The following is a 144,179-nucleotide window of genomic DNA, read 5'->3' as shown; positions in this document are numbered from 1 at the left end:
GATATGATCAGTACCAATTGGCTGTAACGTGTCAGAAACCCTGGAACAGATACCCACAGAAACTGTACACAGATTCTTAAAACTGTGACATATGGATACCGATGCTTCAAGCCACTAAGGTGTAAGGTGGTTTTTACACGGTAATATCTAGGTAAAACAATTTGTTAAGCAAGTGTGGCTTACCTATCAAAACATAAAAGTTCTAAAAGCCAGTGAAGGGTCTTAGCTGTTTGGACATGGAGCCTATCAAATGTCCTACTCATTATATATATGAAAAAGTATTTGTTAATGACTAGATGGACAAATAATTGACAAAACAAAGAGATACATACCACAGCAACAGAGACGATGGCTTTGGGGCTATTGTTTCCCAGTTTTTAGTTAGAGGAAAGTTACATAACTAGTAGTGTTTCTAATAAGTAAATGATGATATATGAACATTTATATCATGTACCAGTAGCATCCATATTAAAGGGGATATAATTAAATGATTTATTGTTAATAATTAATAACTAATACAAAAGTTGAGACTGAAAATTACCCAAACCCTAACAAAGATGTCCCCCTTTGGGACAAAAGGGTGGACTATGTGACACACTGAGGCCCCCAATGCCGCCAGGATGAATGAAGAGGCGATGGGGAAGAGGGGAAGAAAGAGAAGTGAAGAGGTTTTTGTTGCTGTTTTTTGTTTTGTTTTGGGTTTTTTGGAGGCTGGGGTGGTTCTTGTTGTTGTTTGCCTGCTTGCTTGCTTGCTTACATGGTTCTGTTTTCTTTTGTGGGGGTGCTGCAGGGGTGAGGGGAGGATATGGGGGGGACTTGGAGGTAAGCAGAATTGGGGTTCATGATGTGAAACTCCCAAAGAATCAATAAAGAAGTTAAATTTGGGGGCTGGAGAGATGGCTCAGCAGTTAAGAGCATTGGCTAGTCTTCCAGAGGTCCTGAGTTCAATTCCCAGCACCCACATGGTGGATCTCAACCACATGGTGGCTCACAACCATCTGTAAGGAGATCTGGTACCCTCTTCTGGCCTGCAGGGACACATGCAGGCTGAACACTGTATGCATGATAAGTAAATAAATCTTAAAAAAAAAAAAAAAAAAAAAAAAAAGTTAAATTTTTAAAAAGGCCACTGGGCTGGGGAGATGTCTGTAGGGGAGCAACTGCCACTCAAGGGTGAGGAATCTAGTTCAATCTCCAGAACCCAAATTACAAATGAATAAATAAATAAAACAGAAAAAAATTCTCCCCCTTTGGTTTGCACATTGTTCAATAGAATTCACAGAAACAAATATAGTCAGGATTTTAACTGCAAATAATAACATTTATGCTTTTCACACTCTGGAAAGGGCATAATCACACATAATTACAAACACAAGAGTGTGAGGAAAGACACAGACAAGCAGTAGAGAAGTGACATGATTTTTCTGCCAACCTGGGCCTGCTCTGTAGACACGTGACTTGGAGTGGCACACCTTATCCTGCGGCTTTGATATTGGAGTGGTCTATGCTGTCCATGGCAGCTCGTGGCCCAGGATGGAGTGGTCTATGCTGCCTATGGCAGGTCGTGGCCCAGAAAGTAGAGTTAGCAAATAAAAACACAGAATGATGACATTCTAAATTTCACATTAACAAGAAATAGTTTTGATATGTGTCCCCAAAAACCACTTGTCATTTATCTGAAATTCAAACCAAAATGATGTTATGGGATGTCTCTATCCCTAAGTTCATAGGTTGAATTCCCCACCACTGTCCTGACTGTATGTGAAGAAGGGCTTTTAAGTACACTTAAGTGAGATCATGAAAGTGGAATTCTAATCTAACAGGATGAGTGGACTCATCAGAAGAGGGAGAAATGCAGAGACCTGTCCGTGTGTGCACATCAAGGAGAGGCCACAAAAACACTGTGACAAGGTGGCCACTGGAAGAGATCTCCCACCAGGAACCAAACCAGCCTTGGTTATAACAGTCTTCAGAAATGTGCAAGAACAAATTCCTACCTAGTCTGTGGATTTCCACGCATTCTGTATTTTACTTGTCAACTCTATCAATGAGGCCAGATAGGAGTGAAAAGGGAAAGAGAAGGAAAGACCCGTTCTCTGATGTCTCTACTGACCTTCCTCTATCTAAAACCATGGTGCAGAACTAGGCATCAACTTTCAACGCACACCATGCCTCAAGCTGCACTTTTGAGGGCTCTTGATATGTATCTTGATACCACCCTCGTGAGCATGTGCATGTGAGTGTGTATGTGAGTATGGGTGAGTGTGTATGTGTGAGTGTGTGCTGTGTGTGCACTCACAAGCTCGCATATACACATATGTGTGTCATTAGGAAGAAGAATAATCACATTAATCACATTGGCTTTTCACTCATCGAAAGAGAGACTGTATCAAATCAGAGCAGTCTCACCGTGATATGTCCAAACGTTTGTCCTATTGATTTTTCTTCCTTGGTAAAATATGTATGAAAGATACTTTGGGGAAATCTTTGAACTGGATTCTTGTTGTGTTGTGGGGGCGGGGAGGGGGAGCAATCCTACACAGTGCATAATGCTTAGAGTGTTGTCGCTTTTTACTCTCCAAGTGGCAAGCACTACACACACTGCCAAATATCACTCGTGTGGCAACACTGTCACCTCTTGGATACCTTTAAATTAATCTGTATGGTGAGCTATTTGAGGGAGGCTTGACACTAAAACAGTAATTCCTGAATTTATGTTGTAAGGCCCGTATTCAGGACTAACAAGAGGTCACAAGTGTGGAATCACCTAGAACATGTGATTCAAATGAAGCCAACCCAGACAGAAAGAATGTTCCCTAAATATCATTATGCTAAGCACGTGCACGAGTGTGTGTGTGTGTGTGTGTGTGTGTGTGTGTGTGTGTGTGTGTGTAAGGAATAAGGTCAACTCAGAGAAATATAGTCAGTCCTCAAGTGTCTATTTTCACTGCTATCCTAGAGAAAAATTTTTGTCATGACACACTTGTCATAATTAAGGAGTCATAATTTGGATATGGGGTCAACCCTCAACTCCAACCTCCCGCTCATTATCTACCTCAACCCTCAACTCCAAGGCCCAAACTTGTAAGATCAGGAAACTCCTCCATCATCAGAATCAGCAGATATTTAGTAGAAAAAAAAAAAAAAAAAAAAACACAGCCACCGGCATTTCCTTCCAGCTAAATCCGAGGTGGCAAATTTTCCAGACATACATAGGGACTGAGGCTGGGACAACCGTCACCTGCCATAGAAGTTTCAATGCACACCTTAGTGGTTGCGCTCACAGTGGAGACCTAGTAAAAGTATGCTGCTTACTGCATGAAGCGAATGTGACACCTTTGAGGAAATGGTAGCTAGGCTTAGGCACCTCCTAGGAAATGGAGTCCAGCCCTATGCCTGAAAAGATTTCAATGATAAGACTACTTCCTAATCTCTTCCATGTATGGGAGAACTAAGGAAGTCAATAAGAGACTATTACCAACAGGAAACTATCACCACCCATAAACCCAATAGAGCAAGAGAAGAAGGAAAGAGTCCTTCCTAAATGCAAGGAGAGCTGGTGCGCAGTTATGCATCCTTCCCAAGAGAAGGTGTAGTCATGGGCAAAGGCAGCCTGCTGTGGGATGTCTTTCTGTATGCTGTGAATATGTGTTGTCTGATTGGCTGATAAATAAAGCTGCATTGGCCTATGGCAAGGCAGCTTAGAGGCAAGTAGGAAATCCAGGAGAGAGACCGGAAGAAGAAAGGCAGAGGTGAGAGAGACACCAGCACCTCCAGAAGCAAGATATAAATACTGGTAAGCCATGGCCACGTGGCAACTTATAGATTAATAGAAATGGGTTAAGTTATAAGAGCTGGCTAGTAAGAAGCCTACCATAGACCATACAGTTTGTAAATAATATTAAGCCTCTGAGTGATTGTTTTATAAGCAGCTGTGGGATTGTAGGTAAGAGAGATTTGACCTGGCCATGGGTCAGGTGGGACACAGGAACATTTCCGACTACAGGAGCAGCTGAAGAAATCAGGCTTAAGTAGGAACAGAGTGAAGATTAGATGTCCTTTCTCTCCAGTGGTCTCTGCCATTCACCACAATCTATCATCAAAAGAGCCCATGTGATATGGTACAGAAGCTCAATGCCCCCAGTGCATGACCAGGACAGGGACCTGCAGAGGTCTAACTGGTCCCAGAAATGAAAAAAACCAAAAACTCACCCAGGACACTTCATTTCTGAGTTGCACAGCATTGCTCTTTGAAATAGCAGAAACCTATCTTCTGTTAAATAATTTCATAAACATCCATCAGAGTTCAATGAGTCTGCAAAATCAAGTGCATTATAGTGGTGTTTTTACTTATTAAATACTTGGGCATAAAGCTCTTTGCCAGAATCTAGGATGACAGGCTAACAATGACAATAGCTAACATTGGTAGCTATTTGCAGCCCACTTGCCACATTCCATATCCAGCTAAGTGCTATGTGGGCATCGTTTTACTATATTTGTGTGCCAACTTCATGGCTGTATGAGTTGGGTTCAGTTTCCTTAGTATTACTGACATCTGACTCGTAATGTGTATGGGTTAGTTGCTGTCTTAGTTAGGGTTTCCATTGCTATAAAGTGACACCATGGCCACAGCAATGCTTATAAAGGAAAATATTTAATTGGGGCTGACATACAGGTCAGAGGTTTAGTGTAGCTAGAGTTTTCCTGCCTTGCCCACAGTTAGGACAAATCTTTGTCACCTGCCAGTCCCACAGCCACTCAGACCCAACCAAGTAAACACAGAGACTTATGTTGCTTACAAACTGTATGGCCATGGCAAGCTTCTTGCTAACTTTTCTTATAGCTTAAATTAATCTGTTTCCATAAATCTATACCTTGCCACGTGGCTCATGACTTACCGGCATTTTCACATGCTGCTTGTCCTGGCGGGCAGCTGGCAGTGACTCCTTCTGCCTTCCTGTTCTTTTATTTCTCCTCTCTGTTAGTCCTGCCTATTCTTCCTGCCTAGCCACTGGCCAATCAGGTTTTATTTACTGACCAATCAGAGCAACTTGACACACAGACCATCCCCCAGCACAGCCAAGTGCAGATCATCTCAGACACCTGCACTCAGGCTGGTGGTCCTAATCATCCTCTATTCGGACCTGCTGGGTAAAGCCATGAGGAACCCAAGAATGGGCTCCCACAGGACATACAGAACATCCCACAGCAGTTTAGTCCATTATTGTCATGGTGGGAAGCATGGTGGTACGCAGGCAGACATGGTGCTAGAGAGGTAGCTGAGAGTTCCACATCTGGATCGGAAGGCAGCAGGAAGTGACTAAGACACACTTCCTCCAACAAGGCCACACCTACTCCAACAAGGTCACACCTCCTAGTAGTGCCACTCACTATGGGCCATTTATATTCAAACTACCACAGTTGCTTAATGTCAACTGTCCAGATTGAAATTCACATTAATCTAACTGCAAATCTTGGTCCCTGACTTTAGGGAGCACATAGTCCAGTGGTGACTGGTTACTGAGAGAGGACTAGGTAGATAAATAGATAATAGATAGACAGATAATAGATACATTAGGCAGGCAAGCAGGCAGGCAGACAGACAGACAGACAGACAGACAGATGATGGGACAGAGTGAAGAAAGTCCTTTCCACACAGTGACCTTCTAGAAAGAATTGCATGAACTATAATAAGTGAATGCACTTAAAACCAGGCCATGAATGTCCACATTATCTCTGTGAGAAATGTATAGGTTCATGCCCCTACCTTAGTGGCCCTCAATTCTGGCTGTACTATTAGTATCCTTTTCAAAACTGCCCTGAAATCCTTCTTAAGCCATTTACACTGCAATTCTTAGGACTGAAATAGTGGTTTTAACTCCTCCTTGAGAAACTATTACATTTAGCCACAGGTGAGAACAAATGAATTACTCTAAAATTTCTTGTAAATAGGAACAATGTCTTATATTGTAGCTTACAACTGTCTTACATATAGTTCAACATTAAATCAAGGAAACTTAAATAAAATGATTAATGGAGGTAATTCATGAGTGAGGATTTCCAAAAATAACATTTTAGTTATATTGCTTGGGAGGACTCCAATGAAAAAAAATAAAATTTCTTAATTACTTTTTTCTTCAATTTCTAAAGGACCAGGACCCTTGTAGTTTTCCTAATGAGTTATCAGCACACTCTGTTTCCTCAAGAGGCATGTGTTCATTCAAGAGTCAGGAAGTTAACTGAGCTATTTCCATCTACATCCTACAAGTAGCATGTGAATTGGAGGAAAGAAAACCACAAGGAAGTCATAATGGGGTTGGTGACCTGGTGGGGATGTCCTGGAGCTTTATAATTGTAGGGTAGCGGGGAGGCAAGGAGAGGGGGTGGGGGTGAGAGACACTGCATAGAACACCCGGAATGAAAACACTCCCACAGGACTGGAGTCAAACAGGAAGGCAAGAGGGCTCTGTGATACTTGCCCAGCGTCCCAGGAAAGACGAACCTATGATCTGGATCTGGCTAAGGTAAGAGAGTTAACGAAGCAGTGCAGTTTGTAAGCCTATAACATTTATTTTCAATCATTGATGTGAATAGCGAGAGGGAGGGAGTGGGAAAACCTGCAGAGGAAACCATTGGCTTAGGTGCATTAAAAGAGAGGGAGAGAGGGTACTAGGAGGGACTGCATCTGTAGCAGGTGGATAAGCATTTCAAACCACCAGGAAGTAGTGCAAAGGCAAGGACCAGATGGACTTGATTATCGCCGCTGCCGTGAGAAAAAGGTTCTCGTGTTTCGGAAACCTGGGAGCAGCCCCGCTGTTTGTTTACTGCTCTTCAATTTCATGCGGGTAGAGGGAAGCTTGAGACAGCTTCGGGATGCCTAGTTACATTTTCCAAAAAGTAAAATAAGTGTTGCATAATATTATTTTAGCTAGGCAAAGATGTGTTACATTTGTTCACGCTTCGGAATATGACTTTAATTGTGTAAAGGTGTGCTGCATTTGTTTATGCTGCATTTGTTTACTTATGTAAAGCTGTGTTGCGTTTGTTTCACCTTGCCTGCCTAAGGCACCTGATTGGTCTAATGATAAGTCGAATGGCCAATAGCTAGGCAGGAGAGGGATAGGTGGGGCTGACAGGCAGAGAGAATAAATAGGGGGAGAACTCGAGCCTTGGAAGAGGAAAGAGAGAAGGAGGAGGAGAGAACGAGGAAGACGCCAGGGGCCAGAAGCCAGGCAGACAGACAGACATGAGAAGCAGTAAAAGTAAGATCTACAGAAAAAATAAAAAGCCCGGAGGAAAAGGTAGATAAAGAGTAACAGGTTAATTTAAGGTTAAAAAAAAAGTTAGCCAGAAACAAGGTTAAGCTAGGCCAAGCATTCATAACTAATAAGAAGTTTCCGTGCCACGATTTGGGAGCTGGTTGGTGGCCCAAAAGGAAAAACCTGGTACAGTGAAGAGGAAATGATGACAAGTGAAAAACACAGTAAGAGGAAAGAGTTTATAGTTGCTCAATAGACATGGAAGTCCTGTTTTGGTTCTGATCACCCCAGAGGTAAATACAGAGGGACAAACAGCCTGTGGCATGAAGATTCAGTGTCAGTAGGAGAAATATCACAGGGTAACTGAGAAGCACAGTGAACTCTGGTCCTTTTTTCTAGTTTTCCTTAGGTCTGACTGAGGAATTGTAGTACATGATGTTTGATTCATGTTCACATTCAGAAATAATTCACACAATTAAGTTAATATCCACTACTTCATTACCTGCCAATTTTATGTTTTGTGGTAGAAACATGAGAGCCTCTCTCTTAGCAAATAATAAATATACAATAAATTACTAACCATTGTCATTACCTTTAGGATAGGCCTAGAGAGGCCCTTCCTCAGCTTTTGCCTGAGAAAGTCCTTATCATTCAGGTGTGAAGGACAGTTTTGCAAGGAAAAAAAAAAACTTCCAATAGACAGTTGCTTTCTTTCAGTAACTTTAAATATCTCATCTCATGCTCTCTCTGACTACAAGGTTTGTGCTGAGAAGTCTTTTGATTGCCAAATAGAAGCTTCCTTGGTGTTTTTTTTGTTTTTCTTTTTTTTTTTTTTTTTTTTTTTTTTTTTTTTTGTTTTTTCGAGACAGGGTTTCTCTGTGTAGCTTTGTGCCTTTCCTGGAACTCGTTTTGGAGACCAGGCTGGCTTCGAACTCACAGAGATCTGCCTGCCTCTGCCTCCCGAGTGCTGGGATTAAAGGCGTGCGCCACCACCGCCCGGCTGTGTTTTTGTTTTTATTTTTGCTTTTTGTTGCTCTCAAGGAAGAAGGAACTCTTCTGTCCTAAATGTTTTATAGTTTGACTGTAATATAGCTCAGTGAAATCTTCTTTGGGGACTTTGAGCTCTGTCTGGCTAAATGTCCATGTATTTTCCCAAGCTTGGAAAGTCCTGGAGCATTATGAGCTTGGTTGTCTGTTTGATTTGTTTGCTCTTCTTCTTTCCATCTTCTGTTCTGTTCTGAAGATCCTACAATGAAAATGTTAGCTCTCTAAATGAAGCACCGAAAATGTCAAATGTCCCCACACCCATCAGCATGTGGCCAGTACAAACTGTATTTGGTGGGCTATTGAAAAAAGAAAAAAAGGATAAGAAGTTGTGAAGGATAGGATGTGGGGGGTGAATCTGGGAGATGTTACAGGGAAGAATGGGTGAATAGTGAATATAATCAAAATACATTGTGCACATATATTAAATCCTCAAATAATAAAAATGTTAAACTTCACAAAAAACTTCAAATTTTTCTTCTGTTTTTTATTCTTTTACTTTTTAATTTTATTTACTCTTTAGATTTTCCATAGATAGATAGATAGATAGATAGATAGATAGATAGATAGATAGATAGATAGATCAAATCTACCTGCATTGACCCCTCCAACTCCCTTTGGGATTCCCCAACATGTCCCTCTCCCAACTTCATGTTCTCTCCCACTAGGTCTAATTAGTGCCACCCATATGCACGTGGGTGTGGAGAATGTGCAACCTACCAGTGACCACATCCCCAAAGAATAATGACTCTTTTTCTTCCAACAGCCATCAGTTCCCAATAGCTTCTCAGCTAAGGGTCTGACCTCATGAACATCTTCCCCATTTGTACTGAAATTTTGACAAAGAGACCTATGTCCTGAGAGCTTGCTGGACTTTTTTTTTTTATTATTTCAGGGCTGAAGACTGAACCCAGGACCTTGTGCTTGCTAGGCAAGCACTCTACCACTGAGCTAAATCCCCAACCCCTCTGGATTCCTTTATAAAATTTTTTTTTTTTTTTTTTACTTTGTCAGGGATTTTGTGAAGTGCCATCTATCTTGGTTAGGGTTTTATTGCTGTGAAGAGACACCATGACCACAGCAACTCCTATAAAGGAAAACATTTAACTGGGGCTGGCATACAGTTTCATAGTTTTAGTCCAAGCATGGTGGCATGTAGGCAGACATGGTGCTAGAGAAGGAACTGAGAGCTCTATATCTGAATCCCCAGGCAGCAGGAAGAGAAGGAATTTTACTAGGCCTGGCTTGAGCTTCTGAGACCTCAAAGCCTGCCCCCAACAAGACCACAGCTACTTCCACAAGGCCACACCTCCTAATAGTGGCACTCCCCAGGAGCCTGCGGGGGGCATCCATTTTCATTCAAACCACCACTCCATCTCTTTGGGGTTATAGGCTGGGTTTATTGTGTCACTTTGGCAGAATCATGCTTCTCCAATTCTCTGTGGTCCTTGTAGACTTGCATAGGTCTGTGCATATTTAAAGAAACCTTCCATACTTTGTGGACTGGCATTAGTCTCGGTAAGTCTAGGGGACAGAGCTACATCAACTCCAGGTGCCCGGTCCATGACACTAACAACTACGTCACTTTCAGTGGTGAGAACATCAAGGACTCCACATTGAGAACAAAAACCAATGCAAGCAGCAAAGGACAAGAGCTGATAGTGGACATGAGGGCCAGCAATGCATATGCACTTGGTAATAGAACCAACATGTGGTACTTACATGGCAACACAGGTTGGGTCTGAGCAGCATATATGACCCCAGCTACCGTAAGCAGTTACAGTATGAACGGTGTAGGAAGACGGCAAGAGGAGTCAGTGTATGCTGGGGCTGGCAGCATATTTACATTCTAGAGACCAGCTATAGATGTCTACATCATGCCAGTAAGGCTGGGGTCAGTTGTTTTGTGCACAGTAGCCATGATCACCCCAAGAGCTGAAGGACCCACCATGGTAGCAGCTAGAAAGCTCGGAGGAGGAGAGAGGCAAGAGGGTGGTAGCTCTGGGAATTCAGCGTGGAAAAGGGCCCCACCCAGTACCTGGAGGCCTTGACAGGCAGGCGCCACTACAATAATGGGTATGTGGTGGAGAAATGGGAGAGATAGAGGAGTGGTTCCCGTGCTGTGGAGAGAGACGGAGCTGAAGACGCCACAGCAGTGAGGAACAGGCTGGTATGGGTGGCCTAAGCTCCAAAGGAAACTCCGTTCTCAAAGCACTAAGGAGGCAGTGCAGAAGAGCAGGCAGATTCGTCAAAAGCCATTTAAATTCAGTATCACTGGGGGAAAGTCAACATTAATATTCTCTGTGCAGAAACTAACATATTGAAGACTTGCTATTTTCAGTCAGATAAAAATCATTAGAACATGAATTTGCCGTCATCGGAGCCTAATGTGCTTAGTAAGTGCCTCACTGAAATCGGAACCTACTGCTGCAACTCTCTGAGAAAGGGAACTGATCAAACAAGCCAGGGAAAGCAACCCGATTGCGGCACAGAAACGGCCCTTATTTTGTCTAACTTAAAAAACAGTCCTTTTGTACAGTTCCTAACGTGAGAACAGATGGGAGACCAAAAAAATAAAAAAGACAAATCGGAAAATGCGAGTGCCCTGATTGGCTGGAGGCAAGGTTCCCAAGAAAAGGTGAAACTGCTTCCACCCCAGACAAAGAAAGATACACCACGAGGGTGTAGAAAGGGCTTCGAGTGGACGGCAGAGGGCTTATACAAACATGGCTGCCGCGGGCTACGAACACACACAAGAAGGGAGCTCTGCTGGGCAACACAAGCTCGTTGCTCTCTGATATCGATAAGAGAATGCTTTCTGTATTTTTGTCACTCTTCGATTTTCCTTCCCCCTGTGTTTATATCTTAACTTGAACCAAGTGATTCTCGACCGTCGCGACTCTCACAATTATCTGTGTAGACTTTTAAAGGTCACGCATAATAAATTCACTTGCTGTGGTTGCCATTGTATCAGAATTTTGACAGATTTGGGAACGGTGAGATGGCTCGGGATACAAATGCTTACGGTATAGACAGAAGACCTGAGCTCAAGCCTCAGACTCCATTTAAAACGGACGGATTGCGCATGCTTTAATCCACACTCGGAGCAGAGCAGCGATTCTGTGAGTTTGAGCCAGCCTGGCTACAAGTGATCCAGGAAAGGCAAAGCACACAGAGAAACCTGTCTTGAAAAAAAAAAAAAAAAAAAAAAATAAATAAAAAATAAATAAATAAATAAAAAATAAATAAATAAATAAATAAATAAAATAAAACGGACGGAATTGACTCCTGAGAAATTGTCCTCTGCCTCTGTGTATCTACATATGCATGCATGTGCATGCCACACACACACACACACACACACACACACACACACACAACTATTATTCATTTATTACATTTTGACATGTTTTCTCTGGAGGCCTCTTGGACTGGCATGTGGCTGCCTTCTCTGTGACCTCTTAGGGTCATGACTCTGCAAGTGTATCCTGAGGTCTATACGTCAGAATCCCCACAGAAATACCAGTCAAATGCAATTAGGGTCCAGCCTAACGACCTCATTTTCTTTTGTTCTTGTTTTTTTTTTTTTTTTTTTTTTTTTTAAGATTTGTTTATTTATTATACATATAGTGCTCTGCCTGCATGTATCCCTGCAGGGCAGAAGAGGGCACCAGATCTCATTACAGATGGTTGTGAACCACCATGTGGTTGCTGGGAATTGAACTCAGGACCTCTGGAAGATCAGCCAGTGCTCTTAACCTCTGAGCTATCACTCCAGCCCTGTTGGTTTACTTTTGAGATTGTATTTTAATTACATTTCTCCATTCCTTTTCCTCCCTCCAAGCCCTCCCATGTATCACTCTCCACTCTCCTCCAAATTCATGGCCTCTCTCTTCATCAATTGTTATTGCATGCATTTATCTAATTGTATATATATATATGTATATACATACATATATATGTATACATGTATATTTGTACTTATACATATGTATATGTACATTCCCAAATATACTCTGTTAAGTCCATATAATGCTGTCTATGTATGTGTTCAGGGCTGACCATTTGGCATTGGACAACTAATTAGTGCTCCTTCCCTATAGAGGGCCTGATCTCCTGCTCCCAGCTTGCTCAGTTGTCTGTGTTTCTCTGTGTGGTGTTGAGTCTCCTAAGCTTTCCCCTGTCCACTTTGGAATGCTTGCTTCCGTTCTTGCTCAGCTCACATTTGGAAGGTCATGTTGGTGAGACTTTACAGGCATAGCTTCTGATGTTCTTACGAGGCACAAACTCACAGCCAAGTCCCCAGCCTCCGGCTCTTAGCGCCTTTCCACCGTCTCTTGTGCAACATTCCCTGAGCCTTAGGTGTGGGAGTGTTTTGTGGGGGTATTTATTGGGACAGGTTCCACAAGTCTGCATTCTGATTGGTTGTGGTTCTCTGTAGTAGTCTTTGTTGCAAAATGAAGTTTCCTTGATGAGGAATGAAGACTACATTTATCTTTGGCTATAAGTACAGATTTCTACAGATCATTGTTAGGGATTGTGCTGGTTTAGTTAATTTAGTGGTTGTAGATTCTCCTCCAATAACCATGATTTCACTCGTGTTAGGTCTCAAACCTGAGTGGAAAAAGTGGCTGAGGTGCCCATTAACAAAAACATATCAACGCTGACACTGGCCACGAGGCCCTCCTAACATCCCTCAGTCCCTACCTGTTACAGGGTCCTACTAGCTGGCTTACCCACCGCCTACCCTAAACTTCAGCCCAGAGTCTGGCTGAGCTAACCCCTGAGCTACCCTACCCCCAGCTGCTCTTCCCTATATAGAAGCCATTTGGGCTACAAGGTCCTTTGGGGGCCTTTTGGTCCCTGGCTGCCACTCCAGGTTCCTCCCCCTTCCTCTCTCTTCTCACCTCCCCTCTCTCCTCACATGGCCCAGTTCCTTTTGCTGGTCATGTTCAGTCTGGACTCTCTTCCCAGTGCTCTCCTCATATCTACAATAACCCTTCTCCTCCACCATACTGAGGAGCAGTATGGTCCTCCTTTTCTTTCTTTTCTTCCTTTTTTTTTCTTTCATTCAGCTAGCTCTGATGAGTTAGCTAGATTTTCAGTACCAGGTATTCCTCTCGTTGAAGAGTTAAGTCCAGCTAGAGAACTGTTGGGTACCAGCACTACGCACTAACTGTGGAGTTACTGTGCCGTGCTGATGGTTGATGGGGTTCATAGGTGTCATAGCTGGGGGAAACTGTTGGTTGTCTCTCTCCTTTGGAAGCTCTCAAGGCACCTTTTGTTACCATGTTCCAAAGGAGGAGACTTGTTTCTGAAGTGCATGGAGTCTCCAGCAATAGGGACCTAGCTTCTGTGGTGCTGCTTTGTGTAAGCTCTAACAAATAAAGCTTGCCTGAAAATCAGAGGGCAAAGCCAGCCACCAGTTAGCATCGAGGCCAGGCATTGGTGGCATATGCCTTTAATCCCAGCACTTGGGATCTCAAACCTTGGCTCCCAGTACTTAAGGCGGCACTTACGCCTTTAATCCCAGAACTAGGGAGGTTGAGACAGGAAGTGATATGGCTGGACAGAGAAAGGAATATAAGGCGGGAGGAGAGAGGAGCTTAGGCTCTTTCTGGCTGAGGATTTGGTAGAGGTAAGAACTCGAGTGGATGGCTGTCCTGCTTCTCTGATCTTTCAGCTTTCACCCTAATATCTGACTCCAGGTTTTTACTATAAGACCAATTAGGGTTTGTGCTACAAGCTTCTCCCTCTGGAGTGTACCTAAGAGCAGCAGCAACGGGCTGGGAGTTTGGGGGGTCTCGTAGACTGGCCAACAACTCCAAAGAGGGCTTCTTATGTCTGGCAGTATTATTTTTGTTGTCATTTTAAGTTTGAGAAAAAAAATGTCTCTCTATAGCCCTGGCTGTCCTGGAACTATGTAAACCAGGATGGCCTCGAACTTACAGAGATCTGCCTGCCTCTGTCTCCCGGGTGCTGGGATTAAAGGCATGCGCCACTATGCCCAACTTGGTATTAGCAATTTTGTTAGATGGCTCTTAGAGGGAGCATCATCAGCCCCAAAGATAAAAGTTAATTTAATTAATGTATATATGTGTATATAGTAATATGTATTAATACACACACTGAGTTACATGTTGTAGGGTGGTTCTTGTTTGTTTTTTAGGTAAGTAGTTAATAGTATGATTCCTTGTTGCTTTTTCAGCCATCCAAACTGTTGACTTCATTTTAACCTAATCACCTCTTTGAAGAGCCTGTTTCCAAATACAGTCACATATGGAGTTTCATAGGGGTTATTCCTTCAGTACATGAACTGATAGTGGGTGGATCAAAATTCAGCTCACAAAGTCTGCCAAAATCTCATTCACAGTGTTCAGTGGATCTGGGAAACTTACCTGGGAATCTCTACACTTAGAACTACCACAGAGAACCTAAAATGCACAGAATTATACTCTATGGACATTATAGTTTCTGATAGAAGTATTTCTAGTAGAAACAGCCTGGAAATATTTGCTACATAAAGTCAGAAATTGATTTGTGCATCTGTGCAATTCCATTTGTTTTACCGTGGCTACCACAAGTGTTTAGGGAACAGAATCTTGTTTTCCATTAGTCATTGCTATGCCCTTCCTGGCTTTTCCCTTCTAGTTAGTCTCAATATTCAATCCACTGTTGTGTTCTGTGGGACCATTATCCCCTCATCTCTGACTTCGATGAGGATTCACCTTGCATCTGCCCCTATATTTCTCCATTCTCCACCTCTATTCTCCCACAAGGCTCAAGGATCTAGACCTCCATTGAGAGAAATTTCTAGAATAACCCACATTTCAAGTAAGCTAAATTCAGGGACACCTGCTACTTGTCATATCATCCTTGTATCTCCGGGTTGGCAACGTGGCTCCTGCCTTGGTATCAGTGTCTATATCTGTGTGCCATGCACCTCGTCCTGTCCAGCTCATTGGCTGCTGTCTAATTCTCTACCTCAGCAGCTTGTCCATTGCTCTTCGCCCCATAGTAGGCATCTTCCCATCACTGGAAGAAATCTCATAGCTTGGAAGGCAGCAAAGGTTTTTCTGTTAAGAAATGAGAAGTAAATTAAGGATGGTATCACACACATGTAAATTCAGAAGCTAAGACAGGAAGATTGCCACAGTGTGATGTAAACGGAGGCTTTTCTCTGTTCCAGTCTGTCCTGCAGTGGTTTCCAAATAATCACTCAGAGGCTTATATTAATTATAAATGTTTGGCTGATGGCTCAGGCTTGTTATTAACTAGCTCTTACACTTAAATTAACCCATAATTCTTTTTTTTATTTTTTTTAGTATTTATTTATTTATTAGGTATACAGTGTTCTGCCTGCATGTGTGCCTGCAGGACAGAAGAAGGTGCCAGATCTCATTACAGATGGCTGTGAGCCACCATGTGGTTGCTAGGAATTGAACTCAGGACCTTTATAAGAGCAGTCAGTGCCCTTAACCGCTGAGCCATATCTCCAGCCCAACCCATAATTCTTATCTATGTTTAGCCACATGGCTTGTGGCTTGTGACCTCATTTTCTATACATCTTGCTTCCTTGGCAACTGACAGGAGTCTCCCAGACTCTGTCCCTCTTCATCTCCCCGTATCTCCATTTGGCTTTCCTGCCCAGCTTTATTCTGCCTGACTATAGGCCAAAACAACTTTATTATCAACCAATGAGAAAAACGCATATTCACAACATGCAGAAGGATCCTCCCATAGCAGTGTGACACCGGCCTGGGCTCCATAGTGATTTCAAGGGGGAAAAAACAAGGCATCTCAAAAGACAAAATTAGGGAGTATTTGTATATAAAAACAAATGTGTGTGGCTATTTTCTAATAAAACTTTATGCACAGCCGGGCAGTGGTGGTGCACACCTATAATCTCAGCACTTGGGAGGCAGAGGCAGGCGGATCTCTGGGAGTTTGAGGCTAGCCTGAGCTACAGAGTGAGTTCCAGGAAAGGTGCCAACACTACATAGAGAAACCCTGTCTCCAAAAACAAAACGAAACCTTTATGCACAAAGACACAGAGCAGGCAACTGTGAGTTGAGGACTGCAATCTGCAACTCTGAGCTAATCTACAAGAGAGGGGGTTTTAATCAGAGAAGTTTCTCTTGTGCTTGGAGCTCTGTCCTAGTCCACTTAAGCTGCTATAGCAGAATAAATGTATTTCTTGTTGTTCTGGAAGTTAGTATATTAGAGTTCTCCAGAGAAGCAGAACTCATAAAATGACACAACCTAGCTATTCCAAAAATGGCTGTGTGCATGTTGGCGAGGCTGAGAACCCAGCAGCTACTCAGTTTACAAGGCTAGGTGTCTCAGAAGTCCTAATCTGGTACTGGACACCTAGAGGATTCCTGAAGAGCTATTGGTCTTTGCTCCATGTTCAAAGGCTGGAGAAACTAGGCTCTGCTCAGCAGAGGATGGCAGCAGCAGTAGCAACAGAGGAGATGCACTCACCAGCAAGGGGTGAAAGGAGGCAGGCAAAAGCAACACTGCTTTCCCCTCAGACCTCTGGTATCTTGGCTGCCAGAAGGTGCTGCCCGTGGTGGGGAAGGTTCTTCCTGACTTAGTTAACTCTTGCAGGAAGTAATCTCACAGACCAAGCCAGAACTGTGTATGGTGAGTTGAACAGGTATGGCCCCCATAGATTCATGTGTTTAAATGCTTGGCCCCAAAGTGCCACTGCACTCTTAGGAGGTGTGGCCTTGTTGGAGAAAGTGTGTCACTGTAGGGGCAGGCTTTGAAGTCTTATTATGCTCAAGCTATGCCCAGTGTGGCACACAGTCTCCTTTTGCTGCCTGTGGATCCAGATGTTGAACTCTCAGCTCCTTCTCCAGCACCATGTCCACCTGCATGCCGCCTTGCTTCTCGATATGATAATGGACTGAACTTCTGAAACTGTAAGCCCCAATTAAATGTTTTCTAAGACTTGCTGTGGTCATGGTGTCTTTTCACAGCAATAAAACCCTAACTAAGACACCATGTCCCTTAGTTGATTCTAGATTCCATCAAACTGACAACCAAGATTAACCATCACAAATGAGAAGTTCAAGACTAAGGTATTTGAAGGTATAGTATCTGGTAAAACTTACTTCCTGACTTACAGATGGCCTCACAAGGGGGGAGAGAATAACCATGGTCTCTTCAGTCCTTTATAAAGACACTAATTCAATTCATTCATGACAATCGCCCACCAAGGGCTCCACTTCTTAATCCCATCACATTGGAGATTAGATTTCAACACCAGTGTTGAGGATAAATTTAGACCATATCAAACTGTAAATGTTTTTGTTGTTGTTGTTTATGAAAAGGGAGTCTATAGCTTTAAAACAACAAATTCAAATACTGTTAGTATAGAGCCCTCATAACAAATAGGAAAACTTAGATCTGAAAAAAAAAATGAAATGTTTTGTCCTCAGTTGCAGAACTAAAGGAGTCAAATAATGGCTTCTGGGTCCTTGTATGAGGCTTTGATACTAAATGAAATGATAGCTCCAAGGTATGGTTGAAGGGAAAGATTTTACTGTAAATATGAGGGAGAGTACAGCCAGAGGCATCTGGAAGAGTCCAGACTGGGTTGGACCATGAGAGGAGACAGAGGTGGAGAACACAAGAGAGGGAAAGAAAAGAGAGAGGATAGAGAGAAGAAGAGAAGAGATAGAGAAGAGAGGGCAAGCAGACCAAGAGAGGAGCCAAGAACCAAGAGAACCAAACACGTACAAAAAGAGCACATGGCCAAATGGGCAGGGTTATACAGGAAAGAGAAGTTGGGGGGAAGCAAAGCCAAGCCCCTGGGCTGGAGAGGTTTAGGGTAGGGTATGTGGTGAGAAGAGCTGAGAGGAGGCAGAACTCTGTAACAGGTAACTGATGCTTAGAGAGCCTAGAGGCCAGCATGGGCTTGGGCATAGTAATGGGTGCCAGAGTCAGCCACTGGTTCCTGGTTTCTTTGGGACCTGAGAGATGCCACACTCCAGTCAGTCTTACACAGACACAGTGCTGCCAAGTGCAGGTATATTAAGAGGTGCTCTGAGGGATGAACAGGAACCACTTGCCCTTTTAGATTCTACAGGGGGCAATATTCCCCACTAAAAATGGCTTCATGCATGGCTAATGCTGTCAACACCTGCAAACTCTTAATAGTTTTTTAGCAGGAAGCCCTGAATTTTCATTTTGCACTGAGCCCTGCAAATCATACAGCTGACCCTGCTCTTCACCATCATATGCTTATGCATTCTCTTTTTGGAGTAAGACCCCACAAATATCCAGAGAGGCAGGATTTCCCAGATGACTTAATTATCGTAAGAAAAGCTTGCAGGTCTGACCTCAGCTGCTAACTGCGCTCAAGTGTCCAGGGATGCTGCTTTATTTATGAGCTAAACAAACAATAGAGTGTGATGACCTAAGGCAAAAATCTGCAGCCAGCCAAGCTGGCCTTTGAAGTTTGCCCTTCTTCCTCTAGGAATAGCTTCCAGACTTGATCTTTATCTGAATCCTTTCTGATCCTGTCCCTACCAGGCACACTGTCTCTCCTACCTAGTGCTGAGATACGAGTATTCTACCATAGCATGGCCTAGATAGTCATTTTTTTAAACACACACACACACACACACACACACACACACACACACACACAAATAGGCTTTGGTTCACCACTGCTCACTCTCTGCTCCGTTTTTCTGCTATTTAATTCCCCTGACCAGCACATAATTCCTTGTGTACTGTTTCAGTGCCAGATTTATAACTATTTCTTATTGTTGCTGTTTGTTTTTACTCTTTGGGGGGGCCTGCCACCCAGATCCCAAATAAATCACACATGGAGGTTTATTCTTAATTATGAATGCTCGGCCTTAGCTTGGCTTGTTTCTTGCCAATTTTCCTTAACTTTAAATTATCCCATCTATCTTTGGCCTCTGGGGTTTTCCCTTTTTCTATTTCTGTATACCTTTCTTTCTTACTCTGTTGCTGGATGTGTAACTGGGTGGCTAGCCCCTGGAGTCCTCCTTCTCTTGCTCTTTCCCCCTCTCCCAGATTTCTCCTTCTATATATTCTCTCTGCCTGCCAGCCCTGCCAATCCTTTCTCCTCCTGCCTTGCTATTGGCTGTTCAGTTCTTTATTAGACCATCAGGTGTTTTAGATACACAAAGTAAAACAGCTTCACAGAGTTAAACAAATGTAACATAAACAAAAGAACACACCTTAAAATAATATTCTACAACATCTTGTTTTCTATGATTATTGAAAATAAACCCATTTGAATGAATGGAGTTTAGCAGACATTTTTGTTTTCCACTTCTGTTCCTAACAATTGAGCCCTGGTTTTGTTCGGACATCATTCACCTTTAACACATGGGTATAAACATGGAGGAGACTGGCTTTATCTCCGAGCCCACAGCTGGGCTTCATCTGTACAAGCAAGCCTTTCCAGGGCCAGCGCTTAGAAGATCCATGGCACAGTCTAATCCAGAGAATGGGAATGAGGTGCAGATGGGCAGGGGTAGAAAGGAATTCTGACCCTGGTGCCCTGCTCTGGGGTGTAGTAAGTATCACCCTTGTTTTTCCTCAATGTGTCTAATGCTGTTCCTTAAAAACTAAAAGGCTCTAGCACTTTTAATTGGCACCTACTCAGGGCTTACTCAAGGGAAGCCTGTTTTTTTAATGGTTTAAAATGAAGAACTAAGCCATGTAAGGTAGCATGCACTTGCACCCCAGCACTAAGGAAGCCGAGTCTAGAGAATTAAAAGTTTAGACCAGCCTGGCCTATATAATGAAACTGTCTCCAAAGATATTTAAAAATAAATAAATAAATAAATAAATAAATAAATAAATAAATAAATAAATAAATAAATAAATAAATCAACTATCTATAAAGATAACTTTTCTGAAAAAAAAAACTTGTCAAATTTTTCAGAACTGTAAGGGCTTTATAAATAAATTACACAAATTGCTTCAACTTAAACCAAGCCTCTCTCCAGACTCATGGGAAATATGAATAAACCTGATGAGTGTTGTGATAAACGGGTACAAATGACTTTCAAGAACAGTAACGGAAGAGGCTGATGGGGACTTAGAGGAAAAGGGAGAGAAATTTGAGAACTAAGATTTGAGTGGCTTTAATGGAGGGGTAATTAAATAGAGAGGAACTGGGTTAAGGAGAACAGAACTGCCAAACCAAATAATAAGCAAATGTAGGCAGGAGAGTCATGAACAGACCCAATGCAAAGGAGGGTGTGTGTGTGTGTGTGTGTGTGTGTGTGTGTGTCTGTCTGTCTGTCTGTCTGTCTGTGTGTCTGTGTGTTGGTTAGAGGCTGACAAAACTCAGGTCATGAACTGATACAATGCAAAGGCCCAGGAGCTAAGGAGGGCGTGTGTGTGTGTGTGTGTGTGTGTGTGTGTGTGTGTGTGTGTGTGTGTGTTAGTCAGAAGCCAACATTTGAGAGTCCGCTCTCTCCTTACATCATTGAGTCCTGACAATCAAACTTAGATCATCAGGCTTGATGGCAAATTCCTTTACTCATGAAGCCACCTCACGAAACTTAAAGTGTTGGGACTAAGGTTCAGAAAGCTCAGCCACCAGGAAAGGCAAAGGCACTAACTAACTAAACCTACGACCCCAGCAGAAAAGAAGCCTCCACTGTAGACACTACCTAGTGGAGGCACCTGACAGGGATGTGAGGAAACATGAAGACATCGCACCCTGGGCAGACAAGACATGAAGCAGAGGTGGATCAGCTTTCCTCGTCCCTGTCTGAATTCCTAATCCACAGAATAGTGAAAAGTTTTTTTTGTTTTTGTTTTTGTTTTTGTTTTTTTCCCCGAGACAGGGTTTCCCTGTGTAGCTTTGCGCCTTTCCTGGAACTCACTTGGTAGCCCAGGCTGGCCTTGAACTCACAGAGATCTGCCTGGCTCTGCCTGCCGAGGGCTAGGATTAAAGGCGTGCGCCACCACCGCCCAGCATGAAAGAATTATTATTAATTTAATTATTATTAAAGAATTTTAAGCCGGTAAATTTGGGGTGCTTTCTTCTGTAGCACTGGAACGCTGAAATAAATACGTGTCCTGAGTTAAGCAGGAGAGGGAAAGCTAGGGCCAGAAAGAGGGAACAGAGGCAACATGACAACGAACAGAAAATTACAGAGCAGAGGAAACTAAGGCAAAATAATGAAGATTTCAGAAATCTTAGATCTGTGCTGGAGACTATCCATTCCTTCTATGTGGCACATTTAACCACCACACTAAAAAAGGGAGAAAAAAAAAAAAACACTGGGCTGAAGAACGGGGCAAAGGCAGCAGCCTAAGCAGATGTCAATTCATTCACAAAGCCTAAGGCGCACACCTTTATTTTTATTCTGTACCTCTCTATGAAGATTCTCCTTGTTTCCGGCTGGGCTGTGATGTTGAGAATGCCTTAAGAAACCCCAAATGATTTTTCTAAATGAAGGCGTTCCTTTAAAAAGTATACACTAGGGCCAGTGAGATGGCTCAGCGGGTAAAGGCGCCTGCCACCGAGCCCAGTGACCTGAGTTTGATCCCTTGGACCCCCACATGATAGGAGAGAACAGACTTAGGAGAGAATGGATTTCTGCACACTGTTCTCTAACCTCTATACACTCGCTGCCCTTACTCCTCCTTACATGCAAAATAAACAGCGCTTACTTCTTACAAAGTAGGGCACTATTACCAGTAAATTAGCAAATAAGAATAAGTTAAACTACAGATACATCTGAGCAAGTCTACAGAGGGCTTCAGTCTGCGTGTGCTGATCAGCGGCACCATCATGCTCTTCTGAGTCACACAGCAAAGGGCTCTGGGGGTGAGGTGGGGTGGACCTGGCTTTGCTGAAGAAGCCATAAGCTCACAGAACTGGCTCATACGATACCTAGCACTCTCCCGGCTTGATGTGGAGCAACCACCAGGTCTCGGTAACAGCTGAGGGTGTAAGCAATGGGGAGAAATAAGACATCAGCTACCTGTCCTTTGCTTTCGCTGATGCCTCTGCTCATCGGATAAGTGAAGTTTAGCTGGTATCTTCTCATAGATGATGAACACACAGTGCCATCCCCTGCATTGTGTCTTCCCCCGTGAATCCTGTTCCAGACTTGATGAAAATGCTGTTGGATCATCTGAATTTATCTAATAAAATATATATAATATTCCTGCTCAACCCTTATCTTTCCATTCACTTTTAGGTATTTTTTTTTTTTTTGAGGTAGTGTCTCACTATGTAGCCTCAGCTGATATGGAATTCTCTACGTAGACCAGGCAAATGTCAAACACAGAGATCTGCTGTTGTTTGCCTCCTGAATGCTGGTTATTAAAAGCACACACCACCGTGCCAAGAAATGTTAGATAAATTTGAAACATTCAGATTGTGGATTTAAAGTAGTCATATTCTTTTTTGACAAAGCTGCCAAATAGTCTTACTTATGAAAATGAAGTAAACAGAGACAAGATCATTGCCATGAACTGTTCACAAAGTCTTTGGCACAGTGCTGTCGACCCCAAGGTGGCTCTAATAATGCATTTGCAAGTCAGGCTCATTCTTCTGAAGACAGTCAATAGTAAGCTGCATCGATATATGCAAATGAGCCTAACTCATTTGCCTTGTTCAGGAAGAAGGCTAAAAATAGGAGGATAGGCAAAAGAGGCTGAGCAGTTGCAAAAGTGAAGCAGACTAAGAGCTTGAGAATTCACACAGGAGAACTCAGGCCCCAAAGCATCACAAGAAATAAACACACTTTACAGTGAATGGCCAAACTCCATAGCAAAAATGCAGCAGTTCAGAATATCTCAGTATACAATATGTATACCTCCCTCATGACATGAGCACGGTAGAATCAACAGAAACATACTAGTAATATGTCAATCCAAAAGAAATCAAGCAAATATACACATGAATGTATATAAGTGGCCTAATGAAATAGTTAATAAGGTACATATATCTCCAAAATTGTGCCCTGACATCACAGAATCTTTTCTTCTCAAACAATGTTAAGTAAATTCAAAGAAGTTGACATATCACAAAGAAAGCCTCAGAAAGTTGGAGAAGCTAGAAAGAGAGACAATAATATTCTCTGATCACAAATTGTGCTAACCACTTAAGTAAAAAATGTAGCTAAAGAGATGGAACCGTGTTAAGAGGCCACCCTGCTCTTACAGAGGGCCCGCGTTCAGTTGCTGGCACCCACGTCAGTTGGCTGCCAACCGGCCTGTAGCTCCAGCTCCAGGGGTTCTGACACCTTTGATACCTTCTTCTGGTGCCTACCAGCCCAGTGCAAACATGACATTCACTCACACAGAAACACAGACATGCACACAAATAAAAACAAGCAAAAAACTAGAAACAGATGCTGGAGAGATGGTACAGCTGCTGTGAGCACTTGCTATGCTTAGAAAAGACCCAGATTCCGCTCCCAACACCCACATGGTCTGTAACTCCAGTCACAGGGGATCTGACACCCTCTTCTGACCTTCACAGGCACCAAGCCTGCACACATATACAATAAAATACACAAATCAAAAGAAATTAAAATCTAGAAACAGATATGATCCACACATATATTCTAGTACTTGAGAGGCTGGCAGAGGAGGATACAGAGTCTAAGCAAGCCTGGGCTACACAGCAGAACCCTGTCTCAAAACAAACAAAAGAACTAACATATAACTCAGGCAAGTTGGAGGAAAATATAAACCAAGATTGACAAATGCATACAAAAAGTCCAATAAAATTAGATATTAAAATATATAACATGAGGGGTTGGGGATTTAGCTCAGTGGTAGAGCGCTTGCCTAATAAGCACAAGGCCCTGGGTTCAGTCCTCAGCTCTGAATATATATACATATATTCTGTATATATATATATATATATATACAGAATATATGTATATATATAATGAAAATAAAGCAGTAATGATTAAAACTTTACAGCCTATATACTTCTTCAATAAAAATGAATATATGTCTTATTTTAAAAGCTGTCAAATAGCAATAAAGACAGGTAGAAGAAAATGCAATAAGCAAAAGATACAAATTATTTAGGAACAAAATAACAAAACAAAAATCTAACTCATAAACATTAAGCAACAAAAGAAATGATTCACCAATCAGCTCAATGGGGGGTGGGGTGGGGAGTGGAGGATGAGACTGAGGACAAAGACACAGAACAGGAAATGAGAGGGAAAACAATTTGGATGCCAATAATATGCACTTAAAAATCATGAAAAAGAGCGGGGCGGTGGTGGTGCACGCCTATAATTCCAGCACTCAGGAGGCAGAGGCAGGCGGATTTCTGTGAGTTCGAGGCCAGCCTGGTCTACAAAGTGAGTTCCAGGAAAGGCACAAAGCTACACAGAGAAACCCTGTCTCGAAAAAAAAAAAAAATCATGAAAAAGCTGATTACTTAAGTTGTCTCTTTGCAAACAAATTTTAAGTTAAATTAAAAAGTCATTACCATAAAAAATACATCTTACCAAATTTGACACGGGACAAATTATAATTGCAATTTTGAAACTCATCAAAGGCCTAAAGTAAATAAGCACAGGACTACATGGTTCCACCAAATCTTCCAGGACCAAATCATGCCAGGCTACTTAAACAGTTGTACAAGAAGAAAAACTTTCCCTTACTGTTATGACAAAAACATAACATCAATCCAAACACTTGAATTATCTTTCAAAGGGCAGGAAACTTCAAACTTGACTCATTTAAGACTATCAATGTAAAATTCTAAAACAATTAAAATGTCAAACAGAAGCTAGTGGCATATCACAAATAAATAACAATAATATACATGCTGTCTGTGAATTACTACAGAAATATAAAAATGATTTTATACTGGGCTGGAGAGATGGCTCAGTGGTTAAGAGCACTGGTTGCTCTTCCAGAGGACCAGGGTTCAGTTCCCGGCACCCACATGGTGGCTCACAACATCTGTAACTCCAGTTCCAGTGACTCTGACACCTTAGTCTGATCTTTGCAGACACCAGGCACACACACAATGGTGCATATATATGCATGCAAACAAAACATTCATACACGTTGAATAAATAAATCTTAAAAAATAATAAAGAAATCTATTAATTCATCACATTAAAAGATCTGCAAAAAAAATCATACATTCGCCACTGCAGTCTGTGTGTGTGTATGCACGTGTGTGCACATGTATGTGCAGGTGAATGCAGAGACCAAAGGTCAACATCTCCTCAATCATGTTCCACTTAAATAAAAATTTTCTCATAGAACATATTTCTGTTTCCCCTCCTCTAACCCTCTCAGATCCTCTCCCACCCACCCAACTACATGTTCTCTTTCTCAAAAAAAAAAAAAGCCAAAATGAAACAAAAAGCCACCCTTACACACACACAAAACAAAACATGGAGTACACTTTGTGTTGGCCAATTACTCCTGGACATGGGGCTTACTGTGGAGTGTGGATGGTACACCCCAGTGACACCCCATTGGAGAAAACTGACTTTCCCTCTGCCAGGTATCAGTTGCAAATAGCTTCTTGGTTCGGGGTGGGAATCCGTGTCTTCCCCCTGTAAGTGCTGGGACCCCATCTGGCCTGAAGCTGTAAGAAGTTTTGTGTGTGCTACCACAGTTTCTGTGGGCTCATCTGTACATTAGTCCTGTTGTAGTCTGGAAGACACCTTTTCCACGGAGTCTTCCATCACCGCAGGCTCTTACAATCTTTCCATTTCCTCTCCTGCATAGAGTCCTGAACCCTGATGGAAAAGATTTGATGAAGAGGTCCCATTTAGGACTGAGGGCTCAAAGTCTCTCTCTCCACACATGGGTTGTGGGTTTCTGTGTTAATTCCCATCTACTGCAAGAAGTTTCTCTGATCACGGTTTAACAATGCACTGACTTATAGATAAAGCAATATGCCATTAGGAGTCACTTTATGGCTATGTTCTTTAGCAGAATAATAGCAGGTTTTACCCTAGGCCCATGAACTGCCTTAGCAGTGTCAGGTATGGGTTCCATCTCCTGAGGTAGGCCTTAAAGCCAATCAAAATATGGTTGGTTGTTACCATAACATCTGGACCACTACTGTACCACTGTATCTGGTAAGAGGTAGCTCTTGTAGGTCAGAGAGTTCATAGGGTGAGACTAATGATTACTTTTCTCCTCATACAGCATGTAGAGTATCCTCTAGGAAATTGAATGCTCATCAACAGGTATAAAAGTTTTCAGTTGGGCACCATCTTGATTTTTCCATGTTTGACCACATACGTTAAGTGTTGTCTTCAGCAATAGGACGCTATCATCAGGTTGTGGAGAGCAACCAATGGCAACCTTGGCAACACTCTGTGATGTTGGGGGCTAGGAGTGGGTCCATGGAACTCTTTGGCCAATGACTCAACAAGACGTAACTCCTTCCTGGCACTGAAGGTTTTACTTGGTGGCATGAAATGTCTAGCTGGACTATGGTCTCCCTCATTATATGATGACTCCATTTAAAATCTTTTTATATATGTATATATTTTAGGGAGCTTTTACAGTGTTTCCATATGGCTTTCAAAGGGCCTTTAGTGTGAGTCCCTCCACACAGTCCATCCTTTACCCTGCCCTCTCATCCCCCGGTCCATTTAATCCTCTTAGTCTACTCTCCCCTTTATCTCTTTATAACACTATATTCTATTCCCCTCTCTTCCAGAGAGCTCCTCTCCCACGGGTCTCCTCCTACATACCTAACATCTGTGGTTATTCACACTTATTGAATCTACATATAGGAGAAAACATACAGTATTTGTCTTTTGGGGGTCTGGGTTACCTCACTTAGGGTGATTGTTTTTAGCTCCTCCCATTTATCTGTAATTTTCTTAATTTTAGTTTTCTTCACAGCTGAATAGTATTCCATTGTGTAAATCCCCACCATATGTTTTTATGTAGGATCTCTCACTGAACCTGATTCGGTTAGACGGGCTGGCCAGCAAGCCCCCAAGATCCTGACCCTGCCTCCCCAGTACCAGGATTGTAGGCATACACTGTGTGGGAAATGGGGATCGAACACAGATCTTCATGTTTTATTGAGTAAGCCATCTCACCAATCCTACATTTGAATATTCTAAAGTAGCTTCAACAAAATTTAATGTTCATTAGTGACAATACCTATGTAATAAATGAGAACCATATCCACATGTGTATACAGAAGTATATAATTATATATATTTACAAATTTTGCTGGGCGATGGTGGTCCATGCCTTAAATCACAGCACCCAGGAGGTAGAGGCAGGTGACCTGTGTGAGTTCAGCCTGGTCTACAGCAAAATTCCAGGACAGCCAGGGATACCCAGAAAAACCTTGTCTCAAAAAAATAAATAAAAAAAAAGATAAAGATATAAAGGCACATTTAGACCCAAAACAGTACCACACTGATGAAGAAACACTAGAAGCATTTCCATTTAACTCTAATATGAGGCATGGATGGGCCATTAGTCTCCTACACTCTACATTTGAAGTATTAGCTAACATGAATTTAAAAAGAAAAAAAAAAAGACAAGACTTGTAAAGAGTTAAAGTTATATGTTTGCTGACTGTAGGACCTAATACCTGGAAAACAAGAAAAATAACAAAACTGAAAGGAAAAAAAAGCTCTGTAAGAATTTACATACAATTAAATCAATACTGCTGTCCCAGTTTTCTTCCTGTGCCTCTGATGGAATATTGACCAAGAACAACCTGGGGAGGAAGAAGTTTATGTCATCTTCCACTGTATAATCCATCATCAAGGTAGTCAGGCAGGAGGCCGGGCAAGCAGGAAGCTGGAGGTGAGAGCTGAAGCAGAGGTAACTCTGCTCAGATAGCCCCGTTATATAACCTAGGGCTATGTGCTCAGGCATGGCACTGCCCACAGTGGGTGAGGCTCTCAACTAGCATTCAAGAAAACGCTCCACAGACATGTCTATAGGCCAATCTGATGGAGGCGATTCCTTAGTTCATGTTTCCTCATTCCAGGTGGTCAAGGCATTAACAAGGACTGTCAACATCCAGAGCAGTCTCTTGTTCTCAAGGGTGCTCTCCCTCCCTCCCACTTCCCTTAAATAAGCCAGGTTAGTGTGCTGGACTTAAGCAATGGGACCTTGACTGTACAGTTTATGAATTTGCCTCAATATAATGGATTAAAGGAAATACTCAGTAGGAAATTGACATGGAAGGACTGTTTTACAGAGCATTACATAACAGACAAGCAGGGATTCCTGGTGGAACCGATTTGATTTAAACGTATTCCCCACACAGTGTTAAATATTGTAGGAGTTAGAAACACCAAATTTCATATATATGTATGTATATGTGTGTATATGTGTATATATATATATATCCATAATTCATTAAAATATTCATTGAGAGACTATTGCATGTCAGCCATGGGAAGTCTGTCCAATCAGAAAAGGGACATTTCTGTGTGCTACTAGATTATTTTTAAGGAAACTGGAAACCTGCTGGATGTGGAGGCTACGATCATATATAGGGCTCTTTAACTGCAGTACAGAGGCTGAACCTACAACACAGGGAATGGGAAACTTGACGTCATTAGAAATGAAGAGGGTAAAGCTGTGCTGTGGGGAATTCATCTGCAATGGTTTGTAAAGTATACAGAAGAGAGGTAAGGTAGTATGGTGGCTTGAATGATAATGCCCCTTACAGACTTATGTATCTGAATGTTTGGTTCCCAGTTAATGGATAGTTTAGGAAGAATTGGGTGTGGTCTTGGAGGAGGTGTGCCACTGAGAGTGTGCTTTGGAGTTTCAAAAGCCCATCATTCCCAGTCTCTCCCTTTCTGCCTCCAACTTGTCAATAAGATGTAAGCTTTCAGCTACTGCTCCAACACCATGCCTGCCTGCCTGCATGCCTCCCTGCCTGCTACCATACTCCCCACCATGAAAGTCATGAATTCACCCTCTCAAACTGTAAGCAAGTCCCCAACTAAATGGTTTCTTCTATAAGCTTCCTTGGTCATGGTAACTCTTTACAGCAATAGGACAGTAAGATAGGTGAGGTAAAAGTTGAGAGGTGTATTAGTCTCCTTGGACTACCAAACACACACACACACACACACACACACACACACACACACACACACACACACACACACGAAAAAAGAAAAAAAGAAAAAGAACAAACTATACATTAAGTGTATAAAATAAAACTCAAGTTTTCTTTTCTGGGTACCAGAGCTATCTGATCAAATTGCTATCTGGCTGAGGGCTCTCTCCTTGCTTGCATCAGATGGCTACCATCTTCAGCTCTGGTATACCTTTCTCATTTTTAAAGGATACCGAACCTGTTGGATTCAGACCCCACCCTATGACTTATTTAATCTTAATTACCTCCCCTACAGGCTCTATTTCCACATAACACTACATGAGGGAGATGGGGTGGAGGAATTGTTTCAGTATATGAATTGAAAGAGAACTATGGTACAATTTCCCCATAACAGGAGGCTACTGTGAAAGATCAGTAAAACATTACAATGACCTAGTTTGGTACTGAACATAGCAAGTAGAAAAGGCCAGCTTTGGAAATGAGAAATTTATTACAATTCAGCAACAAGGTATATCTGGGGGCCACGATGTACTTCTAATAAAACTGAGGTTTTAAAGGCAGAATGACTCAAGATTTAAAAAAACATTGCAGAAAATCTCTCTTTTGAAAATGGTGATTTTATTTTTGGCTAGGTAAGTGTGCTGGCTAGTTTTTATGTCAACTCTACATAAGTGAGAGTCATTTGAGAACCTCAATTGAGAAAATGCTTCCATAAAAATCAGTCTATAGGCAAGCCTGTAGAGCATTTTCTTAATTAGTGTTTGGTGTAGAAGGGCCCAGACCATTGTGGGTATTGCCACCCTGGGGCTGGTGGTCCTGAGTTCTATGGGCTGAGCAAGCCAGGAGGAGCAGGCCAGTAAGAACACTCCTCCATGGCCTCTGTATCAGCTCCTGCCTTCAGGTTCCTGCCCTGACTAATTGTGATGATGAACTGTGATATATAGAAGTGTAAACAAAATAAACCCTTTTCTAATTCAGCCACAGCACAAAAAAGTTAAAGACGTAATCGTAGTGCTTCTCTGGGGCTCATCTTCTAGGAAAACAATAATAAATTCCAATAAACATAAGTAATATTTAAGAAACTAAGAAATGGGGCTGGAGAGATGGCTCAGAGGTTAAGAGCACTGGCTGCTCTTCCAGAGGTCCTGAGTTCAGTTCCCAGCAACCACATGGTGGCTCCCAACCATCTGTAATGAGATCTGGTGCCCTCTTCTGGCCTGCAGGCAAACATGCAGGCAGAACACTATATACAACACAAATGAAACAAAAAAAAAGAAAGAAAAAACTAAGAAATATTTAAAAACTTGCAGGCAGAGAGAAGTGTGAATTGGAACTAGGAGTTGATAAGAGACAGGTGTTGTGTCCATGCTTTTAATCCCAGCCCCTGGGAGGTAGAGACAATCGGATCTCTGTGAGTTAGATGGTCAGCCAGCCAGTGATCCATAATGAGACCGTCTCAAAAAGAAAAACAACAAAAAATACAGTTTTGGCTTTAGTAACATGCAGGCTAACAGTGCAAGTTGGCAAATTAGATTACAATGAGTCTCTAGATTTTCACCAATTAAACAAAATGATACCTAAACAAGACAAGTCCCTGTCCTGTGTACATAGAGGTCAGCATAAAAGCATTAACAGTGTTTCTGTACACTAACAATTAGCTGTTTGAAAAAATCTAGAAAACAATCCCACTTCAAAAACTACAAAAAATAAATCCTTGGGGAAAACGTTCAATCAAGGAGATAAAAGACATGTACACTGGAATCTACAAAACATTTATAAAAAAAGAAAAAGGATACAAATAAATGGCAAGACACCAAGGTTCGCAGACTGTAGTGATTAACATTGCTAAAATGTCCACATTCCTGGAAGGAATAGGCAAACTCAATGCATCTGTATCAAAATTCCACTGACACTTTTCACAGGCACAGAGAAAAAAAAAACCTAAAATATATAGGAACTACCAAGAAAACAGCCAAAGCAATCAATCATAAGCAAAAGGAAAATACCTATAGGCAACACAGTCATTTCAAAACATATTAAAAAGCTATAGGAATCAAAAAGAGTGTAGTGGTGGCAAAAAATATATAAATGAATAAAAACAGAACAGACGGAGCAATGGAACAAAATATACAATAAAAAATAAATCCACAAACTTATGGGCAGTTGGTTTTCAATGATGGAGCCCAAGAATACACAGTGGGTGAAAGAATGGTATCTTGAATAAATGGTACTGTGAAAACTGGATATCCACATACAAAAGAATGAAATTAGGCACTACTTCATACCATATGCAAAACTCAACTCGAAATGGATTCAACTTAACCGTAACACTTGAAACTGCAAAATAACTAGAAAAAAATATAAGAGCTCCTATGACACTGAACAAGGTTTGTTATATGTAAGATCCCAAAGCACTGCCAAGAAAAGCAAAACCACTGGGTTACATCAAACAAAAAACATGTCTGCACAGTTAAAGGAAACAATCAACAGAGATACAAGAGAAAATGGAACTGGAAGACGGCTCAGTGGGTAGAACTTGCAACAGAACCTCAATTCAAATCCATACCACCCACCTAAAAGAGAGGCACAGCCTCATATACTTGCAACCCCAGCACTGGGGGCAGAGCTTACTGGACAGCCCGCCTGGCTGAAATTGCCAGCTTCTGATTCAGTGAAGGATCTTGTCTCAAAGAGGAAAGGACTATAAAGCAATGGGGGTTTGGGGGTGGGGAGACTCTCAACATCTCTCTCTGGCCTCCACATGCATGCACGTTTAGGCATACACACACATACACTTGGGCATAGAGGGAGGGGGATGGAATGATGAATATATACGCAAACCAAATGCAAATGAAAATCCCAACAGCTGACTAATATGTTGACAACGAAAACCTTGCATGTTGGTGGTAAAATAAGTCAGTAGAAGCATGATGAAAGCAAAGATATTATGTAGTGACTCAGCAATCCCACCACAAGGTGTGTATCAAAGGGAATGAATAAACTAAAACATCTGCATGTTCATGTTCATTAGCCACAATGAGACAGATAACCAACCCAGCTATGTGGTATAAATGCACAACTCAGTCCTATTGTCTTTTTTAAAGGTATTATTTTTTTTGTGCTATGATGGGTTACATAGGAGCATTTATGTCAAATGAATCTGGCACAAAGACAAATGCAGCATTATCTCACTTACATGTAGTATATAAAAAGATGAGCTCACAGAAGCAAAGATTAAGAGTGATGGTTAGCCAGGTGGGCTGGGGGATGGGGTAGGAAAGATACACAAAGGACACAAAGTTTCAGGAATAAAGTGGGGCTGGAGAAATGGCTTCGCAGTTAAGAACACTCACTGCCTGCTCTTTCAGAGAACCTGGATTCCATTCCCAGCACCCATATGGCAGCTCACAAACATCTAGCTAACTCTAGTCCTGAGGGATTCAATGCCCTCTTTTGGCCTCCTTGGGTACCAGGCATGCATGTGGTCCACAGACACAGAAGCAAAACCCCCAGTTTTTAAAAAGAATAAAATAATCTATTATATGGCATGGCTAATAGTGTTGTATTCTTGAATATTACTACTCTCACCCCCCTACCCACACCCACACAGTGGGGGGGTTGAACATGTCAGGGGGCTTAATTCAGCCATTCCAGTGTACACACGTATCAAATCACTGTGCTGCTGAACTCTACCAACAGATAGGCTGTATAAACAGTTCGAGAATAACTGACTCGCACAGAACTACATTAGAGGATGTGGTACTGGGAAGAGGTAGGGAATTTGGAGGCAATACCGTTACTATTACTATTCCCCGCTTTTCTTCACTAAATAGAGTAAATTTAATGCAACCCTGTATAGCTGTTACTAAGGTTTAACTTGTAAATGTAACCGTCTTGTTAAATAAGAAACACAGAGCCAAATGCAGGTAAAAGCCCAAGAGGTCAGAGCAGTAGCTAAGAGCTGATACTAAAAAACCTTTCTTGCCCTTCACTGCCGCTGTTGTCCTTCCCCTGAAAAAGAGACCTACTTCCTGTGTACATCTTTTTATTGACTTTCTGTTCCGCCTTCTCATTGGTTGTAAACCCAACCATATGACCTCGTCACTGTCTGTCTATACAGACCTCCAGGTCTTCTATGGTTGGTATTGAGATTCAAGGCGTGTATCTACATGCTGGCTGTATCCTTGAACATACAGAGATCTGTCTGTCATGTGATCAGGATTAAAGGTGTGCGCCACCACTGCCAGGCTTCTGCTATGGCTTGCTATTAGCTCTGATCCCCAGGTAACTTTATTTATTAACATACAAATAAAATCACATTTCAGTACAAATAAAATATCACCATATTAACTAACACTGTAAAGAGTACTTATAAAATAACAGACTCCTACAACCAAACCCATACAAGATACAGCTACTGAACCACATCACCACAATGGGCATACTTGAGCTCACACTTACCCATCTTCTAGAGACTTGAGTTCACACTTACCCATCTTCTACAGACTTGAGCTCACACCCATTTTGTACAGACTTGAGCTGACTTACCTATCTTCCAACTGTTTCTTCACTTTTCTTTCCCAAGCTCCAGACTTTGTCTTCCTAGCAGCAACTTAAATCATTAGTTCTAAAGAAAAGGAATGGTCAACAAAGAACCTGGGATTACCTTTCATTTTTTGCACTCATTTATATGTGATGCTAAAATAAATTTCTGGTCTCTAAATTGTTATAGGGTGGAAAGAAAAAAAATGAATGAAGATTTTGGACGAAGATTACTCATTAAAATAAAACTAACAGGTTGGTATTACTATTTGTATGCACAAAATAACCAACTACTCAACAGAAAAACTCAAATTCTAAGTGTATAGTTTAAAAAGACTCTCTTTATTAAGACCGATATAGTACCACATTTTAAAATAAAAGTGTGAAAGAGTTCTAGAAGGACTGTCACCAAAAAATGTAATGGGGGTCCTTTTTGGTCCCTGAATCCTTTTATTTTCTTAAATTTTATTGTTCTTTAAAATAAATGCTAAGCCTCAAGAAAATTCTTTTCACATTCTCCTTTTCCACAAATTTTATCATTTACAGATATTGATTAGAATCTAGGGCAACTGCTAACACATGCCCTGGGTTTTCCTTCAAACCATCGCACAGTCATTTTCCAAGTCAGACGCACTACCGCTGTGCAACAAGGTCACCTACACTTTTGTTAAATGCGTTTCCTATTAACAAGAGTTAAAGTGTCAGCTTTGGTGAGTCCTGGATTGAGATGAAAACTATGCATACAAAGCTGTCTTACAATTAGGTCTTAAGTTAGAAAGGGAACACTGTTGTATAAGACATCACAGTTCTTGCCTTTCTTTCGGTACTTCTTAAAAAGCTACATACTTACTTTAAGTTAACATTCCTATGTTGGGTGAAAATTCAGCTTTTAGTTACTATGTAACTTGACAATCCCAGCAAGACAAAGCTGAACCTTACTCTAGTATTAAATAAAAAGCAAACATAAGACTGCAAATATTTAACCTAGTAAAAATGAGAATGTGTTCAAGAGCACACTTCTAAAAGCAGGATTGCTATCTGGTCACATATTTTTCATTACACTTCGGAATCCCTAACCGTATAGACTAAATGTAACATTCACATACTACTACAGTTCATGAAAAGAGTATATTCTTTTATTGATTTTTTTGTTCGTACATCTTGTTTCAACTTTCAATAATAAAATTCAATAAATTTGATTCCTTAATCATAAAAACTTACTGTACATATTATTTACATGTTGCCAAAATCTACAGGCATGACACACATCACAAGGACTTCACTGACACTAAGCATGGGACCATCACAGAGAAGGGAGTAGCTAATTAACATACATTCAAATGGTAAATTATAGATATGCACAGTGTGTTTGGCACTGTTCATTAATAATGGAACATTTCTATTGTCAAAAACAGGCATTCTTAAGCCTTAGTCACAATATACCAGAATCTGCTATTCACATTATAATCAGCTTTTAAACTTCAAACATCAACCAGTCAGTTTCAAGGAGCAATCTACAATCAGACTTCCAAGTGGAGTTAATCCCTCCAACTTTGTTATATGCTCCATGCCATCTGTAGAGCGGGTTCAACCTGGTGTCTTGCCATTGTGGAGTGTGTCAAGGAGAAACAACTGAAAGAGAACACCCTTTAGTACACACGAAGACACTGAGTTCCTTGGGAGCACAAAGGGCGTTTTGATGATATCCAGCTTGTGATGATGACCATGGCAGGAACTGCAGAGTGACCAGTGCTGTTCAAGCTGTAGAGATTGCACTAGCAGTTGACCTCAAGTGAAAAGATTCCTGAATGCCTATATTTAAATTCAAAACCCTTAATTTGCTTAAGCAATTTTTCCTAAGGCCACAACAGATTTGTTTTGTTGTGTTATATTATGGAAGAAAGAAAATGTAGTAACTCAACACTTTGCAATTTTGGCTCTATTCCAGAGGGTAATTCGGCAAACTTCATTTTAACAACTTTGAATCCCCTTATTTCAATTAAGCCCAATAAATTTAATTCATTAAAGCTGCACATACCCCAGAAGGTCTGTATTTATATCTATCACATTTACGATAGGTGTTCAACTGCCTTAAATTACCCCAACCCCGATGGAGGAATAAAACCAGAGGAACACAGATCACAGTACAGGGAACAGAAAGGGGGAATTCTCTAATAACCTTTAAATACACTGTAGCGTCACACAACATTTTGGCAATAAATTAAGACTTTAAAATTTTGTACAAAAAAAAACTGAAGTGCAAAGTAATGTCACCGGACCAAAATTCATTTTAATCATTTTATTTCAAGTATATTTTAAAAATCATAAATGGGGTTTGTAATCCAAAGCTGAAACACGGATTCTTCAGAATCTGATAGGCAATTCCAGACCATACTTTCCAAACCCACATTCTTTGCTGGTTTTCAGATTTCTGAGGCCTAGTATTTAAACTGCTCTATTCTGGATGTACATGACTCGTACACACTTGTTGATTGAAGTTTTCTGAAAACTGTCCATCAAATATAAAGAATGTTTTCCATCCAGAGATTATCAGTGGAAAAACATTAAACATCTATCGAGAATTCAATTCTGTCAGAACCAGTGCTGTTCTCTAGAATTCAAGAGAACATAGAATCAAGTAAATTATGCTCCCCAGACTTTGGTAATACAGGCCTCCATCCTACTTAATCATACGCAAGGTTGTCACTGAGATTTACTGGACAAAGAAAAGCCCAGGAGCACTCGGGGGAGGGGTGGGCTACTTTTGAGGGAAAGAGCTGCCTTGGTAACTTCTCTCAAATGTTTATTTGAAATAAAAAGCATTTCTTTATAAATGCTTTGGGTACTATAGAACACAGTACTCTTCACACAAGGAAATCAAAACTGTCCTCTTAGAAAATTTTCCATCTTTAAGATGATCATTTATTCACTTTTTTGGTTTTTGACTGCCTAACTCAGTATTTAAATTTTTTGTATTCTGTACTTCAATATTGTAAGTTTTTTTTTTTTTTTTTCAAATGATCTTTACAACTCAGACGCCAGAGCAATACTCTCAGGTCACACTGCTCACTATAATGAAATGAAATGGACGGAAAACTGAGGAGGTTCCCTTTGCTCTGCAGGTGAGCAAACTTTCAACATGTCAACAATCCCGACTCTCCGAATGTCCCTCAAAAATGAGAATACTTCCACTAGTAGATCAATATATTATTCTTAGAGATTAAAGTTTGGTCACTATAAAGACTGAACAAAAACCATCCCCTCCCACCACAAACAACTAAGCCAGCTCTACTCACTGCCTGTACTCCCCACAAAAACAGAGAAGTAGCAGGAGCTGAAGCCTTTACATCAGAAATCTCAGTTCCTAAGACATGGCCCCTACGTGCTTGAACTGTGTACTCCATTCTCCAATGTGCCCCATTTATAAATTTATCTCCATACACACACGTGCACGCACGCGCGCGCACGCGCGCACACACACACACACTCATTCACTCTCAAGTAAGACACTTTTTTGTGTTTGTTGATAAATTAGGAGGAATATGAACTAGGTGTGTACAAGGTTTTATAGGTACTTTGTAAACATCAGAGTCAATTGGGTCCTTTTCTCCAAGTCTGAAATCATGTGATGCGAGCAGGAACCACTACTTCCCCAGACGCTGTTCACAGGCTGCGTACTGACGAAGGGCGGAGAAAAAGTCCTCATAGCTGATGTTTAGGTGAGAAGGCAAAGAGCTGGAAAGGGAACAAAGGAGGGAGAATTAGATCAGATGTCCAAAAGGAAGTTAGGGGCAGAAAACGGCCACTTATGCGCAGAACAGGCTCAATGTTTCAGTCAGACTCACTGTGAGACAGCTCAAGCAAAAATAGTCACAATTTATTAACGCAAAAACCTTTGTTAAAGTTAAAAATCTGTGTATCGATAATGTACTCAAATGCACTTTGAGAACTCTGCGTGGTCACAGTAAGGTCGGTACTGTCAACAGTTTGTGGAAGCCAGGCACTCGCACATAGTAACAAAGCAGTACAGTGAGCAAGCAATAAATGAATGTGTAACCCACTGCTGCCAACTACTCCAGGAGCCTTACACCGTGAAGACAGCAGGAGAGAGGCAGTATGAACACACAACGAGGGTTCCTTTAAATACGTTACACAATTTTCAAAAACTGACATGAAAAAGCCCTCAACTTTAAACGGCTTAATAATGAGGTTTGGAAATTCAAAACAGTAAGGGCCAAACACAGAGTCAGGTTACAAAAGCCACAATCTTTTTAGAGTTCCAGTCACATTCAAAACACACACACTCACACACACACACACCCTGCCCTACAACAAAAGAGCTCCTGCCTGACCCTATGGTTCTCTGTCTTTCCTCCATCTGTCAGGAATTTTGAAGATTACCCTTCTAATCTTAACATCAAATGAAAATAATGCCTGCTGCCAACCTTGTCTTACCATCTCTATTCAAACAATACTTAATGGTATTCTTCCTAAAATTCGCTTTTTGTCCCCCTTAAAACTCCAACCTTCCCTTGTTGAGGGAGGCTGAGGCCGGGATGTGAAATAAATAGATGGAAACGAACAAACGAGCAGAGCCTCCAGCACCCCTGTCTCCCTGCACGTTCTATCGACGGCCCTATCTCCCGGTCTTCAGCACTGTGGGCACTACCCTCAGTGTCTGAGAGACTGTGAACACCTCTTAGCGTGCTCAGTTTAGGACTGCGATGCCTTAGCTGACATCATGATGCTTAGTCTGCTGGAGGAAACAAAAATGCAGACAAAATTCAACAAAGTATGCGCACTGGGACAAACGTGTAGACATAGGTACAATGTACAACTGTCATGTGCTTGGTATCTGTTACCTGAGCTATTTAATCCTCAACTCTACACTAAAATCCCCACTTTAAAAAGTAACACATTAAATGGGCATGTGACACATGCCTTTAATCCCAGGACCCCAGAGGCAGGCGGATCTCGGTGAGTTCCAAGGTCAGCCTGGTCTGCAGAGTGAGTTCCAGGACAGCCAGGACTACAGAGAAACCATGTCTAAGAAAAAATAAAATTAAAACAACAAAACAAAACCACCTCTTTTTTATTCTAAATCAAAGGTCAACAAATAGCAGTCTGTCGTCGTTTGCTTATGTGTTTTGTTTGTTTGTTAGACAAGGTTTCACTTGGTAGCTCAGACTTGTCCAGAACTCACTATGTAGCCCAGGCTGACCTTGACCTCCTGTTCCTTCTCCCCAAGTTAACAGTTTATTTTTATAAATAACAGTCATACCTATTTGTTCATGTGTTATCTGTGATTATTTAGCTGTACTTGCTGAGTTGGGCAAAGTTTAGTTAAGTAGAAAAAGATACTTCATGACCTGAAAGACTTAACTAAGGTATTTATTTCCTGGCCATTTTAGGAAGAGTCTACAAACCCTGTTCTTTGTAAATAATTTCATTCCCTTCATTATACTTATCCCAAAATCATAGGTATGGCCCCTTCAATTGTCTTTTTACTTTATCTTTTCTCCAACCCAACTCTAGCCATAACAGCTAAATAAACCTTCCAAAGTCACCATTCCTGTGCTACTTCCAGGTTCAACCTGTTCCCACTCCCAGTCTACTCATTTTGTTATTAAAACCATGCAGACTCGGAAGCAAGCCCTGGACCTCCTCTCTCATTCACACTGTCACTGCACAGGGCCAGCGCCCCGCATCTTTAAACATCCTATCTTCTCTTTGCTTCCCTCCCACTCACTATGCTTCCTACCGTTACTACAGTACAAAACTTCTATCACTATCATAGGCCTCAGGGGACTCCTGCTTTTTCTGTGGAACAACAACTCCAGCACTCAGATAATGCTCATTCTCAATCCCCTAGGATAACTAATGTCAAGATCAAACATCTGCACAGTCCCAGCCTTTACTGTCCACTCAGACTTAAGCTCCTGAGAGAAGGCTGAGGTATTGCCATCAGATCTAGCACAGCGCTGGATCAAAGAAGAAGACCATACACATTCAGGTACTTACATGATCTCAGTCAATCTGATTTGCCAGGGAAGAAAGCCTAATGTGCTGTCCACAGGACCAAACTTCAACACTAAGTCAGGATCAGGGAAACCATGTGAACCTTGGGAATAAAGACACACATCAAATTGACATGTACCATTTATACACAAACATGACAAGGGCAAAAATCTATCAATTAGGTGGCTTCTTAGGCTTCCTTGTCTGTTCTCTTATCTGAAGCCTTATCTGAATGCTTAATAAACTTTAACAAAAAAAAAAAAAAAAAAAAAAAAAAAAACTTTAATAAAAACAAATCTTAAAAAAAAAGACAGAAGAATGTTCGGGAGGTGAAGGCAGGTGGATCTCTGTGAGTTTGAGTCCAGCCTGGTCTACACAGTGACACCCTATCTCAAACAAAAACAAAAAGAAAAGAAGGAAGAATAGTATCTACCTCCTTTCATTCCATGCCCGTATTTTATAGCTAAGGAACCTGGAAGACCAATTCCTAGCTAGGCAATATAAATGTTTCAGTGTTCCCTAGAGCTCAAGCAGCCTTAAAGAGAAACCTCTGTGGGCCCCCACACCCAATAAGCTAAGACCTTTGAGGTTTGTTTAATGCATTAGTACTTCATTACTCTTTAGTCTTTTGTTGGGTGGTAGTATGTTCTGTAGATATAACTCATTTGATCCACTCACCAGTTGCTAGACATTTTGTTGTAGTTTTTGATAACACTGCTGTGACCACCTGCATGCCTGTCTTTGTGTGGCTGTGCTGGGGGACGGTCTTTCTGTATGCTGTGAATATGTGTTGCTTTCATTGGTTGATAAATAAAGTTGATTTGGCCTATAACCAGGCAGAATGTAGCTAGGCGGGAAAGCCAAATGGAATACAGGGAGAAAGAAGGGAGGAGTCGAGGCAGATGCCACCCAGCCGCCCAAAGAACAAGATGCCAGCAGGCGGGTAACACCAAGGCCACGTGGCAAAATACAGATTAGTAGAAAAGGGAGTGGTGGTGTTCAAAGCGCTTGGTAATATCCTATCAGTTAATGAAGTTTAAACCCTACACCAAAGAGTGTAAGAGCAAGAGGACGAGAGCATCTGTGGTGAGAGTGTGGCTCTAATAATGTGAGGAGCTACATCCACACAGTCTCAACAACACACCTGCCTGATCAGGAGCCAAACAAGGACAACAGACATGCTGGAGTGCATGCACAGGGGAAGCCGATGAGCTCAACCCTGCACAAAGAACTACAGCCAAGAAGGACCACTGAGAGGAGAGACGGTCTCCCTGGGGATAAGCACACTGACTGCTTACCCAGTACCAACGGTCACCCTGAGAACATGCATGTAAATAACAGTCCACAGCTGAGCAGGTCGTGTTGAGGAGAGGGGCGTTGTAACAACAGTGGGAGGGGTATGTATAACAACAACTGATGCAAAACCCCATGAATTTAAAAGAGAGCGTGGAGGGGTAACACGGAGGATTTAGAGAGGGAAGGAGAGGGGGAAATAGTAATCTCAAAAAATAATAAAATAAAAAAGAAATAATTTCTTGAAGTCTGTAAACATTTTCATTATAAATTAACAAGCCCTGCAGCCCCTTGGCTCACCACTTCAATAACTCCCCAACGTGCTGCCTGAAGGCCATCTACAGGCCACCCCAGGCTACCATTTAGGACATATCCACAAATTCCTCTCTAACTGGGCTTCAAATGTCCAAGAAATGGCCACTATCTCAGTAACTCTGATGAAACAGTCCTACAATGTCTGCTACTCCCTGAGCCCAAACAGTTAACCAGTGACAGAAAGTAAGAGGTGAGCAGTCAACAAAAGTAGGTAGCAAGTTAGGGCAGAAGACCAGAATCAAGAGCTAAGTGGAAAACTGAGGCAGAAAATGCATGATTAGTACGTAAGGGAAGTAACATTCTATGGTGATGAATGAAATGTCAGTGCCTTCATATCATCACATGGTTACAGAAGCCATCAATGAACATTAATTTGTTAGAAAGATTGTCTTTTTTTTTTAATGTTAAAGATAATGCTAGTAAGAAGAACCATGGTCAGAGCAAAAGGTTCCTAAAGGGACTCCAAAGCGAAAAAACTAACCAAAGACTTTCACCAGCAGTATGGTGAGGTGGAGGTGTGTGTGTGTGTGTATGTGTGTGCACGCGCACTTACATGTAGTGCTGTATTTTAGTGACATACAGCACACCCAATGGTTTCTCTGCATAGCAAACAGAGTGAACACAAAACAGAGGCATGGGTAAAAGACTGTAGACTCAAAAGGGACAAGCAGTGGCGGAGGGACAGAAAAGAGCGACAGCACACTGAAACCCGTCTTCCAGGACGACACATTAAAGAGAAAAGTTCCTCAAAAACCCTCCTTGACCCAGCAAGATGGTGAGTGGGGCAAGGTACCTGCCAGCAAGCCTGGTGACTACTCACACTCACTCTGTGGAGAAGAGAAGCACTTCCAGACAGCTATCCTGACGGCTGCCCAGGTGCCCACACACATACTCAAAGCATCTTACTAAATCTTCATCTTAAGTACCAGGATAAGTTCCACAGTGTGAAATCATTTTCACATGTGGGTCATTAACTGTCAGAACTGTAAGGGGTACAGCAATAAAAGCCTCCCCGCAAAACGGTGTCTCACTATTTAGCCCTAGCTAGCTAGCCTGGACCACAAATATCTGTCTGCCTCTGCCTCCTGAATGCTGGGAATTAAAGGCGTGAGCCACCAGGCCAGGTAAATCAGATTGTATAGAATGAAAAGACCCGAAATATTCTCTTTCCTCTGTGTCTCTGGGAGACACAATGGGAAACATTCCTGACTTACTAAGTAAGCCGTCTAGCAGATCTACATCCAAATCTGTGGGTCTCCTCTGCTGCTGAGCTACTAACTGGCAAAAGTCCTGGGCAGCTCTCACAATATCCGCTTTTCCATCTTCTGGGGACAGCACCTTCACTGCTGAAGGGCAATTTAAAACTAGAGAAAAAACAGACAAGACAATATTTAGAACACACTCTTCCATATTTACTTAAACATCAGTTTTATGAAGCAAGTTCAGACCAAAATAAAGATACAACTGTGATGAGCAGGAACCAGTCAAACCCTTCAGTGTCGGTATCCAAACACACCTGCTATGCTCTCTGAGAGGGGCCATGCACCCCAGGTCACAGTGGTGCCTATTTTTATATACCACCTTCTCCAAATCCTAAAAGTAGCTTTGCATATAGTGAGTAAACCCTCTACAAGAGGCTAGCTACAATTTTTGCTTATCTAAAGATGCCATCTGCACTCATAGTCAATTTAGTAGTAACATCAAAGAAAAGTTCAGACAAAGGAAACTATGCTTCAGTGGAGTGTGGGTGCGCTGTGCATAAGCCGATCTGACTCCGGAAGCTGCTTTAGAACTGTTAAGACTCTACAAACTGACAACAAGGCAGAAGTCTGACTTACTCTTTTCTATCACCCTACAGAAAAACCAGTTCTGCATCAATTTATGCACTCACTAAGTTTACTATTATAAATGTATCTGTTTTGGGGCTTCTCTGTTCACAGGGCATAAAGTCTACGTGGTTAAATAAACTCTTTAACATGGATTCATTTCTATGTCAACTGATATTCTATCATTTTCTGAATATTATCTTCTATCAAGATAACTGATAAGGACTAACAGAGCAAAATAAATTATAAATGTGACAGAATCTGCCCTGAAACACAAACACACTCTTCCAATGGTCATGTGCACAACTGCCCACACTCACTTACCTTGATCATCTCTGTCGTTACTATTTGCAAACTCTGGTGAGTATTTGGAACAATCTAGGCCCAAAAGTTCCTGCTGTTGTTTTAAAATTTCATCCATCAATCTGGAATTATTTCTCTTGAAAATACCTTCAAAAGAGCAAATAGATCACAACCAGGTTGGGTGATACTCTTCAATGACTAGTGGATGTTTGTTGTGGATACAATACTAGACCCAAAACTGAACCCATTTCAAATAAAGCAGTAATGACTAGTCTCAAACTAGATCTACAAGGGAAACACTACAGCAGAGCTGGGTAATAAGGAGTCTGGCTTTAGGCTCAGTCAGAAACAGCTTAGCTACTTGGAAGCAATGTGAACATGGGAATACGACAGGCTAAGACCCGAGAAGGAATTTTTTTGTTTTTTTTTGTTTTTTCGAGACAGGGTTTCTCTGTGTAGCTTTGCGCCTTTCCTGGAGCTCACTTGGTAGCCCAGGCTGGCCTCGAACTCACAGAGATCCGCCTGTCTCTGCCTCCCGAGTGCTGGGATTAAAGGCGTACGCCACCACTGCCCGGCCTCCAAGAAGGAATTTTAAGAGACCCATTCCCTGAAACTTTTATTTACATCTAAGAAACTGAAATCCAGTGTCCTGAAAGGGCTGGTCTAAGAATAAGAATGTCTTTACTCCTGACTCCCAATCTAACTTCTTTTCTCTACAGATTTATTATATACATGAAATGCTACTGCCTCAATTTGATTTGTTTTATAATAAGAGAAAGCAGTATAAATTATGCACAAAGTAAAGAATAAAATAAGAGCAAAACTGTTGGGAGGCCCTGATGGTCAGAGGCTGCAGCCTACCATAGGCTGGCAGCTTTCTCTAAGCTGGGTAACATGGAGGATTTCTCCCTCCCCCGCTGCAGTGAGACTTCCTGCTCTCTACCTGCCTTTATCTGGAGATCTCCCTAAGCACAGAGGCCTGACCTTCTCTGAAAGCTGTCTCTAAGCCTGGATGCCTGATTTATCTCTATCATGACCCTTGGCACAGTTCCCCCGCTGGAAGTCTTTCTTTCCTCCTGCTGCACACCTGGTAACTAAGACTTGAACTAGGAGCTTTGCTGTAGGACTAACTCAGCCTTATGATAGGAGCCTGCCACTTAATGCAAATTAGGGTTTGTCCCCAGGCTTCCCAATCCTACATATTCTCTATATTCTGGAAGAAAGCTGAGCTGATTTGCCAAAGTCATCTCCCAGAGGGCTATCTCTGTCATATCCACAGCCATCTGAAACCAGTTTCCTGCTTCTGCTCCCTCCTCCTCATGGAACCAAGGCAGTCAATGATCCAGAGGAAGCAGCAGAACCACACAAAACTTAGAAAATTTAAACCCAAGTACAAAAATACAATGTTTTTTGATCTTCTAATCATGCACAGAAGTTAAGGCTAGTGACCACCACATCCCTTAGAGAAAAAAAAGAAGGAAACTATGTAGCACCCATCTAATGATCTAACTTAAAAAGAAGAGGAGGAGGTGAGGAGGAGGGAGGAGATGGGAGAGAAGGGAAAGGATCAGCTGCATGCAAATAGCAAGCTGGACTCATCCACATAACAGTAGTGTGGTGATGTGAATGAAAACGGCCCCCATAGGCTCAGAGGGAGAGGCATTATTTGAAAGGATTGGGGCATGTGCCCTGGTTGGAGCAGGTGTGGCCTTGTCAGAAGAAGTGTGTCACTGGGGTGGGCTCGGAGGCTTCAGAGGCTCAAGCCAAGCCCAGTGGCTCACTTGCCTTCCTGCTGCCTGTCAACCCAGATGTAGGATTCTCAGCTGCCTCTCCAGTAGCATGTCTGCCTGCACGCCGCCATGCTTCCCTCTTTATAAGAGTTGTAATGGCCATGGTGTCTCTTCACAACTAAGACAAGCACTAATAAAAAGCAATGTCTTCCAATGAAAGAAGGCTTACTAGAAGCAAAACTTGGGGGCCCACAGAATGTCTCAACAGTGGGCAAAGGTGCTTGCTGTGAGTTCAATTCCAAAAGCCACATGATGGAAAGAGTCAATTCCCACAGTTGCCTCTGACCTCGACACATATGCCTTGGCACACATTCACTGCCCCACACACGATGAATGGATAGATGGATGGATGGATGGATGGATGGATGGATGGATGGATAGGTAGATAGATGATTGATAGATAGATAGATAGATAGATAGATAGATAGATAGATGGATGGATGGATGGATGGATGAGACAGACAGACAGACAAGACAGACAGACAGAGTGAAGCAATGTTTCAAAGCAAGATTTGAGCTAAACAATCTAGGAAATTAAAAAGATCCCTAGAGAGAGGTCATTAGATGGGGAAAATGCTTAAGACAACGTGGAGTCTGGAATGTGCAAAATACACACAAAGGCTGCTGATGCAAATGTTAGGAGAAAAAGAGTGAGATGAGACTCTGAATTTTTATTTCATACTGTTTGCCCAACAGGTATCCAACAATTTACAAGTAATGTATAGACAAGCAACAGATTACTACAGGACCCCACACATAATTCAGTTTAAAGACTACTATAAACAACTTAGTATAGAGAATATGACATTAAGAGGTGAATGACGACAATCCCATGGCTTTTATACTAGGTAGCAGAAAATCAGATTTTTTTTTTAATTAACTTATTTATTTGGGTGGGAATGCCTGCCTGTCTGCCCGCCACGGGCATGAGCCCACACATGCCTGCCACAGCATATGCATGAGAATGTCAGAGGACAACCGAAGGAACTGCCAAACTCTACCAGAGAGTGCGCAGGGTCTTGGGAGGTGGCTCAGTAGTGAAGAGTACAGACTACTCTTGCAGCAAACCCAAGTGCGTTCCCAGCTCCCGTATCAGACAGCTCAATCATCTGCAACTCTAGCTCCAAGGGAGCCTATGTCTTCTTCTGGACTCTGTGAGTATCTGCATTCACACTTGCACACTCCATGGGATTACAAGTAAAGGAAATCCTCTTTAAAAACAGGCAAACTTAAGCAAGGACAGCTCCAGATGCCATTAAATACAAGTCAAAAACCTCATATTTATAATACAAAAATATCCGTGCCACTTCAAAGACCAGATAAATATCTAATACAAACATTCAAATATTATAAGAGTTTCAATATCTACTAGGACGAAGTCCAGACCAGTCCTCTTACCTCCCCAAATGGAGAGAATTCCTCCGCCCTCTCTCACCACCCACAGGCTTCTCCTCGAGTTTAGTCACTCAGAAATCCTTAAATCCACCAGGGGGCAAAACAAGGATAAAATGGAGAGGGCAAAATTTAGGGTGCATATTAAAAGTATGCCAAGAAGCCTAATAAAATAATGAGGAATCTCTATAAAGTCAATGTAAAGGTATTCATGATGAACAAAACAGCATGAATACCTTTACATTAACATGATTGTTTTGTTCCTAACACATCCAGTTTATTCCAACCAATTTTTACCTCCAAGTTCTGTAACAAGTAAATGTGAGAAGGGAGAAGAGGTAGTAGAGACAGGCAGATCTCTGTGAGTTCGAGGCAGCGGGGGGGGGGGGTTCTCAGAACAAGTTGGGGGAGGGCGGGAGGGCACAGTAGCTTCCATCTGTAATCCCAGCACTTAAGGAAGCTAACAAGCGTGATCACTGTGGGTTTGAGGCCATCCTGGGCTATATCCTAAATTTCAGAACAGCCTGGGCTATGACTTGAGGCCAAGACTTCATCACAAAGCAGGAGAGGATGTGTTGTAAAAGTAAGTTTTATGCATTTGGGGATAAGGAATGGAGGAAAAGCGGCAGAGTGAGAACTATAAACGGATGAGGTGGGTGGGAAAGCTAACGGTTCTCTTTCTAAAGGCAGCGTGACCTGCCCAGTCACCCAGGCATCCTCTTCACTCTGCAGCATTTCCATCTTCATGCCCACTAGAAAGCTAAGATCTCAGACTCCGCTACAGCCACGGTTTCTACACCCTCATTCTGTCTGTCCACTACCACTGTAGTTCCCATCATGCAGCCTTCTTTATGACAAGTACCTTCCAGCAAGCTTCCCTGCCCCTTCCAGAATGTTTCACTAGGTTACCAAATTACTCAGCTTTGGGTGCATCTTGGCACGCTCCAACTTCAGTGTCTTCAATAGTTCCACAGTGCAGTAAACCACTCAACATAAACACTGCTGTCTATGCTTCCACAGCAAATGGTAGAAATAATACATGTTTAGGAAAGAAATCAACCTATTTCTTTGCAGCTCTATAATCAACAAAACTGGAACTACTTTAGGCTCCGCAAACAGATGTAGTCACCCCAACCCTACCCTTTACATGAACTTCAATTCTTCCAATTCTTTACAGGGCAGCTAAAGTGTCACTTCCTTCCTGAGACCTTCCCAGTGCCCCATTCTTCGCCCAATTAACAAGGACTGTGTTCAAATCCCTTAATAAACTTAATATCACACTTTTTAAAGTAGCATTAACTTAACCAACCACCTCCACCATGTATTCTTTCCTGTGGATTTCTAGTTTGTTCATTTCTTTCCCCCAAGTCTCCTTCCATATAACAGGAGTTCAATGTTTACTTAATAAATTGAATTATCAGTGCACGAAGTGCCAACTAACAACGCCTGAAGGGGCATGAATGGAAAGTTTACTTTCCAGGAACCTCTCACAATACACGCAGACACTTTCTGATTGCATGCAGAATTTACAAGGCAGAATGGTCGATCCGGACTCGCAGAAAGAGAGAGCCTTGCTCTAGGCTAAGCTGGTCAGAGAACCGCTGAAATATAAACTATATAGCTTCTGTCTGAGGCTTACATGAAACAGGTTATGAGGAAAATTAATCCTAGTGCTGCACAGCTGACCCCCATAGCTGATCACTCTATGGCTTCATTCCATCCATAAAGTATATGAGTATTACTAGCTGACAATTCTCTTTGGCAATCAAAGTCTACACATGCACCACATAATACACAAGAAAGGCAGTAAGACAGAAGGCTGGCCTTGACTCACATAATTTCTCAAGTAATAGCACAGAGTACATGGAAATTTTTTTCTCATTTCATAATCCTCCCTATTTGCCTTCTACAACCTAAACTGACTGATCCAAGAATGTTGGAATGAAAAAGAAGGTGAGCATTCATAACCATTTGGATTTAACCAATTTAAGGAAAACCCATCTGAAAATACAATTTTGAGAAAGCAGAATATAGTACTATAATTTAACCATTTACTTTAACCAGACCCGGTGGTGCATGACTATAATCCCAGCATTTAGGAAGTTATGGCACAGGACTGAGAATTCAAGACCAGCCTGAGTTACACAGCAAGATGACAACAGCCAAGAGAGAGAGAGAGAGAACTCTATCCTTTAACGAAGAGGAAATAGGTAGATTCAGGGTGGTCAAACAGTTGTCCCTAGGTGTGGAAGGATTTGATCTGAAATCTAGGTCTAAATTACTACTCATTCAGTATCCATTATCCCTGGTGCTGTGTGTGCTTGATGGAGGGCTGCACCTGCCATGTTTAGGCAAGTTGGAAGACAACTTGGTGGAGATGTTTTCCACACTGAAATGGTTCTGGAGTGGCAACTCGGGTTGTCAGGTGTAACAGCAATCCCATTTAGCTGCTGGGCTGTCTCAAAAGCCAACAAGTATTAACTTTTGAAAAACCTCGAATATAGCATGTGGTGTTTTGAATGAGAATGTCCCACACAGGCTCATGTATTTGAACACATGGTCCTCAACTGGTGGCACTGTTGAGGACACTTCAGAGGTGTGGTCTTGCTGAAGGAAGTATGTCTGTCACACAGTATTATCACAGCAACAGAGAATTATAACAGCCACAGAAGTAATTATTTTTCCGTAGTTTTTTTAAAGGCTTGAGAAGGTTCACAGGGCAAACAAGTATCTGTTGTGAGATATTTGTTTACACTGTGTGAAGATGTGTTGTTGTGATTGGTTTACTAAAGAGCTGAATGGCCAATAGCTAGGCAGGAGAAAAGAGGCAGGACTTCCAGGCAGAGAGAGGAACTCATGATGAATTCAGGCACGTGAGAGATGCCAGCAAGACACAGAGGGAGTCGGACATACAGAATGAAGAAAAGGTAAAAAGCCACGTGGCAGAACATAGATTAAAAGAAACAGGTCAATTTCTAAAAGCTAGTTGGGGGTTGGGGATTTAGCTCAGTGGTAGAGTGCTTGCCTAGCAAGCGCAAGGCCCTGAGTTCGGTCCTCAGCTCCAGAAAAAAAAAAAAAAAAAGAGAGAGAGAGAGAGAGCTAGTTGGGAACAAGCCTAAGCTAAGGCCAAGCTTTCATAATTAATAGTAAGTCTCTGTGTCATTATTGGGGAGCTGACGGTCCCAAAGGAAGTCTAACTACAAGTGTTCTTCTTGCAGGGTCACCTAGGACTCAAATGGAAGTTCTGTAATGACAAAAGGAATTTCTGTTTCTGTTAATCGTACAACAAAGGCTTGATCTCCCAAAAGAAAGTTATCACAAACAGAAAAGATTAGTGAAAGAGTAATCTTTGAAAACACACATACATTTACACAAGGCACATACACACACCTCTAATTTCCATGAAAGATAAAATTTTATGCTAGGAAAGCTGCATCTCAGAAAAAAACAGGTGACTGTGTGTGTGTGTTTTTCTTGGTAAAATGAACTATGAACTTTGGGAGCCAAATGCATGTCTTTTTATATTCTAAGAAACTTTGTAACTGTGGTATTAAAAACTAAGCACAAAGTTTAGACAGCAACAGAATGTTCCCTGACTTTCCACCATGACACACTGGAACGTTCCTCCCCTCACCCATCCAAACACACCCGCTCTGCTTTGGGATGTGCCCCTGGTACGTGTGCACACACAGCACTCGGATGTGCCCCTGGTGCGTGTGTACACACAGCACTCGGATGTGCCCCTGGTGCGTGTGTACACACAGCACTCGGATGTGCCCCGGTGCGTGTGCACACACAGCACTCCTGGAACACGCGGGAAGCAGCTCTTCTGTGCTCTGTCACTGATACAAAATGCATCCTTCCTTGTTCCCGGCTCATGAATATCTCAATCCTGGTATTTTACCAAAAATGTTTTGGCTGATTTTATTCAGATCTCAAAGTAGAGAAGCTGGTATTTCTGGGACTGGATAATGTAGTTCAGAAGTAGAGCACTTGCCTAGCATGCTCTACGGCCCTGGGTTCAAATCCCAGCACCACACATCAACCAACCAATAAATCAGGATTTCCTCAGCAGACGGCTATCACAGAGATAGCTCTGATGTATATTCTCTCAGCATTCAGAGTTCATCTTCTTAAGGAAAGAAGAGTACCACTCTGAGCAGTAACAGGAAAGTGGAAAGAGGGACTGTCCCAGCTGAGTTAATTATCATGTTGACACAGCCAAGAGTCACGTGAGAAGTCTCAACTGAGGGGTCACCCAGATGAGACTGACCTGTGGACATGGCTGTGGGAGACTGTCTTGATTGTTAATAGATACTGTGGCTGACACCATTCCCTAAGCAGTGGTCCTGGGTCCTAAGAAGGTAGCTAAGCATGAGCTGTGACAGAGCCACCAAGCAGTGTTCGCCTTGGTTTCTGTTTGAGTTCCTGCCCAGACTTCCCCAGCGGTGGACTGTGAACTGTAAGTATAAGCCAAATAAACTCTCTCCTCCCCTGAGCTGCTTTCGGTCAGAATGCTTTATTACAGCAACAGAGATAAAACTGAACAGGGATATTATGTGAGACTAGAGACATTGAAAAGAACTCAACATAAGGAGGCCCATTACTCCTGGTAGTGAATTTAGCATTCCAAGTACTGTAGGGATCTACTAGAGGGTTTTATTCAGAGTCTGAATGATGTTATTTAAAAATAAAACAGATCACAGCCAGGTAAGGTTGTGTATACCTACCTATAACATTAGGACTGGGATGCAGAAAGATCTTGAGTTCAAGGCCAACCTAGGCGACACAGTGAGTCCAAAGTTGGCCTGAGCTAGAGTGAGATGCTTTCTCAGAAAAACTAAGAGCTAAAAACTTGGCTCAGTGGTAGAGTATTCACAGGCCCTGTATTTAACCTCAATCCATGCTGCCATAGAAAATTACTTTGCTGGTAGGTGAGAATGAATTGTAGAGGGGCCAGAATCTAAATAAAGACTAATGGGGGGCTAGTGTAGTAACACAAGTGAAAGATGATGGCCCTGAAATCTGGGCAGGGCAGATAACACCAATATAAGTGGGACATTTCAGACATACTCCATAAGAGACTAAAAGCCTGATGGCAGACTACAACTTCAACAAAATGGAAGAAAATATTCAGTTGATGGAGAAAAATATGAGACGGCAGATTAGGGGGGGGGGTGTTCAATAGCAATGTTTTGGACATGTAATATTGGATACAGAATCTGAAGTTATGAAGCAATGGGGGCTAGAGGTACAAACTGCATGTCAACACACAGCGATGCTGACAATCACCTGAGACAGCACTCAGTTGCCCATATTCCATTTACCCAGCTGTTCATGGCCATGCGGAGGTGAAAGGCAGACCTGCATACAGCTCACATTTAAAGGGAAACAAAAGAGAAGCCAGGCATGAGACACAGTAGATACAGATGTGCATCGAGAAATCCAAGTAATCATGGCGCTACAGAAACATTTCAAACAGAATTCAGTCCACCAATCTACCCATTACACACAGTTCTCAGGCTCCTTTGGGGTCTTCTAAAATCTCTGCTCTGAGACATCAATGACATTCCAGGATCATGTTCAGGTCTCAAAATTCAGCCCACCCATACGCCCAAGCATGTGAACACTAAGCAATAAGCCACGACATAAGCACCTTACCAAATGAAGAGAATCAGGGAACAACAAATTTAAACAAGTATTCTTTCAACAAATCTTGCCTATACTTCCTAAAGGTTCTTTCAAAACTCATGTGAAATGTATAATCAAACCTATAAAATGACGTTTAAAAGAGACATTTAACAGAAAATTTTTACAATTGTTCCTTTTGTAGAAGCAGACCTTTTAAGAAACAGCTAGCAAAAAGGATTCTCAGGACAAAGAAACTCAACACTAAATAGTCTTCCTAGCTATCCACTCCTCCAAGCTATGCAATTCAAGCACTATTTCCTTATGTACAATGCCCTCCATTTGAATGCATTTTTTATCAACTAGAGACCTAAGTAAATTACCTGTTGGTTACCTTCATTTAACCTCTGTAACACACAACTATCACACTACTGGAGGGGAATCATGGGAGAAGAAAACATGTACTTAGTAGTACAATTATTTTAAATGAAGAAAAAACAAACTAAAATTTTACGTGACTGCCACAGTCATAAACACAAACCCTGGTAAGTCATTAAACTATTTTATTTTAATGGAGAGCCTCGGGACACCTCCCAGATCAACAATTATGCTAGAACATTAACATACTATAACAAGGAAACCAACGGGCACTGACAGCTTCCTGTAATGGCTCTATGGCCCCCAACACAAGTATGTAAGTGGAAGAAGACACACAGACTTTCTCAGTCCCAGCTGCACATTTGATTTGATTTAAGTTGTCTGTCTTTCATCAACATCGGGGACTGAGCACAGGGCTTGACACACATGAGGCAAGAACTCCCCCACCCCACCCCCCAGCAACACCTCCAGCTAAAGTTGCATGTTCTGAAAACAAGAATGCATAGCTCTGCTTATCTGACAAATGATTCATGTGCTCCATAGTTAAAGTGCAGTAATTAAACATGCGTCCAATAGCTAGTGTGACCATTTAGATGAGATAAGGAAAATTACCTGCCTTAAATGCTTCTCAGGAGGTTTCTATCACTGTATGTCAGTGCCATGATACCATGACCTGAAGATGATACAATATAGTCAGTCCATAAAGTGACTACTGTCTGTTCTCTAAATGATGACAATAACCTAACAGTTCTAAGAACAAAAGCTTTTAAATAAAATGTGGCTCAAATTCTAGACCTGGTTCCTTAGGGGATATGTATCTTGCTTTTTGATTCTCTGTTTCTTGAGCTGGAAATCTTTTAGAACTATTGAATTTTTGTATAGCATGCACCACACAGTAAGAATTGAACAAAGGGAATAGCGGGATGGTCCAGCCAGAGAGGCACTTGTCTTTGAGCCCAGAGTCCTGAGTTCAATCCCCCAGGGCCTCCCATGGAGGAATAAGAGAATCAACTCCTGCTCAGGCTGTTCTCTGACCTCCATGAATGTGCTGTGACACACACACACACCTCCATACCAAACAGCTCAATATTTTCTTCAAGAATTTAACAACAACAAAAATTGTTACTATTAAGATTGAATAGATGGGGCTGAAGGGATGGATAGCTCAGTAGTAAAAGCATGTCCTGCTGCTGCAGAGGACTCAAGATCCCTTTCCAGCACCAACACAAGGCAGCTCACAGCTGCCTGTTCCTCTGCCTTCAGGGGTCTAATGCCCTCTCTGGCCTCCAAGAACACCTCCACTTAAGGAGTACACATACTAATTAAAAATAATAAACCTTTTCTTCAAAGGCTTAATTCATAGATCTAGCACTATGGTTTAATAGAAGAGGACTGAGAACAAAAATCATTCCTCACATCCAAAGACAAAGCAGAACAGAACCTCTCAAAGCAAGACAGGGATGAAATAACTCAAAGAGCCTACCCAAGGAGGCGGGGCTGCTCTAAGAATCCATGATAGACTGGACGGTGGTGGCACCACGCCTTTGATCCCAGCACTTGGGAGGCAGAGTCAGGCAGATCTCTGTGAGTTCGAGGCCAGCCTGGTCTTCAGAGAGAGATCCAGGATAGGAACAAAAAAAATTACAGAGAAACCCTGTCTCAAAAAAAAAAAAAAAAAAAAAACAATGATAGGATTTTGGTAGAGTCCTTTGCAAGAAAAACAAGACTAGAACAACACAGGATGGTGAGATAAATGCAGAATTCCAGAAAAGAGTGAAGAGCAGGGACACAGGTTCTCTTCCATGAGTTTCTAAACAAGGGAACAGAACCACTCCAGATACACTGTTTAGGACATCAAATACAATCATGCATGTATTTGGACTTTCAATACATCTGACACCTCTGTAATTCAACATAAGGAGAACAATCATTATTAAGAGTTATACCGGGGCTGACTAAATGGCTCAGGGGTTAAGAGCACTGGCTGCTCTTCCAGAGGAGCAGGGTTCAATTCCCAGCACCCACATGGCAGCTCACAACTGTAACTCCAGTTCCAGGGGATCCGACACCCTCACATGGACATACATACAGGCAAATACACATAAAATGCACATAAAATACAAATAAATAAATAAATACTTTTTTAAAAAAAGAGTTATATATCTCCTGCTAGTATCTATGTCATAGGTCAAACTAGAACAGACTTAAGTTTACTTTCCTGGATTCTAGGTTTCACTCTTGGGAAACAAAAGCTGCAACTCAGTTCCTTATGCTTGTGTGAGGGAATCACAGCCCTCCCTCTCTGGAGTCAAAGAATGTGTACTGCCTAACGATGGCAGGCATTTAACACCCAGCCATACCCGAAAGAAACAAAAAGGAAAAGTCGAGATGACATCCATGGAGCTTCTGATTTATAAACGTCAAGTGCGGACACACACTGAGAAAAGAGAATTATTTTTAGAGGTCCCCAACGTTCTAAGGAGATCGAGGAACAGAGTAAGACAAGCAAGACGGACTAACAGGAGGTGATGTGGCAAGAGACACAAGCTGGAGGTAAGGGTAGACTCAAAACAATCAGAGCTAGAGTGAGCTGGGCGGTGGTGCATGCCTTTAATGCCAGCACTAGGGAAGAAGAGGTGAGTGAGTCCAAGGCCAGTCGGTCTAGAGTGAGTTCCAGGACAGCTATGGCTACACAGTGAAACCCTGTATTGAAAAACCAAAAACAGAAGAAGAAAAAGTGAGCACTCCAGGCTCTCAAAAAAGAGAAAAAGAGGTGACAGAAAGAAACCTAAACACGGTGTGATAAAAGGTACAGACACTATGAGAAGTAGGCTGAGAAGACTGGAATGGCAGATCCCATCAGGGCAAGTGTGAGAAATCATTACCCCAAAATTACTGCACAGAACAGATTTACAAGTAAAGGGATAGAAGCAGAAAGAAAGTATTTTTGATGTCTGGTCACTGGATGTCATACAGAAAATATCTTGCTGACTCATTTCAATTTATAATTAAAAAAAAAAAAAAAACTACCCCCAAATTATCATTACACATGAACAATGTGAAAGATGAAGTGTGTGTGTGTGTGTGTGTGTGCGCGCGCGCGCGCGCACGCGCGCGCGCGCACAAGCATGTAGAACCTCAGTACTATATCCACTCGGCTCCAGCTCCAGCCCATGAGTAATTTTACATAAGGCAAGTGCCAGAGAAGCTTTTGCTCTATGTTAAGGTCAAACTCCAGTGTGCAGAAGCGCCATACAAGTGGCTTGATAAAAATAGAGATGCCCAGGTTGGACTATCTTAATTCAGCTGATCAGTAAGTGTGATGAATCAGTATTTCCTATAAACATTCCAAGGACTCCTTCTCAAGCTTTTCTCAACAAAAAGAATGGTACCAACACAATTGGGCAATGGGAACAATACCCATGCAGACAATGTGGAGCACTGTGTACTTCAAGTGTACACAAGAAAGCATAACAGCCCCAAGACTGTTACACCAAATACATTAAGAAACAGTTTTTAACACAATCCCTATCATAATCATTTCCTAAATCATAACCATGTAGACAAAAGTCAATTCTCCTTATGAGAACTGTGAGCTGAAAAATTCCTGAATAATCAAAGAAAACCTCAATTCCCAATAAATGAATACAGCAGAAATTAATCATAATCAAAAAAAGTTTACAAGTATAATAAAAAAGTACAAGGGCTTAACTGAGTAGCTCAGTGCTACAGTGTTCAACTTGCCAAAGGCCCAGGGATCTACCAAAAATTAATATATATAAAGCATCTTCGAAATGTGTTTTGTTGTGGCTATGGGGTGAACCTACAGTCCCAGCTTTAGGGAAGCTAACACCCAATCATCTAAGTCCACAGATTTGGGCAGCAAAGGAAGAGCTCATTATATTAAAAATAAAATAAAATAAAATCAAAACAAGCCAGGTTTGGACACAAGCCTGCCTGTAACCCCAGCACTAGAGAAACTGAGGCAAGAGAACCTTAAGTTGAAAGCCAGCCTACCAAGACCCTGCCTCTCTCTACAAAAGCAAGCAAGAAAGACCATCAGTTCACAGGAAAAGACACTTCAAAGTATGTAAATATCTACGGGTATTTTAGTCCAAGGACTAACAACCATCTAAAACCCATCATGATCAGAATGAATGTTATTAAACACAGACTTGAGGTTGAAGACATGTAGAAGAGGGGGAAATTAATCAATAAGCTTGTCTCCAAGGTGGCTGCTATCAACTCCCCTCCGCTCTATCTTGAGGCACAGGCCATTTTCCCCACCGAGGAGAGGTCAAATCCACTTCCTTCACTCAAGACAGATGTGTGACTGATTGCTTAAGCCAGGCCCTAAAGCCTTGCTGCTTTGGTGTGCCTCTGGGAACACCTGATCTGGAGGCACTCTGATAATTCTGAGGCCTCGATTATATAAGGAAGCCCAGGGTAGCCATGTGGGATCCATAAGCCGACAGACAACCATCTCCTCTCTATCCAACCATTACACCAACAGGTGACACACAATGACAGCCTTTGCGCCCCTGCCGGTTACCTGACTGCAAGCCTCGTAAGTGACCCCAAGGAAACGGCACAACTCAACTGAGTGGACACAGAACTATTTTAAAACACCGAACTCTGGGACGGAGTTCCACAAAACCACATAAGCAAAACAGCTGCCTAAGCATTCAGCTTACCTTCTTCTCTGACATTCTGCTCAGGAAACTTACCTGTTCCACTCACTGTTCCCAAGACTCCAGCCAAGTGAAATCTTATCAAAAGCTTACCAAAGAGGTGGCCTTTCCAGTTCACACACAGGGGCAGGAGAGTGCTCAAGTCCTATCTGCTTTTGCTAGTTCCAATGCAAATGTCATTTTCCCTCTTCCCAGAGCCCCATGGTGGGAACAGCGCGTCTAAGGGAATTTCCCCCTTTCTCTCCCTGAAGTCTTTCACACTCAGCTGTCATTTGTGATTTATTTATCAGCCTGCATTATGTACAGCAGGCATCTCTCTTATTCAAACTATGAAATTATCGCTTAAAAATGCTTTTATAGGAGCACACAGAATCCTTGAAGCCCATTCAGTAAAATCGTCCCTCCCATCTCTGCTCGGTTCTCGTCAAAACTTGGTTCAGTTGACTTCTTCTCACTGCCAATCATTTTCCGTCTAAGAGCATATGATCCAGGACCTGAGTCACATCAGAAACGCACTAACAGGAATTGCAGGAACAAGGAAGTGTGATGGCAGTGTAATCTCTGCTTGGACGCAGTCGTGTCCAACGACTTGGCATAGCTTTCCCTTCCTACCGGATTATAAGTCAACGCACATTACTTAACAGCTTTAATTTCCATTTTTTTTTTTATTGCCAAATTATATCCCACACTACTGACTGCACTGGTTTAGGCAAGGACTGTGTTACCTAACAGTCTCCTGACTTCTGCTGGTCTCTTGAGTCTTTAGCAAGTTCTGTACTGTCAGTCTCTGGATATATTAAGCTTTACCCTATAGGGCACATCATCATCTCAGATGGCAGGCTCCCATGGAACAAAACTCCTTGGTAGTAGCTAGGAGAACGATGATAAAGCAGTCAGTGATTACTAGTTACCCTAGCCAAACCCTGCACTTAAATATCTAGCTGATAAAGATTTAAAGGTAAAACTCAAGGGGCTTCTCTAGAGCACGCAGGCAATTTATTGAACCAAGAATAAAACAGTCGTTTTTCTTTCCTGAAATATCAACCTTCCTAACTCATCCTTATCACCACATCCTCAAGGAAATACCACTGCACTTAAGGATTGACTGCAACTCAAGCCTGACATTTGGGAGCCTCCACTCACTCTCTCCCCTATTCTTCAATGCCCTGCTCAAATTTCATCTCCTCTCCACCAACTCTCAAGTTCCTCTGTCCAGAATTTCTCTCCTTTCTAGCAGTAACTCTACTCCCCAAACGTCATCCATCACCTAGTGTGTGCCTTTCTCGCCGCCGGCCTGAGAGCACACAAGAGGAAGGCAAGGTTCCGAGGAATACATCTGGCAGAGTGCTTTAGGCTTGTGGCCATGAAGTTAAGTGTTGAATTTTGTACTTAACAGGGCTATGGTGAAATTCCTTGCCTCGATCAGAACTTACAGAAGACAACTGCAGTATTGTACTGGCCACTGAGGATAAATGATCACAGGCTTTGAGAGAGCGGAGCAGCGTCGTGTTCTGGGCCTCTCTAAATCATGCTTTTCAAAAACTCAATTCAAATGCCATCTAACTCCAAGAGCTCATCTGGAACACCTACGATACAGCTCATGTATAAGCCCTCCACTGCCCAGTTGTACTTAAGACGAATGCACTGAACCCCTTTCAAGAGACACTTTGAAGAACGCACAGACTGGTTACAATGATTTCCCCATTACTACTTTGGTGACCTTGGGCAAATCAGTTTATGGTTTTGAATGTTTGAATGTCGGCTCCCTCTTTCGTGAAACAAAGCCAAATAGATACCATCTACCTCAACGGAATATAGTAAGTATTTTTTTAAGTGTTAAAAAAATACACAACCAAATCCAAAGACTTGGTCAACGTTCAATAAAACTCATCTCCCTTCCTCGAAAGCGCCGGCCCTGTGATTGAGACTTGAGGGCCCAGAGCCACCTAAACTCGCAGGGCCTGGAGGGCGGCGGCCTCGCAAGGCGACCGGGAGCCAACCAGTCAATCAGACGTGTAGTCCTGAGACGCGGAAAGCGTCCCTGCCACCCCCCACTTCCCCTTCCCCCCGGGGGACCCGTCCTCACCTTGGTGGTCGTAGACGCTAATGTAGGAGATCCCCACCGCCATGCACCACACCACGAGGCTCGCGATGTCCGAGAAGCTGGGCTCCTGCTCCTCCTCGGTGACCACCAGGCCCATGTGCACCGGCAGCTTCTGCAGGGACCGGCCGTCCGCGCGCCAGCGCAGCCGGGGGTGGGTGGGCGCCCGGCCCGATGCCGGTGCGGACGCCGGTGCCTGCCGCCGGCCGGGGGCTTGCGGAGCGTGAAGCCGAGCGGCGCTAGGACCGCGGCGGAGGCGGCGCGGCCGCAGCGCCGCCAGAGCCAGTTCCAGGTGCCGAAGCGAACGCGGAGCCAGGAGGCGAGCGTGCGGTGCAGGCAGAGCAGCGCGTGCAGCACCCGCCACACCAGCTCGTACAGCCCCGTCATACTCCCGTGGCGCTCGGGCACCGTCTCCGCCCTCCGGCCCACCGCCGCGGCGCGACGGGGGGGTCTCATCCGCCCCGGCGGCCGGCGCGGCCCATCGCTCCGCGTCCCCCCCCAACCCCCCGCGCCCGAGCCCCTCGCCACGGCCGACACCTCACCTAGCCCCCGCCGCCATCTCCCTCCGCCCTCGGCGGCCCCGCCCCCGCTAGTACATGGACAGTCCTGATTGGCTGCCGGGCCGCTCTGACGCGACCGGGGCGTCGAGGCTGGGGCCGCCGCCGCTGCCGCCGCCAAGCGACGAAGGAGGGCGTGCGGCTAAGGGAGAAGGAAGCGGGCTCCCCGCCGCTGGCGCCCCCTGGGGGTGAGGAGGGCGACGCGCCAACGCCTCTGGGCTTTCTCCGGTGCTGGGTGCACGGAGTCGTCAGCAGATCAGGGCTGTTCCCCAGCGAAGCTGGAGGATTTGGGCATCCCCGTGTCGTCCATCTCCATTCACGACCATGAAACAAACGATTCCCAAGGAGTTAAAGAGTGAGCTCAAGTAGACACCCGGGCGTTGGTGGCCCGTGCACTCAGGAGGCGGAGGCAAGGGAGATCTCTGAGTTCGAGGGCAGCCTGGTCTACAGAGTGAGTGCCAGGATAGTTAGGGCTACCTGCAGAGAAACCCTATCTCAAAAAAACAAACAAAAAAAAAAACAAAACAAAACAAAAAGTGAGTTAAGTGAGTTGGAAATTACAGAGAGAATCCACCCCGTCAGCAAGTGCAGATGTTGGAAATCAACCAGGGTCCCCGAAAAGATGTTCCCAAAGGCTAGAATGTTCTTGGAGAGGTCTCATCGCAGTTCATTGTCCAATCGTCCGACCAGAATGAAACTTCCCAGAGTGGGAATGAGGCCCGCAAGCATAGGACCTGGGAACAGGACTGCCATGGCATTGTTAAGGCCAGAATCAGTCCCTGGCATCCCTAACAAGTCAAGCGATGCCGCCCATCCTTAATAGACCAATGAAACAAGTGAGAGTGAAAGCAGAAAGGGAAACTGATTCAATGTGGCCGTACTGAGAAGAGGATCAGTGTATGTACACACATACACACACACACACACACACACACACACACACACACACACACACACACCGTTGTCTCAGCCCCAGTCTCTTCCATAAGAAGAGTCTGGCAAGTTGTATGAAGACTTTTTCCCAGAGACAAGTCCCCTTCTGGCTCCAAGTTCCAGCCTTTTCCTTCTCTCAACAAGAGACCCTTGTGGAAATTCCAGTTTCTTGGGGTCCATTTTGTTTCAATAATCTAACAGCCAAGATGCGGGGCCAGAAGTGTCTCTTAGAATATCTTCATCCTTGCCAGAACAGTTACAGAATCCTATGGCTGCCCACTACTCACGGGTAAAAGGTGGTGCGACACCTGATGACCCAGTCACTTCATTAAGTAATTCTGACCTCCGATTATGAATTAGGTTTCAGTGGATGGGGAAATGGACATGTTGCTCAGTCACCTCTGCCATCTGATGTAAAGTGACCTCTAGTCCTGTTACTTTACAGCCCCAAGTTCCAGCTAATCTCCACTTAAACTAATCCTCTAGGTCACTCTAAACTTCCCTGCAGCAGTTCTGGAGAATTATTGCCTCTTTTGCTTAGGCTCTTCCTTCTGAATTCCTTTCCCAGCCTGATGTTACCCAAATCCCAACTCACTTCTCAAGACTTACTTTCCACTCTGTCTACCTATAGCATATGCATTATATTTCCATACAAATATATAAATATATATGTTTGAATATGTGTAATACAGCTAGTTTTGGTCTGTACAGTCCCCTTTTCCCACCAGGAACTGTTTACATTTCTTAATTTCTTAGCCATTGGCACCTTTTTCAATTGGCCTCATTTCTCTTTGTAAGACTTGCTTTGCTGTAGTTTAAAACTTGCGTCTCGTGTCCATCTTGCAAGTCTCCCTGCCTTTGACAGCTCAACCCGAGGAAGCGCCAGCTTGGGCTGAGACGCACCCTGCACATTTCTCTCCCTCTCAGTCTGCTGGGCACGGCTCTTTTGATAGTGGATAAAGTAGTGGGAGAGGAAAGACCGTGAACAGCAAGATGCAGCCTTCTCCTCCGGCTGCATGTTAATGTTCTGCAGCCCAGATGCACTCCTAAGGAAGTTGCTAGACACCCATTGCTATTGAGAGCCGCTGGTAGCAAAAGTCCATGCGGGGAATTTATTACATTGCCGCCTGCCTAACTATTCCAGAGCACCAAGCCCGACCCTCTCAGCCAGCACCCTACCATGTTTCTCTGATGTACTCAGTTCTTTGTTCCCATGAATGCTGTTCTCGCAAGGCTACAGCCATCGATCTCATGTCCTGTTGGCCGATTCTCAGATCCGCAGCAGCATTAGAGATGCATCTATGTACTGCTTCGGAGTACCAACTCAAGCAAGAGGTTTCTGGTCACATCTCCATCTGGCATCAACCTCTGATGTGTGGATCCGTCATCTCTCAGTAACTGTTTCCCTCCTAAAATAGCAGAAGCAGGTAAACAATTCCTTTACATTAAGGATGTTCAACCTCCTAAGGGATAGAGCAATGGAGGACCACTTTTCCACTTTTGTGCCTCTATAGAGACAGAGGTGTCTGATGCAAGACAGTTCTCTGTGCGACCTTGGACTGACATACTTCTCCCTCTTTCCTGGAATTCTCAGGAGTACCTGTAGATGTTTTTAGAATGGAACACTGTAACGTTTAGAATGGAACACTGAGGTCCTGCCCTCGACGGCCGGGTCTTTGTTCTAATACCCACCTAGCACTACAGCTTAGCCAATTGTCCAGATTATAAAACCCATCACAGGCCACTTTCTGGGGTGCCTCATTTGCAGTGGAGGTGAGACATTTGAAAATGAGATTCCATCCTCTCAGGACAGCTTTTGGGAACAGACACATCCTGAGTCCTAGACTTCTGTTATCCCTTTCTGCCTACCTGTCATAGAAGCGCCTTGTGTAACTAGGTGAGTGGGTACATTTCATCTCATTAGACTGAGGCAATAGTAAAAGTACATCCAAGGTACAGTGGTCTGGCATGGCCAGCACACCACGAATCTACATCTGGCAGTGGTTCCCAACCCCTGGTTCATCTCTCTATTCAGAGAATGCCTCTCACTCTCAGCTGCTATTCTGAAATAACAGAAAAGCCACAGTGGATGCCTCCTGCTGCATTTTCTTATTTTGTTATTTCCCCCAAAAAGGAAGTAATGTAACCTTTTAAGGAAACTGGGGTTTCAGAACATAAAGTCTTGACTTATTAACACATGTAACCTAATACAGCCTAAATTGGACCAGGAACAAAAGTAATAATAATAATGTAGAGTAATGCAGTCTGAGATAGCCATGAAGTCCCAAATATATCAGAGTCAATATTTTCTTTACTTTTCAGTTATAAAATGCATTATTGTAATTGTCACAATGAACAAGTGATGTGTAGGCAGGTGAAGCCATTTTTGTCTTGACAAAAGTAATAGTTTCCCGATAATTAAGAATAGTGAATGAAGGGGCTGACACGATGCCTCAGTAGTTAAAGGTACTGGCTCTTTTTCCGGAAGACCCAGGTTCTATTCCCAGCACCCACATGGCAGCTCATAACTGTCTGTAACTCCAGTTCCGGGGGATCCGAGGACATCTGTAGACACTGCATGACTGTGGTACACAGACAGACATGCAGGCAAAACACCTATACACATAAAAAAGATAATAAATAAAATGTTCAAAAATGTTTTTTAAATTAAAGAATAATGAAAACGGTACCGGGTTCTGCCTCAACAGACCTGATTCCACCCACTTAGCCCTCCTTCTCTTTCCTGCAGCCTCATCGAAGTGGAGACAGCTCTGTGAAGGTTCCTAATGATGTTCATGGTTCCCAGTTCCTGGTGTTCCTGGCTTCTGATGGTCCTGAGAACTAAAGCAACTGTGTGCCTTGGAATGCTTCCTGTGTCTGCTTTGTGGCGAGTGCTCAGTAATTAAGTCAGCTGAAGAAAAATAAATGAGATAAAATTTCAATCCTTCTAATATCTATTCTAGAGAACTGTAACCTTACGGCTGACTCCTACAGTTAGCCTTTAACGTGGATTCCCCCCGCCACCCCCACCCCCCATCCACTACGTGGTAAAATAAAGAGGCGTGAGCAGTGAAAGATGGACTGCATAGCATGGTCTCCAGTTGGCTGTGTCCGCCAACGGGATGTCCGACCCATGGAGGCCCAACTGAGCGCTGAGGTGTAAGTGTCCATCGAGCTAGTGCAACCCGGCTTTGGACGACCCAGGGCTGGACCACGTAAACCTCCTCGGCAGGACGGGTCTCATGCTTAAGCTGAAGTGGTGTGCTTGGGGAGCCGTGTTCTGTTCCTTTAGCAGGTTTGCCAACTCCCGGAGCTCGGAGGACGCTGAGCAGGTGATGAGTGGCTTCACATTCTCAGTCTCGGCGGTGCCGATGTCCAAGCTGCAGAATCCTCAGCCCATGATGCCCCGTGGTGATGTCACCTAGAGGAATTGGATCCTGGACTTCTGCCCACCCTCTCTGCGGCCTAGCCCTTGGCTGCCTCCACCCTGCCCTCAGCTGCTGCCCTAAACTTGCCCGACTGTGGTCTCTGGGCTCCCAGCTGAATGGAGGGAAGTTGGCCTTTGCTTTGGGGTCCTGCTTCTGCTTTGACAAAGGGGTAAACCCACAGACTTCCCTTTTCTCTTCCCTCCGCTGGCCACTGTTATGGGAGACACTGTTCACTGTTCATGTTTCTAAGTATTCCCTTGTTTTCTTGTTGAAACCATTGTTATAAAATTTTCCACTCTATGAAAAAAATAAAATAAATAAAGAGACATGGCCCATCTTCTGGATTTTTTTTTTTTTTTTTTTTTGAGACAGGGTTTCTCTGTGTAGCTTTGGTGCCTGTCCTGGATCTCCTCTGTAGACCAGGCTGGCCTCGAACTCATAGAGATCCACCTAGTGAAGCTCTGCCTCCTGAGTGCTGGGATTAAAGGCGTGTGCCACCACCACTCGGCCCATCTTCTGGATCTTGAAGAATAAAATACAAATAAATAAATATAATGAAGATTATTTGAAAACACAGTATGTTGAATGTGCACATGCCCAAAGTGGAACTGGGAAACTTAATATTTGTAATTGAGTTGGTAAATTTAATATTGGGAAACAAGATTTGTAATGATGTCCTTGGTAATAAAAGCTTCAAATTCTCAAAATAAAGAAAATTAAGATGAAAAGAAATGCAGGAAAACAACATACTGAAGTTGTCAAAGAAATTATTGAAAAATTAAGACACATGGTAGAGACAGCTCCCATGCATGTGACCACTGCCTCATGCAACTTCAATATCTTAACAAGAGGTATGCATTCATAGCAGCTGGTGAACCTGTTTCGACACGTCATTGTCTCCCACACTACACTTTACAAGTGCTCACTCTTGCTGGTACAGTTCTGTAGGTTTTGAAAACTCTACAATGTTTCCACCATCATGTTATAATACATAACACCTTTTGCCCTAAAAATTCTTTGTACTCAACTCTAACCATGCCTCTTCCAACTAAATCCTGGCAACCACTAATCCTCTTACTGTTTCCACTGTTGAAGTTACACAGGAAGTAGGTTTTCACACTGCCTTCTTTTACTTAGTACGGATTAAGGTTGTTTTTGTAATTTCATGATTCTGTATGTCATTTCTTCATAGTGTTAATGTTCCATTGTCTGGGGGTACTTATCTGTCCACCTGCTGAAGGGCATCTTGATTACTTCCAAGTTATGGTTCTCATAGATAAAGCTGATATTCAAACCTATTTAGGTAAGTACTAGAAGAATTCAAGCCTAACTCAGCTATATTGTTGGATCATATGGCCAAGGTAAGATTATTTTGGAAGGAAATGTCAATACCCATAAAATAAGTTGATAAGATTTTGACTGGGGAGTCAAGTCATTGAATCTATAGACCAAGTTGAGAAATATCCCAGATCATGAGAGTAGTGAATCTTTCTTTACAAGATCGTTGGCTGTCTATTTTTTTAGTAAGTTGTTCTCCGATACTTTTTTTTTTTTTTACTGATTATGATGAATAATCTTTTGGAGGACACAGAGGGCTGAAGATTGAACCCATAGCCTTGCAAATACTAGACAAGCACTCAACCACAAAGCCACAGTTACAATCCTCTCCTTCAAGACCCTTCATGCATTTTTCAGAGCTCTTCATACAGACATTGAACATAATTTGTTAGGCTTCTACATAAGTATTCCATTGGGATTCCAACATAAACAGCATTGTGTTCTGAATTTTAAATTCCTGGCTTTCTCTGTTAACCTTGCATTCTACAACCTTGCTTGTGTCCTAGTGTCTTGTTATTCTAGTAGCACCTTTTGTGGATTCTCTACATCTGCCGCTCTGCCATCCACAATCTCTTCCTTCCCAACCAGTGAAGCATTTGCTTTCCTTTCTTGTCTTATTGTGTTACTAGTACTTCCAATATGATGGTGAAAAAGGAGAGATGAGAGAGGACGCCCAGGGCCTCGTTCTTGACCTTACAGGAAGAGCTCTCATTTCCTCCCTGTGAAATGTGTTCTTTGCAGTTTTTGTAGATATTCTTTGTCAAGTTGAGCAAATTTTCTTTAATTCTGGAATAAGAATTCAAGAGACATTTTATTCACGAGAGTGTCGTGTATTGTTAGTATTATACTGTGTGGTTCTTTTACCCATGTTCTTTTTTTTTTTTTTTTTCTATCCCTGTAAAGAAACAAACCTGTTGGTATATCCCTTTTGAGACTTGAAAGTCCATTTCATTCCTGGCAACATTCTTTTTGATAAAAGTGTCTTCTTGCCAACTTCCGGCTTTTTTTTTCAATTTATACAACTTTTGGACTATTTTTGCCTTCTCATTATACTTGGTGATTCCCTAAAATTATGCAGGTATGGAATAAACACTGTAGTTTGGTTCAATCTTCAACCACTTTTCAAGGTCGTCTAGTCTTGATTTACATATTTAAATTAGTGCATTGGCCCCTTAGATCCATGACTCAAACTTGATACACCCATATGTAACCTATAAGTGCTGGCTGTGTTTAATGTTGCAAATAATCAAGTTCTATTACCTTGACATTCTTTTTTTATTAAAGCCTTGCCATATTTCAGCAGCTGAGGGGAGCAAACCAGAAAAGCATGTCAGTTAAACCAGCAACTGTTGCTCTCCTTCATATTTAGTATTACGCACTTTTCACTTTTGAGACAGGGCCTCATGTTCCCCAGGCTCACCTTGAACTTGCTAGTAACTAAAGGTGACCTTGAACTTCTGATCATTCTGTCTCCTCTAGAGTACTAGGATTAAGCCATGTGCTGCTATGCTTGGAATATAAGTGCTGAGGTGATTAAATCCTGGACTCCGAGAATGCTAGCACATGAGCTACATCCTCTCAGTCATGCACCTTGTTTTTTTTTTTTGTTTGTTTGTTTGTTTGTTTTTTCCAAACAGGGTTTCTCTGCGTAGTTTTGCGCCTTTCCTGGAGCTCACTTGGTAGTCCAGGCTGGACTCGAACTCACAGCGATCCACCTGGCTCTGCCTCCCGAGTGCTGGGATTAAAGGCGTGTGCCACCACCGCCTGGCAACACCTTGTTTTTTTTAATGGTGAAGCAAACATTTTGAATACTTTTTACTGTGGAATAATCCCTTTGTACACTGTGAATTTGTGTTGCTCTCATTGGTTTAATAAAAGGCTAACTGGCCAATAGCTAAGCAGAAAGAACAGCTAGGTGAGAGAGCCAGACTGAGAGATTGTGGGGATGAAGAAGGGCAGAGTCGCCAGCCAGATGTAGAGGAAGCAGGATGTGTAGAAAATGAGACAGCAAGCCATGAGCCACATGGCAGCACATAAATTAATAAGTGTGGATTAATTTAGGTTGTAAAAGCTAGTTAGTAATAAGCCTAAACTATTGGCTGAGCATTTATAATTAATAATAAATAAATCTCTGTGAGGTTATTTGGGAGCTGGCCAGCGGGACAGAAACTTCCACCAACAACTTTCAACAATGTTAAATGTTTTTTCCTTATTTTCTTAGTTAATGTTTTATTCCCTGTTTTATTTTGTCTTTTTTATATATTTTTAATATTTTATTGAATATTCATACATGCATATAATGTTTTAAGCAAATCCACCCTCCCTTATCCTCTACCACTTACCCTCCCAACTTCATTTGCTTTCTTGATCTTTCTCATTTTTTTAATACCTTCTGAGCCCTTTTCATGCTACCTATATGTGCATGAGTATGGGAGAATGAGCCTCTCGGGGCCTGCATCACCATAGAAAACTGATCCTTCCTCTTCCAGCAGTCACTAATAGCCAATAGCTCCTCAGGTAAGAGTGGTGCTTCATTAACTGCCCCCCCATCCATGTTGGAATTTCAACTGGTGAGTCTTGGACCTGCGGTCCCAGCCATTGTGAGTTCATGGGTGCAACTTCACTGTCATGTCTAGAAAAACCTCATTTTGTAGATGTCTGCTCCCGCTTCTGCTATGATTCTTGAGCCTTGAGGAAGCAGGTATGATATAGATGTCCCATTTGGAGTTGAACGCTCCACCATTGCTCAGTCTCTGCACAATGAATAGTTATGGGTCTCTGTATTAATTGCCATCTACTGCATATCAAGCTTCTCTTATAAAGTTTGAGAGATGCACTAGTCTATAGATATAAAGAGAAGAAATTCAAGGGCAGTCTATTATGTCCATTTAGCAGGATCATAGTACTGGGTTCCCCCCCCCATAGACTGTTATCTGTATGTCCTATGACTCAGGTATGTGGTGTCTTCAGTAATGGGGCCTTATCATTAAGTCCTAGAGGGTAACTGAGAGTAACAGCAAAGCCTGTAACGGATGATGGGGATCAAGTTTGTGAAACCCTGCTGGCCAGTAACTTGAGAAAAGGTAATCCATATCTGACGCTGAGGGTTTTTTTAATGCTTATATTAATTAGCTTTCTGTTGCTGTGATAAAATACCATGACCAAGGCAACTTAATGGAGGAAAGAGTTTAGTTCATCTTACAGTTCCAGAGGGATAAGAATCCACCATGGCAGGAAAGCATGGCATCGGGAGCAAGAAGCTAAGAGATCACATTTTTAACCACAAACATGAAGTAGAGCAAGAATTGCAAGTGAGTTGAGGCTATGACCTCTCAAAGCCCAGCCCCAAGTGATGTACCTCCTCCAATGAGGCTGTGCCACCTCCCCAAACAGCTCCACCAACTGGGTACCAAGTGTTCAAATACCTCAACCACAGAGAACATCCTCCATTCAAATCATTATAATAACCTGTCATGACTGGGGGTGGCATTGTCCCCCCCCATTAAAGGGTAACTCCATGTAAACCCATAGATGGCAGGAAACTAGGAAGACACCAACAGAGGGATAGGGAAGGATGGAGGAGAGTAATGAAGCAGGAAGAGTTAAAGGGGGTGTGGTTGGGAGGGCGGGGTAGAGGAGGGAAGAGTAATTAACACTGAGACCTTTGAAAATGGGGAAGCCACCGAAAATGTGTGTGTGTGTGTATGTGTGTGTGTGTGTGTCTGTTTTGTGTTGTTTGTGTTGTGTTGTGTCTGTGTCTGTGTCTGGTGTGTGTGTGTGTCTGTGTCTGTGTGTCTGTGTGTGTGTGTGTGTGTGTCTGTGTCTGTGTGTCTGTGTGTGTGTGTCTGTGTCTGTGTGTGTGTGTGTGTGTGTCTGTGTGTGTGTGTGCTTGTCTGTGAATCATGGTGTCTGTGTGCTAGATTTGTGCTGTGTGACGTGTGTGCTGACCAGTGAGTGTCATGTGTCTGGGTGTACAGTGTGTCTTGTGTGTCATGATGTCTGTGTGTCTGTGTCTGGTGTGTGTCTGTTGTGCTGTGTGCGTGTCCGTGGAGTTATTCGCTCTAATGTGTGTTGTCTGTTGTTTGGTACTGTATCATTTTATTGTTTGTTTTTTTTGTTGTTTTTTATCTGGGTCACATGTACTGTTGATCTTTGTGTATTGCTGTGTATCTGTGCATGAGATGCTTAATTCAATACCCCATGAACTGGAGGTTGTATGCAGGGATATAATGGAGTTATCACTCACACACATTAACAATCATGATCACAATGTTTTTTACTAGAATCACCGACGTGTAGTATCACTATTACATTCTGAATTTGGGTTTAACTGTTGATTAGATCTTTTTTTTTACTTTATGTATACACAATGTTTAATAACAAAATTCTTGTGTATAGCTTGTTCTTTTGAAGATGCATATATTAATAGGATACATTCCCAGAAATGGAGTTGCTGGGAAGATTTGTTCATGAAAACTCTTAAATTATATTTTTATCACAAATATGTAAGCCACAAAGCACACTTGTATCACACTGAAGACCCTTTACATTTTTTAAGGCCCCCCAAACAAAGGAAAGGATGAGGAAACAGCTGAACATTCACTCCTTAGGGATGAACACAAGAGTGGGAGGAAGTAATTTTCATAGAATTCTTGTGTGACAACGTAGCCTTTGTAGAAAGGGAACTGTGAAAGAGCAAAGGAGGTCTACAGGAAAGGGATGGCGATGGGAGAGGGTAATGGAACTCGTGTGACGTGAAAGTGGGGAAGAAAGGGACGGCAGGAGGGGGAAAGGGGCTGGGAGAGAGATAAATATTACAGCAAAATATAATAAAGCATGTGTATGAAAATTTCATAATGAAACCCATTCCTTTGTATGAAGTATGGTGATATTTTATTTGTGCTGAAATGTGATTTTATTAGTATGTTATTAATAAAAGTGCCCCTGGGGGTCACAGCTAATAGCCCTTAATCCCGATCACATGACAGACAGATCTCTGTGTATTCAAGGACATAGCCAGCATGGAGACACACGCCTTTAATCTCAATATCAACCATAGAGACCTGGAGGTCTGTATAGACAGGCAGTGACAAGGAGGTCATGTGGCTGGGTTTACAACCAATGAGAAGGCAGAACAGAAAGTCAATAAAAAGATACACAGGATGTAGGTCTCTTTCTGAGGGGAAGGATGGCAGTGGCAGCGAAGGGTAAGAAAGGTTTTTTAGTATCAGCTCTTAGCTACTGCTCTGACCTCTTGGGCTTTTAACTCTGCATTTGGATCTGTGTTTTTTACTTAATAAGACTAACATCTACAACCAATGAATAAAAAATAACCTTTAATCAACTAAAATTAACGATGTGCAGCCTGTAAGATAGCCTATTTTGGAATGTCATTATATTTCTACATGGATCATTATCATGAGCTACATTTTAAATAACTCATGGACACTTGTGGTCTCTTTGGGAAATTTTCAGTGGCTTTTGTGTTTACTAAAAGAATTCAGTGCTGGAGGTTTCACTCAGAGGTGGAGCACCTGCCCAACTTGCATAAGGCTTTAGCTCAATCCCCAGCATAAGAAATAAATAATAAGATGGGCAGTGGTGGCGCACACCTTTAATCCCAGCACTCAGCAGGCAAAGGCAGGCAGATCTCTGTGAGTTCGAGGTCAGCCTGGTCTACAAAGCGAGTTCCAGGGAAGGCTCAAAAGCCACACAGAGAAACCCTGTCTCAAAAAAAAAAAAAAAAAAAAAAAAACATAAATAAATAATAAGTAAATAAATAAATAATAAAAGTGCTGAGAAGAAATAAATAGCACAAGCCCTGCTAACAGTGATCTGATTCAGGCTTATGGGGAGTGAGAAGAAAATGGCTAAGGCCGAATGACCATAAAGTATTTTCTGAATCCACATTAGATCCATGAACACCCAACATCCATTGTACAGCCATTTGTCAGTGGCAGTCTTAGTTACCTCTCTTGTTTCTGTAACTGAGTACCCGGCAAGTAACAGCTTCTTCTATGAGAACAAATGAGAGGGTTTATTTCTGTTATGGCTTGAGAGTATAATCCCTCATGGTGGAGAGGGCACAGCAGCTGGAGCAAGAGAAATACTACTTCCTCACATCTGGGAGGCCGGAGGAAAGGGAATGCCCTGACTTGGTCCTTTTTCCCTTTTATTGGGTCTGAGTCCCAGTCCGTGAGATAGCGTCACCCACATTCAGGATGAATCTCTCTCCAGTTAATCCTTCTTGGAAATGGCCCCATAGACTTTCCTGGAGGTCAATCTCCTGCACAATTTTAATTCCAGTCAAGCTGACATTAGACCTTAGCCATCAAGGTGACTATCTGGACATCTGAATAATGGCTATTACATCAAGTCCTCTATACTGGATTCCTAGCAACAGTGTTTGGTGGGAAACTTACAGAGAACATTAAAATAATATTTTGCCTTAGAGAGAAAAATACGAAAATATGTTATTCTGTGTCAAAACCAGATATATCTAGAATAAAGGCAAACCTAGGGCTCAGAGATAATACAAAATCTGTGTATGAATTTAATGATAGGATAACCCATTATTAGAACTGGGTTATCACCAGTCACAAAAAGTTTCTTCTCATAAATTGTGCTTTGGGCCATTTGTGTCCTTCCTTTAGTTTTGGCTCAATACTCTGGCAATCATTCAGATTTTAACATTCATCAAACAATTGCAAGTATATGAAGAAAAACCACTGAAATTCTGGGTCACTTATGAGCACAGTAATTCATTCATTGATGTGTGTGTATATATGATTAAGCAAATTTAGCTGAGTAAATTATCTAACTGAGTGATGTTAGACATAACTGAACTAGGGTCCTTGACAAAGCAGAGCTTTAAGTGTGTGTGTGTGTGTGTGTGTGTGTGTGTGTGTGTGGAAAGGTGTGGTGTGTGTGTGTGCGTGTAGAGGGAGAAGGGTGTGTGTGTGTGTGTGTGTGTGTGTGTGTGTGTGTAGAGGGGGGAGGGGAAGTGTGTGTGTGTGTGTGTGTGTGTAGAGGTGGGAAGGGGTGTGTGTGTGTGTGTGTGTATGTGTGTGTGTGTGTGTTTAATTTCTCAGTGCTGGTAAAATTCATGTAACTTATATAAAAGGCCTAGAAGTAAGCTGGGACTGGTTGCACAAGCCCATAATCCCTACTCAAGAAGCTGGGGGCAAGAGGATCACAAGTTCAAACCCTGTCTGGGCTACAGAGTGAGCTCAAAGCTAACTTGGTCAACATAATGAGATCTTGTCTCAGAATAAAACACTTTGAAAGAGCTGGGGAAATGGATAAATGTTAGAGAATTTGCCTAGTAAGCACAAGGCTCTAGGTTCAATCCCTACACACACGTGTACACACACACACACACACACACACACACACACACACACACACACACAGGCATGCTATGTTGGAAGGCTGAACACAAACCAAAGACAGATGCAGGCATGGAGTGTGTCTCATAGTAGAGCCCTTATTCAGCAAGCAGCAAACCCTGGTTCAGTTTGGGGGAGCACTGAAAACAAGCCCTAGCTCTGCCTTTTCCTGTCTGTGAGCCCCTCCAGGCCATCTCCTCCATGTGCAAAATGACTAGCTTCATTCTCCAGCCCTTGCAGCTTGGAAACTGAGAATAAATCCCCAGGAGGTGTTAGAGTATGTAAATCATTACACATCACACATAACTAATCTTTTCTAGAGAGAACTATAGACCTAACCCGTGTAACAGCAAGGAAAATTGTGTCTAAATTCTCTTATTTATGTATTTCTGTGCTGGGGAAGGAAATGTCAGTGTACTTGGGAGTTTCAGAAACCAAAATATACATAGGATTCCTCTCAAAGAATTTCAATTTTCATAAATATTTTGAAGAAAGAAAATACAAACATAAATCAAATAAAGAAAAAAACCTGTGTGAAATTTTAATTTAAAACATGCCACTGGAGAAAGGGCTACCTTTGGTGGCTTCTTTGCCCAACTTCTTGATCCCTAATTATTTTCTCTGCCATGAGGGGTATTTGATGGAAAACTTCCTTTTTTTCTTTTCTTTTCTTTCTTTTTTTTTTTTTTTTTGATTTATTTATTTATTATGTAAACAGTGTTCTGCCTGCATGCATGCCTGAACACCAGAAGAGGGCACTAGATCTCATTACAGATGGTTATGAGCCACCATGTGGTTGCTGGGAATTGAACTCAGGACCTCCGGAAAAACAGTCAGTACTCATAACCTCTGAGCCATCTCTCCAGCCCTGGAAAACTTTCTTAACTATTTCACAGATAATTTTTTTCTAATGAGAACAAAAACTAACTTTGAATAGGGTTTCAAATGCATTCACATAAATAGTGAATGGACTGATAAAAAAAAAGTACTATTCTGCTATCTGTATGCTCCTGTACACGGACAAAGCACCCTCAAGAACATGCAGTTAACTAGAAGGAAGGCACTGTGGAGACTGTGGTTAACTCGGAGAAACCGAATGTTATAACTCAGAGCACGCAGCGACATCTGTGATGATACCCCGCTAACTCACACTTCCTCTTCTGCCTTCCTTTGGGTTTTGGTAAAGACCTTCTGTTCCCTGGGCAAACAGGAGTCAAATTAGGCCAAATGACCTCCCTGCCTCCCACCTCCAAGGGTAGAAATCTTCAAGATACGTAAACAGATTCTGGAAGTACTAGAAAGTGCTTTATTCTCCAGAAAGGAGAGCCCTGGAGAAGCTAAGAATGACCCCATTGCATAATTCTGTGTGAACCCCTCAAGTAGTTCTGATCCCTAGCTCCCATATTTGAACCTGAAATGGCTCCTGGAATCCCCACCCATCCCACCCATGCCATTATGGAACTTCGAAGTAGAAGAGACTAGTTCGAGGAAGGAGGTGATTGGGTGTTAGTTGAAAGTCTATCCAGTGGGTTGGCCCCTTCTCTCTCTTTCTTTCCTGGTCACCATGAGGTGAGTGACCAAGGCCTCTGCTACACGCTGGTATCACACAACGTGCACTGATGCCTCAGAAACTGCGAGCCTTCCCTGATGATTATCCATCTCCTAGGTATTTCATTCTCCTGAGAGGAAGGTAACCCACTGTTCTCGCCAGACTCCAGCTTTTCCATTGATTCTGTGAATTACTGTGAGTTGTTCTAGTAAGTTCTTTCATACCTGGTCATCCTGTTCTTGTTGCTTATAGTAGAAGTTTGTAGTGTAGGCCATTAACAGCAGCTTTGTATAAAAATGTCAACAATTATTTGGTAACATGAAATACTCTATTTATGGGAAGTTGATTAAATGTTCATTTTATTTGACATTATTTGCCTAGGTTGCAGACTAAGATACAAACTGTTTCAAAATGGGAATCACATCTATTGTTTCTTTCCTCCCACATTTTAACTAATCTTAACCCTTATTTCACCTTCAAAAATACAAACACCACTTACAAAGGAGGCTTGCATATCTAAATGACAGCATATTTCTGCTTAAGAGAGTGAATATTAAAAATCATTTTCTAAACTGAAAAACAAAGCTCATCTCTAATCTATCTCATAATCATCATCGTCGTCATCCACGCTGAGTCTGAGGCTGGAAGAGTCTTCCAGTTTTGATTTCTTCTTGGTCTCTTTGCTTTTCTCGTTCTGGCGTATGTGATGCTCGCACTGTCTTACGATCTTCTTGGAAGACATCCAGCTCTCCCCTTGTCGCTCAGCTGGGGCCGCACACTGGCCTCCTTTCACATCCGTGCCCTTGGCCTTCAGGACTTCCCTGGCTCGTAGGAGGCTACATGTGCAGTTCCAGGGGTTTCCATCCAGGTACAGGTGCCTGAGTCGGGGCAACCCCTCCAGCGCCTTGAGGTCCAACGCAGAGATCTTGTTGTTCCTCAGGTTGAGAACCTGAAGCAGTTTGAGGTCCCTGAGCTCCCTCTCGGCCATGTCCTGGATGGCATTGCCCTTGAGGTCCAGCCTGGCCAGGGTCTTAGGGAGCCTGCAAAGTTAAGAAACAGCATGAGAGAGGATGCTACTACCATCAACCATCATTCAGAACCTCCAAGACAACAGGCAGCGGCCGCCTCTCTATACAGCTCCATCTCTTCTCAAGGCAGGAAACAAGCTGTATGATTTGATGTATGAAACTATAAAATGATTTGTTTTTAAAATGTAAAACGTTCTTCTCCAAAAAATATACTAAAAGCTGTTGAGGAAATCATCAGTTGGTTCCATTTCAGAAACCATGTAATGAAATGTAACAAGTTTAAATAATGTCATGACTCCAGCCAGGAAATAATATGGAAAATGAGTAAAGATTTATTTGCAAGTGTTTGTAGCATGTTGAGTTATAACAGCAAGAAGCAATAAAACCCTAATGTCCAATATTTTAGAAATTATAAAATAATGAGCTATTATGTGATTACAAAATATTATCAAAAATTTAAAATACTAATTGTTTTTAAATTAGTAAAAATTTAAATTTTTTTAATTTAAAAAACTTCTACTGGGCAGTGGTGCACACACCTTTAATCCCAGCACTTAGGAGCAGAGCCAGGCAGATCTCTGTGAGTTCGAGACCAGCCTGGTCTACAGAGTGAGATTCAGAAAGCACCAAAAAACAAAAAAAAACCTGTGCTCAAAAATCTAGATTTAAAAAAAAAAAAAAAAAAAAAAAAAAAAAAACTTCTATGGCTCAAAAATCTAGATGCTATTAAACAACTGGATAATCAATGATTCCAGAAAGGCGCAAAGCTACACAGAGAAACCTGTCTCGAAAAACAAAAAAAAAAAAAAAAAAAAAAAAAAAATTGTATTGCAAAAGCCGTGTTCAAAGTCAAAAGACAAAAGAAGGGGATGCCTCTGCAACTCCATCACACATGGTAATGTCCCTAATGCAGGAGGCATCTTACAGCAGAGACGAGACAACTGGAAAGCAACAAGGAAAGAGGACAGGAAAGAGGAAGTAGAAGCTCGCTGCTCAAATCGTCTTCTGTCTACTTTAAGTGGTAATGTCTCTTGGCGGGGGGGGGGGGGGGGGGGGGAGCACTTTTTGATGATTTTATACTGGGTACAGGTATCACATTACATAATAAAAAGTTCCTTTCCAGCTCGGAAGAAAAAAAATCCGTACATATTAAAGATAATTCTTCCTTTCCTGGTGGGTGCCATGGAAGCCAGAAACTGTTTTATTAATTCTAAGAAACTTGATAAAGAGAGTGGACAGGACGAGAAGGCCTTTTTTTATGAAGTGTTGAAAGGTTTTTAAATTTTTTAAATAGAGATAATAAACAACATGCTATGTCTTAAAAGTAAATGGGGGGGGGGGGCAGCGAGATGACTTAGGTGTGAAGGTGCCCGCTGCCAAGCATGACAACTTGAATTCGATGCCCAGGACTCACATTACAGAAGGAGAGAATCAACTCTGGCAAGCTGTCCTCTACCCTCCACACATGAGCCTTGATTTGTGCTCTACACAAATGCATGCACACAGATGTAAATGTATGACTAGATTATGAGTAGTTATGGGGATAACTGAGTCGTTAAGGGGATGGCTGAGTAGTTAAGGGGATGGCTGAGCAGTTAAGGGCATGGGTGAGTAGTTAAGGGGAGGGCTGAGCAGTTAAGGGGATGGGTGAGTAGTTAAGGGGAGGGCTGAGTAGTTAAGGGGATGGGTGAGTAGTTAAGGGATAGCTGAGCAGTTAAGGGCATGGGTGAGTAGTTAAGGAAAGAGTTGAAGTGAATTGTGTATGGAGGGAAGAATATTTGGAAAGGGAAACTGAATGTGAGTGGTGAGGAGACAGGAAGAGAAAGAAGAAAATAGAAGGAGGGGAAGGAAGAGTTAAAGAGAGGGAAAAGGTTGGGGAGGAAGAAAGGAAGGGGAAGGAGGGGCCAGAAGGAGAAGAGAAAGAAGAAAGCAGATGCATAGCCGAAAACAGAAAGGAAGACCAACGCTGAGAGATTCATCCTCTCCTACAGACTCGGATACGCAGAGCCTGCTTAAGCCCGTGGGTCATAGCGCTGAGAAGAATATGAGCTTCCTAATAAGTAATTATAGATCTTAATTTTTTTCCCACATGAGTGCTACTTTGATGCTAAAACTATCTTACCAAATATTCCCCATCCATGTTTTCTGGTGTCCTGGCCAGTGGCTACCCATGGCCGGTCAGCCAGTTATGCACACAGTACATGTAGAAATCAAGACACACTTTTCACAGTGTATTCATATTATGTTTGTCAGTTTCGATAGCACCTGTGTGTGCTGTTCCATCAGCAAAATTAATTCCCTATGGATTCGGTTTGCATGCTGGGGATTCTCGACCACTGTTGGAACTTCAGTCCCAAAGTCCTAGTTCTGTTTTCTGACTGATGACTCAGGTGGACAGCTATGTGTTCCAGTGCCTGCAGGAATCTGCAGTAAATGACAGCATTCACTACTCACCTCAGAGGTATGGACAATAGCAGATTCTGCTCCAGGGCCAGGTTGGACAGCTGGGAACACCTCTGAAGGGCTCCAGCCTCGAACCAGCTGACGACGTTGTTGTCTAGAAACAGGTGTTTCAGGTCTCGGAGGTCCTGGAATTCTGGTGCCGTCACTTTCGGAATGAAGTTACTGCTACAGTCAAGCTTCTGTAACCTTGCCGGGAGCCTGGGCGGCAACATTTGAAGCCGGTTTTGGGAGACCTCAAGAGTAGTTAAGTTGGTAAGTAGCTGCGCCCCGTCAATGGAAGACAGGAAGTTCTCTGACAGGTAAAGATGGGACAGGTTCTCCAAGTGTCTCACATCTCGAAACCTAATGGCTTTGAGCTGGTTTCTCTCCATCTTTAAAGATAGCAAGGATTTGGGTAGATTTATAGGAATCTTTGTCAGAAAGTTACCACTGAAACTGAGGAACTGCAAATTCTGCAGAGAAGTGAAGACGTTCCCTGGTATAAGATGGAGTTTGTTGTTCTCCATGCTCATGTACTTGAGCTGTGGAAGGCTCAGTGGTCCAGCTATAGACTCTATGTTGTTACCATCCACCATCAGCCTTTCCAAACTGGTGAGGGAGGGGAGCATGCTGGGAGACAGGGAGGAGATCAAGTTGTTTTTAAGTTCAAGGACTTTTAATTTCTTCAGTCCTTCAAAATCTGATCCGTGTAGAGCACATATCGAGTTATCGTTTAATTTTAACACCTCAAGGCTGGCTGGGAGAGCACCCGGGACTCGTCTCAATTTATTTTTCCAAAGTTCCAGGGTCCGTAAAGCACTCAGGGTTTTGAAGGTGTCGTTTTCTACGGACTCTGTTCCACTGGCCAGCAGGATAAAATCTTCCAGAGCCAACAGTCCGGTGAAGTTAGAGCGCTACAAAGCAGCAGCAGCAGCAGCAGCAACAGCAGCAGCAGCAGCAGTAACAGTGGTGATGACAGAGAGAAAGGAGAGGACAAGAAAACGGAGACATAAATTAAGATTCTGTCAAAAAATGCACACATTATCGTTACAACACTAATGATATTTCAGACTTCTCTTTGAGTTTTCTTCATTATCTTTTAGAATAATAATTTAAAATCAGGTCTAGATAGTCTTTTAAGTTCTTTGGTAATTTCATACACGTTTATAATGTATTTAGATCATTACCATCCCTACCCACCTTCAACTCTTCCTGGATTCCCCTCCACATCTGCCTCCCGACTGAGGTCTTGAGAAACCTGACTAATATAGCTCCCATCAGTGTACAACATTAAAAACACACTTTCACACACTACTGGCACATATATGATATTGGGCAACTCTTACTACATTTTTTTTTCTGACCCAGGAAATTCTTTTCAAGGCAGCAGTGCTTAAAAATTGCACAATGCTTCGTGCCCTAGAGTGTTCTCTTGTTGCATTACAACAATCAGAAGTTGAACAATCTACAAATGGCTCACCAAACTGCCAAATGTTTCTTATCCTAAAAACCAAGATTACAAGAGGAAAAATATGGAAAACAAAAACTTGAATGCCACCGATTCTTCTGTCATTGGAATATTACTCAAAACATTTTCAGTTATGTTTAATTTGGAAAACAAGTCTAACTATTTTCTGTCCCCAATTTGTACTTCACTAATGGAAAAAGATTCCCAAAGAGACAAAGGTATACACGTGTCCCCACAGTACACATTATATACACTGAGGTATATATTGCTGTTCAGGACTTTCTCAAGGATCCATCAGCTCCATTAATTTGTCCTAATCTTCACAGGAAGTGTTTTCTTGCACTCGCTCAGTGTTTATGACTGTCATGCACTTGCTTAAATATTTCCCACAGCCTCCCAACAGCATTTCAAGTTTGCTATTGCCAATATTAGTATCGAGATGAGAAAACTAGGAAGTGGTAAGTGAGAAATTCAGCAAGGTCTATGGACTCCAAAGCCCACCCTTCCTCAGCCACACCATTTTTTATTGGATTTGGCCTATGATCATGACATTTCAAAAGGAACTCCGGATCTGGACACAATTCCACACAGTTTTAGAAAAACTAGTGTTTTATAAGTTATCTTGTCCGGGTCTCCCATTTCAATGGTGAATTTCAGTTCCCCTCCCCCAAAAAGTAACTAGCCTGTTCCATTTACATGCTGCATTCTGAAATAACCTTTGCTAGGTGCTTATCTTTTATATAAAGTCAGAAATAGACATAGACATTCATTTCTTGACCTGTTAGATCCCAAAAAAAGAATCTGGTGTTGCTAAAACTTCTACTTATCCTCAATGACCACAAACCGTAATGACACTGTAAGAGTCATCGGCATGGATCCGAATCGGTGATTCATTTTGGGACTAGACAAGGCATGTTGCCAAGTTTCAATTTGCTTTCACTTCTACTTATGAAGCACAGATAGCAGCCTAGATAATAAAGAGATGCTGCCACATCCTAACTGGATCTAGTAGCTAGCTTTTTCCTTTTATCAAGCATGGAATTATTTTCTTATTATTTTTAGCAGAGTCAGCATGGATTAGTTTTGACGGCTGTTAACTAACATAGCCACCACTTTCTAAAAATTTTACTGTTTAATTTTTACTAAGTGTGATTATTGACTCTTCAAAGAGGACTGCCAAGGTTTAAGAAATTGCCGGACTGAAAAAAAAAACAACAACAAAAAACAAAAACAAAAATGTACCATTTGCCAGGCAGTGGTGGTGACACATGCCTTTAATCCCAGCACTTGGGAGGCAGAGGCAGGCGGATTTCTGTGAGTTCGAGGCCAGCCTGGTCTACAGAGCGAGATCCAGGACAGGCACCAAAACAACACAGAGAAACCCTGTCTCGAAAAAATAAAAAGAAAGGAAGATTGAAATTGCCTGCCCACGCATATGCTGACAGCAGGGTGGAAGAGTCACCAGAACTGGCTTCTTATTCAAGTGTCTATTTTTATGACCCTTTTGGCTGTGACATATTTAGGCAGAGAACGTAGTCCCCTGGTCAGACTGACTGTGGAAGTCACCCACTGACTCTGAACATTGCGGGTGGGTTTGCCGAGCTGACAACGGGGAGATGAGTTTGCCAGAACGGATTTCCCCCTTCCCATGACCTCAGCAGGGATGTGCTGACGCAAGTGGAGAGAGACGCGTTGGCCCTACCCCTACCCTTGGCATGGCCGGCGGCTCACTCAGGTTTCTTAATAAGACAAAGCCAGTGATGCCGCGTGGAGCAGGTTTGCCCCATCGGGTTTCCGGGGAGAGGCTTTGTTTCTGGTTTCAGTCCGGGGCAGGCTGTGGTCCAACTGTCAGGGTGCCACACACGTTCTCCTTGGACTCTTTACAGGCCCAATATAGGACAACACTGCCAATCCCACAGTGAGATGGCTTCTGGCCTGTATGAAGCAACCAGCAAGGAGTTTCTAAAGAAACCTTCATTCGTTTCTGATTATGAAAGGAACATTTGTTCTCTATAAATTATCTTAAAGATCTGGGGAAATGTGGAAAGACAATAAAAATAATCTGTAGCCCCACTGTTAAGAGACCCAGTTGGAAATTGATATAACTTCTCTTACACACACACACACACACACACACACACACACACACACATAATAATAATAATAATAATAATAATAATAATAATAATAATGTATGTTTGAATCATTTTAATTGACTCCCAAACTACACTCACATTTGACCTCTTCCATAGAAGAGAATGTATGGCTTGGGCTTGTGTAACTTTGAACTGACACCAGTGGGCTGATTTAGTTCTGTTACAGACATGGACACAAAGAACTGAACTGAGTCTGCGCCTCCCCACACAGGAGTGAACTTGGTGCCCTGGCAGTGTTTATGTGGGACTTTGGTCACATGCTTTTCATGTCTTTCATTCAGTACAATCAAGTACTTCATGGTGGCTTGGAAGGAACTATGAGTTACTGACTGAGTAGCAACAGGAAAAGATGGAGAATACTAAGGAGTAAGGATGACTCCTTTCTCACACCACATGCAAAAGGTAACTGGATGGAGACTGTGGACCTAAATGTGAGAGCTAAAACTATAAATTCTCAGAGGAAATTATAGGCATAAATATGCATGACCTTGGCTGAGGTGAAGCGTCTTAGATATGAGGCTGGAAGTACAAATGAAACACAGACACACAAAGGAGAAACCAGACCCACTCAAAGCTAAACACATCTGTGTATTGAAAGAATGCTACCAAAAAAACAAACAAACAAAACACCACCACCAACAACAACAACAAAAAAAAAACGACAATCAGCCCACAGGCTGGGAGACAAAAATTGCAAGTAAAATCTATAATAAGAGACTTGTGCTTACAATACCTGAAGAACGCTTACAACTTGATAATTAAAATCCAAATAGCCCAATTAAAAAATAAGCAAGGAATTTGCATTTATACTCCCCCCCCAAAAAAAAACAATATATAAATGACCAACAAGCAAATGAAAAAAAAAATGTTCAGTGCCGCTAGCCACTGGGGGACACACAGATCTGAACTGAACCCACTGAGATGGCTACAGTCACAAAGAGAGAGAGCCACGATGGTCGGGGAGGATGTGGAAGTGTCGAATGTGCTACAGGAATACAAAATCATGGATCCACTGTGGAAGACAGTCCGACAGCTATTTAACATGCTGGAAGAGTCCCCATTTCATGAAAAAAAAATTCCTATGTAGATACCAAAAAAAAAAAGGAACAACATAGATCCATAACAAAACTTCTGTACTGAAACACAAGTATTCATAGCACCATTCCTCACAATAGACAAAATGAAGAAACAATACCACGTCTGATGACTACAGTGGATAATAACCTATCATATATGTATATATATGATATATATATATCATATATATAAGTCCAGACAGCCTTTAAAGGAGGGAAATCCTGACATAGGCTACTTTCGATGAACCTTGAGGATATTCCATTTAGCAAAAGAAGCCAGTCACAGAAGACTCTAAGTATAGGGAGAAAGACTAAATTCAGTTTGAGGCATGTTATTTTGAGATCCTCATTCATATCTAAGTAAAGAACCCCAATTTCCCCTGAATAAATCTGAATGATGCGGGGAGTTCTGTATTAGAGATTCAGGTAGAGGAGCCATGATCACTGAGACACTCTGAGGTCGTATAAGGACATTGTTTAGTCATTAGGACTTGTTGAGAAACTCCAAAAGCAGTGAGGGGAGTATAGAGAAAACTGAACAAAAAAGACAAAATAGAGAGGCGTGTATATACGGTTTCACAAAGGGCAAGAGGCTGTAAATTTCTGGAAAATGGAAGTATGCAGCCAGGATTTAGAATTTTAATTACGTGGAATAGGAAGGAGTAAGACAGCAGTGAATTAAAGAAGAGGGGGTCTGAGAGATGGCTCAGTGCATTAAGGCATCTGCTGCCAAGCCCAATGACCTGAGTTCAATCCCCAGGACCCACATGGTAGAAGGAGAGAACCAATTCATACAAGGAGAAAGAAGGAAAACACAAAAAAAAAAAAAAAAAAAAAAAAAAAAAAAAAAAAAAAAAAAAAAAAAAGAAAGAAGAAGGAAGAAACTTTGCCAGGCAGTGGTGGCTCTTCCTTTAATCCTAGCACTTGAGAGGCAGAGGCAGGCAGTTCTCTGTGAGTTCGAGGTCAGCTTGATCTATAGAGCGAGTTCCAGGACAGCCAATGCTACACAAAAAAAATCCTGTGTCGGAAGAAAAAAAAAAGAATAAAGAAGAGGTGAGGTGAGGAAGTTGAGATAGGCACAGAGTCTGGAAAATCAAGGGAGGTGGTCAGGAGAAGAGGAACAATAGTATGAGGACTTCACTGTTGTAATAAGAGGAGTAAGTGTGTGGCTTAGAACAAAGGGCTAGGCAGGAAATGGCTACTGCTGATGTGGGGGTGGAAAATGCCAGAGCAAGGTCTAGGGAGAGGTGAGAAGGAGGTAGTGTTAGCACACACTGAGCAGGAATGAAGGAAGATGGAATTTTGTCATGATCTGTCAGCAGAATGGACCACCAGCCATCTGTTGAGATTGAGGCAACAGCATTGACAAGGGCACCCAAAACTGTACTGGAGTTGTAGAAGATTTCGAGGGAGCGAAGGGCAAACCTGAACAGAAAGAAGAAAAAGTGGGGGTGGGGGGGCAGCAGCTGGAGAGATGGCTCAGAGGTTAAGAGCACTGGCTGCTCTTCCAGGGGACCCAGGTTCAATTCCCAGCACCCACATGGCTGCTCACAACTGTCTGTAATTACAGGGGATATGACACCCTCACACAGACATGCATGCAGACAAAACACCAATGTACATAAAATTTAAAAAAAAAATTAAAGAAGAAAAGGAATGAACAAGACATTCATCTGGTTGGAGACCTTGTATTTGTTGTGACTCCAAACCATCTGGTTGTGTGATCATCTCCAGCAGCACCTACTTGTCTGTGTATAGAGGAAATAATGGAGAATTAGCACCCTCCTTTTAGGTTGAGGCCCTGCTGGAAGGGTGTTTAGATAATTAAAAGTGGGATGCAGAGAGAAGTAAGCAGTGAAAGGAAGGAGATAGACACTAAACCGAGAATCTGGGAGAACATGGGTAAATTTAGGGCTCCACGTCTCCATAAAGGTAGAAGAGAGGCAACTGAGTGGAGAAGTCAGGGTTTTCTGAGTGGAGATGATGGTCACAGTGGCAAAGGGAAGTATGAGACATGATTTCCACAGAACCAAGTGATAGAACTAAGATGGCTGAGGTAAGGTGGAATTGAAGAAAGATACGTTTTGAGACCAAGGAGGCATGAGACTGGGACATTAGACTAGGCATCACATAGAGGCTAAAGCACCCAAGAAGATGCAGGACTTAGGGCGGCGGGGAAAACAAGGAGCTAGGATGAGACCAGACATGGAGTGTAAAGTGGGCAGAAGGAAAAGGAACACGATTACAGGCCAAAAGCATGAACCTCAGGAAAGTGGGGGTCTTCACAGGTAAATCCAATAAGTAAAATTCCTCTTATCCTAAGGGCAGAAGCAGAAGTTTTCGTCTTTTATTCTTAATCTCAAGCATGCGTTCACAATCCCAAACACAGTTAAACTGCATGAACAAATAGTGAACCCATTAAATGCGGCTTATATTCGTGTTTATAATTAAGTCAGACAAAATTTGTGTTACTAATAATCTGAGGCTTGACTCAAAGTAGCTTTCTTTACATATGGGCACCTAGTTCCGTTAGGTCCAAACTAAATAAACAGAATATACCTTGTATTCACCGTAGCATATGAATGGCTCTCCCTGGGCACAAGTGAAAGACTGTGACTTGAAGCTCTTTGTTTCCTCGACAGAACAATCTGTCTTTCATCAGTCTTTCTGATGTGACCTGCCCTTCCAAGAGACCACTGAGAGAGATAAAGTCGTAGAAACGACCATGTTCAATTAGCCTAAACAGGTGACAGATTGGCTCGGTCAATAACAGAATTTGATGCGTCATCAATTGACAACAGAGTGGCAGAATCATTACCAGACTCTGCTGGCCGCTGAGGTCGCAGAACAAATATTTAAGTGTCTCACATTTACCCAGCTGTCTTGTGTAATCGCTAAGACCCAGCAGGCAAGGCCGGATTTGCTCTCTGGTGTTGGGTACTATTAGGGTAGAAGGGGGATGCGGAGAGCGGGACTTGTAGAGCCTGGAAAAGTTCTCAACCAAATGAAAGTGCAGAGGCACCTCTATTTGGAGGGGAGCAGCTTCACCTGATAGTTCTCGGAAAACCATTATTGTGGGGGTTTGGACCTCTGAGCCAGTAGCAGCGAATGCTGAAGGGAAAAATCAGACAGCCATAGACTTTACCATCTAGAGGACTTGTCACACTTCATCGAGAATAAAAACGAGGCACGGAGATTTGCTAGTAGCTTGTCTAAGATGGTCAGGCATCTAACCAGAGAGAGCCTTTGTCTCCTGATGCCTTCCAAAACACCAAAGATCAAAAATCAACTTCTTTTAACTTAAAAAAGTCGGACAAATCTATAGTACCATTTCCAGTGTCCTCTGGATACAGAAGCAAGAAAATTGAAGTCAGAATTCAAGCCCCATCATGAGAACTGCAAGTAACTTGACAAAATTAAGCCTCATATCTCCACCTAGGTTCTCAAAAAGACCAAGAACCCAACCGGATATGGGTTTGTAGGACTGAATCTGGCCAGTTCATCTTGATAGTTTTGTGATGCTCTGTTCTGCTACCTGTGGCATAAATGAAACCCTTTCCTTGGAAAGGATTTGTTCTCCTTGCTAGGCAATGAATGTACTCTGTCAGAAAGAGTCCATTCTTCATGTGTGCCTTGTAAAAGCATGGCTTTTCAATTATTAGATAAAAACTGAAATAAAATTCTGACTTTCAGGGCAGGGTGTATGTCACGAGTTCCCTAAAAAGAAATACCCAGAAGCACAGAGCCGTAGTAGAACAGCTTAACTTGAGAATTAGCCCTTTTTGTTAGGATGATTCAAATTTTAAAATCCCCACACTCAACCCACACCCTCCCTGCTCCAAGAACAAAACTGTAGCCATTTCAGGGGAGATGGACGCGGTTACCTGAAGGTGCTGGATTCTGCTGTGGCTAATGTAGAGTCTCCTTGTGGTGGGAGGAATGCCTGGAGGTACTTCCAGGAGTCTGTAGCACTGTACAAACTGCGGGGCATCACAGCTGCATCGCCCTGGACAGTTAGCGCCCAGGCCATTGCTCAGAGAGAGCCAAAGAAGGAAGGCGCAAAGCAGACGCATCTTCCAACGCAGAAGTTTGCGGGTAGCAAGCAACTGTTTAGGTGACACCTTACTCTTTATACCATGGCCTCTGATAACAGAATCTTATGAATGTGTACTCTGTCAGTGTGAGAAGACGGAGGTGGGGGGGAACCCCATTTACTTCATTTGCCTGGGTTGGCAATCATTACAAAGAGGAAGGGCGTAAACATTGATAAGCTGCCTTAATATCTCTAGGTGAACAAAACCCCATGTTATTTATGGCTTGCAAGTCTAATCTGCAAACACTCCTATTATCTGTAGTTTCCTCGTTTTGTTAAATGTGACACGAAGGAATTAGTGGGAAAAGACAAAGAGCTAGTTTATAGTGGGCCATAAAACCTTTGCATTTTCTGTGACCCTGTATTAAAACCATTTTTGCAGGACCTCAGCAAGCAGGTGTTTTCTTCTCACATTAATTATTAAGGGGAAACAGGCCGTTTCTCTACTTGTTACTGTTTGGGTGTCGTTTTATGGCTAGATGAAACAATGGCTTGCAATGAGAAATATTTAGAGCCGCAGATAAAGAGCTTGCTTTATCTATCTCTTAATTCGCCCCAATACAATGTTCGGGGAAGCAGCTTTCTCACTTGAAAATATTAACTCTATTAAAAACAAAACACTAAATAGGTCTATTGCCTTTATCTTCTTGTAATGATGGCACAAAAGGCCTTTCTTTTCTTCAGAGGGATTTGCTGATTGTGAAATCTTGTCCGGGTGTGGATGGACAGCGTTGTGTATCCAGGGTGATTCTCTGCTGTGGCTTTTTGTCCCACATGGCACATCCCTGCTGAGGCCTTTGGAAGTGTTTAACAGAAAACTGAACTTCACCACGCTGCTCAGCCTCAGCGGAGAGTTCCACAGCAACCCTTTCATGTAGAAAAGCCCCAGCACACCCTCAGCTCTGTGATACGATTGCAATTTGAAAGCAGCTTCCCTGACCTAATAACCAATTGATTTGATATCCAGGGTACCAGTACTATGTGTCTTTCAGATGGTTTTTCCTATTTGCTCCTGGATTTTGTTGTTTTTTTTAATTTTATCAGAGACAAAGAGTGATTTTAAAAAAAAAATTCCTTTTCATCAATGTTCTGCCTTTATCTATTTTATTGCTTTTGTCTAATAATAGTTACTTTTTAAGTTTTTAAAATTTTCCAATATCAAAGTACATAGCTGCTTTTAAAAACTGGAAGAAAATAAAGAAGGGCAGTCGAGATAGCTCTGTGGGTAAAGGCACTTGCCTACAACCCTGATGAGCGGAGGTCAATCCCTGAAGGTGAGAACTGACTTTCACAGGCTGTCCTCTGACCTCTGCATGCCTGTTACCACATACACACACACACACACACACACACACACACACACACACCCAAAATGTAATAAAAATTTTAAGAAAGAAAGATAGCAAGAAGGGGAGAAAGTCAGTTTCAGTCCTGTCTCAAAGTTAAAAAAAAAAAATTGTTTTCTAGCCCTTTGCTATGCTTAGGCTTTGAACAGACAAGAGAATCCTCACTAGACATGTGTGAGTCTGTATGTTACTTTCATGTTTTATAGGATCTAATGTGGAGGCTGAGGGCTCCTTTCACTCATTGTGCTAGAAGTAGCCATAGATTTGGCATGGTGGAGCACCGTAAACCCAACACTCAGGAGACTGAGGAAGGAGAATTGTGAGTTCCAGGCAATCTGTTCTACACAAGAAGAACCTGTCAAAAAAGGGGGGGGGGGAATAACCACCGGAACTGCCCTGCAGCTTAGCTTCCTTCTACTGACATCTGGAGCTTCCACATGCTGACTGAAGGGTAGTCACATATGGTTGAGGTTTCTAGTTCTGGAACTTGAGTCCCTAAGACCAAGGATAAGCCATGCTCTTCACATCAGAGAACCCAGAGCACTTGTGATATTTGTATCAGGTTTACTGCAGGAAGAAAATGCCAATACAGGAATACTATGTAGGCTGGGCAGTGGTGGCACACACCTTTAATCCCAGCACTCGGGAGGCAGAGGCAGGTGGATCTCTCTGAGTTCAAGGCCAGCCTGGTCTACAGAGTAAATTCTAGGACAGTTAAAGCTACACAGAGAAACCCTGTCTTTAAAAAAAAAAAAAAAAATCATCTATCAATATGAATTACCCGAGGAGCTTCAATGATACAGATGAAGCCTATTCCTGTTTTGGGGTTGGGGATTTAGCTCAGTGGTAGAGCGCTTGCCTATCGAGCACAAGGCCCGGGGTTCGATCCTCAGCTCCAAAAGAAAAGGAATACTATGTAAATACAATGATTTACCCAACAGCTCTATTCAATATGCATCCCAGAACCAGAACCTCCATTTAATCTCTCAGCACAGAAAATAACAGTCTCAAGGAATTAATGGAACTGGGCTTGATTAGGTTTTGGTTCAGCTTCTCAAACCAGGTTCCTTCCTGACTTATCTTTACTCTTCCTCTCCATTGAAAGTATTGTTTTGTTTTTCAGAAACTTTATTTTCCATTTGCCTTCTTTCCATTTTGCTTAAGTGTTTGCAGAACAGCCTGCAACCGATCTGTGATTGTTCCAACTCATTCAGTGGCCTGAGCAGGGAGAGTTACAGACCAGTTCCCAGCAGCTGCCTTGGCACTCCAGTTTTCAGTGGATAGGCTCAGCTGCCACTTAAGGATCTTCAGATCAGTCTGCCACCTCAGGCTGAGCCACAGAGAACTCGGGGAGGTAGCAAAGCCCCTACGTACACCCTGACCTTCCTCCTTGGTCACAGACTTTTCAGCAATCCCTTCCTCTGCTTTCTCATCGCTAAAGGTCAGCCATCATGCACCTATCACACCAGCAGGGGGAGCTCTCCTGCTGCGTGGAATGGCCATGTTCCACATTGCACGGGAGAATCTACCTATGTAAGATGCCTCTAGGAGAGGTTGCTGCTCAACCCTGGAACCAGTCACCACGAGAAGACGTGGCTCCTGAAAAGCTGCTTGAATCGAGTTAATGAAAGGCCCAGGAATGAAGCTGCCATCAATAGGAACGGCTGTGGTAGCAACAGTAAATTTTAATAAAGCTCCCTGGCCAGTGTTCCCAGAAGAGATGACCCTGACATCAGCCGGAGTTCTCCATGGCAACAATGGTTCCAGCTCCCAGCAGCAGCTTCTCCCCAGGTCCTGTTCAGATTTATGATGTAGATTCCACCGCTTGTCGACGTGGCTGTTGTATCTGGAAACCCAGGCAGGTGCCACCCAACTGGGTTCCTGCTGCGAGGAATTCCTCTCCCTTTGTTTACAGGGTTTCCAGGACTCTGGGCGTGGTGAGAAAGTTTTCCTTAAGTTATGACCAGGATCAAGAACAATAGCATAAGGGCCCTTCCTGAGACATCCTGCAAAGTGAAACATGAAGCTGTCAGGGAAGGGACGGTGTCACTGGCTTCCAGTGGTAACAAGCAGGGATGCTGCTAAACATCCTACGTGGACAAGCCGTCCCCCATAGGGAGGAATTCTTGCAGTCCAAAATATCAGTAGCGCCACTGTTTAAAAAAGAAAAGCTTCAGGAAACTCAAATGGATATTGACCTTTCCTGATTCATTTCCTGATTCAGAGTGGCCTGCACTCTGAAGTTACATAATATCTTGTTTGGAATATTTTGGGGAGCCATTACCACAAAAAGACATCATGAAGAACTCTGGAGAAATTTCTTTTAAATGATTATCCCTGTTATGTTAAATCGAGGATTTGACTCTTGTTTGTGACATTTTGATGAGTTTTAATTCCTCTGCTATCCTTAGAAAACTGAAATCCAGAAAAGAAACTGACTTCCCTAAATTGCACCTGATCTGGTACTAGGGGTATCAGCTCCTGGTCTGACTACAAACTGATTAGCCAAACGGTAAACAGAAAGCTTTTCAAAAATAAGGACACACGGATTTCTTAGGTAAAAAAAAAAAAAAAAAAAAAAAAAAAAAAAAAAAAAAAAAAAAAAAAACTTGGATTTTTTTTTTTAATGTGTACATGATTCTTTCAAAATGGTTTATTCTGGGCATGTGTTATATGTGTTAAAGTGAAGCAGAAAAAAATGCACTCTGCCCTTCACTTTTTTTTTCCTTCTATAAAATGGAGCTAGCTGGGAATGGTGGTGCATTCTTACGGCTTCAGCCTTCAACTGAGGCAGAAGAATAGTGAGTTCAAAACCAGCCTGGGCTACAAAGCAAGTCTCAGAAAAAGTTGTGTCGAAGCATTCTTGTATTTTAAAATCAAAGTACAAAGAAATAGAAAACGTTGAAGGGCGTTTAAAACGTACTTCATGCGGGGAGGGTGCTTGTAGAAGTAACCTGTTAGAAACATAAATGAAGGGGGTTAATGAGGGTGAGTTTGTGTTTGGTCTGTAAAGACTGACAGCCTGAGAAGTAAACAGTAACTTGACAGGGAATAAAGAGAGAGAATCAATGACCGGTAAATGCTGATAGCCATTGATGATAGTGGCCTAGATAATGAGCCGTGGGAGAGGGTAAACGAAGAGTGTGGAGCAGCTCACAGTGGAGAAGAGAGCTTCAGGCTAGCCTTAGCAGTACAAAGGAAAACAGATACAGTAACAGGGATTGACAACTGTTTGTCAGACTTTAAGTCTGTCTCTATACAAAAAAATCTATACACAAAATACAGCGTCTAGGAAGCTTCAATTGTGGAACAGGAAAAATAATTCTTGAAACTTAATTATACCGGACTTAATAACTAAGACAGAATATTGTTAAATAAATCTTTCTCTTCAAATTAAAAATGTTACTTAACATTTAAAGACTAATGTGCATTTTAGAAATATCTCTAACCCATTAGACAATATAAAAGTCTATTTAGCCGGGCGGCGGTGGCGCACGCCTTTAATCCCAGCACTCAGGAGGCAGAGCCAGGCGGATCTCTAGGAGTTCGAGGCCAGTCTGCTCTACAGAGCGAGATCCAGGACAATCACCAAAACTACACAGAGAAACCCTGTCTCAAAACAAGCAAACAAATAAACAAAAACAAAACTTTATTTAGCTATGTTTTGTTATATTAAAGGTATGTTTGAAAAGGAAGTGCTTTTAGATTTTCCTAGGTAAATAGTAGACTATCTTAACTATCAAAGTTATCCATAGTTACAACATTCCTCCTAAAGTCCAGATTCTAGGTTAGAATTTGAGATTTTTCTTTTTAAGTGTGTGCGTGCGTGCGTGTGAGTGTGTGTATGTGTGTGTGTGTATGTGTGTGTGTGTGTGTGTGTGTGTGTGTGTATGTATGTATGTGCACACGCACCAATACACATGCCCATTCATGTATAGAGAGGCTAGAGGGTAATTTTAAGTGTGTCCTTTTGTCGTTCTCTAACTCAGTTTCTGAAGCAATGTCTTTCACCAAAACTGGACCTCACTGATCCGGCTAGATGGGCTGACCAGAAAGCCCCAGAGTCTTCCTGTCTCTGCCTCCCAGCACTGAGATCACAGATGCACACCATCACCACATCTGACTTCTTAAAAGAAGGGGCTAAGGGCCTCAACTTGGGCCTTCATTCTTGGACAGCCAACACATTACTCACTGAGCCGTCTCCCAGGCCAGCACCTGAGATTTCAGGATAAGCACGTTACAGATTAGGGCTTACAGTCTAAGGTGTTGCAAATGAGTATCACAAAGAGCTATTGCAGACATTTGTAGAAACTTAACTGGGAATGGAGTCCATATATTCCCACAAGGAGAAAGAAGGGAGGCAGAGTGGCTGAGCTAATCCTAAATTACTCCACTAAAATTCTCACATTTTTCGAATATGCCAACAATCAGTTTCCCCATTTATAGTAAAAGAAACGAACAGAGGAAGAATGAGGCTGAACCAACCACCCAGAAATGCTTCTCTTGCATGACATTTTTAAAACTATAAATTGTAGCAGTTTTGTGTAATAGAGAAAATAAGTACAATAGTCTGAGGTTTTCCCACGTGGCTCAAATAAAATGGCAACGAACTTTCCTTGCATTTCTTTATTCTTCATACAACTGTCTACAACTATCAAGTTAGTACTTAATTTCGGGGTTTGGGACAGGGACAAGCATGGCACCACCTGTGAGATACTGCATCCCCAGCGAACGTCTGTGTGACTTGGAGGAAGGAAGGCACCCGGGTAGCGGCACCTACACCGGGCACCGGCTACATCTTTTTGTCGCTGGCCGGCTGCCTGAGGGAGACCAGCAGCAAGAACGGCAGGGCGCGCTTCCTGTGGTGTCTGTGATGAGAGAAACAAGAGTCCCAACTACTTCCAGATGTGGGCGCTGCTGTCACCTGTAAGGTCTCTAGCCTCAGCTCACGTTTTGCCAAAGTACACATCTTATATGTGGGGTCCACACCACTAAAAAATGCTTTTCGAGGAGCTATTCGCAAGGAAGATATCCGAGCAACTGAAAAAGACAAGGTTGAAATTTACAAGAGTTTCCGCTCAGGTGACATAGTTTTGCCCAAAGTTATCTCCCTTGGTGATGCACAGTCCAATTACCTGCTGACCACTGCTGAAAATGAGTTAGGGGTGGTGGTAGCAGACAGTGAATCAGATGTCCAGATGGCTCCCATCAGCTGGTGTGAGATGCAGTGTCCGGAGACCCACACTAAAGAATTCCAGTAAGCGGCCAGAGTGCAGCCTGAGTTCTTACAAATCTAAGCACACTTTACCCCAATGACAGAGTCAACTCCTTCCAAGAGTGTGAGTATGAAAGAACATCAAGATGCCATGGTCTTTATTAAGGTACCTACCCTGCAGTCAGTTCACAACTACCTCTTGAAGAATCTTCCATGCGGCCGAGAGAGGAGGATTGTTAGTTCCCAAGTTTGAGAACAGCGGCTAGTAAGACTCTTTCAACCAAAAATATAAAAAAGAAAATGTACTCCATTTGAAACACTATTTTCTTGAGAAACAGTGGTTTTTTTTTACTCTTTTGGCTGGTGAATCTTATTTAAAGACATTCAGCAAACAAAACCATGTTATATTGGAAATAGCTTATGCCTTTATAAATATGTATATATGTATTTTGCTATGACTGGGAGAAAAACATGCTTTTCATTTGTTAGTGGTATAATTTTCTTATTTCTTACTCTGTGTGTTTTATGAGACCAGGCCTAGCTTTTTCATGTGGATGCTTGGGATTTTAACTCAGGTACTCACGGTTGGATAGCATTGCCCTGACCTGGTAAACCATCTCCACAGCCCCCACTCTCACTGTTTAGAACGTGAACTTGCAGTGAACTTTCTCATTGTGTTTTTTTTTTTTAAAGTACTTAATTTCTTTTTCTATTCCTGGCAGGGTTACAGGAAATTAACAGGAACAAGAGATACTTAAGATAAAGCCTGGAACACAGGAGAGTTAAAACTGATGGTCTCCCTATCCCGTGCAAGGCAGGTTTTCCATAGACTTCCCAGCATCATTAGAGTTGGGGGTGCTCTAGAAAAATCTATACCATTCACTAACTTCACAGCTACCAACTAGCTACCAAAGAACCCATCAGCATCTTCCCTCTGTCTCTAATTTCCTCGGTCCTCACTCTGTCTTTAGTAGTGACACTCAATATGAACAAAACTGTCAAGCTGTGTGTGGTGGCTCGTGTCTGAATCCCAGCAATTGTGAGGCAGAGACAGGAAGATTGCTAGAAGTTTTAGGCTAGCCTGCTCTATACAACAAGATCCAGACCAGCCAAAGATACATAGCAGAACCTCGTCTCAAAACAACCATGACAAAATAAAACCGAACTGGTTTAGTGATTTTATTTTAAATCACACAAGCATGATTGATGAGTTATTGGAAGTATCTTTCAATCCAACTGAAAACAGAGATATCACAGTCTTTTTAAAGCTGCGTGAAAACCAGCGTCACAAGTACTGAAACGAACAAGACAAGTCCCAATCCCAGCGAAGACAAAGCAATAAATGCAGCTAGAGCACACAGACAACAGATGGCAGCACTTGACCAGGGAGCCTCTTCTCCACGGTCCTGGTCTACTGTGACTTGCAGAATTGCAAAATCCCCAATCAAAGTGGACAAAACATTCTATTAGGAAATCTCATGAGCACTTAAAATCATCACTGGCTGCCGAGATGGTGAGCACACAGGATGCAGCTGCTACATTAGCATGATAACGAGAGGGGACAATCTGACATGAAATTAGCCTGAGGCATCCAAGGTATGATTGTTGGAGTTGTAAAGGCTGTGACAGAAATGAAGCTGAGTTCTACAATGCTGAAAATTAGGATATTCGCCAGCCATAAGAACACTGGTCCATAAACACAAAATGCAGCTCGGAGTCTCTCACATGATAAGTACTAAGTTTAATACTCTTAAAGAAACACAAATTTTATTTGTGTGGTTTATCTAAACTAAGCAACATTATAATGGGAACTACATTTTTATATGTTGTTATAGTTGAATGTGTATACACCTGGGAAATATTTTTCACACTAGTAACATGGATTCCCTATTCTTCTGTGTCCTATTGTTAACATGAAAGACTAGTAAGAAAGATACCTACATTGAAATATCTGCTTTGTGGCATTACTAAAATGCTTAATCTGCCTACAATTCATTTATAACAGAGTAATTATACCTAACACAGGATTTTTTGAGAATCAAAGAAATGGCTGACATATAGCACGTCCTTAATAATTGAGAGCTAGTGTTATTGTAGTTTTAAGTATTTTACTATTCTCACACAGTAATTTTTAATTTATTTCAAGTTTCTGGGGGCGGGAGGAAGTATCACTAGGGAAAATAGCCTGGAGCTTCCTCAATGTTCTTGCAAATATTGCACAAGAAAATATAACAAACCTGTAGGAGGGGGAGGTAGGAAGATTGGAGAGAGAGCTCAGTAAGAGCACTGGCTACTCTTGCAGAAGAATTTGGTTTCTAGCACCCACATGATAGCTAACATCTTTAACTTCAGTTCCAGAGGATGTAGTACTCTATTCTGGCTTTCCTGGGCACCAAGCATGCATGTGGTACACAGAAATACCATACATGCAGGCAAAACACCATATGCATAAAATAAAACAAAATACAAGCGACATTGGAAGATGATGGGAAGTTTTATACTAAGATGTGTACTAAGGCCTTATGAGACAGTCTCTGCTTATGCTCAACGGGAGGATCGCATAGGTTTCACTTAGCTAAGTTCGCTGAAGCCAAAATACTTTATTACTTGACGCTAACCAGCCTTGCATTTGGTACCCACAATGCAAACTAAATCTGTTGTTTCTTAATTCTTATTGGTACTACTTTGATTAGAGGCACAGGTTTTAACTGATGATTGATTCCAAGAACAGTTTACAAAACATTCTGGACTCAGTCTCCAAAAACTTCTGAAGGCGAGGTGGGAGTCACAGTTCCTACCAGTCTACTCGAATTGGACTGGCTTCTCCTTTCCCTTCCAGACTGTCTACTCTTGGACTAGACAGAGGTGGAGGTGGGGAGTGGAAGAGATGGGAGGCAGGATGTAAAGAGAGCCCTTGTTAAATGCTCCCAAATGCACATATCATTGGAATTAAAAATTGTGCGAGCCTCCCTAGCTTATGAGCTCAGCTTAAGTGAGGGTCGTTTCACTAGATTGCATGTTCTCAAGCGCCTCAACCGGGACATGTATTCAATTTTTATGAACATATAAAAGCGACACAGGAAGGCGGCACTGTACTAGTTTAGACGATAAGCACAGCATCCCAAGTAGCTGCTTTAGAAATATAAGATCTGTGATATTGTAAGATGAGTGCCATGTCCCAAGTATTAACGCTTTCACTTTGCCTTAATACTAAGTGAAGTGAATTTTGGCAACTAGGTTGCCGAGTTAGGTAACACCACAGAGGTGGAGCAGCTAGCATGTGACAACGTGTAGGCCCTGAACCCACACTGGTCAACCACACAAGAATGGGCCATTGATTCAGCGAAAACCCGGTCATGGACAGCTTCAGGCAGTTTCTAACTGGAATGCACGGTCTGGTTTACCAAGAACAGCCAGTGTACCCACCCACCCCACCCTAAGTGAGACACGAAAGCCGAAGGCAAAAACGTGGCTATTGCGCATGCTCACACGGCCCTCAGCGTTCCCACCCCGAGCTCCTTGACACCCAGGAAGCGGCGACTTTCCCAGATGTCTGTGGACCGGTTCCCGCCCACTGTGAAGCCGAATTGGCGGACGCCAGTCCCCCCTCTGCGGTTTGGAACCCTTCCTTCACTCCGGCCTTTCCCACTCGCACGTAGACAGCGCATCCCTCGGCTTCCCCGGGCTTTGCCAGTTGTCAATATGGCCGCAGACAGGCCGGCGGGGGCTTCTCATTGGCCAAGCTCTCGCACGGCCCCGCCCACTTCCTCCCTCTGGGCCGCGCTCGCCCGGGGGCTCCGCCACGCATGCGCGGCGGGGGCGGGCCGGGATGCGGGCGGGTCTTCCGTGTGGCGCCGTCGCTGCCTCCGCCGCGCTGTCTCTGCGGCTCCGGCGCTGCGCTGCCGCCGGCGTTGGCGGCGCGAGGGGAGCGAGGGCACCGGCGGGGCTTGGGTGCGCTCGCGAGGGGCGCCGCGGTGCTAGCAGTTCCCTCCGCGCGGGGCCGGCGGCCAGGGTGAGCAGCAGTCGGCGAGGCCCTGGACGGCGCCATGTCGGCGGGCGGCCCATGCCCGGCGGGAGCCGGCGGCGGCCCAGGGGGCGCCTCCTGCCCTGTGGGGGTCTCCCCTGGCGGGGTGTCCATGTTCCGGTGGCTGGAGGTGCTGGAGAAGGAGTTCGACAAGGCCTTCGTGGATGTGGATCTGCTACTGGGGGAGATCGATCCGGACCAGGCGGACATCACTTACGAGGGGCGACAGAAGATGACCAGCCTTAGCTCCTGCTTTGCGCAGCTTTGCCACAAAGCCCAGACTGTGTCCCAGATCAACCACAAGCTAGAGGTGAGCCTCGGGGGCTGGCAGCAATGGCATTCAACCCCAGGCTGTCCCAGGGCGTTAGATTCCCATTTAACGCGCCAGGAAAACGACCCTGTAAAACTGTCCCCCGGGACACCTCTCAGCTTCGAATGTAATCGAGAGTGCGTTTATATGTGTGTGTGTGTGTGTGTGTGTGTGTGTGTGTGTGTGTGTGTGTGTGTGAAGCAAAGGAGTGAGGAGCGGGTGGGGGAGGAAAAGGATGGAGACCGACGTGTGGGTCTCCTGGCTCTGTCATCCACCTCCCAGCATCTCACTGAGGAGGGAACAGGAGCTAATCACACTATCTGCCCTGTAAGTGTCACATTAACCAAGATCGTCTGTCGGGGAAATACTACCTCAGCCCTCCTTTGGACGTGTGACTTTTGCAGACCAGCTTTGATCATGATAAGCTAGGTTGATATGTTTTCAGACCGATGCAGCTCTGATTATTTTCATCTGATATAGCCCAGATCAACGTCCGTGACTGTACTACAGAGCCATGCATGAACTTTAAGGGGAAGTTCTTAGGGAAATGGAATGGAATGTATGTTACTACTGTCCTTCTTGGGTTACTTTCACACTTGGTCCTTCAGTTACAGACAGATATGTCTTCAGAGCTCCCTGTCAATATTCAAGTAACTTCCAACTTTGAGGTATATGTGTTTGTACTTTACAGCATTTCCCAAATTTTAGACATTTTAGAGTATATAAAGACAGTCTCTTGCTTTGGCCTCTAATCAGAGGGTGGGGAAATTCCAAGACAAAAATTCCAAGCCTCCCATTTTGTGTAAAAAATTAAACGGCAGTGGTACAAGATTTAGAAATATCATGGTGTATTAACATTATGTGGAAAGCACTTTAGAAATAGACAATTTAAACAGAGAAAAGTCTTTCATTTTAAACAGGATTTAAAAAAATGAGATAATCTGTGATGTGTGAAGTTGTATGTGCCTTAGCTTTCCAAAGAGCTAACTACTGCTATCTGTAATAATGATAGTGCCCATTGTGTCCAGATTAGGTGTGTATGCCAGATTTGTTTCCTGTCATTGCTTAGTGATTATCAACCTTCCATATTAGTTAACTGTGAAAAACATGGTGCCACTAGTATTTAATTAGCATCTATTTACATATTTAGGATTTTATGGTTCCTTTCTGAAAAGGTTGGGATGAAAGTTTATGTAAAAGTATTAAGGATAGCTGAGCAGTGGTGGTACTTGCCTTTTATCCCAGCATTTGGGAGGTAGAGGCAGGTAGACCTTTGTGAGTTCGAAGCCAGCCTGCTCTACAAAGTGAGTTTCAGGACAGCCATGACTGTTACACAGAGAAACCCTGTGTCCGAAAACAACAGCAACAACAATAAACCCAAACAAACAAACAAACGAACAAACAAAATATTAAGTACAGATAAGAGAAAATGTCTCTTGATTTTTTTTTTCAATGAATGGTAATTACTAGCAGCTGAGTTTTCAGGTAGTAAAATTGCATTTGGTGGCTTTTAAAATAGTATTTTAACTTTAAAGATCAAAGATGAGTAGCTTTTATCACACGAGAACTTACATGTCATTTACATCTTTAACCATGTGTTGCTGATAACTAGTTTTTAAAGAATAAAACAATTTCCAACTTGTTTTTTTTAAAAAATGACTAAAGGAAGCTAAATAATAGTGCTTTCTGTTGTTAGCTATAAAATCTGATTTTGGAAAAAGAGAATTTTTCTATGACTAATAGGTGCTCAACTTTTTAAAAATTCTTAAATACTTTAAAGGAGTATTTTTCTAAGTAGTAGATCATGCATGTTATAACTTATGAAGGTTCGCCTTTTTTTTGGTTTTTTGAGACAGGGTTTCTCTGTGTAGCTTTGTGCCTTTCCTGGATCTGGATCTGTAGACCAGGCTGGCTCTAACTCGCCTGGCTCTGCCTCCCAAGTGCTGGGATTAAAGGCATGCGCCACCAATGCCCGGCTGGTTCTCCTTTTTTTTTTTTTCTTCAGAAATTGTATTTACATATTCGGAGTCTATGTCCCATCTTAGGAAGTAGCATTATTTCTTAAAATAAGAAATGCTAAGGCCGGGCTGTAGTGGTACACGCCTTCAATCCCAGCATTTGGGAGGCAGAGACAGGCGGATCTCAGTGAGTTTGAGACCAGCCTGGTCTACAAAGCAAGTTCCAGGACAGCCAGGAATGTTACACATACCTAGTCTTGGGGAAAAAAAGAAGAAGAAATGCTAAGGCCAGGTGTGGTGGTGAACTCCTTTAATCCCAGTACTCAGGAGTCAGAGGCAGGTGGATCTTTATGAGTTTGAGGCCAGCCTGGTCTACAGAGCAAGTTCCAGGATAGCCTGTGCTACACAGAGAAACCCTTTCTTGGAAAAGAAAAGAAAAGAAGGAAGGAAGGAAGGAAGGAAGGAAGGAAGGAAGGAAGGAAGGAAGGAAAAGAAATGCTAGCATATCACAATGTGAGTATTTTTCAGGGTGTATGTAACTCTTGATTCAGAGATCTTAGAAAATGGTGAGGGCAATAATTTGATTTTTGTTGTTTATATGTATTTGCAACTATTCATGATTCATCTCTGTTCATTTTTACACATGAAACATCTTATGAACTTTACATAGAATAGTTGTGTACTGCTGTGAAATGACTTATGGCTAGCCACACCTTTCAGAGTAGACCTAGTATGCTATACACAGAATTTCGGGGCATGCTCTGTAAACTGTTGACAGTCTACTGAGATTCTCAGTATCGAAATCTTATAAGAGATTTTGATGCTTTCTTACTCTATTTTAATTATGTCTCAATAAACAAATGAACTAGTTCTTTTAACTATTCTGTATGGATGTTGAAATAATATTTGAAGCTGCTTACTGTTTGTGTAACAAATGTACATCAAGTTTAGTGGTTTTAGAGATTAATATTAAACCACCTTATAGTAAAATGTTTTTATATTCTCAAGTCACACAAAACTCCAGTGTGGGTAATTTATATCTGTAATCCCAGTACAGTGGTGGAGGCAGTAGGATCAGAAGTTTAAGGCTAGCCTGGGCTACATGAAACCCTGTCTCAAAAAAAAAGAAAAGAAAAGAAAGGAAGAAAGAAAAGAAAAAGGGGGAAAAAAGAGAAAACAAACAACCCATATAAATTGGTCTTCTGTTTCCTTCCAAATTGCCACTTTACCCAGTCCTTGTGTTTTTATACTACACTTCAGATTAACCTAGTGGTTAGGAAAACAATTTTTACTGAAAAAAAAAAAATCATAGGTTCCCTTTTAAATTAAATATAAGTACCATCCACATAGCTTTTTGCTGTAAGTTGTATTTGGCAAGAGATGTACATAAAGGGTTGGCAACTGAAGAAAAAAAAATAAGATTATATTGAGGTGGTGCCATTTTAAAATAACTCTCTCAAATTTCCTACCTACCTGAGAATTCCTGCTGTGGTGAGCCACTTGATTGGGGCCCAGCTTGAGTCACCAGTATAATATCAATTGCAATGGCAGTAATAGCCATAGAGGAGCAAAGGCTATGAACCAATGCCTTAAAATAATTCACCTCTGTTTTGGAATGTAAGCTCTGCTTATTCTATCCTTTTAAGAAATAACAGCAAAACCTAGCCCACCTAGGCTGGGCATGGTGGCCCTTGTCTATAATCTCAGCACTGTGTAAGTGGAGAGAAGAGGATCAAGGGCACCCTCAGCTACACATTGAATTCAGGACCATCCTGGGCTACATGACATCCTGTTTCCAGAGTCAAAAATATACCTTCTACAGCATGTCTTTCTTCCACAGTAGCTGAACTACTATCTCTTTAAACTGATTTATTGTCAAATCATTAGTAGAGAAGTGGTAAGCCGTGGTCAGAAGTTGGGTTGACATTAAGCTGATGATATACTTGTCTTCATGCAGCTTTAAGCTTGTGCTGTTTTATTTGGTGTGTGTGTGTGTGTGTGTGTGTGTGTGTGTGTGTGTGTGTGTGTGTGTAAAAGACAGAGCTCAACATCAGGTATCTTCCTCATGTCTTGAGAAGGGTCTCTCTCTGAACCTGGAGCTTGTCAATTTGGTTAAACTGGGCTGGCCAGCAAGCCCATGGGATGCCCTGTCTCCACTTGCCAGTCCTGGGGTTACAGGCACCCTTCCATGCCTGACTTTTAACTTGGGTGCTGGAGATCTGAACTCCAGTCCACATTCTTGCCGAGCAAGCATTTTATCAACTGAACCATCTCCCCAGCTCCTTTATTTTTATTTCTGAAACAGGACCTCTTGAAATCTTGGCTGCCTCAACCTCATAATTATATCCAAAGGTGACCTTGAATCTCAGATCCCCCTATCTCCATCTCCCTGAAGAAATTTCTGTTAACCTAAAACATAATGGATTAATAGAAATTAAGCTAGGAGATAGGGAAATATTATCCCACATTGTATAAAGCAGAGAAACTAGGAAGTGGAAAGTACAGTGATGGGTGAGAGCTCATGGTGCATTTGACAGACACAGACCTTTCGAAAGCATTGACAATATTCTCACCTTTTTTATTTCAGGACCCCTTGGCACTTAAATTTTGGGGACCCCAGAGAGCTTTAGTGTGTGTGTGTGTGTGTGTGTGTGTGTGTGTGTGTGTGTGTGTGTGACTACTGTTTTAGAAGTTGAAAATAAGTTGTAAATATTAATATATATTAATCTGGATGGGGATGGACAGTAAATAGGTTTCAGTTTGTAGTCTATGCTGGCCTCTTGGGATTCCCCTGCCTTGGCTTCCCAAGTGTTGTGATGGTAGGCATGCCACCACCATATTAATGTTAATAGTATTTTAAATTTAAAATAGCTTTTTCAAAGCCACGTAAAATTAATGAGCAGAATAACATTGTTTTCTGTATTTTTCAAATCTTTTAACATCTGGCTTAATGGGTAATAGTTGGATTCTTACATCTGTTTTTGTATTCAGTTTTATTGTTATAGCTTTTTGTTCATAGAAAAAAGTATGACCAGACAGATTTGTAGCTTGGTAGGGAGGAGTATTTTGATAGCCCCTTCAGGCAATTGTTGATATTCTCTGGTGGTAAAAGTTGATAAGAACTCAGGATTAGAAGCAGGCAGATCCCTGTGAGTTACTGACCATCCTGGGCTACATAGCAAGTTCCAGACCAGCCAGGAGCGAGACTGTTGCAGAATAACTTTCTTAAAGAGGTGATGAGATAATTTCTTCTGAGATTAGACAACATCTGGTGTATTCAGGGTGTGTGGCTATAGACATATGATTGGGTTGTTTTTTTGTTTTGTTTTGGTTTCGATTTTTGTGTTTTTGAGACAGGGTTTTTCTTTGTTGCCCTGGTTGTCCTGAAACTTGCTCTGTAGACCAGGATGGCCTCAAACTCAGAGATCTACCTGCCTCTGCCTCCTGATGAGATTGTTTCTTAAAGATTGGCTGTAATGTAGAGTCTCAAAGCAATAAAATGAACTATTCAAATAATGGGCTTGTTTTTAAATTGTTTTATTTTTAGTGTACAAAATAGTGAGTTTTATTATGACATTTTCATACATATTTATCTTTGTACTTTTTTCCTTTGTTGCCTACATCTTTGTATTTATATCTGCCACCTGACTACCCTCCTGTACCCTCCCCCACTGTTACATTAGTAAATACTGTTCTGTCTAGTAGGTTGAGTGGTTCTTTATTCAGGGATGATTTTGTAATGGACGGATCATTTTTAAAATGACTTGCTGATTTTTTTTAAGGTTCTCCAGTTTTTGATACAAAAACTTACAGAATATTTAAGTATTAAATTTGTCAGTGTTTCCCACATCATCAAGAAAATCCCGAGATTTGGGGAAGTCATCAAGTTCATGATGATGGATTTCAAGTTTTCCAGGATTCCAGTTTTCACTTAAAAACTCGTTTTATCTTTAGTCACAAATACTGTGCTATTCATTCTCTGCCACACTTTAATCTAAATAACTGTGGTTTGTCCCTTTTTTTCATATTTTGTCTTTGAGACAGGTCTCACTATGCAGTCCAGGCTGTCCTCTAATTGTGGTCTTCCTGGCTTAGCCTCTTGGTGCTGGGATTATTAGGTGTCCATCTTCACACTCAGCTATGTGGTCCTGCTCCCATGTCAAGATGTTCTTTGATTATTAGGTGTCCATCTTCACACTCAGCTACGTGGTCCTGCTCCCATGTCAAGATGTTCTTTAAAGAAAAAAGTCCAGTCTGTAAGTCAAGCAGATGCCTAGGTGCTTTTTTAAATTTATTTTTATTTTTTGAGACAGGGTTTCTCTGTGTAGCTTTGGAGCCTGTCCTGGAATTCTCTCTGTAGCTCAGGCTGGCCTCGAACTCACAGAGAACGCCTGCCTCTGCCTCCCGAGTGCTGGGATTAAAGGCGTGCGCCACCCCCGCCTGGTTTAGGAACACGTTAAAGCTGAATGCCTGCAGTGAAGAGAGTAGCAACCACCGGTGCAGTTTCTGCCCCTTGATGGCCTGTGCACAGATGTCAGCACTTTACTTTCCAGAGCTTTTGCATTGTTGGTACAGACATTAGCTTAGGAAAAAGCAAGTCATATTTTATTATCGTGAAAGTGACCTGTACTGTGAGAGTGTCCCATGTGTGAGAATGCTTTAGTAATGGCTGAAACTCTTTGCAGAAAGTGGTTACGCCCCTCTACTGAGTAGTCTTTTAATTTCCTTCACATAGCTTTTAATTACATATAATTATATGTGCAATATATATAAAATTGACTTTATAGGGACCTTGGACATCTTACCTCTTTTTTTTCTCCGAGTTTTTTTTTTAAGATTTATTATTATGTATAGTGTTCTGTCTGCGTGTATGCCTGCATGCATACATGTAATGATTGTACTTATAAGCCTTATTTTTGATATACTTATTATTTCTTTATGGTAAGAATGTGTAAAAACTGCTCTTCCAGCTCTTTTGAGATATACACATTATTGTTAACCCCAGGCATCTAACTACAGTAGAGCTCCAGAATGTATCCTTCCTCTCTGACGATGACTTTGTACCTGTGATTAGATTTAACTGATATCCCCCGCCCCTTTCAAGTCCCTGGTAACCACTTGAACCTCTGCTTCTATGAAAACAGTTTTTTAGGTGCCACATATGAGTGAGATCATGCAGTATTCAGCTACCTGTGTCTGACTTACTTTACTTATCGTGTTGCTTACCTCACATGTTGCTTCACGACATTTTTTTTTAAATTTTACATAACAACCACAGTTCCCCCTCTCTCCCCTCCTCCTCCTTTCCCTCCATGTCGCCATCTACTCCTCAGAGGGTAAGGCCTCCCTTGGGGAGTCATCAAAGCCTGACACATCAAGTTGAGGCAGGACCAGCTCCCCCCCCCCATCAAGGCTGAGTGAGGTATCCCACCATAAGGAGTGGGCTCCAGAAAGCCAGTTCATGCACCAGGGATAAATCCTGATCCTACTGCCAGGGTCCCCTCAAACAGACCAAGCTACACAACTGTTTCCCACATGCAGAGGGCCTAGTTTGGTCCCGTGCAGGCTCCCTAACTGTCTATCAGAGTCCATGAGCTCCCATTAGCTCAGGCTAGTGTCGCTGGATTTCCCCATCATGATCTTGAACCCCCTTGCTCATATAACCCTTCCTCCCTCTCTTCAGCTGGACTCCAGGAGCTCAGCCCAGTGCTTGGCTGTGAATCTCTGCGTCTGCTTCCATCAGTTACTAGATTCGGGTTCTGCTGACTTGGCTGCTGGGGCTGCCCACATAACATTCTTTTGATTTGTGAATACTGTCCCATTGTGTGTATATACACCTGTGTGTGTGTGTATGTGTGTGTGTACTACATCTTATATACTGCTTTTTGTTTGTTGTTTTATCCATTAATGGGTACCTAGGCTGATTTCTTTTTTTTGTCTTTTTTTAAAAAGATTTGTCATGGGCTGGAGAGATGGCTCAGCAGTTAAGAATGTCTGGCTGCTGCTCTTCCAGAGGTCCTGAGTTTAATTAATTCCCAGCAACCACATGGTGGCTCACAGTAATCTGTAATGAGGTCTGATGCTTTCTTCTGGCCTGCAGGGATTCGTGCAGACAGAATATTGTATACATTATAAATAATTAAAATCTTTAAAAAAAAAAAAGATTTATCACATATGCAGTGTTCTGCATGCACATATGCCTGGACACCAGAAGAGGATGCCGGATCTCATAGATGGTTGTGAGCCACCCATGTGGTCGCTGGGAATTGAACTCAGGAGCTCTGGAAGAGCAGGCAGCACTCTCAACCCCTGAGCCATTGCTCCAGCCCATATGCTGATTTCTTATCTTGGCTATAACAAATAGTGCTACAGTGAGCATAGGCTTTCGTGTGTGTGTGTGTGTGTGTGTGTGTGTGTGTGTGTGTGTGTGTGTACTGGTTCCATTTCCTTTGGATAGACCTAAATTGTGAATTTGCAGGTAGTTGTATCTTTGGTGTTTTGCTTCTTTGTTTGTTTAAACACCATACTGTCTTCAATGATGGCTATACTATTTGTCGTCCCCCAGCCCCATATTCTTGCTAGTGTTTCTCTTGGTTTATTTCCATTGATAGTCACCATTTTAACTGGGGTGGTGGTGGTGATATTTTGTTGTTGATTTGATTTTTATTAGTTCACTAGTGATCCTTGCTGTTACACTTTTTTTAAAAAATTGTACCTGTTTCTAAATATTTTGTGAGATGTCTACTCAGGTGTCATTTTTAGCTGGGGTAGGTGATTGTTTGTTGTGGAGTAGTTCTAGTTCCTTGTGTGCTTTGGATGTTATTTCCCTATCAGATGTATAGTTTGCATATACAGTCTTCCACACTGTAGGCTGATCTGTGGTTGTTGGGTTTTGTTTGGCTGGTTTTTTTGTTTGTTTGTTTGTTTTCCCGGAGCTGAGGACCGAACCCAGGTCCTTGTGCTTGCTAGGCAAGCATTCTACCACTGTGCTAAATCCTCAACCCGTTTGGCTGTTTTTAGTGTGTTATAGTTCCTTTGTTTATTTTTGCTTTTGCTACTGTGTGTCTTAATTACTTTTCTGTTGCTGTGAAGAGGCACCGTGGCCAAGGCAACTTACAGAAGAAAGGGTGTATTTGGGGTTATAGTTCCAGAGGGTTAGCATTCATGACATCATGGCAGGGAGCCTGGCAGCAGCAGGCAGACAGTGGAGCTGGCACAGTAATCTAGAGTTTACATCTGATCACAAGCACTAGGCAGAGAGAGCTAACTGGAATGACATCCCTCCTCTAACAAGGCCACACCTTCTAATCCTTGTCAAATGGTTCCACCAGCTGGGAACAAACATCCATATATGAGTCTATGGGGACCACCACACTGTGCTTTTAAGGTTTTATACCAATAAAAAAAATCAAGAAAAGAAATTTAATAAGGCTCAAAAAAATGGACAAATACCTTGTGTTTAGTGTTGAAAGAATATTGTTAAACTATCGATACTACACAAAGAAGTCTACAGATTTAATGCAGTTCCTATCACAGTGCAATTGATATTCCTCACACAAAAAAGCCAAACTCTAAAATTTGTATAGAACCACAAAAAAGCCTGACTAGCCAAAGCAGTTGTGAAAGCCGAAAGGGAAATAAGCCACCAAACTGTAGTCACTGGGACAGCAGCACAATGATGCCGAAATAGCCCAGAGACGGAGCCATCCCAATTTACAGTGAGCTGACCCTTGAAAAGCTGGCGAGAATACATAGTGAGTCAAGGACAGCCTTGGTCAATAAATGGTGCCGGGTAGGTGGTCTCCATGTGGAAGAGAAGTTAGGCTTGTTTTCTAACCATGTGCCCCCCAAAAAGATCAACCCCACATGGGCTGAAGCTGGATGTGAAACTGTGAGAAGGAAAACAGGATCAAAGCCTGGTGACATCGACCTTGAGTTGTCTGCTGACCCCTTCCTTCCTTTGCTGACACTGGTGATCCAAGGACCACCTTGTGAGACCCTGTCCTAGAAAATCTTTTTCCTGGCGTTGATTTAATGAACCTTCCAGGTCAGATGTAAGAAAATGAAAAGATGTCTACCAAGGAAAATCTGTATGTCATGTTTTGGAGGGGTTTTTGTTGTTGTTTTGTTTTGTTTTTTGAGGCAGGACCTCACTTTGCAGCTCTGACTGTCCTAGAACTCACTCTGTAGACCACATTGGCCTCAGACTCTCCTGCCTCTGCCTCCAGAGTGCTGAGATTTAATGTCTGTGCCACCACAAAAAACTGGTATTCTTTTTCTTTAGAACACCCTTGGGGTGTTGATTAAGGTTAAAATCAGCTGTTGTTTTTAAGTTGGTCACCCTAAGCACAAAAAATTCACAGTGATCTCTGTTCCCTTACTGAAAGTTAGCATTTATTCGCTCACATCATCTCTCACTCTTTTTCCTCCCCTCCCTCCCTCCCTCCCTCCCTCCCTCCCTCCCTCCCTCCTCCCTCCTCCCTTCCTTCCTTTCTTCCTCCTTTCTCTACCTCTGCTAGATGTGCACACATCATAGAGAGGGTTCTTTGACCCAAGTGAACAGAGCTAAGAAAGACTTAGGTAGTTAATCCCAGTAGTTTCCTGTTTGCTCAGAATAAAAGTTGCAGTGTAACTGAGGAGCTATTGACAAGCCATGGCTGCCGGGAAAAGGAAAGTCAGTTTTCCTCAGGGATTCAACCCTGAGCAGCTACAACCCTTGCCCCCCATGGATCCAGGCACATACTGGCAGTGCTGCATAGACTCAGTGAACCTGAAAAACAAAAGATTAAATGAAAGAAAGGAACACACAAGAAGAGGGAATCGGGAGTGGACTTGATGAAAACCTACTGCATCCATGTACAGAATTCTCAGACAAATCCTTATGCCCTCAAGCCGCACACACAGAGTTGAAGCAAAACTGTATCCGCCAGTTCACTTTGAATAAAAAAGTAGTGACAAGCAAGGAAAACTTACGGCGTACAGTTTCTTTTGTAAACATCTTTAAGGAAATTGTTCTGAATAAAAAGCTTCATATTATGCCAGGCAGTGGTGGCGCATGATGCCTTTAATCCCAGCAATCAGGAGGCAGAGGCAAGCAGACCTCTGTGTTTGAGGTCAGCTTGGTCTACAGCATGAGTTCTGGGACAGCCAGGCTACACAGAGAAACTCTGTCTCGGAAAACGAAAAACAACAACAACAAAAGCTTCCTATTCAATTGAGAGGGGGAGAAAGGTATGGTCTACAACAATGAGGTAAAGGATCCTCAAGCTTTTTTTTTTTTTTAACTAGCTTCAAATCTTGCTTGGCTGTGTGTCTTGGGTGAGCTGTTTAGTTCCTGATTTCCATTTCCTTAACTGTAAAAAAAAAAAAAAGTTAAGTATGACAAGTAGAGGTAATATACTTGCCTACCATATGGTAGGCAGCTGCTTGCTTTGTGGGAGTGTGACTATTGTCAGTGCACTAACCATATACTGGAGTGATAGAAGCACGGTTTTCCTCTGGTTGCCTGCTTGATAATAATACTTCACAGTGCTGCCCTGGAAATCAGGATTGGATGCAGGAAGGAATACAGCTTATAGCTTGGCCACTGAGCACCTAGGTAGTCTTAGAAAATATGCAGCTTTGATTGCATTATCTAAATATTGTCATCATCATAATATCATAGTCTTTGTGTTCTTGTAGGTTCCTTTCTAGAGTTCTGCCATGCTAAAGGGTGACCATTAAGTAGTATGAAGAAATTTTAAATCACTACCTAAAATCACTACCTAAAGTTTATCCATGATTAAATTTTCTTTGGCAGAATGCTTACATTTAAAGCAAGAAAGGGTTTAGTATATGTTACAGAATTTAGAGTAAATCTGAAACAGTCTTATTCCCTAGATACAAAATAAGACTAAAGATTTTGATACCTGCATCTTTTTTTTTTTTTTATCTTGTATGTATGGGTGTTTTGTCTGCTTGTATGTCTGTGAACTGTGCATGTCTGGCAGCCATGAAGGCCAGAAGAGAGCGTCAGATCCCCTGGAACTGGAGGTACAGACAGTTTCAAGTCACGCTGTGAATGCTGGGAAATGAACCTGTGTCCTCTGGAAGAGCAACCAGTGCTCTTATCCACAGAGCCATCTCTCCAGCCCAATATTTATTTTTGTGTTGAGCAAACTAAGAGGAAATTCTTTCATTTAACTGAACCTATGCAATAGACCACATTCAATTTGAAGACCCATTTTTCTTGTCCTTTTAGGATATAATTAGATCTAATTTGCATTTGCATCTCTTTGTTAATGACAGATTTTACATGTATTAATATATCATGCTATTTGTGGATTAAAATACAAAACATAGTAAGAAAGCTAAACTATATATATCCACTTAGAAAATACACATCATCTCCATATTCTTACTAAGAAGGCTAGAAGCATTTAGTTCTAGCTTCCAGTGTACAAGAAATGCAAAGAATGAAAAAGTACATTAGAAGACATTGCCAAGAAAAAAAATCAGACATAGCAGGAAAGACAACAGCAGGAAAAGAGACAAAAAAGTTGTTGTAGATTAAATTGCTGAATTTAAACTTTCTGGGTATGCTGGGTGTAACGCAAGCTATATATATTGCTCAGAGTACATATATTATGAAAATAATTGTTTTCTTTTTATGATAATTTCAGAGGATTTCTGTTGTTTGTTTCACTTTCTAGGCCAGGCTCACATGTCTTTACAACAGCGGTCTTCAAAGTGGGCTCAACATTGTCTAGTGGGATGTGGTTTTAAATGTTTATACTTTTTCCTTTGATGGATAATTTGTTGAATGAGGCCTGTTCACCATCTTTATGGTACTGGTAAGGTTTTTCTTGTGAGTTTTTTCTGTTGAAGTTTTATCAGAGGTGATAGAAATGTCACTGGGGACTGGTGGTAGAGTGCTTGTCTAATACATGCAGATCAAGTTGATTCCTGGTGCCGAAAAACGAGAAACAAAGCCCGATACATACTCTTACAGATAATGATGGAAAAGAAATATTGCTCTATAGATATGGATAAAAAGGGAGATTATTGAACCTATTTTTAAAGAGCAACAGCTTGTTTAAAAATGTTTTACATTGCTATGGATTTTTTATTGATAACAAATTTAAAGTTAATTTTGTTATACTGTATATATATTTCTACTCTCGTTTAAGGTATCATGTTTATGTAACTCTTTTAAATTGTAATGGATATTTAAGAAATGCAGATTAATAATTAGTCTTCTATGATAGTCAAACTTATAGTCATGTTAATTAAATTTTTTAGATATATTTCAATTAGGTAGGTAATCTTCAAACACTTCAAAGACGATAGGATATGGCATTTAAAATGTTTTAAAAACAGACTTTCCTGGACAATGAGACACATCTGCTCCTGGCAGCACCGATTTACTTCAAAGAGAAAGATAGGAATTGAAGACACTCCATATGGCGTTTATCTTCTTCTTGGCAAAAATAGTCAGTTTTGGCAAGAAACTGTTCTTGCCTAGACTGCTTGACAAAATGTTGTATCAACTGGACATGCAGGACCCACGGAAAATGACCACTGAATTTGCCAAAACAAGGCGAAACAGTCCTTCAGGTCCTTCAGGAGACTGCCAAACATTCTACAGGACACAGAGAGAAGTGACTGAGAGACTCTAAGCCTGTAGGCTGAAGATGGATGCTCCATTACAGAGGAACTTTGGGTGACTGTCCAGGCAGGCAGCTGTCTCTGTCATTTCCAGAATTTTTGGAAGTTGCTTACAATGCACTTACTATTTACTTAGGTAATATTATATCCTGGGGTCTTTGATGTAGTTGAAGACTAGATAGTTATAATCATAATTTTCCTTGGTTATGGTAAAAGATAAACTTTAGACTAACAAATGTAAGATAGAGGATAGAATATTTTCTTTAATTTTGCCAAATACGAAGAGACTAGATATTGTAACAGTAATTCTTGCTTGATAACTGTTTTGTTATATGTAATTTTACTATGTTAAAGTTAAAACCTTTCTTTTTGATTAGACAGAAAAGGGGAAGTGCTATGCGATGTCTTTTTGTATGCTATGAATATGTGTTGCTCTGATTGGTTGATAAATAAAGCCATTTGACTTATGACAAGACAGCTTAGAGGAAGGCAGGAAATCCAAATAGAGAGAGACAAAAAAAAAAAAAAAAGGTAGGGAGAGACGCGAGCCGCCACCGAAAGAGAAGCAACATGCCAACAGACTGGTAAAGCCACAGAACATGTGGCAAAACTCAGATTAATAAAAATGGATTAATTTAAGATATAAGAGCTAGCAAACAAGAGGCCTGCCATAGACCATACAGTTTGTAAGTAAAATAAGTCTCTATATGTATAATTGGGTCCAAACAACTGCGGGACCAGGCAGGACACAGGAAAACTTCCAGCTACACTGCTCTATTTTATGTATTACATATGTTTATTACATATGATTCAGTTGCTAGTATTTCCTTTAATCATGTAATCCATAATGAAATGTATCCCTAGTTTGACATCATAATGAACAGTCTAGATCAGTAGTTACTAACTAGTGTGATGTGGCCCTTGTGTGTACTTGAAAAATGGCTAATTCTCATTTAGATATGCTACACAGATATCTACATAATGGACCTAAAGACTTGGTATAAAAAGTGTAATATGTCAGTAAGTGTTACACTGATTCTATTTACATATGTTGTGTTAAATAAACTGTACTACAGAAATTATTTCACTGGCCTTTTTACTTGTGTGTGTGTGCATGTGTTTAAGACAGAATCTGGGGTAGCCCAAGCTGAGCTTAAATTCACTTTGTAGCTGAGGCTGCCCCCCCCCTTTTTTTTTTTTACATTTTTTACATTACATATGGATGTCAGTTCTCCGCTTCCATCATGTTGGTCTCCCAGGGGTTAAAATTAGGTTGTCCGGGATGGTGGCAGGCACCTTTACTGAACTATCTCTATGGCCCCTTTTATTAATGTAGTTATCAGAAATATTTAAATCAAATGTCTGGCTGTTTCTTTTGCACAGTGTTAGTCTAAACCAGTGGTTATCAACCTTCTTATCACCGTGATTCCTTAATACAGTTCCTCATATGGTAACCCCCACCATTATTTCGTTGCTACTTCATTACTGTAATTTGGCTGCTGGTATGAATTGTAATGTAGATATCTGATACGCAGGATGATAGACCAGTTGAGAACCACTGGTCTAAAGTAGCATAGCTTTCTTATTACAGTAAAAATAGGAATGGGAACTTGTGATCTAAGAAAAAGTGTGATGAAAGAACCTTTGTGAAAAATTTTAACTTAAAAAAAGGGAAACTGGAATCACAAACAAAACCCAGGGTGGACTGCTCACCAAAACTAGATGTGAAGGTTTCCTCTCAAATTCCAGAGTATGGTGAGTTGAAATAGCAGGACCTGCCCACATCTCAAGTGGAAAATTCCTGTGTGGCAGAAGGGTTTCCAAGGAGCTCAGACACAAGTCACCAGCAGATGCTAAAGGGAGAGACTACCCCTTGACTGGAACACTGAAGCAGACAGGTCACAGAGGCCAGAGAAGTGCTTATAAACAACAGGAATCCAGACAGGGTGGCGTGGATGTCTCACTAACAAACATTCAAAAGGTCTGGGGATACTTTCAGGATATTAGAAAATTTCAACCAAAGCTGCTTTTGTGTGTGTGTGTATGAAGTAAAAAGAAAAGGTGTGTGTATGAGGTAGAAAGAAAAGGTTAAAATTTATGAATGTGGGGATAGGTGAGCATAAGTCATAGTCTGCATGTAGAGGTTAGAAAACAACTTCTGAGAGTCAGGTCTTACCTTCCACCTTGATTATTTATTTGTTTATTGAGATAGGGTCTCACAGTGTATCCCTAGCTGGCTGAAACTCACTATGTAGATCAGGCTGGTCTCCAACTCAGGCAGATCTGCTGCCTCTGCCTCCCAAGTGCTAGAATTAAAGACATAAGCCACGCCCATAGGTTGCTATCACCTTTTTTGAGGAAACATTTGTCTTGATTTTTCTGCTGATGTGTTACATAATCCAGGGTCACTCTTTCTCTAGCTTCCAGATGATTCTGTCACCTCCCATCTCCCTTTAAGGAGTACTGGAATTATGGGTGCATCCTTCCACATCTGGCTTTTTATTAGGATTTTGAGAATTTAACTCAAGTATCAGATTTGTGCAGCTAGCATTTAGACTAGCATTGTGCAGCTAGTCATCTCCCCAGCCTTCCTTTATTTATTTATTTTTGAGATAAGGTCCTTTATTGAGCTTAACTCATCAGTTAGACTATGTTGGCTGGCCAGTCACCTTCAGGGATCCTTTTGTCTCTACCCTATCTTCTACATTACTGGTGGGAGTGTAAGATGATTCTGTCTCAGTGAAGTCAATATGGAAGTCAATTCAACAGTTTCTTTAAAAGTTAGTCATAGAAATATCAATGAACCCAGAATTTTCACTTGTAGGTATACTCAAAAGAACTGAAAACATAAATACGTATACACGTATGTTTAAGCACTGCTGATGTTAGCTGGACCTTCATAGCAGATTGGCCATCAGATGAACAAAATATTGATATGTGCTGTTGATATGCATGAGCCTTGAAAACAGTATTGTAAATTAAAGAAGCCAGGCACAGATGGTTTCATTTATGTATAAAGTACCTGGAATAGGTAAATTTGTAGAGAGAAAATGCACATTAGTAGTTACTGGAAGGCTGGCAGAAGTAGAGAAGCAGAAAGAACTCATTAATGAACGTGGGCTTTTCTTTTGGGTGGTTGTAGATACTTTAAATGTTGTTAATACCACTGAATAGTTTTAAAATAATGATTTAATGCTATATAAATTTCACAACAGGGAAAAAAAAAGACTGAAGAATTCACTGTTTAAATGCTAAGTCAACTGGATGTGTCAGCTCAGGCCTCTAATCCCAGCACTAAGAAGGCTAAGGCAGGAATATTAGGAGTTCAAGGCTAGCCTGGGCTACAGCTGGAAATAAACTACTAATGATTCTGTACATTGACATGGACCTAGGATGAGATATATTTTAGTAAAATGCCACAAAAGTAACTGGGAATCTAAAAAAAACAAGTCACTTCTGAGGGAAAAAATAGCATTGGATTCTTAGTGGCAGTGTTTTATACTGGAGGCCAATAGGGTAGCATATGTAGATACTCAAGGAAAGAAAATGTGAGCCAAAGATTTCAAGACAAAGTTCATTGTAAAACACATGCAAAAGTGAGCAATGAGGGGAAAATAAAATTAAAACCACAGGTAACTGCCTTTACCTCTTTATAAGATAGCAACATTTAAAAGACTGGCAATCAGGTACAGACAAAGATGTGGAGCATAACTCTCATGCTTGGTGGGCATGATGGTGCCGAAAATCCCTTGAAAAGGTGCTGGGCCTTTTCTCCTGAGCTTTAGCACACACAGTTCTACCATGGGTCAATGTTGAGAGGCCCTGCTGGTCAGAGGTTACAGTCTACCATGGCTTGCCCGCTCTCCCAGCTCGACACCATATGGAGGACACTCCCCATCCCCTCCAGAGGGCTACCTTGTCTTATTTGGAGAATGTCTCTAGGCCTGGATGCCTGACTTCTCCCTAGTGTGACCCTTGACACAGTTCCCTACAAATGCTCTTCCCCTATTGCCCATATGGTCATTAGGTGACATGCTTTAGCTAATTTGATTGGGCTGTGCTGCTACTAATCCAGCTATAAGAGTGTGCCCCTTAATGCAAGTTAGGTGACCCCGCCCCCGTCACCACTCTTTACCGTCCCCAGTCCTATATATGCCCTATACTCTGGAATAAAGCCGAGCTGCCTCACTGAAACTGTCTCTCAGAAGGCTATTCCATTGTGCTCACAGGCCTTACAAAGCTCTCTGTGGCCATTTCTGCCCCTTTGTCCTCATGGACTGGTGGCCAACAGACCTCGAGGGAAAAGGGGACCCCACAGGTCAAATGTAGGTAAAAATAATTTTATCTACTCAACTTTATTCCCTAAACGATACAACTGTAACACTGACCTTTACAACTTCTGTCCTAATGCCAATTCTAACAGTTCTAGGTGTATAGACTTTGAGTCTGGTTAATTTTGGTGTGTGATGTTTTTGTTTCTTTACAGTTTTTAAAAAGATAACAAAGTTTATTTAAAAAGAAAAAAAAGAATGCTATAACAATTATTTCCATAGCATTTACATGAGTAATCTAGAGGTGACTAGAGGTATATAGAGCACATAGGTTATTTGTAAATATTAGCCATTTTCTGTAAGGGTCTTGGAATCAATCACAAAACAACTGTTTCCATTCTGTAACCCAGAATTTCCCTCTTAGACACACACAGTCAAGGAACGTGTACTCTGTATGTAACAAATGATAAGTTGTTTTTTATCTTTTTCATACCTATAGCCAAAAGGGATACCCGTTGAAAGAAAAAGAAATTGACAAATTGTGTCTTAGTGAAAAATAACATAAAATGAAAATAAAGTATAGCATAAGTGAATCTTAAATGCGCTCTTGAAGCAAAAGACCAGATAGTGAATGTGCCCTGTATGATTGCATTTATGTAACATTCCAAAAAAGACTGCTCTTTTTTAATTGTGTGCTGTTAAATAGATATGCTTATTTTTGACAATATGTGATTTGTGTATTGCTCTGAAGTAAGGTGTACCTGAATACGAATGTTAGGAAAAGGAAGGAAGGATAGAGGATGTAGCTCCATGGTAGAGTGTTTGCCTGACATACACAAGGGCCTGAGTTCCACCAGCACCAATGGTGACAGCAACAACAGAGAACGAGAAGGCCTGGTTTATGGAGGTGTTTGTAGGAAGCAGAGGAAGAAGCAGTGTCTTGGTTTCTTTTCTGTTGCTGTGATAAAATAATCTGCCAGAGCTGGGTGGTGATGGCGCACACCTTTGATCCCCAGCACTCGGGAGGCAGAGGCAGGCAGATGTCTGTGAGTTTGAGGCCAGCCTGGGCTACAGAGTGAGATCCAGGACAGCCAGGACTACATACAGAGAAACCCTGTCTTGGGGGGGGCGCGAGTCTGCCAGGAGCCATGCATGGTGGCACACCCCTGTGTGGGAGGCAGGGATGGGGGCAGCTCTATGAATCCAAGACCAGCCTAGTCTTCATGCAGTTTCCAGTACATCCCGGGCTACATAGACCCAGTCTAAAAACAGTAGCAATAAAAACCCTCCCGAGGTAAAGGCACCTGACACACAAGCCGGAAGGAGCTAGCTTTGTTCTATTCCAGAACTCATGTCCAAGTGGAAGAAGAGAACTAACTGGACAAAGTTGTCCTCTCCCCTCCACATGCCCACACCCCCTGATAGTACTAATAATAAACCAAATACAAATTACAAGCTTCTTCTCTGGTAGAAGCAACTTGAGGAAGAACGGGTCTTTTCTGTGTCACAGTTGACGTTACAGTCCATCATTGTAGGGAAGTCACATTGCATCCATAGTCAAGGAGCAGAGACCAGCACATGCTTGCATGCAGTGCTCTGCAGAGTTCTGCATTTTATACTGTGTGGGACCCTCTATCCAGTCTCTTCTCGGCCTTTTGGCTAAGATCAAGTGTTGGACCCTGTACCCAGAGAATGGTTCTACCTACAGTTAAGAAGGGTCCTCCCACATGAATTAACATAAGCAAGATAACACTAACACACACACACACACACACACACACACACACACACACACACACACAAAGGTCCATCTCCCAGGTAATCCTAATTCTGTCAAATTAGCAGTTAACACTAGCCATCGCATGTGGCAGTATTTTTGCCACCACGTTTTGACTAGCTGTCCTCACATGCTATTTTTTCCCTCTCCTTCTCAGACCATCCCTGACTAGTAACTTCCCAGGTCCCAGACCCTATATTCTCTTCTCCATGGAACTGTGTTGGGATGTTATATCTCTGCTCCCAGTTCCAAGGCTAGTCTCTCAGCTTTGCACTCCTGGTGTCTTCATACCGTGACGTATGACGCAAAGATGGGCATCCCTAAGACCTCCTTCCTCCTAAGTAAGCTGTTAATCCTAATGTAACTGCTTGCATCAATGGCTGCACCTTGGAAAGGTTTTTGTCTTGTTCTGATTTTGACCTTATTTATGAATGTTTTGCACAGAGTATTGCTAACCCTGTTTTTAACATTATAAAATCCTTTATTTCCATTTATAAAGTCGTCATGGTAGCAGATTTTTTTTTTTTAGAAAGCCACAACAGGGTTGCTACTGTAAGTTGATTTTCCTTGGAGCCAAGGTAACTCATTATTTTTTATGTTTGTTTGTTTGGGTTTTTTTTCTATGACAGCATAGTTCTCTGGCTTTTTAATTTTTAAATTAAATATTAAATTTTCAAAGTCTTTTGAGTTGAATAGGAAAGAAAGGTGCATGCAGGTGCTGACTAGTTGGGAAGAGCAAACGTAAGGGCTGTGTGCAGTCCACGATGGTAAGACACTGTTAGCAGCTGTGCAGAAACAGAAGGCTGCTAATGGAATGAGCCCTCTCGAGAGGCTTCTCTGCTATAACCGAAAACTTAACAGTTAACTATGACGCTTAGGTTCACTGTGGTCTCAGCACTTGGCACGTTTACACTTAAAATAATTGCTACACAGTACAAAGGGTAGTTTTCTGACAAAACCCCACATCTCCATAAATTGAGATTTGGGCTCCTATGAGGTCTTGTAACTGAATGTGAGGGTCTCAAGAAATTGGAGAACAGTAAAAGGCTTCTGAATGTGCAGCAACCAAAAATGGATTCAAACTCAAACACATAGTGAACCCAAGGTGCTCTGGCTGCACCTGCCGGTATTGCCTCACACAACCTTACGGCAGCCCTGGTTCTGAGTCCATGTACCGTTTGCACTGAGCATACTGTTGCAGCACAGTGAGGAGGAACATGCCTGAAGCACCTTGGCTCGGATGCAGGTTATGAATGACAGTGTTCTTCCAGCATACATAGTTTTCTGTTTGTTCAGATATGTACAGCTTACCTACAGAAAACAGAAACTTAAAGTTTTCCCGTTACCATTCTTCAGCATATAAAGCTCAAATCAGTATATACCTAGATTATATTGTGTTGGAATGATAGATCTCAAAAATTGGTATTTTAGTTTCATTCAAAAAAAGTAACTGGGCAGTGGTGACGCACGCCTCTCATCCCGGCACTTGGGAGGCAGAGGCATGCAGATCTCTGAGTTTGAGGCCAGCCTGGTCTGGTCTACAGAGTGAGTTTCAGGACAGACAGGGCTGCTACACAGAGAAACCCTGTCTCGAAAAATAACATGAATGGAATGGAATGGAATGGAATTGTTGAGCCAAGGAGATGGCTCAGCAGATAAGAAGCACTTGCTGTACAAGCCTCACAACTTGAGTTTGGATCCCTTGAGCCAGTGTAAAAGCAGTGGTGTGGTGTGGTGTGGTGTGGTGTGGTGTGGTGTGTGTGTGTGTGTGTGTGTGTGTGTGTGTGTGTGTCAGTCAAGATGTCAGGCAAGGACAGGAGAATTCCCTAGAAGCCTGCAGTAGATAGCCGGAATGTGCAGTGCAGCGGCACACGAGAGAGTCTCTACCTCCAGGTGGAAGATGAGGACCAAACCTGACATTGTTCTCGGACCTCCCCACACATGGTGCAGCGCTCCACACCGACATGTACACACATACAAATAAGTGAATAAATAAACACTTTGGAGGGTGCAGAGACGCTCAGTGGTTAAGAGCACTTACTGCTCTTTCAGATGACCCAAGTTCAGTTCCCAGCACCCATGTCAGGCAGCTCACAACCTTCTGTAACTCCAGCTCCAGGAAATACAATATGTTCTGGCTTCATGAGGTACCTGCATGTCTGTGGAACAGAGACACGTAAATAAAAATAATAGTATTTTTAATTACTATGTTTTTATTGGTAAATGAATTTTGACTTGGGTTTAGGAAAGAATTTCCAACAGCTTCTAAAATAGCCCTAAGTGTGCTTCTGCATGCAGAACCATAGTCTCTGCATTGACAGTTACCTATCCAATCAAAATATTGATCAACTCTGAAAAATGCTGAAGGCGCTCTACCTTTGGCCAACTCCGTGACATCTTGTCACCTGTGAAGTTCACAATTGAGAACTGTGTAATCAAGTTCCAAAACAATTCTTACGTTTTAAGTATGTTTACCATTTTGTATTGGGCTGCGTTCATAGCTGTCCTCAACCACATGTAACCCATGGGCACGTGACCCATGTTAGGCATACCTCCTGGGTCTTATAGTATCACATCCTCAGCCAAGAACTATGTAAAAATAAACATACCTCATTATGCAAATTTAAGTTGGTCTTTAATAAATGGGGAATTGCTTAGTGATTGTTTTAAAATAAAATTATGATTTATTACCAGGAAATATTTGTGTATTTATTTTGTATACCTGAATACCTGGGGTCGTGTAAAAAATCCAGTGAAAAGAGTTGTAAGAAAAAGGAAACTAGGGAAGTGGAGGGCAGGCATAAGCTCAACATAGAATGTATGCTTGTGTGAAATTGTCCTTATGTAACACAGTGCCATACACAGTGAATACATACAATGAAATTTGAAAAGAAAGAGCAGTGGGCACAGTTCAGTTGGTAGAGGGCTTGCCTAAGCATGCATGAGGACCAGGATTCAGTCCCTAGCCACACATACATGGAACATGGAAATACACATCTAATCTGAGCACCCAGGAAGTGCAGAGTCATCCTCAGCTGCATAGCAGATTCAAGGCAGCTTGGTCTAGAAACCATTCGAATTAATGAATGTTGCAAGTGGGAAAAGTTCCAGACGTCTAGTGTAGGCTGATGGTTTCTGGGTTGAAGACAGAACCCCACTAACATGAAGATGGTAGTGAACCACCATAACACATACTGTCTGAACAGGATGATGAACACTTCTGTATCCCACACTTCTGTGATTTCAAAAGCTCTGAAGTCATCTTTATGATGAAAAGCCTTTGAAAAGGGTTGTTAAATGGAAGTAACCTCTATTACTAGAAGACACTGCTTCTAGTAGAGTTAAGATCTTGCCACTTTTGTTTTTCACACTTGGTTTCTGGTCAGTTTAAATTTTCTTAATTGCATTTTGTTTATTTATGGGTGTGCGTGTGAGTCCTGAGGATCAAAGGCGGCAGCGTGTGCTTTTACTCACTGACCATCTTGCCAGCCCTCTTGTTACTTCAGATGGTATTTTGATCAGCTAATAGTCAGCTAGTGTTTATGTTTTCATTTCAAGGGTTATCTTTTTGTCCTTCTTGAATAATAAAGACAATTAAGCGCCTTTACTGTTTCCTGTTGCTCTTTAAGGCACAACTGGTTGATCTACGCTCTGAACTGACAGAAACTCAAGCAGAGAAGGTTGTCCTGGAGAAGGAAGTCCATGACCAGCTTTTACAATTGCACTCCACGCAGCTTCAGCTGCATGCCAAAACTGGGCAAAGTACCGACTCTGGCACCATTAAGGCAAAGTTGGTAAGTGAACCGTGGTGGACAGTGGTGCTTTGGAGGGTGTAAAGATGGTTTTTAGCGGAGTTACAGTCCTAAAATGTTGTGTTCATTGTGAGAATTCAGGCAATAGAAAGTTTATGGTCATCATGTTCACCAGTAGCATCTGTGATGATATCAATAGCTACCCGATAGAACAGAAAATTCTCTCTTAAAATATTGGTATAAATATATTTAAAGGGTATTTATGATATAACATAAACCAATTTTTGTTCTACTGTCTGTCAGGGTTAAGTTCAGCTGCTGTAGCAAACATCCCAAGTAAGTAGTGTTGAGATTGTTCTTGAATAGTGTTGTTGGTTTTTTCCTCAGCTAGCCCTGAGGCAGGCATCCCAGAACTGATGCAGCCGCTCCCTATGTCCTAGGGGTTGAGCTGCTTTTATTGGGCTCTGCTGTTTTTAGCAGATGACTTCCAGCCTTGGGATTTCCTCATGTCTCTGCCTAGATAGGAACAAGGAAGAGTCTCAAGAGGGGTAGAAACATTCTTCTTCACTGTGTTAGCCTTCATAAAGAGCATTCATTAAATTTGCTCAGTAACTGTTGCCAGCGTCCCATTCGCTCAGCCCTAGCTGTGTGTTAGTCTGTATATCTCGGTAAAGTCGGAGTGCTGGTAATAAATACAGAGAAGGGACCAGTGTGGTTAAATACCAACAAGGCTCTTAGCTCCCAGTAGCGTGCGAGCATTTCTTCTGCTACTGAACATTGTCGTGTCTATATATTGTTTCGTTGTGAGTTCACTCTAATTAGTCAGAACGCTCTTAATCAAAACAGCTATTTAAATAGAAAACCAAATTGTAAGGCTTGTTTCAATTTAACCTATGTATTGAGTGCCTTCCGTGTGCCAGACATTTGGCTAGCTATATGGAGACAGCAGTAAGAAAGGTAAAGAAAGCTGGGGAGAGACAGGCCATGAACCCCGCTCCTGGTGTCCTGAGTGTAGAACATGTTTAAGTTTGGCTTGGTTGCCCTTAATCAGGTTTGACTGGTTTAGGTACTGATATGTTGAAATCTAATTCAACAATGATATTTTCCTAAAGTCTTCATAAACTGAAGGGCTATGGATCTGTGTTAATAGTGTTTTATTTTACCGCCTTAAAAGTCAGATCATAAATTATTTGAGTTATGTGATATTAACATGAAGAAACATTCTAAATTTTCATTAGAAGAGTTCCTAAACTTTTTGTTAGTTTTTTGGGTTTTTTTTTTTTTGAGACAGAGTTTCTCTGTGTAGCCATGGCTGTCCTGAATTTTACTTTGTGGACCAGGCTGGCCTTGAACTCACAGAGGTACTTTACCTCTGTCTCCCAAGTGCTGGGATCAAAGGTGAGCGCCACCACTGCCCAGCTCCAAGGCCTAAACTTTTAACAGGTGCTGTAGAGAAGCAAATAGTGGGCCAGTTGTATTAACTAATTTTAATTTTAAAAAGTTGTCTAATATTATAACTGTTGTTTATAGATTTGCAAATATATTTGTGCTAATGAGCTTTACCCAACTGATAGTCAAACTGTAGAAGTTTTCCTTGTAATGATATTACCGCTAGATAAATGTGTTTGTTCAATAGTTTTCTAATTACAAACCTTTTTTCTTGTATCTGAAGTCTGTCCCCTCTGTGGAGGAGCTGGTAAGTCTGTTGTTCCTCATGCTTTAGTTACTGTGTCCTGCTGAGGTGTTCTGGTCTTCTGTGTATTGCCTCTCGTCATACTCTGAAAACAGTGTTAATACCAGTTTTCCCGTGATTGGATACCTGAAGTTCAGAGGGCCCATTGTGCTTTGCTCCCTGCCTGTGGCTAAAGACTTGTCTTTCACTTGTAACTTGTAGTCATCATTAGCAGAGCCCATCAGTTTTTGACAACTTTTGAGTCTTGTAACTTGCTCAAACTTCTGCTTCGGCAAAAATACCTGCATGAGGGTATTGAAGGTGTATTGAACAGACCTAGTTTTTACCCCCAAATTTCTATCTGAACTTGTTCCCATTTAGAGAGTGTGCATGCTGATTCCTTTATCTATTGCATGTGTTGTTAGTACCTTTTAGCAGGTTTGGAAATGATTGTGTACCCTTTAAAGCACTGCATTTTAAAATTTTTATCAGAAATTATTTTAGACAGTAACACTATGTAAATTCTTAATGTCTTTCCTGTTACCTCGAGCTAATCAGATTCCAGTTGACTTATGACTTTACCACTTCTGAAAATACATTTTTTACAAGTCTAAAACGTGAAACAAACTTTATGCTTGTTACCTAATACAAAAAAGTTAACCAGGAAACAAACTTACAAATTATCTTTAAATCTTAAAGTAATTCTCTTGAGTTTCCTTAATCATATTCTTATTTGCATGTTTTTTAAATGACAGACTGTCTTTGAACTTACATAGATCTGCCTGTCTCTGTCCCCCCCCACCCCCCAGTGCTAGGATTAAAGGTATGTGCACCCTGTGGCCAGCTTGCTTGCATGTCTTCATTTCAAGTCTCAGAGACTGTCAGAGTCTTGAGGAATTTGAATTATTAAGAGGAAGTGGTAGCCTCATAAGCATCTGCAATTCATTAGTAAACTGTAACTAGCTCATTCAAGTGATTGGAAGGAGATAATCCTTGTAGTAATGTTTATATAACCTGTACACCAAAGAAGTCTTGGTCTCCAGGCTGGGAGTGAAGCTCAGTGAGTGCAGTGTTGCTAGAGTGGAGAGAGCTCCCAACACCGTCTAAAACCAGGCAGGGTAGCACAACCAGCCTGGGCTACCACAGCCAGCCTGGGCTACCACAGCCAGCCTGGGCTACCACAGCCAGCTTGGGCTACCACAGCCAGCCTGGGCTACCACAGCCAGCCTGGGCTACCACAGCCAGCCTGGGCTGCGTGATGAAACTGTCTCAGAGAAGAGAAAGCAAGCGGAAAGAGGGGAGTTGCTATAAAAGAGTCTATGTTATTAGCTTTCCACGTCTCTTACCAAGAATGCAGAGATTGTGAGTGGGCATGAGTGTCTGTTCCTGTTTACAAAAGCTGAGGGAAACCCTGCTTCTCTTCCTTCTGCTCATCAGTTACATAATGAATATCCTTACAATTGAGACGGGGTTCCCCAGCTGCGATCAGACCCGTGCTAGCTAGGCAAGCCCTCACCATTCAGCTGTACTCCCAGCCTTATATACAACAGACGTTTGTACTCAAGGACATTGCTGACTTTTCAGCATTTGATAGTTTTCCCTTCTTTTACATGTGTATACACACATAATGCACTTAAAATGCATGTATATTAAGATTATGTAATACCTTGTTTTTGAACATACCATTTTTGATGCTGGTCAAAATAGAACAAAAGCATCAACTAAATTAGTACCAAAATATATTCAACAAGTTGGCCAACATTTGCTCATATTTGTTTTGTGTTCTCTCCCCACCCCCCTTTCTTTACTGAGGCAAACCTCACTGTGTAGTGCTGGCTGTCCTGGAACTTGCTGTATAGCCCAAGCTGGCTTCACACGTGAGCAGTTTCTCCTGCCTCTGCCTCCAGAATGCTGGGATGACAGGAGAGAGCCACCATTCCCAAGTGTTTGCTTAAGAAAGGGTCTCTGGTATCCTGAGCCAGCTTCAAACTTGCTATACCGCTGAGGCTGGCTTTGAACTCCTGACTGTCCTGCCTCAGCCTCCCAGGGACTGGGTGCATATCCAGTGTGTACCTTCTCAGTATCTAGATTAAAAGGAAAAATAACTACTTAGTTGGTGCCTATAACAGAATAATACCGTTGCCAGTTCCTCAACAGAAACAGCTTCTCCTTGTGAGAAGCAGAGTATTCATAAAGGGGACATAATGATGAATTGAGTAATGTCCTCTGTATCTCATGATAAACGTATCATATATCATGATATACATATCATAAAAGTCTAATCATATTTTCTTCGGCTCTGTGGACTTCTGTAAGTCAGCAGGAGTGACTCTCATCAGGATAAATGCTAGTGTGGAGTGTTTGTGTGGTTTTGACTCAGAACTAATACCTGTGGCGCCTCTATTCAACTGTAGAAGAGGTGTGTTTAGCCACACACTTAGTGAGCATCTGATTTGGAATTTGCCTTTCTTTGGCCAGGACTTGTACCTTCCATTTTGCATTCTGCTTTGACTTAAAGCTTCCCATTTTATCCTTGTGTCCTGATCCCATGGTCTGTGAGCATAAACACACTGTATAAACACAAGGAGAAGTGAACATCAGTTCTCATACATGAACTCAAAGTAAAAGTTTAGCTGGGCGGTGGTGCATACCTTTAGTCCCAGCACTCAGGAGGCAGAGACAGGTGGATCTCTGAGTTTGAGGCCAGCCTGGGCTACAGAGCGAGATCTAGGGCAGCCAGAGCTGCACAGAGAAACCCTGTCTTAGGGAGAAAAAATGTGATAGTGATGGTTTGGGGATTATGTCCTGTAATACCTGTAGACGCACATAGAAAGCTGAAGATACAACTTCTTTTATGAGAGCTGAAAATGGGTAACTATTTTACTTCATAGGAGCCAAAGGGAAGAAGTTGTTTTCCCTAGAAAAATGACTCTATGATCTGCTGTAAGTTATAAATACATGACCTAGATCCATGTAGTAAGAATACTTAATACCGGACTGGAGAGATGGCTCAGAGGTTAAAAGCACTGGCTGCTCTTCCAGAGGTCCTGAGTTCAATTCCCAGCACCCACATGGTGGCTCACAACTATCTATAATGAGATCTAGTACCCTCTTCTGGTGTGCAGTTACACATGCAGTCAGAACACTGTATACATAATAAATAAATAAATCTTTAAAAAAAAAGAGAGAATACTCTATACCATAGACATTCTTTCCTACAGAATTTTTAAGTGTGTGTTCTAACACAGTAACGATAGGCTCTCCAAGCATGGTTATATGGTATTTTCTTAAAACTTAGAATAGAACAGTGGGTAAAAGCCAGCCTGAAACTGTGTGTAGCCAAGGGTGACAGGGAACTCAGGGTTCTTCTACTGCAGCCTCCTGAGGCTTGCAGTCTCGAGCTGCCATGTGTGACTTATGTTTTTCTATTAGTCTAGTCATTTTTAGAAAGTGAGTCAACTCAGTATTTACTTAAGACTACTCTTGCTTCTCTTAACATCAGCATGCATCATGGCACGCACTTATCCAAATGAAGGTCCAAGACATTGAATTCCTAATTTTAAAAGAAGGAAATCCAGCCAGGCATTGTTTTATGTATCCGTAATCCCAGCACTTGAAAGATGGAGAAGGATTTCAGATTCAGGGCTAGCCAGAGCTATATAGTGAGCAGGCCAGCCTGAGCCACTGAGAAAGACTATCTCAAAAACCGAGAATTATGCTCTAAAGAGATGGCTCAGGAGTTAAGAGCACTTGCTGTTCTTCCAGAGGACCCAGCACCCCATCAGCCTGCTCACAACCACTAGGAACTGCAGCTCCCAGGTATCTGAGTCCTCTTTTGGCCCCCGAGGACAGCCCACATACGTGTGGTACACACATTAAAATACGTATAAAAACAAAGAACTAGATTCAGCCTTGTGTTCCAGTCCAGTTTCCCATGTTTTCATTGTTTGTGTTATGTCCTGAGCTTGCATGTATTTTTACAGGGCATCATTCACCTGGCTGTAGAATCATAAAGACATTGTTATAAAGTTATGGTTTCTAAATTCCTCTAGGAAAGAGAACTTGAGGCAAATAAAACGGAAAAGGTAAAGGAAGCTCAACTGGAAGCGGAAGTGAAGCTGCTCAGGAAGGAGAATGAGGCCCTCCGCAGGCACATCGCTGTTCTCCAGGCGGAGGTCTACGGGGCCAGGCTGGCTGCCAAGTACTTGGATAAGGAGCTGGCGGGCAGGTGTGTAAAGACAGCTCTGCTTGTATTCTTAGCAACCAGCAGCCGACTCATTTCCTGTAAATGAACCATTTTACCCTCAGTTATATTTATGTGTAGCTATAGGTTATCAGTGCTGAATTAATATTGGCAGCATTATTTATTTATCCATACTAAGTGTCGTTTACACAGACAGACTGATACTAACCTACTGTGAGATGCCTTTAACTGCCAAGCAATACTTCTCGGTTGTTTCCTGTCTTGACTGTGACAGGAAGTACCCATGTCGTCATCAATAAGGAGTCCCTTGTCCGTTACATCTGCTCTTTTTGGCCCCTCAAATATTTTTAAGAATAAAAGTAATTTTATTATAAAAGTTAGTTCTGAGCCGGTGTGGGCACGCTTTATCAGCACTCGGAGCAGAGGCAGGCGATTCTGTGAGTTCGAGGCAGCCTGGTACAAGTGAGCTCCAGGAAAGGTGCAAAGCTACACAAGAGAAACCCTGTCTCGAAAAACCAAAAAAAAAAAAAAGTTAGTTCTGTTGGCTTTAATATTGTTAGGAAATCAGTCACAAACTTTGACATGCTAGTATCAAATCATTTTATACTTTTATACTCATTTTTATGTTCTATTAAGAACTGAGATGAAGCAAAGTTTTTTGTTGTTTTTTTTTTTTTTTTTTTTTTTTTTGTTGTTTTGTTTTTTTTTCCCGAGACAGGGTTTCTCTGTATAGCTTTGTGCCTTTCCTGGATCTCACTTTGTAGACCAGGCTGGCCTCGAACTCACAGGGATCCACCTGGCTCTGCCTCCCGAGTGCTGGGATTAAAGGCGTGCGCCACCACTGCCTGGCGAAGCAAAGATTTTTTTAAAGTTATTTTTAGATTTTTAAATTTTATTTTACGTGTGAGTGTTTTGCCTGCATGTTAAATATACACCGTGTGTATGCAGTGCCTTCAGAGGTCATAAGAGGAGGTCAGATCCCCTGGCACAAGAGTTACAGATGGTTGTGAGACCATGTGGGTGCTGGGAACTGAACCTGGGTCCTCTTCAAGAGCATCAAATGCTCTTAACCACTGAGCTTTCTCTCTCTAGCCTTTAAGCAAATAATTTTTATCATTTTGAAATATAGTTAAAAGAAATGTTTTTATATGGTCAGAGTCATCTAACTGCTTCTATGCAATAGTACACTGAATTCAGTTATGCAAGAAATAAAACATGTTGCCATTAACCTCAAAAAATATATTTAAATTAAGTATATAGTTAAAGTAGTTCTCACTTATCTCTTTAAAAATATTTTTAGCTGGTTTTTCCTTAAAGATACTTGTCTCTTTTGGTTTGCCTGTACAAATCTGAGAGACACTGGGAAAAACCTGGGTATTAGTTTTGTTAGCAGCTAAAATGTCTGCAATAGCTACTTAAAGGAATAATTCTTCTCAGATATCTTAGATCTAATAAGTGTACCAAGAGCTACTCTCTTTTTCCCATGTAAAGGGTCCAACAAATACAGTTACTGGGACGAGATATGAAGGGACCTGCTCATGACAAGCTCTGGAACCAGTTAGAAGCAGAAATCCATTTGCATCGCCACAAAACCGTCATAAGAGCCTGCCGAGGACGCAATGACCTGAAGCGACCCATGCAGGCACCCCCAGGCCACGTATGTCCCTGCTGCCACCCACTCAGCCTGTCTTGGCTGGATTACCAGTCTACTTCTCTGTTCTCTCGTCCCTTCTACCAGTATTTGAAACCTTTACTTAAAGAATGAAAAGGGGTTCCCTTATTTAAAGTAGTTACATATTTAAAAGGTTCAATTACTCAATGGAATTTGGTCATTTTTCTGACTTGATGTCCCAAGAGTGGTGTTTCTGCAGACAGTAAGCCCTGTCTAGCAAACATATATTGTTTGTACTTTGGATCATATTTCAGTTTTTCTGTATCATGATTGAGCATGTTTAAATTTATTATAAGCTTATCTGTGATGAGTTGTATTTGGGAGAACTTTTCAAGGGAATTTTGGTACCTACATCTAAACATAGATTCTGAAATAATATTTACATTTATTTTGTCTTCAGTTAGAAGAATTTGAAGTCTTTATTCAGGTTTCTGCTTCCATAGCCATCATTGTACGGGAGCATTCTATCTGGATAAATCCTTATTAAACTGTATTAGATGATACAGACTTTAACTATAAAAATTTAATATATTGGACCAGGTAATGGTGGCATATTCCTTTAATCCCAGAACTTGGGAGGCAGGGGCGGGCGGATCTCTATGAATTCGAGGCCCACCTGGTCTACAAAATTTATTCCAGGACAGCCAGAGGTACATAGTGAGACCCTGTCTCAAAAAAGCAAACAAATAAAAAAATGAATATAGGAAGCACTTTTCCACAGTGGTTCACACATTTTAGTACCGTATGAAGGTGGCTTTTGTGTTAGTTATTGTTCTGTTGCTGTGACGAAACACTATGTCCAAAGCAATTACAAAAGGAAGATTTTAATTGGGGGCTTGCTTACAGTTTCAGAGAATTAATCTATGAACATCATGATGAGGAGCAGTGACAGGCAGGCAGGCATGGTGCTGGAGCAGTAGCTAAGAGCTGATATCCTGATCTGCAGGCAACAAGCAGAGAGACAGAGACAAGACCACACCTCCTAGTCCTTCCTTAACAGTCTAACAAGTAGAAACCAAACATTTAAATGTATGATCCATTCTCATTCAAGCCACCACAGCCTTAAAGAGTAGAATAATCTGTTGCCTCCACAAAAGTTATTGTAAGAAGAATTAATAGGACATAATGAGGAACACGGTCTCAGTGCATAGATGTGTCACTGTCTTCTAGAGCCTGATGCTTCGTGTTAACCCTGAGGTCCAGTGGGTCTGAGAACCGCTTACAAGAGGGCTGCAGTGGTTGGTGTGGGCGGTACCAGAGTGATAAAGCATACTCTAATAACTTTGTGACATCATCTAACTAGTTAGCTAGAAACCAGAAGACCAAAGTTATTTTACATTAAATATAGGAGTCTTAACTTAATTACTCTGATAATTATGGACCTTTTAAATAAAATAGTGAACATAATAGTATGGTAATGTGCCCAGCTACTTCAGTCAGAAGGGCACAGTGGTGACCCAGGGAGAAAATGGGAAAAGCATGGGAAGTAACAGTGGAAATACAGGAGGGCAGCTCCGAGAGAGTTAGTGAGGAGGGTTTGCCTGGCTGAGCTTTGACAGCTGTTAGTCTGAGCTTCTGGTTTGGCTGACGAAGTGTTCTTTGGCTTTTACTGATGGAGGAAGTACAGGAAGATGAAGTTCTGGGAGAGAAAAGATGACCTCAGTTCTAGACACGCAGTGTTTGAAGTGCCCGGGTGACATCTAGAAATCCATCCACTTGAGCGAGTGGCTGCAGCTCAGGAGAGGAGACTGAAGTTGGAGAGCTATCAGGGAAGTTCTGTTTTGTCTGGTAGAATTGAAACCATGGGAGGGAGTAGCCAGGGAAAGCATGTATAAAGTAGCAGGAACAGGAGGCCACGGATGGGAACTTAGCGTGGAGGGAAAGAGTGGGTCACAGAGAGAAGCCTGAACAGTCAATGCAGATCACCTGGGAAAGTAATAGAGCCAGAGGCAAAGCGTGGGTGTCAAACCAGGGGTTTGTGGGCCCTGTTAACTTTCCGCTGGGTGGGGCAGTGACGAAAGGTGTTCATTGGATTCAGCAGTATTGTTCCGAGTGACCGTAAAGAAAATTGCAGACTAGGGAATAGTCGTAATTCAAAGTGACCAAAGTAATGTGGAGGCAAGGAAGTGCGCATGCGTGGAGGGCAGACGATGGCGATAACAGGACGGGAAGACTGGAGGGATGTTGGGTCGGGCTCCTGTTTGGTTGGGTTTGGGTTTGGGTTTGGTTTGGGGGTTTGTCAAGTTTCTTAAAACTGGAAGATGGTTAGGATTATCTCCCTGTTGAGTTGAAACGGAGTTTAGTAGAGAGAAAGGGATCAAAGGTACCAGAGGGAGTTGAGTGTTCCAGAGCAAAGTGTTTGCTTAGCATGCAATAAGGTCTTAGGTTTGAACTAAAAAGAAGAAAAAGGCAAGGGACGTCAAAGAAAGAACAATTAAAGGAACTAACTGTTTTTAACAGGTAGGTTCTAGAACACTAGAGAATAAAAGTAAGTAGTTGTTCAAGTTGAAAAAAATTCTCAATTCTAAAAATCAGCTAGCATTTATATAGGATATTAAGATAGGTTATTCCTTGAAGATACTTGTTTATTGACTGCTTCCTGGTCATTTTATAATGTCTTATACTCTAAACAGATATTTACAAAAGGTGAGAAAATTATCTTAAAATTTACCATACCTACTGAACAGCATTTTCATCTTTTAATTACTGTGCTGTTTATCTATACCAGGAGATTAGTGATGATTTCTAAAAACAAGTTATGTAACAAGAGTTCTGCTTGGTTTGTTATTTAAATACTACATTTTTTTTCCTTTTTTCCCTGCAATAAGGATCAAGACTCTTTGAAGAAAAGCCAGGGAGTTGGTCCAATTCGGAAAGTCCTCCTCCTTAAGGAAGACCATGAAGGCCTTGGCATTTCAATTACAGTAAGAAGTAGCACTTCCGGGTTCCTAATGACAGGTGTCTGGTAGAACCAGGCTCCTTCATCGGGCGTTGTCTGGGGAACAAAGTGTTTTGGATAGAGCTCAAAACAACTGAATTTTTCTTTTTATTTATTTTTATTCAAAGAAAAAAATTTTTTTTTCATTTTATATACCAACCACAGATCCCTCCCCCTCTCATCCATCCTCCCACTTCCCCGCCCCAGCCTTCTCCCCGGCCTCCCATCCCCTCCTCCTAAGGTAAGGCCTCCCATGGGGAGTCAGCAGAGCCTGGTCCGTTCAGTTGAGGCAGGTCCAAGCCGCTCCCCACTGCATCGAGGCTGTGCAAGGTGTCCCCTCATAGGTAATGGGCTCCAGAAAGCCTGCTCACACCAGGATGATGGATACTCATCCCTCTGCCAGGTGCCCCTAAATTTTTCAAGACTTAGGCAGTAGCACTTTTGCAAAAAACCTTCTTTTGTGTATAAAACTTGTTATAACTTAGTTGCTAACATCTTCAGTACACCTGGAAGTGTGATCTGTACAAGTCTCTGTTTTGTTTCTGGAGCCTGTGTGCAGCCGTGGCTGTTCCCTTCCGAGTTAAGTGGCTCCAGAGTCTGTTCTCCTTGGCTTATGTGTCACTTTTCTCACTTTTACCTGTCAGATTTTACTGGGCCTTGGATCCGTATTTCAGCATCTTTTTTTTTTTTTTTTTTTTTTTTTTTGCTAATTTACCAAATCTTATTCTTGGACAACATAATGAAGAACAATACATAATAGGAGTTGTTTTGTTTTATATTAGTGTTTTCCTTTGGTTTTCATTTGAGACTGTTTAAGTATTGTATGAGTTCATTTGATTTCTGGTATTGCCTAATGTAGAAATGTTTCTTATAAAAAAATGATTTAACTGCTGGGTGATGATGACTTACTCCTTTAATCCCAGAACTTGGGAGGCAAAGGCAAAAGGATCTCTGTGAGTTCAAGGCCAGCCTGGTCTACAGAGTTCCAGGACATTAAAAAAAAAAAGAAGAAGAAGATTTAATTTATATTTATTTACTTATTTATTAAGTATCTACTTTTCAAAATATAATGCCCTTAGAGCTAGAGGAAAGGTCAGTGGTTAAACACTTTGAAGGGACCCAGGTTCAATTCTCAGCATCTAAATGGCAGCTCATAAGGTAACTCCATTTCCAGGGGATCTGACACCCTCTTCTGGCCTTCTCAGGCACCTTGCATGACCATGTTATAAAGACAAAGAGGCAGGCAAAACACCAATATACATAAAATAAAAATTTTTAAATAGAAATAACATAACAATTATACAAGCTATATAAAGTGAGACCAGTTAATGATTACTGTATTTCTTCAACTCAACATTACATACTTTTGTATTTCTGAAATTGAAGATTTATCATGCAATTTTAAAATTATCTTGGTTAGAGCTGTACATGGTGGCACACGCCTTTAATCCCAGCACTTGTCAAGCAGAGCTAGGTGGCTCTCTGTGAGTTCAAGGCCAGCCTGGTCTACATAACAAGTTCCAGAGCTGCATAGAGACCTTGTCTCAAAAAAACTGTATTATCTTAGTTATACATAAAATGATTGATCTTATTATACATATCTTAGTCAGTGTTCTATTGCTCTGAAGAGACACATGACCGAGGCCACTCTTATAAAAGTCAGCTCTTCAACTGAGGCGTGTTTACAGTTTCCAAGGCTTAGTCCATTGTCATCGTGGTGGGGGAGCACAGCAGCGTGCATGGCACAGGAGCGGTGGCTGAGAACTGCATCCCGATCCGAAGGCTGAGAGAGTCACTGGGCCTGCAACCTCAGAGTCCATCCCCAGTGACACACTCCCCGGAAAGGCCACACTTCAGAATCCTTCTAATCCTCTCCAACAGTTCTACCCCTGGTGACTGAGCATTCAGATATATGAGCCTATGGGGGCCACTCTTACTCAGCCACCACAGTACCTAACAGTTTACATGGATAAAAGTGCTGTGGAAGGGCCCACAAGATGGCACAAAGTACTGTGGACATAGATAATTTGTTCTTAATGTTTAAGAAATGAGGCGAGGTTATTGTAGTTTTTTGTTTGGGTATTTTAGTTTTGGGGTCTAGAATGATTTCATAAAATCGAATGTTTTTGGTCATTGTACTTGGAGGTGCCTCCTTGGTAGCAAGTGTTTACAGAAACCCTCTACTTATTGAAATGAATTTTTAAGAAAATGTCTCTAAGATGATCTGCAGCCATTTTATAACATGTAAACTAACTAACTGCCTTTGATATTGTTATTGTTAGGGCGGGAAGGAGCATGGTGTTCCCATTCTCATCTCTGAGATCCATCCAGGACAGCCTGCTGATAGATGTGGAGGACTCCATGTTGGAGATGCTATTCTGGCAGTGAATGGAGTTAATCTAAGGGACACAAAACATAAAGAAGCTGTAACCATACTTTCCCAGCAGGTGAATTAATTTTCTTCATGTAATTAAAACTGGTATAGAGCTTGTTTCCATTCTTTGAAGCTTATAGATGTCATATGATCATATTTGCTGAAAAGGATGGTTATGTTTACTCCTTCCCAAAACTACTTACCCTTGAACAAATTGCATCAGTCCTCTGTGTGGCAATCTCATCTGTTCAGTTGAAATGGAGGAGTAAGTAAGGTATGTGTTGATGCTCAGAATAGGATAGACACTTAAGAGCAAGATTGACAGCATCACCGCAGTATAGGGTGTTAGAGAAAGGACTGCTGGAAGTAGATTGCTTTTGGTAATAAAACATAACTGAAAGGACCTATAGCATTCCTCTAGCTCAGTTTTCTTATTTAACATAATTAAGGTGGGCTGAGGAATGGCTCAGTGGTTAGGGGCACTTGCTGCTCTTGCAGAGGACCCAGATTCGACTCTCAGCACCTACATTAATAATAATTCCAGGTCCAGGATCTATCCTAAGCCCTCTTCTGGTTTCCAAGGGCACAGAGACATTCATGCAGGCAAAACACCAACACAAACAATACAAAATAATGATAGTGATAAATATTAAAGTAGCTGAAATTCTTAGAGAATGAAGGATGTGCTCAGAGTTGCCTAGCAAATTAAATTATAGAATAAGAATCCATATTTAGAGTCAGATTTGTTATCTCATGTCCTTATCACCTCTGTTTTCCTCTGAAAATAGGGTTGAGGGAATTACAACATTAAGGTTGGGGATCATCGACGTTACTATACTAGTGTAGAACAATTGTCCTTGAATGTGATCGTATACTTAATTAGCTCAGCTCTACATGATGATGCATAAAACATCTCTATGACATTGATTAAAGGATTCAAAGGGAAGACCTACTGATAATGACTTTTAAAAAGGTCTTCTAGCCTGGCGGTGGTGGTGCACACCTTTAATCCCAGCACTTGGGAGGCAGAGGCAGGCGGATCTCTGTGAGTTCGAGGCCAGCCTGGTCTACAAAGTGAGTTCCAGGAAAGGTGCAAAGCTACACAGAGAAACCCTGTCTCGAAAAACCAAAAAAAAGTCTTCTATATTAAGCCTGAAATTTGTGTTTATATGTATTTCTCACCTTTTGATACTGTGACAGAGCATTGTCACCTGCAAAGTTGTCTTTGGAATCACACAATGGAGTTTTAAAAAATGGCAAAAACAGCCGGGTGGTCGTGGCACATACCGTTAATGCCAGCATTCGGGAGGCAGAGGCAGGCGGATCTCTGTGAGTTCAAGGCCAGCCTGGGCTACAGAGTGAGTTCCTGGAAAGATGCAAAGCTACACAGAGAAACCCTGTCTCAGAAGAAAAGAAAAAAGAAAAAAAAAAAAAAATGGCAAAATCAGTCTTGCAATGTTTTACAATTTTGTGTTGGATCACATTCATAGGTATCCTAGGTACATGTATGTGGGCATGGGCTGGACATGGACATGCCTTTGAGACTACATTATCTGTCTACCTTCACACATGGTATTTATTAATTATGTGGGTGCTAGGAGTCGAAACTGGGTCCTCTGCAAGAGCAGCAAGTGCCCTTAACCACTGAGCCATCCCTCAGCCCACCTTAATTATGTTCAATAAGAAAGCTAGACAGTTATATTTTATGACTAAAAGCAGTCTCCTTCCAGCAGTCCTTTCTCTGACGCCCTATATTGTGATGATACTGTCCTTTAATTATCTGATAAGAGAGAACGCTACTGTAGTCTCCTGAGTTAGTGTCTTCAGGGCTCACTTTGTGTGTCAATAGCGGAAGAACTGGATGAAGAGCAGCTCCGGCAGTAGTGAACGTGGAAGAAACAGCCTGTAGCACACTTGTTAGGGGCAGCACCGGGAAAGCACGGCACCAAAGACTCGAAGTGGGTAGCAGTCAAAACTGGCATACTCTGTTCTGACAGAAGACAGGCTGTAATTTTCAGAGTCACACACACAAGACTAGGATGTGGTGACTGCAGTCTCAGTAAGTAAGTTATATCTTGGGAGTTTTCTTTACCTTAAAATTATTTATAATTTTATACTTGAGCATAGAGTTGCCGTTAAAGAATAACCATAAAAATACTGCATCTAGCCTAGCATAGAGAAACGAGTAAGGACTTCACAGCCAAACTGCTGTTGCTTTGTGCTTTCCTGTGATGTGCAGAAAGCTACATGTTCTCTTCAATACTCATCAAGGCTGCTCATTTATGAGAAAGAGACTATAATAGGGATGCTCTGGGGATCAATAAAAGCTGTAATTTTATGCAATAATATAGTAATTACTGTTATTACTAAATAAATACCTTTACTAACTGTTGTCTCAGTAAGAAGTTTTTTTTTTTTTTCTGCTTTTAAACAAAGGTTTAAGACTTAAAAATAAGTTGAGTGTAGTAATTCACACCCATAATCCCAGTTAGGGGAGTCTGAGGCAGAAGGATTGCTGCAAGTTTGAAGCTAGTGTGGTTGAGTTCCAGGCTAGTGTAGGCTACAGAATAAGTTCCTATCTCAAAGGGAGAACTATAAGTCATAGCAATTTCTTGAACTAGTAGTTTGTTTGACACCCTTATATACAACTTTATTTAATATCTGTTTAAATAGATGTGTTAAATTGCTGGTAAAGTGTAAGATGACTTTAAACTGGACACTTGTTCCAATATTCTGTAAATTTAATAGTTAAGCATCCCTTTTATTTTAGATATACTATTTAAAATACTATGGTCAGTTGACCTTGATATCCTCCCAATGCTAATTCCCTGCCAGGTTCCACCCTCCTGAATGCTTAAAGGATGTTCCTTGTCTGTGTATCCTGCATAATGGGCGATAACAGCTTAGATGCAAGATTGTAGAACATTGGTAGCGAAGTTCTGCCCCCCGGGGTTCTCCCATTGTGCTGTAAGCCTGTATTTAAGACCTCTTCCCTCCTTCAATAAACAGCATTCAGCATTAAATAAAAAATTAAACACACACACAAAAAAAACAACAAACAAACAAAACAAACAAAAAACTATTGCTATACAGCCAGTGGTAGAGGCAGGCGGATCTCTGAGTTTGAGGCCAGCCTGGTCTACAGAGCGAGATCCAGGACAGGCACAAAACTACACAGAGAAACCCTGTCTCCAAAACAAAACAAAAATACTATGGTCAGGTCACTCATACACCTGTAATCCCTTTTCTTAAGAGGTGGAGGCAGGGAGCTGGAGAGATGGCTCAGTGGGTAAGAGCACTGGCTGTTCTTGCAGAGGTGCTGAGTTCAATCCCCAGCAACCACATGGTGACTCACAACCATCTATAATAGGATCTGATGCCTTCTTCTGGCATAAAGTCATACAAGCCGATAAAGCACTCATATATATATATAATAAATAAATTAATACTTTTTTTAAAAAAAAGCAAGTGGAGGCAGGAAGATCAGGAGTTGAAGGTCATCCTCAGCTGTGTGCAGATTCAGGGCCAGGCTGGTCTACCTGAGACTTTGTCTCAAACGAATGAATGCTTTGATCAGTGGAAGGAACTGTAATAGTTAGAAGGGACTCCCTTGTAGAGACGATCCACCGAGTGGTCTGGCCATCATGGCCTCCCACACTTGCACCTCTGGAGAGTCGAGAATGTCATGCCTGACTGAAAAGGAGCAGGGTCTGCCATCTCCTCCTCCCGGTACCTGTTCTCGAAGACTGGGAGTTCTGTCTTGACTATGATCACAGTGACTGACTTTCTGTCTTCATCCCTGTTTAGAGAGGAGAGATTGAATTTGAAGTGGTGTACGTGGCTCCTGAAGTGGATTCTGATGATGAAAATGTGGAGTATGAGGACGAGAGTGGACACCGTTACCGTCTGTACCTTGATGAGTTAGAAGGAGGTGGCAATCCTGGTGCTGGCTGCAAAGAGAGCGGTGGCGAAATGAAAGGGTTACCAGGTAAAAAGGCCCACACTGTATTCCGACCGTGCTGATTGTCAGGGACAGTTTGACATGTGAAAGCCTCCAGGGACACAGCTTTAACGGTGCCGATGAAAGCAAGGGACAGTCACTCTGGAAGTTTACTATGCACACCAATTTACATGTTTTCTACTTCATCTTGCCTAAGACACTTAAGAAGATTCCAATTGTCTAGACTCCGAAACAAACCAACGTCCCTTTAGAGTACAAGTGTCTCAATGCAAATTCTGTTCTCAGAACACAAGGAATTAGAACTTAAGTGTGGACTAGTGGTTAAATTGATGTCTATGATTATTACCCCCATCAGGATATAGGAGCCTCAAGATTTTTAATTTGGTAATTATTAAAGAAATATGCTGGCACTTTCTTTAGGTAGAGTAGTGGTTTCCAAGTTATCCTAGATAAGTGTCGGGAGTCCTTGGGACCTGTTGAAAGAGGCACATGGACTCTGGAGCTTTTCATAATAATACTGTGACGACACAGAATTGATTTTTAGATGAAATTGGTGTTTGGGTTACTATAAAAACTGATTTTTTTAAATTAAATGCTAATTCTTGAGTATGTTGCTTAGTTTTGATTTGCTTTTTGAGACAGGATCCCACTGTAAAGCCTGGGCTGGCTTTGAGTTTGCAATCCTCCTGCCTCAGTCTCAAGTGCTGAGATCACAGGCATGCATCCCAAACCCCTCCACTTTTACCTTTATTTTTCTTCAGCGTTCTTGGCCTAGGTCCCAGTGCCAGTTGTTTTGTACATGATTTTTAAAATTCCATTTGAGACGCAGCTATGCTTGTCAGTTACCCAGCAGACTGGACAGAGGTGCTGGTCTTAAGTACTGCACTGGTTAGCTTCCTGACTTCTTTGGAGGAATGACTGACAGATGATGGTTATTCAGACTCTTGGGTGGCCATTATCTTAAAATTTTTCAGTCCATTACTTCAGAGAAGACAGTTGAGAGTACTTATTGCCAGAAATAAAACAAGAGCTCTCCAGTGAAAATTAGTGTTTTGTAGAACACGGCATCAATCCCCAGGAGCTTGACTGGTTCCCCTATGTAAGCTTGTAATGAGCTTCTAAGAATAAATATAATTCTTACATAATGCAATAAAACATGTCAGCTTTTGAATTGCTACTTACTTCAGGAATCCAGTGTTTTTCACATGACCCATATGAGATTTTACAGAATTCTGTGTATTTACTTTCACAGTGTAAGAAAAGTAATTGAACTCTAATGTAACTGTGAGTTGGTGATGCCTGGAGTCCACATTGTTAGATTTCTGTATAGTACTAAAGAAAACTGGCAGTTATTTGAAAATAATAATAGGTCTATGAAGCCGATTCTGCATGCACTTGTAACAAAGTAAACAAATACCTAGAAGCAAATCTTCTTTTTGCTACCTTCTGTAAAGCCAGCAGCTTCTGGGGATGGAGAGGTGGCTCAGGTTCAGAGCACTTGCCACACTGTGGAGGACCAGAGTTCAGTTCCCAGCACCCACATTGTGTAGCTCACAACCTAATGGAACTTCAGCTCCAAGGAATCTGATGCCCTCTTCTGGCCTCCACAGGCGTTTAGACACATGTGTACATACTTATACACATAAATAAAAATAAATATGTTAAAAATGTTTCTAGAAATGAATAGCAGGCAGCACTCAGGAGGCTGAGACAGTTGAAACTGAGTTGGAGGCCAGCCTGGTCGACAAAGTGACCATACAATGAGCCATACAATGAGACTGTCTTGAGGAGGGAGGTGGCCCACGGGATGGACATGGACAGAATGTTGTGGAATTTTGTCAGAACCTTACAGTGCTGAACTGCTATCCCATGGTTCCATTGTCTTTTTACTATCATGGGGATTAGAAAACCTGTTCGAGGCTGGGCAGTGGTGGTGCACACCTTTAATGCAGCACTCAAGAGGCTGAAGCAGGGGGATCTCTGAGATCGAGGCCAGCCTGGTCTATAGAGTGAGTTCCAGGCCAGCCAGGACTACACAGAGAAGCCCTGTCTTGAAAAACAAAAGACAAACAGACACATAAACAAATAAATAAATAAATAAATAAATAAATAAATAAATAAATAAATAAATAAATAAATAAGAATGAATGAATAAACGAACGAACGAACAAATAAATAAACAGAAGAAAACCTGTTTCTTATTTTTTGTTATAGCTGAGGTTAGAAAATACTGTTACTTAATGTAAACTGCAAGCACCTAAACCATGAAATAGGACTCAGCCAAAAGGCTTGCCATATGGCATATCACTTTAACTGCGCCAGATAATGAAAAGTATAGCTTTGTTGGGTTTGAGGTCTTCCTGTGACTCCTAGGCTGGCCAGGAACTCATTGTCATGTGGAAGCAAAATATAAGAATTAAAATATTTGCATTTCAGTAGATAGTTGTAGAAGTAAAATGGAATGTTTGTCAACCCTAAGTTGTTTAGAAAACTAGATAGACTTATTTCACAACTTTCAGGTGGCTTCAATAGATAATAGTTTAAAATGTGTGTGATGTTGCTATCTGCTCTAAGATGAGCCCTTAAATACTCCGACTTTGATCAAGACAGTGTTAGTTTGCCTTATATCACTGCTAATAGTTTCAATGGACATTTTTTTTTCCTCAGGGAAATTATAAAACATGGACATATTTTCAGCCCAGACTTCCTGGTTTTCCTTCTGTTCCCTTCTTCCAGGGTATAAGAAGACGGTGAGTGACACACATGAGAATGGGGACATGGGGGCTTCGGGTGAGAGCCCTCTGGACGACAGCACCGCACGAGCAGCCGATCTGCACAGCCTGCATCATAAAAAGGCTTACTAATCCACCCCCGGTGGTCGTCAGACTCTGAACTTGGGGCACTCGTGAGGACGGTGATGAAGATTGCACAAGATCAGGGCAGGCTGTGTGCTGCCTAAAGACAGGCGGGAACCTCAGGGCTTCGTGTGAGCAATTCTAAGTGCATAACCCTGTTTTCTGTGGTATACCTTCATTAGCTATTGCATGGAAGGCAATTTTGATTTTCCTGGACTCTAAGCACCAAAGCATGTGTCTCCCAAGGGGTATTACTAGACTCTTAAAGGCCAAGTGGATGCTATTTCATTTGGCTCCTTTTCATATTTAACAGGACAATGCTAACTGGATTTTCTAAGTACCCTTTAAACACAGCAGAGTAAATGAATCCTTATCACATATTCCCTAAGGATAAACCGCAGAACTTCAGATGACAGAATTTGACTCAGTGAATTGCAGAAATCTAGGTTGACATTTTTGCTTAACTGAAAAATTTGTTTCAGGTTTTTAAAAAAGGTGTGTTGTACATTCCTGATATCTAAATTAATTCTTCATGATCATTTATTATAACGGGTTTGCTTTCCAGTTTATTGCAGTACAAAATATTTTCTTTAGGCAATCCGTAGCAATCAATGCTGCACTAGAAGTAGTTTCTGAAAAGTTAGTGTGCATTTTACTTTGGGTTTTTAAAGGAAACACAGACGAGTGTGAAATACCTGTTGTCAATTATGTTGATCTGTGTGCATGGCACTGGAGCATTACACTATTAGTGTTTAGTCTCAAATGTTTATACATTTTGAGTTGTTTGTTCATAAGCTTTGTCTTGTGATAGTCAGGAAACATTACGATGTCATGAAGTAGTACATTGTGTTCAAACTGCAGTATGCTTTAAGTACCTGACTTGCCAATCATTTAAAAAGCCAGGAGCCAAGGTGGGCAAGACGAGGTAAAGACATTTTGGTACAGTGACCGTATTGGTCTTCTCTTGAGTATATGCTTGACTAAAGCGATACTCATGTCGAACTCTGTAAATACGTTAGTTCTCTCGTATCAGAACTAAGCACAGAGTGCCTGCTCCCTCCTTCCTGACCCACAGACCACTGCACCTTGCTAGGCAAAGTCAAATACTGTCTTTAAAGAGGTGGTGACTTTTGCTCCGTCACTGTTCTAAAAGATTTACACCTAAGGGAATATTAAGTGGGAGAAGCCTCTAGTATCTCCTTCTTGGTATGATTCTTCTTCCCAGATGCATTATATATTTGTTCAAAGTTAAATCTATAAAGTGTATATACTTTATTTTGTGATTTCGCTATTTATAAGTTTAGTTTGTAACTGTTGCTCATTTATGGTCTGTGTGGGTGGTTTCATCCTTCAGAGTATCACCATGTTCACTGGTAACTAGAGATGCACTTCGTCTGTATATTGTTACTGATGCTGAGGTACTTAGTAGCGTAACATTGCCTGTAAGCAAGGTTAGTATTTTAATTGTACAAATGAATAAAAAGTTACATATTATTGTTTGCTCCTGACAGGCTGGGCCTCTTAAGAGAAAGATTGTTTTTTTTTTCTCATGTATTTCCCCCATGCCAAACACATGCCCCACTGCATGACTTGTGATCTTCAAAGTAGGTGGTAGCCAGTGTATTCAGTTAGGTGAAGAAAAAATATCCATGGTAACAGATCTGAAAACATTTTTGCCATGACATGAAACCATGTTGTTGTTCCTATATTCTTTCAACATACATTGCCTGGGAATGACCATGGCTTTTTCTCCCCCAAAGAATATGCCTTATATGTATGACTGAATATTTAGGAAATATAAGCTATAATCCTTTGGATTTTTTTCAAGATCTGCACAATAAATGGTTAAGATTTTTAGAAACTGGATGGGCATTTTGTGCATTCCCTCTGAGAGACTGTGAGATGGTTACGGTGTGTGTGTATTTAGAAAGAGTAGTTTATGTTTCTGCAGGTCAGTGTCCTGCGCTTCTCTGCTGCTTTGTGGTTTGGAAGGCTGTGAGCGCACAGTGATGGATGCTGCTGTGAGCATCCGGGCACTTTCCCAGGCCTAGTGGGGAGTTCATTTTCAGACTACGTCATTGTTGGGGATGAACTAGGTATTTCACCTCTTCCAAAGCACTGAGTGGAAAGTAGCTTTTATATCTCACATTAATATAGATGCCCAGATAACACTGAAGCTTCTTGGACAAAGCTAAAAAATGGGTGGACAGCTGTTGCAAAGCCGTTACAGTGAAAACATGACAGAAGACGTGAGGTGTGTGTCCAGATAGTCACCCTAACGTGCGAAATTGTTTCCTGCAGCTCTCTGTTCTGAACATGATGGAAACGCCACATTTGGCTTAGGGATTATTGTTAAATTAAATTCAAGAGAGATGAAGCCTGTTGATTAGAGTGGAAAAATTACAAGTTAGCACAACCTGTCCATGGTGCTGGACTATTCCCCACAGCAGTGGGCTTATGTTGTTTTCATATTTTAAAACAAAATTATATTGGTTCACATGTAAGGTGATTTATGATAAATGTATTATATCTAGTTAAGTTGAGCATCATATTCTTAATTAGCCTGTAAATAAAAATGTCCTCTTCTACATTAAAGTGGTATTTACCAGATTTGAGGGGAAATAAATGCTTTTTCTTTCATTCACATTAAATATTTTGGTTTTTTTGTGGGTTCTAAGTAGCCTCTATGACTTGCACCACCATGTTATGAAATATGCAAAGATTGAATCCAGATTCTGGAGTAGGATATTATGGGGCTGGTAGGAATTAATTATTTAGTCGTAACTGTTTCATCTGAATTAATTAAAAATATGGTAGTTAGAAGGAAGGAACTGTGGGAACAACTCTGGGACCAGTAGTGTGTTTTAAACATTTAGCAGAAGACAGGAACCCTAGTCTCTTTGGCTTAGTTTTGCATTACAGATCTTAAAAGTTAATGTTTCATAGCAAGGACAGCCTTGATAAAAGGATAAACCCAATCCTAGTAGTATTTGAAAGGAAATTCCTCCATGGCAACATCTATGTACATCTAATTTAGAATTTTGCAAATTATACGTGAAATAAGTTTCGGTAAATGATCATAAACTCGGAAACTG

General features: G+C 41.9%; 3 protein-coding genes, 1 long non-coding RNA gene and 2 pseudogenes across 5 annotated transcripts; 4 read left to right on the top strand and 2 right to left on the bottom strand.

Moving 5' to 3' along the window:
* Nucleotides 1-36,183: 36,183 nt before the first annotated feature.
* On the bottom strand, nt 36,184-60,154 carry Nus1 (NUS1 dehydrodolichyl diphosphate synthase subunit). Its single transcript, XM_028894946.2, is given in 6 exon segments — nt 36,184-37,653; nt 39,940-40,039; nt 42,759-42,908; nt 43,695-43,820; nt 59,639-59,818; nt 59,821-60,154. Coding segments are annotated over 6 exon segments (936 nt in total). The 5' UTR covers nt 60,110-60,154; the 3' UTR covers nt 36,184-37,562.
* Nucleotides 60,155-62,297: 2,143 nt separating this feature from the next.
* LOC119086870 lies at nt 62,298-64,085 on the top strand. The gene is made up of 2 exons (XR_005090255.1): nt 62,298-62,570; nt 63,893-64,085. It is a non-coding gene; the product is annotated as an uncharacterized LOC119086870 (long non-coding RNA).
* A 153-nt stretch (nt 64,086-64,238) lies between these two features.
* LOC114710692 lies at nt 64,239-64,840 on the top strand (annotated as a pseudogene).
* A 10,348-nt stretch (nt 64,841-75,188) lies between these two features.
* Nucleotides 75,189-87,176, bottom strand: LOC114710703 (nephrocan). Its single transcript, XM_028894959.2, has 3 exons — nt 86,901-87,176; nt 78,329-79,230; nt 75,189-75,886 (listed from the first exon to the last, which is right to left on the bottom strand). Exons 1-3 carry the CDS (start codon nt 87,087-87,089, stop codon nt 75,439-75,441), a joined length of 1,539 nt encoding a protein of 512 aa, XP_028750792.1. The 5' UTR covers nt 87,090-87,176; the 3' UTR covers nt 75,189-75,438.
* Nucleotides 87,177-93,151: 5,975 nt separating this feature from the next.
* On the top strand, nt 93,152-93,752 carry LOC114710700 (annotated as a pseudogene).
* A 3,779-nt stretch (nt 93,753-97,531) lies between these two features.
* On the top strand, nt 97,532-143,735 carry Gopc (golgi associated PDZ and coiled-coil motif containing). 2 transcript variants are annotated; one of them, XM_028894944.2, is made up of 9 exons: nt 97,532-98,004; nt 121,286-121,450; nt 123,081-123,104; nt 127,133-127,308; nt 128,776-128,941; nt 131,785-131,880; nt 134,177-134,341; nt 138,076-138,256; nt 140,966-143,735. In XM_028894944.2, the coding sequence occupies exons 1-9, from the start codon at nt 97,717-97,719 to the stop codon at nt 141,091-141,093; spliced, it is 1,389 nt and encodes a 462-aa protein (XP_028750777.1). In that variant the 5' UTR covers nt 97,532-97,716; the 3' UTR covers nt 141,094-143,735. The 2 variants fall into 2 exon arrangements, with proteins under 2 accessions (XP_028750777.1, XP_028750778.1); XM_028894945.2 differs by lacking the exon at nt 123,081-123,104 and having other exon boundaries at nt 97,533-98,004.
* Nucleotides 143,736-144,179: the final 444 nt, after the last annotated feature.

Source organism: Peromyscus leucopus, chromosome 8a (genome assembly GCF_004664715.2).
Source record: "Peromyscus leucopus breed LL Stock chromosome 8a, UCI_PerLeu_2.1, whole genome shotgun sequence".
NCBI lineage: Eukaryota > Metazoa > Chordata > Mammalia > Rodentia > Cricetidae > Peromyscus > Peromyscus leucopus.
This window is presented reverse-complemented; position numbering and strand designations above follow the sequence as displayed.

What these genes read in the sequence shown, in the direction of transcription:
- LOC114710703 (XM_028894959.2), bottom strand. Translation starts at nt 87,089, where the DNA reads ATGCGTCTGCTTTGCGCCTTCCTTCTTTGGCTCTCTCTGAGCAATGGC. An exon ending in GCAGAATCCAGCACCTTCAG is followed by an intron (nt 79,231 to 86,900) that starts GTAACCGCGTCC and finishes GCTGCTTTGTAG; the next exon opens with CGCTCTAACTTCACCGGACT. An exon ending in CTATTGTCCATACCTCTGAG is followed by an intron (nt 75,887 to 78,328) that starts GTGAGTAGTGAA and finishes TTAACTTTGCAG; the next exon opens with GCTCCCTAAGACCCTGGCCA.
- Gopc (XM_028894944.2), top strand. Translation starts at nt 97,717, where the DNA reads ATGTCGGCGGGCGGCCCATGCCCGGCGGGAGCCGGCGGCGGCCCAGGG. An exon ending in TCCCCTCTGTGGAGGAGCTG is followed by an intron (nt 123,105 to 127,132) that starts GTAAGTCTGTTG and finishes AAATTCCTCTAG; the next exon opens with GAAAGAGAACTTGAGGCAAA. An exon ending in GCCTTGGCATTTCAATTACA is followed by an intron (nt 131,881 to 134,176) that starts GTAAGAAGTAGC and finishes TGTTATTGTTAG; the next exon opens with GGCGGGAAGGAGCATGGTGT.